The sequence below is a fragment of the Cyprinus carpio genome, chromosome B3 (assembly GCF_018340385.1).
Source record: "Cyprinus carpio isolate SPL01 chromosome B3, ASM1834038v1, whole genome shotgun sequence".
In the NCBI taxonomy this organism is placed as follows: Eukaryota; Metazoa; Chordata; class Actinopteri; order Cypriniformes; family Cyprinidae; genus Cyprinus; species Cyprinus carpio.
Window position 1 is genome coordinate 47,050,622 of NC_056599.1, and position 144,179 is coordinate 47,194,800.

Below are 144,179 nucleotides of genomic sequence, written 5' to 3' on the forward strand. Positions count from 1 at the left end.
CTCATGAAGTGCTTCGAACGGCTAGTCATGCACCACATCAAGTCTGCCCTCCCCCCCTCCCTGGACCCATTCCAGTTTGCATATCGGTCCAACCGGTCGACCGATGATGCCATCTCAACTACCCTCCACTCAGCACTCACACATCTAGAGAAAAAAGACTCATACGTCAGAATGCTGTTCATAGACTTCAGTTCAGCATTCAACACAATCATCCCTCAACAGCTCATTCACAAACTGGTCGAGCTGGGGCTCAACACTTCGCTGTGCAACTGGCTGTTGGACTTTCTGACTGGAAGACCTCAGGCAGTACGTGTTGGCAGCAACAAATCCAGCAGCATCACACTGAACACTGGGGCCCCCCAAGGATGTGTGCTGAGCCCCCTCCTCTTCACTCTGCTGACACACGACTGCACACCGTCACACAACTCCAACCTCTTCATTAAGTTTGCGGATGACACGCCGTGGTGGGTCTCATTAGCAACAGAGATGAGACAAACTACAGGAGCGAGGTGAGCCGCATGGCCAGGTGGTGCAATGACAACAATCTCTCTCTGAACGTGGAGAAGACGAAGGAGATTGTTGTTGACTTCAGGAGAGTGAACAATCAACATGCTCCTCTGACCATCAACGGTGCGACTGTGGAGAGAGTGAGCAGCACCAAGTTCCTGGGTGTGCACATCACAGAGGACCTCTCCTGGACCGACAACACTGCAGCACTGGCCAAGAAATCACAGCAGCGTCGTCTCTACTTCCTCCGCAAACTGAGGAGAGCCAGAGCCCCAACCCCCCATCATGTACACCTTCTACAGAGGCACCATCGAGAGCATTCTGACCAGCTGCATCACTGTGTGGTATGGCGCCTGCAACGCGTCCTGCCGGAAGGACTCTGCAACGCATAGTGAGAGCAGCTGAGAAGATCATTGGTGTCTCTCTCCCCTCCCTCCAGGACATTTATGGAACCCGTCTCACTCGCAAAGCCCTCTGCATTGCAGGTTATCCCACTCACCCATCACACAGCTTCTTCAGTCTGCTGCCATCAGGGAGGAGACTGCGAAGTCTCCAGGCCAGGACCAGCAGACTGAAGGACAGCTTCATCCATCAGGCTGTCAGGAAGCTGAACTCGCTCCCGAACTTGCCCCCCCGTCCCCCTTCTGCCTCAGGCACCACTGAACTATGACCCCCCCACCCCCATCCCCAGGTCCTTCCACCCCCCCTCCCTCTAACATACGATGTCATGCACCAGTCACTTTGTGCAGCAGTGGTCAGCTCACTACCTCATTCACCATGGAACTGACGTCATTCTACCTCCTCATCAGTCAGTTTAATAAAATAACTGCTCTTGAGCCCTTTGTCACTTTGTCACTTTTAATCAGACTGAATAAGCTATTTTTTTATGCACTAAAAATCTTTTTATCTGCACTGTTTGTTCACTGGTTTGCACTCTATCTGCCACGTGCCTTGCGCTGCTTTTATTTAACCTTATTTTTATTTAATTTTTTTCTATTATGTCTTTTTTTACATTTCTTTATTGTATAGTTTTTTCTTATATTTTATATTTGATCTGTATTTTTAGGCTCTACTGTTAGTGTTATCTGTATGCACCGGGGGTCTGAGAGTAACGCAATTTCGATTCTCTGTATGTATGTACTGTACATGTGGAAGAATTGACAATAAAGCAGACTAGAACAATTTGCATATAACACCATTCATCAAAGAATGATCCGATCACCATGTGGTCTTTCACTGATCACATTTCTTAATTTTTGAGACCTAAGTATGAAAAATTGCTTGCTACCTCAGACTGACCAAACTGGTTTTACCTTGAAGCCACAAGGGAAGGACACATCTTCACATGCGATCACACAAAATTGACTAAACCTTCCTCACATCCATGTACAGAACTGTATATACTTAATGAGTGCTGTGTGTGATAAAACAATATATGCAACATTACCTATTAAGGTATATATCGTATCTATGAATGCATGGGTCAATGCTCAGCATTACCCACTAGTGTTTGGTCTTTATATTTTCAGCACAACGTGTAGGTTAATCTGAAATTGGTTTGGAAAGTGAATTATGGGTAGGAAAAACTTTAAAGACATTGTTCCAAAAGTGGACTTTAAGCTATGCAAATAGACCTCATGCAAGAGAGAGGCCATACCATTGCCACCTCGGACAGCATCAGCTAATCAGAATGCTGGATCTGAATGTTGCCAACTTGCAGATCCCTCCTTCATAGGCAAAGATTAAAATGTTTTCTTAAAGACAAAAAAAGTGTTCTAAGTGGTGTGGTCTACTGCTAAGTCAAAAGCTAAGTTGCTAAGCTAAGTTGCTCTACCAGAGAAACAAGGAAGTTCTGCAAGAAGCGAGTTTGGGGAAGCTTAGTGCCGCCCAGACACATAACACCCCCCACATAATATAAATATATCACTCTTTCCAAACAACTTACCACAGAGCCGCCCAGACACATAATATAAATATATCACTCTTTCCAAACCTCTTTCCAGAGACCGTTGGCATTTGTGAATATTGTCAGTTTATGATTATTCAATTTGCATTAGATTCTATACAACTGATGTCAGTTAATAACAAATAATCTCTCAATTTATTTGTTGAATATAGAATAACATCCATAGTAAGATCCAACTCAGTCACTTGCATACATTAATCTAAATAACATCCATAGTAAGATCCAACTCAGTCACTTGCATTTATCAATCTTTTGCACTTTATCCATTCATTGTATCAATTTAGTAGTTGTTAGTTACTCTTGTCTATCCCTTTGTTAATAAAACCCCTTACTACACTTGTGTCTTCCTTGTGTTGATTAATACAGTAAGAAGGCTCTACAAGTTGACGATATCTCACAAATCCTTCAGATTGGTCAAACTACAACTTCCTATAATTTAAATGTAATTCTTATTTATTCAACAATCCTCTATGATTGTTCTTTATTGTCAAGGCAGAATTCCTTGGCTGGTGCCCCATAAAACAGTATGGCCAAAAAGAAATATAAATATTAATATTTAAGCCCAAACCCATTACACTGCTCATCTGCATTTTTGGTCTCTTGTTTCTCATTTTCCTCTTGACAATACCCCATAGATTCTCTATGTGGTTCAGGTCTGGTGAGTTTGCTGAGTAGTCAAGCACACCAACACCATGGTCATTTAACCAACTTTGGTGCTTTTGGCAGTGTGGGCAGGTGCCAAATCCTGCTGGAAAATGAAATCAGGATCTTCAAAAAGCTGGTCAGCAGAAGGAAGCATGAAGTGCTCCAAAATTTCTTGGTAATTGGGTGCAATGACTTTGGTTTTCAAAAAACACAATTTACCAACACCAGCAGATGACATTGCACCCCAAATCATCACAGACTGTGGAAAACTTAACACTAGACTTCAAGCAACTTGGGCTATGAGCTTCTACACCCTTCCTCCAGACTCTAGGACCTTGGTTTCCAAATGAAATACAAAACTTGCTCTCATCTGAAAAGAGGACTTTGGACCACTGGGCACCAGTCCAGTTCTTCTTCTCCTTAGCCCAGGTAAGACGCCTCTGATGTTGTCTGTGGTTCAGGAGTGGCTGAACAAGAGGAATACAACAACTGTAGCCAAATTCCTTGACACGTCTTTGTGTGGTGGCTCTTGATGCATTGATCCCAGCCTCAGTCCATTCCTTGTGAAGTTCACTCAAATTCTTGAATCGATTTTGCTTGACAATCCTCATAAGGCTGCAAATCTCTCAGTTGGTTGTGCATCTTTTTCTTCCACACTTTTTCCTTCCACTCAACATTCTGTTAACATGCTTGGATACAGCACTCTGTGAACAGCCAGCTTCTTTGGCAATGAATGTTTGTGGCTTACCCTCCTTGTGAAGGGTGTCAATGATTGTCTTCTGGACAACTGTCAGATCAGCAGTCTTCCCCATGACTGGTGTAGCCTAGTGAACCAAACTGAGAGACCGTTTTGAAGGCTCAGGAAACCTTTGCAGGTGTTTTGAGTTGATTAGCTGATTGGCATGTCACTTTATTCTAATTTGTTGAGATGTTGGTGTGTTTTTGTTAAATGTGAGCCAAAATCATCACAATTAAAAGAACCAAAGAACTACAGTCTTTCAGCATTTAATAAATTAAATAATTTAAAACATGAGTTTCACAATTTGAGATGAATTACTGAAATAAATTAACTTTTCCACGACATTCTAATTTATTGAGAAGCACCTGTATATATATTATACATGTTTAATTAAATGTATTTATCCAAACTATCCAAAGCATCCTGTTTTGAGTATGTTCTCCAATCATCTGGGATCTCACCCTTCCCCTCAAATGTATTATTGTAATATTTTTCCAGATCTTTCTGGAATCTGCACACAAACCACTTCCAGTAGGGCAGTTCAGAGAGGTCAGGGGTGATGCTCCAGTCTGCATAAACTCCACCTGCACTTCTGTATTCTCTCCAGAGGACTGGCTTATCTGGCAAATTAGGACAAAAAGATTGTATGCTGCTCACTACAGCAGATGTGCATATTTGAGTAGAAAAGTTTGTTGAGTTGCAGTGAAACCACCCTCTTAGTCCTGTAACACGATGGAAGGGAACACTGTGATCTCCACCATGGTTTTCTATGGTGTTGGTGCAGATAGCTTTACAGAACGGACACTGAACCCAACAGCACTGACAGAAGTGATCAAACAGAAGCTCATCTGGTCTGAATTTATCATCCAGGTTTACTGGAAATGTCTCTGTGTTGAATCTGCTTCTGATGTCAGACATTATATCAGTAAGTTCTTGTCTTATCACATCTTCTAGGAGGTTGAAATCATCAACATCATCATATTTGACTCCACTCAGGTCTTTTTCAGAGAAGATTAGCACATCTGAGAGCTGCTTTGTAAAATTCTTCCACCACAAACCAGCATCTCCACTGTTGACTTGAACATGTTCAGTAGATTCATGAGCTGCTCTCATGATCTTCTGCTGCAGGAGTTCAATGTTCTTGTTCATCTTGTGTAAAACACTGACACGGAACTTATCAGTGATGTACCGACTGACTTCATCTCTGATGAAACTCTTGAAGTGATCCCTGGGATTATGAATGTAGTTCATGTATTTGTCAAAGTCATCCTCTTCTGCCAGTGTCTTCAGGATGTGTTACTCCAGATTTGATCTGTTTCCATTCAGTGATTCACAGTTTGATCTCATTTCATCTGTCAGATCTCTAGCGGTGTTCTTGTAGACACTCTGCTCAATGGGCTCTTTAAGTTTCTGACAGATGATCTCACCAAAAATAGCAGCAGATGTTGCTCCATGACAGTATTTCTGGAAAATACTATAGAACTTTTCTCGCTTCTTCTCAACATATATTAGAGGATCATTTCTGTTCATGAACAGGCTGTATTGTTCAGTGATCATTTTCTTTGCTCTCTCACAGAGTGAATATACCAAATTAACGAAAAACTCATTCTTGAACACATACTTAGCTGATTCTTCCTGATGTTCTGTTACTCTCTTCCTGATGTATTCTGTGAGTTGTTGAATGCAGCTGATGTTGTAGCCCATTTTTGAAATATTAAATGACTGAATCATTTTGTTTGTTTGCTGAGCAACATTTGTGACTAATGATCTTATCTGTGCTTCATCTTCTGGAGACAGAGTTTGAGCATATCCATGTGTTTCTTTAACTTTTTGTGCAGACTTTCTGAAAATAACATGTTCAGAGTAACTGAGGACAGGGAAAATATCATTGTATACACTGCCTTCTTTCCAGAGGTCAACAGGGATAATTCCCTGATAAATGTCATTAAGAAGTAAATCCACATCAATAACTACTTCAAACTTTATTACCAAAACAAAACCTTTTACCAAAAACAAAACAAACTCCTCCCAAAACAAAACTTCTTCTTTCTTCAGTATTTCATCCTTTGTTTTGTCTTTGAGTTGTAAGGCAAGTTCTTTGCTCTTTTCATAGAGAGAGTTTTCATTATGTGTCCTCTGAGAATCAATCGTTTTTTTCAGGTCACGCTGCTGAAGAATCCCATTTAATTTCCTCTTTGTTTCTCTTACAATGTTTTCCTGAAGTTCTTTGATTTTGAGGTCAAATGATGTTTTCCACTCAATCAGTACATTTTTATCTTTCTCTTTCTCAAAGAATTCCAACATTGATTTTTTCACTTTTTCGCTTGTGTTCTTCAGTTCTTTTTGAAGATCAGTTTCCTTAACCTCATGAATTGCCTCATTTTCTATATTGTTGTGTAGTTTGTTTTCAGTTTCCATCATGGCACTGCGAAGACTCCAGGACCATTTGCTGTATTCGTTCTCCAGTTTCCTGTAGGCTGAAATCTCCAGAGAATTTCTGAAACTGAAAACGAACCCTTCATTCAGTAAAGCCTCCCAGAGATCTTTAATACGGTCTTTTAAGTCTATCAGCATCATTGCACACGATTTTGAGGCATGAGACATGATAGTTTCCTTTAGTTCTTGAATGTTTTCACAGTAGTTTGGGTTTGGTGGTGCCATTGGTGGGTTTCCCTCCCAGAGATGAGCAAAATACTTCACATCATTATGAACATCAAATCTAATTATATCACTAAAATGTTCTGCATCATAGACTTCCTCTTCTGCAGCGAGTTTTGTCATTTCATCCAGTGTCTCCTGCAGTCGTCTCCTCCCCTCCATGTTTTTCTCTCTAGCTGTGACATCTGAAACGTTCTGATGCACAAACACACAGCTGGGATTTAGTCTGACCTTCTTCATCCTCAGGAAGGCCTGAACAACAATCTGAAGAATGTCCTGCATCTCAGCTGGATTTTCACCAAAGATATTGATCAATGTCATATTTCCCAGACCAACAACAAATGTGGCCAGTTCATTGTCATGATGTCTTGTTGATCTTCCAGCCAGTTCTAGAGCACGAAGACCCTCAGTGTCAACAACCAGAATATAGTCAAAGTTCATCTGTGTTCTCATCTCGTCTGAGACTCTGACCAGCTGCATGAAAGCTCCTCTGGTGCACCTGCCAGCACTGACAGCAAACTGGAGTCCAAACATGGTGTTCAGCATGGTGGATTTCCCAGAGCTCTGAATCCCTAAAACTGACAGCACAAATACTCTCTGGTCTCCCAGTTTCTTTATGAGTTCATCTAGAACAGCAGAGATCCAGATCACAGGAACATGAGCAGCATCTCCATCCATCAGCTCCAGTGGAAATCCAGAGATCATCATCTCTGCTGCGAGACTTGGGAGAGAAGAGAAGTGAATCTGTAGGTCTTTCTTGTTCTTCTTTACAGATGAACATGATTCATAGATCTGTCCGATCTCCCTCATGATGTGCTCTAACCCAAAGGTTGCAGCCTGAAGTTCCTCAGATATTCTCTCAAGTTCTGTTTGTTCCGTTTCAAGTTGTTCTGACTTATCATGTTCCTCTTTCAGTTGTAAGACTGTTGACCACTTTTCATGATACTTGTGGTGTAGAGCAGAAATATCAGCTGATGCATGTTCATCCAGGAGAATTCTGAGCCATTTAAGAAAATACATCTTATTCTCAGCATGTGAGATCATTTCTTTAATAAATGACTGGATATATGTATTTATGTTAACTTCATGCTGCTGTTCCCGAAGTTCCTTCATTTTATTTCTTTTACTTTTTTCCTTTTCTGTCTCATCTGATCGGGGTCGATGCAGTTCTTTGTTCTTTTGACACCACTGATGCCACAGATTCCCCTGATGAGGCAGAAATGATTCTTTGATTTCTGTCAGATCTTTTTTCTCCAGTAAACTCATCATCTGCTGTGCTGCTTCTCTTCCTCTCCTGCAGTCATCATCAACTTTCCCACCTACTCCTATAAATAAATCTTTCAAAACATCTTCAATCAAAAAAATCTAGTACTACCCTTATATAAAACTATTTATAACTCTTATGAGTTCTTCAGATACATCTGACTGATTTCTGCCTTTAAGACCAATCTTGTATTTCTCTTTTTTAATTTCACTGACAGTAGATTTATCTTTAGTAAGAGCACAAATTAGTGGCTTTCTTTCATTGTACAATTTTTGGATTATTTTTGCGCTTTTGTCATTCCGGTCCAGTTGGGGTAGAAGAACAACATTGACTGATGCCATTTCGGTGAGGATCTGGCGCTGTTTCTCATTGGCTGCTGCATCACCGTGTAGATTACAAAACGCAACACAGTCCATGAATTTATCTGTGTTTTTCCCAGAGGGGCAGTACCAGGCAATCTCCACCACTCCATCCATCAGTTCTCTGGTTCTGCTGCTGCCTGGGCAGTTCCTGTGGAAGAACGTGTTGTGTTTCTCATTGATCAGACTGTTCATCAGCTGAGACTTGGATGAAGACACCGAGCCAAACCTGAAGAAACACACCATTGGAGTCTTTGCCTTGTAGATCGGCTGGGTTTGACTGATGATTTCATTGTTGTCACTCATCTTCCAGCTCTTCTTAATTTGTCTGAATGTCCAAAGAGGAAACTCAATCTGTTGAGTAAATGGATCAGGAACCAGCAGAGGCAGAGCATACTGACACTGGGACAGTTTAGTCACCATCAGCTGCTTCAGGAAACCATCAGCACAATGAAACATGGCCATCTGAACATCCATGGGGTGAATGAGATCAGACTGACTTGTTCCTTTTTTAGGGAAAGATTTGCTTTTAAGATCATCATCAAAAATATTACCCTCATCTTCTTTGTCTCTTTGTTGTGTATGATCTTCCTCAGTTTTAATGTTTGTGTGATTTCTCTAATCAATTTTAATGTATCTCGCTCTGTAGTTCATCATCAGTAGTTTTTGTATGAAAGTATGAACCAGCTCCTCTTCAACACAAGACTCATGGGACTGTAATGAATGCTTATTAAACTTAATAAAATCCTCACTTCTCAAAAAAAACAACAACATAACAACAAAAAAAAACCTAATAAATAGCAGATTTTTTTCCTAAAGAATAAATAAATGAAATAAAATTTACTTTGATCCTTTACTTTGGTTTTAAAGATGTGGTTGATTATTACATTTTGTTCATTATTAAACACCTACTACAGAAAGATAAAAGATGACAAAAAAATAAAAAAAAAAAAAAAATTCTAGTGTAGGTAGTTCTTAAAATGACCAGGCACCAACTTTGTGTTTTTCTCCAGTCTCCGATGTCCCTGTTTCCTCCATTCTTGTCAGTGCATCATCTTAAAAAAGAAACAGAAAACATGTATCCATGTATCCAGTATGCCAGCTTGAAATTTGTCAATACCCAGCCCTAGTAAATAATAAGATAATATTGCATTATATTTTAGACACAATATTGTCTGTTTTTGCTAAATTTTTCTAATGACAATATTAACTATAAAGCCATAGCAGAACTCTGCATCATGATTCAATGGTCCATTCATAAAGAGAATAATTTACATTTATTTATATCCATTTGAAGGGAACTGAATGAATGAGTGACTTATCCAGTAAGACATTCAGCACCATCTACTGGCAGTTTTTGTTTCTTATTTATAGTACCATTTCATCAGTAATGATAATAACAACATGTATGTATGTATGTATTATCCAGAGGTGGGCTATCCAAAAAGCACACATGGATATGGCTGGTTTTGTAGAAAAAAAGAAATTCATATTTGATAAATACCAATTAATTGACTAAGCATGTTCACACTTGTCATGTTTGGTTCTATTATAACGAACTCTGTGTTAGTGCGGTTCATTTGAGTAAGTGTGCACGCTGCCATATGAACCCTGGTGCGCACCAAACAAGTGGACCAAGACCGTTAAAAAAATGGGTCTCAGTCCACTTCAAATTGAACTCTGGTGCGGTTCGAATGAAATATTAACGCAACGTGGACCAAATACTTCTGAACAAACCAAAAACAGGATGTTATGACAAGATGGTTTTTCTTCAGATCACCTATTTATAGTATCAGACTCATCGTCTCTCTTACAGACAAAGAGAATCACCACAAAATGAAAAATCTTGTCTCTGTATCGCTGTGTATATTGTGTTGTCTGCCTAAGTGAATTTAAACTTGTTGACCTCGCTCAGATTTAAACTAAGTGTCTTGTTGGCAGTTTGTATCGTATGAATAAATATTAAGCACATTAGCAGCAGAATTTATCCATCTTTGTTTATACAGCTGGAGCAAAACACAGTCTAGAGCATGTACAGTAATTGCTCTGAGAACACGCCGATAGTAACAGACATAAAAAGAGGTAAAATGAATTAAGTATTCTCATATGTATTTCAACCAGGGTTCACTATATTCAGTGGCATAATCTATTTAAACTAAAATTGATTTATTTTGACTGGTTATTGAACATTGAATTAACATATCAAGAAAACAAATGTGTTCCTACCCCTTTCACATTTACTTTTTTTCAGGTCTTCTCTCTGTCTTAATGCAGTGTTGTACATCTCTCCAGTGTAACACTGCTGTTGATTGTCATAGAACAGACGCTCAATCTTGTTCATCAGGTCTCTCATCTCTGATGGGTTGTTCATCATCTTGTTGCAGGTCTGATATCTTCCTCCACATTTCTCCAGCAGCTGCTCCAGAACAGGATTTTTCTTCAGATCATCTATTATAGTATCAGACTCATCTTCTCTCTCGTAGACAAATAGAATCATCACAAAATGAAAAACTGTGTCACCAAACACTTTCTGAAGCCATTCAAAACCAATCTTATCAGCATCTGTTAACTGATCCAGTCGCACTACAAAGATGAAGATGTGGATTTCATTTTCATTCACTAGTTGATCAATGAGATTATCCACATGTTCAGCCTCATGTAAATCAATCATATTTGATCACAGAGACATGACGATCGGATATCTTCTTCCATACAGGAACAATCCTGGATATTTCTACATTGTCCACATTTGTCTGCTCCTTCTCCCTAGTAGAAGGTTTTCATGTCCAAACTGGATGGCCACAGAGTTTCCAGTTAATACAATGGTCAGACTGGGAAGTATGATCTCTGAAGTAAACAAAGTACTGTTCTTAAACACATCAAACATTTCAACATAATAATGAGTCTTATTATGAGCAAAATTGTTGCTATCTTACCCATGCTGTTATCTGATGAATCAGAGTCACATTTTTCTTCAGGTTTGAAGTTTCTCCCTTCTTCTCTAGACTGTCCATTATCCTGAAGAAAGATTAATTATCATAATCTAATGGGATATTTGATTTTTGTACATGTATCTGTATATGGTTTCTCTTTAATTTCTCTGTAGAGTCTAATTTTTCTGAACAATTCGATCTATACTTAGAGTTTGTATTCAACATCAGTGATCATAAATAAACAATTTTTTTTTTTTACTGATTTCCTCTTTAATTGAATCAGTGTTTTTATCATAAAGAACCAAGCTTTTTTAGATTCAGTGAAATCATCTACCTCTAGATTAGACCTGTGCTGAGTTCGATTAATAACTTTGCTGATCTTTCCTTCTGTGGCAGGAAGATGGTCTGTCTCTGCGCAAGTGTCCATGGTATCATCAAGATTTGGATCGGGCCATTATGTCACTGGAGACTAAAATAAACAATTAAAAAAAAAAAAAACGATCAGAGGGTGTTCCAGAAAGCAGGTTATGTGACATACCCGGCTATGTTTAAGGGTAAGTAAGCAGATAAACTCAGCTTCCAGTTCCAAAAACAAAGGTAACTTTCAGGGTATGTAAGTACCCATAGCAACTTACTCTCTGAACATAACTTGCTCCAGACTAGGTTATGTTTCAGTTTTAGTTTACTTCACAGCTATCAGCGCATGTATGCATGACCTACTGACGAGACTCGTGACAGATTGTGCCCAATATTATATATTATTACAATACAGTTATCAAATAAACTATATATATATACATATACGTATATAAATATACATATATATACATATACGTATATACATATACATATATACATATATATATATATATATAGTTTTAAGAGGTTTTCAGGCAGGAATGTACTTGTTTGCAATTCAAATATGCAGTTTGTTAATAAAGATAACATATATTTGAAAATTTGCTTCAACATTTTTGGACATGTGAGCTCCAGGTGGTCAGCGTCCGTTCAGCGCTCATGAAGCCGCCTGAGAGCGCCTCACCTCGGCCAGATCTTCGTGGAATTTATCGCTGACTCTTATTTCTCTGTAGTGGTTAAACATGAGATGTAATTTGTTTTGGGTAAATCTAACGGTTGTCCTTGGTCTCATTAATCTATTATTTGTTCCAGAGAAGATAGTTTTAACAAAATCTCATGTTTATGTAAATTCAATGCTGTATATCAGAGCGCTGCCTTTGTACTTTTGACTGAATTGCCTATTACTTTTTTGATGGCTTTTATTGTTGTTGTTTATTAAAAATTATTATTCAATAAATAAAATTTTATATAAATAGTAGTATTTAATAATAGTGTATTGAGATACGGTGCGTGTTCGTGATGGTGATTTTTAGTTACATCAATCAGCAAATACATTAAAAAAAAATACTTTGAAAAAAACTTTACTTTAAAAAATACCTTACGTTTATAGCATTTATTTTTCAGTTTTAACAACAGCTGGACGCAGCAAACAAATGCACCAAGCAGCAAAATCACCCTTAACAGATGAAAGGATATTAACGTTACGACAAAGATAATGCTTTCCTCAGCAGATATTCAAACTTAATGTTTATTGTGATATAAAATTGATCTGAAGAATGAATGCTATATCAGATGCTGGTAATCACACTCGCTCAGTCCATCTCTCTCTCACAGTATCTACTATACATAATACAATGCTTTTAATACAGTAATACAATAAGGTTTCAATGAAGCCACTCAACGTTCATTTGTTACTGGTTTTAAAGTGACGTTTCGGAATTAGTAATGGCGATTTGGGCTCACTTATTCCACTGTCAAACTTTGATTTGAATCCATGGCAGAATGAAGTAGTTCTGCACAAAAGAGGTCTTTTAAAGACACTCATTGTTATTTTATGTATTTACACATTCGTGCCGTCAAACTGTTGTATAAAATGCAATATCACACTCGCAGACATGAGATATGGCTGTATATCAGCAAGATGTGATTACCTACGGCACTCGGCCTATTCACAGCTGTGCCGATATACAGCCTCATCTACGAGTGTGATCTTTCTTTTTATATATATATATATATATATATATATATATATATATATATATATATATATACACACAAAACAATGTTTTACTGAACAAATTGTTTTTTCTTTAAATTCAGTTACAATTAAAAATTTCTTAGGGATAAAAATCTACCTCAGCTTCTGCTCTAAACTATAGGGAACCCTTTTACATTACTATAAGGTTACAATTAACAACAAAGCCCAAATTTTAATTCAATTACTATTTATTTTTAACTATAATAATCAACAATCATATTAAAGTTTTGTATGCAAACATATAAACTGCACATAATGCAGTTTTTTAAATTAACTTATAAATTACACAATTTCTATTTGTTGAAACACAATCATTTACAAAAACTGGCTAATTTATTTAAATATATATTAAATAATTAAGACAACACTAACAGGTAAAATAAAATATAATAAAGTATATTTATGCTGGCAGCCATATCATCCTGTAGCCCAAGACTGGTTTCCCACTGAAGCTAAGCAGGGTTGAGCCTGGTTAGTACCTGGATGGGTGACCTGGGAAAACTAGGATGCTGCTGGAAGAGGTGCTAGTGAGACCAGCAAGGGGTGCTCACCCTGTGGTCTGTGTGGGTCACAGCGCCCCGGTATAGTGACAGGGATACTATACTATCAACAAGCACCATCATTTGGATGAAACGTTAAACCGTGGTCCTGACTCTCTGTGGTCATTAAAAATCCCAGGATGTCCTTTGAATAAGAGTAGGGGTGTAACCCCGGCATCCTGGCCAAATTCACCCATTGGCCTCTGTCCATCATCATGGCCTCCTAATCAATAGTGGTGGAAATTTTGATTCTTTCAAGAGATTAGTTCATTTTCAGTTTGTTTACCAAAATGATTCGTTCAGATTTGGTCACTGATTTGTTCAGTGACCATTTCTTCATATTAAATAAATACGCCAAGAGGTGGAGGAAAAAGAGTATCTTATGTATATGTCTGAAGTCAACGAACATATTCACTTATTACAAAAAGTGATTTGGCTTCATTAAAATGTGTGCATAATCTACTCATTAAATTAAGAAAGTCTAAATAAGTTGTTCAGATGACCAAAGCACAAAGTTTTCTTCCATAATTAACATTTTAATTGTTTGGTCAGACAGTTACACATTCATAAACTAGGGATTAAATGTGGAGTTATGTTCTGTATGCTAAATATGAATATATAAACAAGCATATGTGCTGATGGAGATTGACATGCTAAATGGCCAACTGACCTGGAACACTCTCATTCATTTCATTCACGAACAAGATGTATAAGTTAATTCAACTCATTCACCAACGACATATGTACCAGTTCAGTCATTTCATTCACTAACGAGAAGATCTCTGACCTCATTCAGACTCAAATGAATCTTGTCCAGTGAAGGACATATTCAATCACTACATTAAACAACACATCTCATACTCGAAGTCTACTGGCTCGAGGTTTAGTCATTCTTTGACAGGATGAAACAGTTCACAGGGCTACTTGGTTCACCGAGCTGCGCATGCGCTGCTAATAGCTCTGCGCTGCTGTGGAGAGAGGAATTTCAGTGAACGAGAAATATGAGTCAGTGGATTAAATGAACAAGAACGATTTGTTCATGAACAAAACATCACTACGAATCATCCACATATATTGATTGGCTTTCTTCACTCCTTCTCCCTCTCCACCAATAAGCTGGTTTGTGGGTGGGCATTCTGGTGCAATATGGCTGCCATCGCATCATCCATGTGGATCCTGCACACTGGTGGTGGTTGAGGAGATTCCCCTCCTTCCACGTAAAGCGCTTTGAGTACCCAGAAAAGTGCTATATAAATGTAGCAAATTATTATTATTTATTATTATTAATCTAATATTTCTCAAGACTTGCTATGTGCTTCTACAGCAATCTGTCTCATCACATCAAAGAGTGTCAAAATGGCATGCGTTGTCTGAATGTCCTGAAAAAAAAAATGGAATGATTTGTTCGGTACACAATGCATTCCGAACCAAAAAATTTCAGTACAAATACGTGTATCGTTACATCCCTAATATATATATATATATATTGGGGCTGTCAGTTTAACACGTTAACTTAATTAGCTATGAACAAAATAGAGTGATTAAAATATTTTAACGCAGATGTAGTGGACAGCAGATTCCAGGGCGCAGTTTATGGCGGGCTCCCTCTCTGACAAAGGTTTGCTACATTTTGATTGGATCTTGGTGGACTAACATATGCAAACTGTCAAATACCATCAGATGTAGATAACAGGACAACTGCAAGACACCTTTTAGAGGGCAAGAAGACGACCTTTGGTACAAATCCTTGGAAGGACGGGACTTCCTATTGGTCAAAATGCAGTTTCTGCCCTTCACCCACCATGAAACTGATTCCTCAGGTTTTGGCCTGTGACCGCCATAAAAATTCCTTATGACCTCTGGACATAGCAGCAGTGGATAAAACAAAGAGGGATCACAGAGTTCCATCCAAATCCATTCAAAACTATGACCTCAAACCTTAAACTGATTCAAACTACACCACACGTCTTCTTAAGAGAAATAAGTATTCTCGGTGACAGCGACATGTATTCAGCTGTTAATGGACAAATGAATGCATGCATAACAGTTCAACAGTTCTCCATCCTAGAGAGACAAAGCGGATTGACCAAATTCTGAGTCTCTAGCCCAGAGAGGCAGAAGACACGCAGACATCTGCAACAAGGTTAAGCTCTGGTGAGCAAACCTTCACTCCAAGGTACCTTTGGTTGCGTGTTCCAGGTTAAAGACCTTCCGTACCTACTCCAGGGCCACATCTGCGTGTTCCAGATTTTAGGACCCTTTGGTGCTCCAGGAAATCAGCATCCTTCAGCGCTTTGTGTTCAAGGCTGTCGAAACGGATTCCTGCTCCATCCCAAAAAACAATAATACCATCAAAAACATCATATCAATAAACCAACACAATATATTAAACATTACAGGTGCATCTCAATAAATTAGAATGTTGTGGAAAAGTTCATTTCAGTAATTCAACTCAAATTGTGAAACTTGTGTATTAAATAAATTCAATGCATACAGACTGAAGTAGTTTTTGGTTCTTTTTATTATGATGATTTTGGCTCACATTTAACAAAAACCCACCAATTCACTCAACAAATTAGAATATGACGACATGCCAATGAGCTAATCATCTCAAAACACCTGCAAAGGTTTCCTGAGCCCTCAAAATGGTCTCTCAGTTTGGTTCACTAGGCTACACAATCATGGGGAAGACTGCTGATCTGACAGTTGTCCAGAAGACAATCATTGACACCCTTCACAAGGAGGGTAAGCCACAAACATTCATTGCCAAAGAAGCTGGCTGTTCACAGAGTGATGTATCCAAGCATGTTAACAGAAAGTTGAGTGGAAGGAAAAAGTGTGGAAGAAAAAGATCAACCAAGAGAACCGCAGCCTTATGAGGATTGTCAAGCAAAATCGATTCAAGAATTTGTGTGAACTTCACAAGTAATGGACCTCTTGTTAAGCCACTCCTGAACCACAGACAATGTCAGAGGCGTCTTACCTGGGCTAAGGAGAAGAAGAACTGGACTGTTGCCTAGTGGTCCAAAGTCCTCTTTTAAGATTAGAGCAAGTTTTGTATTTCATTTGGAAACCAAGGTCCTAGAGTCTGGAGGAAGGGTGGAGAAGCTCGTAGCCCAAGTCGTTTGAAGTCCAGTGTTAAGATTCCACAGTCTGTGATGATTTGGGGTGCAATGTCATCTGCTGTTGTTGGTCCATTGTGTTTTTTGAAAACCAAATTCACTGCACCCATTTACCAAGAAATTTTGGAGCACTTCATGCTTCCTTCTGCTGACCAGCTTTTTGAAGATGCTAATTTCATTTTCCAGCAGGATTTAGCACCTGCCCACACTGCCAAAAGCACCAAAAGTTGGTTAAATGACCATGGTGTTGGTGTACTTGACTGGCCAGCAAACTCACCAGACCTGAACCTCATAGAGAATCTATGGGGTATTGTCAAGAGGAAGATGAGAAACAAGAGGACAAAAAAGCATATGAGCTGAAGGCCACTGTCAAAGAAACCTGGGCTTCCATACCACCTCAGCAGTGCCACAAACTGATCACCTCCATGCCACACCAAATTGAGGCAGTAATTAAAGCAAAAGGAGCCCCTACCAAGTATTGAGTACATGTACAGTAAATGAACATACTTTCCAGAAGGCAAACAATTCATTAATTTTTTTTTATTGGTTTTATGAAGTATTCTAATTTGTTGAGATTGGTGGGGTTTTTGTTAAATGTGAACCAAAATCATCACAATTAAAAGAACCAAAGACTTAAACCACTTCAGTCTGTGTGCATTGAATTTATTTAATGCACAGGTTTCACAATTTGAGTTGAATTACTGAAATAAATGACTTTTCCACGACATTCTAATTTTATTAAGATGCCCCTGTATATAGCTGATTGGAGTTTATAGCAAATCTTTCATGTATTTGTTTGATGAATAATAGAGTTCTTCACCTTATTTCTTTCAGAGTAGCAACAGTTTATCTTTCCAGATAATGTAGCTCTGAAATCCCAAAACACAACACAAAAACTTCCACTTTACCAAACTAATGCACTTTATTCCCATTTCATTTATGGTATTAATTTAGTAGTTGTTGATTACTCTTGTCTATTTTTTGTTAATAAAATCTTTTTTTATAACACTTGTGTCTTCCTTGTGTTGATGATACAGAAGAGGTTCTACAAGTTAGAGATCCCACCATTCTTTCTTATGTGATGTACTTATAACCACACCTTTAGTGACACGTGATCCAAATATCATAACATCATTGGTGACATGAGTACCCATCACTACACTAGTAAGCCTCCCTAGGTTGGCGAAAGCAAAGATCACTACACAGTTAACAGTCAAAAACACAACAAATGAAAATATGCAAAAAATCCAAAAAATCAGTTAAAAAAAAAAACAAAAACACCATAAAAGAAAATATCCAAAAAATTCAACATATATAACAAAAAAAAATCTAATGTCCCTGTATGACTTTTTTTGTGTCTGATATTTCTATCATATATTATTACATGGCTCTGTGGAATACTTGATTCTGATTAGTCAGTTGCGACATTCGCAAGTGGTATGTTATCCCTCGATAACAAGGTTGATAACACAGGCTCATCCGGGTAACTGAAGTCAGCGCTGTACTCTTGCTTGAACTATTTTTTCTTGGTGCAAGCTTTGTGTTTGTTTAGCTAATAAAATATTAAAACTTTCGATTCAAAATGGTGTACAATTATTAAATTATGTCACCTGGTATTGCAGATTCTCGTTTCATACAAACGCAGCTGCTGCCATTTTGCTATGATTGTTTAGTACGCTGTAATGGATTTTAAGGGAACTAATAAACTGGTAAGGTTTTAAAACATTTTCGTCTTAATTCTTTTATTGCCTTAATTATTTTTGTGGGTGAAATGTGTAATAAGTGATTTGACAACACCGTTTCCCTTAAATGTCCGGCTAGTTTGAACTTGCCGCTTACTCCCATCTGTTTGTCTTCACGGAAGTTTTGCGCGTTCAAATATTTCAACACAATATTGTGCATTTTGGTCAATTTTGCCAACGAAAATATCGCCTAAAAAAGCCATAGCAGAATTGTTGTGCCTCTCCGAGCAACACAGCAGTTTAGTTTCTGAATGAATCTGCGTTTTGTATGAATCGTGTGAACCACTGATTCAGTAGACCATTCATAAAGAGAGCCATTTACTTCATTCCTGAATGAATCAGCCGTTGCAACGAATCGACTCATTATTATATTTATTCTGTTTTCACATAATAGTTATCAATATATATTAATTATAAAACACTTATAACAAGGTAATGTTTATTTTACTCTAATATACTTATATGTTATTGTCATGGATCTGCTGTAATATATTTCTATAATAAAAAGACATGTGCTATTTTTTATTATATAGTTAGCATCAAACAAACAATATAAATAGGTGAAAAAAAAAAAAAAAAAAAAAAAAATGCAAAAAACAATGCACTAGGCATGTAAATGACCACTGAACAAAAGAACAGCAGCATGGCGCGCTATTTCTTAACCTCCATTTCCATAGTGACTCATCTATTCATCGCTATGTTGAGAATGTCTTGTGTGTTAACCAGGAACATACTCTGTTTTGAATGAACTTACTCCTGGATGCATTTTTTGGGACCATAATGGTAAGAAGCAAGGTTTGGGTTAATCAACCGAGAGTTCAGGGCTTAGCAGATGGTAAGTTAACCTTGCTTTCTGGAATACCCACCAAGCCTTGGAACCACAGGACATGTTGATAGTATTCAGACATCTGGTGTAGACGGATAAAGTTTGTAGCACTTGTGATATTAAGAATACCAACCACATCAATTCAAACTAATTACTTTTTTTTTTTTTTTACCTACAATTTCTGAAACGATGGCTCCTTTTCTCTAAACTCCACACAAAACATGCACACAATATGCAAAACATTACACATCTCTTGCAAAAACACACACTTCTTTCAGAACTATATTACTCTTATAAAAATTGTGTTTTTTGTTTAGTAAAGCCAGATGTATACATTGCAAGTATGGACACTTGGGAGGTTGTGAGCAGTTGCACACATTACAAGTCAATTAACCTGATAATCGCTTTGAAGCAGTTGGCACAAGGTCCGACTGTACTACACTGCAAGCCAGCAGCAATCGCACAAGCTTTCATGCTAAACATAGAGATATAATGAGCTTTTCAATGTTGCTGCTATATAGCTTTGGACAGAAAAAGAAAGAAAATTAAAAGATGAGTTGTACAAATGATTTGGTGAATTGCAGACACAGGTCCTGTCCTTCAGGGGTGTTAAACGAAAGAGATGTTAGAATCCACTCATCACTTTTTTTTTCCAGTGCTGAAATCTGCATCCTTGCAAATCATAACGAAGTGAAGATGCAATGTAAAAAAGAGCAAAGCTATGTCATTAGTTTTATCCCAAAAAAACAATCACTGTCTGCATATTCTGGAAAAGGGGCGAAATCAGCTATTGAAAAATAGGTTTTCAACATGAATCAAAAAGGCGGACAGGAAGTTAAGCCAATTTTGGCATAATGTAAGCAAATGTTCTTGGCATGATTCAAGGAATTTATCAACATCAGTCTAATTACAATAGATTAATGTAAGCAAAAGTTATTCTAATTTTTAGAAAATTTCAAAATGGCCCACACCCAAAATGGCTAACATGGAAAAATTATGGTTCAGCTCAGCATCATGCACCGAATTTAAAGAGACCAGTTTTGTGAATTTTGGCTAAACCATTCACAAGTTATAGGCATATTTTTCATATCTGCTGACCACTAGGTGGCACAGTGCCGAAACACTGCAGATAGTCGTGCTTGTTATAACACGCCAAGTTTGGTCTCAATATGCCAAACCATTGTGGAGAAACAGCCTCACATCCATTTTTAGGTACTTTAATATTATTTGAGAACCAGACATTATTCGAGAACTGTTTGACTAATCAGCTTGAATTCCATAACTTTTTGCCAGCATGGTCTGAAGACTATCTTAACCAATTTTGGTGAAAATCAGACAATCCGTCTAGGACGAGTTCGAAAAAGTAGGTTTTTGAACTATTCAAAATAGCAAAAAAAGACTAAACCCTTAAATTCTGGAGTTCATTTGGCTCTGCATGAGCCAAGGATTCAGAGGAAAAAATGATTTTCCTTCTGTACCTTATGGATCAAAAGATATTAGCATAAACAGGAGTGAACAAGTGGTGGCGCTAGAGAGTTTGAGACTCCAAACTTGCTGTGGTTAATGTTGGGAATGTCCTCTATCAATATGCCAAATTTCACAACTTTCCCGCAAGCGGTTCTATGGCCTTCCATAGACTCAACAGCAGAAAAAGAAACGGAAGAATAATAATAATAATAGGAACACCAACAGATACGATATGATGCCATCGCACCTTCGGTGCCTGGCCCCTAAAAAGAAATAAAAACTATACAATAATTACAGGGAACATGTTTGTACCAACAGTCTATTGTTGCACACCAAGCAGACTAGTGTTGCTGTGGCTAGCACAAAGTTTCTTGCCATACTCTGACCACATTCACACTACTCTTGCCTTGCCTCTATCCACTGATTGTCACGGTGGCCCTACCTACCGAGCATACCATGCTATTGATAAGTCTAACATAACATTCAAACATTTAGTCACACCTTTTTGCACAAGACATACATATCCTCAATACAAATACAGTTCCTCAATAAACAAGGCAAAAACACAAAGAAACAACCAGATACACATTTGTTCACAGATGTAACATGGATTCGCCCAGTGGCATCAGCAGAAACATGCCAGTGTTTGTTTAAGTGGCGGGAATAATACTTTTAAACAAAGATTTGAACAGCACAGGTATGAACAAAATGATACTTCTGACTGGTAAGTATACCTGTTGTACTTGTATCAATAAATGTCTTAAACTATTACTGTGTCCTGTGGTTATTTGTAAACTCATGAATGACCATTTTGTGCAACATTAGAATAAAACAAAACATGTACAGACTTTTACACTAGACATAATACACACTATAACCCTACATATATTACACACAACCATTTTATGCATTTCCAGCATCATAAAAGTTCATGTAAATGTATATATTATGTGTGAGCATGTGTGTGAAACAGAGTTTCTCCGTGACAGTCCCCTTTAAGGCTAGAGCATTCTCACTCACTTCAGAAGCACCTTCAGTGGAGCATATTCAGCAGATTACAGCATTTCCATTATTTTCAACAACAACAACAACAAAAAACATCTAAGTCTCATCCAACAACAAAAAAATAAATGTTTATGTATTTGATCTGCTATGCTGCTGCGGCAGAGGAAATACAGAGACTTGCTGCTGCATATATAACACACATGAATAACCCCCATTATAGCATTCATGATCACCCCATAGCAGAACTATACAAGTGGAGCTGGGGATGGTGGAAGGTTTCTGAAGTACGCTGCAACTGCTACCACAAGAATTAGCCAAGTATTTGAATGTTGAGCTGCGAGCTCATTGGCTACCAATATAGGAAAGAACCAATCAGCTGTGACATGTGATAATGATTTAATTATGTCATATTGCATTAGATCTATCGGACTGCGCCATCTAGAGTTTCATGCCCAAACTTTGTATTACTGTCATGACAACTCTCTGAGAGATTGGCATGGTAATGTACATGACAATGGTATGTATTTTGATCTTGGCGGAATAGATCTGCTACGCTGCTGCTCTTAATTGCATCTACAACATGTTTGAAACCTGTTAAAAGTGATTTTCATAATGGTGTTCTCTGAGCACAAAAAAAATACTTTAAATATGACCTACAAACGCACACACATATAAACTAACTGGACAAAACCTTTGAAAGAGGATGCCCACTTCATAACCCTAATTACATGTCCATGCTCACTCAGCCCAACAATTTGTCTCAGTAAGGTACGAATGCGGCAACTCATCTTATGATCCTGTAGATGTATAAAGGCCATATTAATGTATGCCTGTGGGGTTGTTTGTACTGTATGTTGTAATTTCAATAAGGCCGCTGTATGAGTTCTCACCTAAGACTATGGTACAAAAAACAATACCACATTCTGTGTATTGATATTTGTTCCTTAGCCCCTTAAATGTGTCATCTATTTTAATAATGTGATTTTAACATCAGCCTAAATATAGGCTGCAGTATGTTCAGTGAAGGGGGCTTGGTTAGTGGGTCTCTCCTCACCTTACTGATGTCACAGGATCAGATTTGGTTGACCAATTGTCAGAAAGGAGTCTCTCCTGACCACCCACATGTGGAAAATCGTTTATTCATTTTATCCCTGTGTACCAAAAAACGAAACATCGAGCCGAAATCTTGTTTTTTATTTAAATAAAAAAATTAATACTGGTACCGTTTTATAGTTTCTGCTTATTTCATTTCAAATAATAAAAAAAAAAAAACTATCAAAACGTACAAGGACTGATTAGCCATATAAATGCCAAATTACACATGGATATGACAAATAAAAAACAAATGTACAGTCTTGTGCCTTTTGCTTGTTTAGTTCGAGTTTGTCACAGCACTCAAACATACATGTATGTGTAAAAATACTCTGTATATACAATGTGTATGCAAAATTGATGAACTGATATGAGTAAACACCGAACTGGTTTGATTGAGCATTAGTTTGTTCACATCAGTCAAGCTTGCATCAGCTGACAACCAGCTGTTTCTGACATGTACCAATCCAGTTTTGACACATTTCACAGCCGTATATTTAAATCACATTCATTCTGCCTCTCTTCCATTGCTTGGCTGCACACCATTCTGTTTTGCATGGCTACACTCTAATAGCATTTCGCAATGAGAAATCTGCTATTTTTAGCACAAGTCATTCTATTATTACTCACCATGTCTGAACAGGACTCAGATGAAGAAGATCTAGTGGATGCCCTAGTCTCTGTTCGCAGAAGTTGGCCAATAAAACACCAGCTCCACTCATTGCACACTGGCATGCTGAGAAATCACTCACAACTCTACATAGCCATAGTATCCAGGTGCCTCATCACAAAGAACTTTCTGAATTTCTCTTGGAAAATGTCTCAGAAATTTCTCTGACTCCATCGACTTCAACTCCATCCGCCGGCAGGAAGGTCACTGCTAAAAGGAAGAACTGTTCCTGTCAAGAAAATAGCTGACTGCCTGTCTCGTTTTAAATTCCAGCAGTTTAAAATGCTATGCCCAGATGCCTCTTCTTCCAGCCTGCCTTGCCCAGATTTTGCATTGACAGTTCTCAACTAAACACCACCCTGCAGTCTTATCTTTCTGGTGCATCACTGTACATGAGATCAAACCTAGCCAAATCTACATGAAAAGTTTATGACTATGCTAGGCTTAATTTTACTACCTTTTGCGCTATTTTTTCAGTTTCTGTTTTGCATTACAAGTCAGATTTCAGGCATTCAGTTTAATCTAAGATGCTTGGATCCATCTGTCTGCAGCTTGTTGGGACATCCCACTATTCGTCTGCTCCTTAACGACATTAAAAAAGAAGTGCCAAAAGTGAACAAAAAGTGCTTTCCACTTGCATCTTTTGTTTATAAATTCGTTGTTAAACTAAGACAGGGGTGCTTCAATGTGTATCTTTGTGCTTTTATGGTTTTCTCAGGGTTGGTGAATTCACTACACATAATAATTTTGATCCTTCATATGATCTCACAGTGTCTGATATCACTTTCAAAGAGCTATATTTTACAATTTTCCTTAATAAACACACCAATACTTACAAATGCTCATACTAATACAGTATTTTGTCCTTTTTATTTGTCCCAGTATCTAAATTTTGGCCATCATAACAATGTCCAGAAACTTCCTTAATGACCCTTGTACAACATTATCCCTCTTCGATGCTCGTCTCCGCTTGGTCTGCCAATCCTGTGGCATGATATTTTATTACCGCACTAAATTTTACATACTTTGTTCTGACTTCCTTAATGACCTTTGTTCAATTTTATTATAGGAGCCCTTCAAACTGAACATATATAGACCTGTATACCATGACTGAATTGGTGACATTTTTTTTTTAACATTTTAAGCTTTTAATGCATACAACTAAAATATATTATACATGTTGCTGCAGTGTCGGTGTCTCCATGTGATATATTTTGTATATAATGACTAAAAAGATTTAAAAAATGTATTTATTCTAAGATCTATCCGTTCCTTCTAAATATACTATAACTCTGTTTGGCTAGTGTCTTGATCTGCTGTCAAAAGACACATAGATGTTTTTGTTTTCTCTTAGGGGCCCCACCTCGCATATTCAATAAAGTCAGCTCAAAAAAAAAAAAATCAGCTACAAAAACTAACAACAACAAAAAATAACCACTACAAACAATTAGTCTTCAGATCATCTATGATTCAGCAATAATTCTTCACTTCACATTTTTGGTAAATTCTGACAGTACAATTTTAACGACAAAACACAGTTTGTGCTGGAGCAAGCTGTTAGTAAATTTGTCTCCTAGTCTTCAGATCATCTATGATTCTGAAGATTACAGAAGATTTTTTTTTTTTTCACAAAAAATTGAATCACTAAGAGACTGTCGATTTTTTAATGTTCTGTTTGGAAAATTACTGATTGATGAATTTATTACATAACTTGATAACTGTCAACTATTCAATCTGAGAGAGAAAAAAAATAAGAATGGGACAGCAAGTCAAAATATTCATAATCAATACAAAAAATACAATATCCCTAACCAAAACCACAAAATACCTACACAAAATCACAACTATTTGCACGTCATGACATTACTGATAGGTTTACTGGTTAAGTTTAAATACCTGTATACAGATTCTGAAATACACACATGTATTGCAAATATTTGTGCATCCCAATAAAACAAACAACCTTGTATACAAGAAAATTACATACACATTATATGATCATTCATCACTATTGCTAATCGTATTTCCATTTCATAAAACAAATAATAAAGAGGCTCATAATAGTATGAAATAGGATACAACCTTCATGATGTTTTCTCCCAGAAAAGTGAAAGATATCTCTGTGTAGAAGATCATATCAGAATCTTGTGTATGTGAATAATGTTTAACTTGGAGTCAAAGTTCGTTTTGATTTATACTGTTTAACTTGGAGTCAAAGTCCATTTTAATTTATAGGCATTGTACTGTTACTGTAAGCAGGGATGCCTGCAGGATCCTCAACCATTGTATGCAAAAGACAAAAAAAAAATAATAATACAAAGTCATACAATACATTGCTGCATGGGCAACAGCATCTATTTGTTTACATTTTGCTGTCCTATATAAAGCTCTGGTAAAGTCCCCCTTTAGTCAAAAATTGTATCCCTTAAAACTCATCTTTGATCATCAAAATTATATATTTACGTTTTTTTCTTGTGAAAATAACTGTCTCATGCCTTAAAATAGCTTGAATGTAACTATACACCCTTGCCTCATTTACTATATGCAGATCTAGGAATACCTAAATTAGCCCCGCCTCCAATCAGTCACACCAGCCAGGGCCTCCTGATCAATGAATAATGACTGATAAAACTATGTTTTTACTAGCAGACAACTACAGTGGATACTGTAACAGTCATTAAAGTTACTTATTTGACGATGTTGTGTCCTCAAAATGCTTTTTTTTGCTGGTAATCTTTTTGGCTATATTTTGCATGCAATCTCTATGTTATAATCTATGAATAAATGAACGTTTGTATAAATGGAGAGAGGGATATGGTAATAATAGGAATCTATCCCTTGACGTGATTGGTTATTGAATTTTGTGACATAGCAAACCGAGGGCTGTTTTAAACAACATTCCCATTCAGTCGGTTCACTCGGTACAAGAAATGACTATGGGATATCGCACTCTTGTGCCATCTGCTGAAGACACCTATATTCACACCTGAAAGGCCAATGACGCATGCCGACGTGGGTGGGGCTACATGCCCACAGCATATAAATGCGGTCGCATTCATCATTCCCTTTGTTCTTCTGCTCTTCACCGTGCTGCTAGAACACCATCACACCACATTTTCTCAAGAGAAAGCCCACGGTGGTGATCCTTGTTGAAACAAGAACAGAACAGACAGATGAAGAAAAGGGTTCTTAAGCTCAAATTTAGCTGCGCTAACAAAGGCTAATGAAATAAAGGCTTTGAGTAAGATGTCAAAGCACAAAAAAGATTCTCGCTCCTGTCCTATGGCATGTGGATGTCCACTGTCTGAAAAGGATACTCACAAGCACTGTCTGGCGTGTCTGGGGATTGTCGACGCTAAGTTGGCTCTCTCCCACCCTGGAACATGTGTACATTGCCGGCAGCTCCGTCGTTCCATGTTCAAGCAGCGCTTGGCATTTGTGGAGTGTGTGCTCGGTGGGGCAGTGGCCAGTCATGGTCCACTCCTGTCCTTGGAGGCTGATCCAGAGGAGTCTCTGGCCGTTTCTGGGGAGGCTGCGGGGAGCTGTGAACGTGTAGAGGCAGAGGAGGCCAGAGGAATTCCCCTGATGGCTCCTGAGTTTGGGTGTCAGGACGATGACACATTGGATGTGGGCAAAGAGTTCTCGAATGAAGCTTTTCAGGCAGAACAAATCCCGGCTTCTACCTCACTCTCCGAAGTGGCGGGTGGTAGTGAGACAGGGGAGGATCCCTTCATGGATCTTTACCGGAGAGCAGTGGAAAAATTGTCTGTGGAATGGCCTGCCCCTCCACCTGTGCAGAAGAGCTTGCGCTTCGGGGGGTTTTATCTATCTCCAGTGCAGATAGATAAAAAGGCAAGGGGGTACTCGATCTCTTTCCCTGTTGCACCTGACACGAAAGCTCCTGATGTGGAGCAGCGAAAGTTTAGCATCACAGTGCACATCCTGGGCCATCTGAATGTTGAGGCAGACATGCTGTCCAGAGACGGTCTGCAGGTCAGGGAGTGGCGCTTGCACCCGCAAATAAAAACGCAGATCTGGGATCGGTTCGGCAAAGCTCAAGTGGAAACACACATTGCCCGCTGTTTTTCTCGATTACAGACAGGAGCGCTCTGCTGGGTGTGGACGCTCTGTCGCATGTATGGCCCATGACCCTGCTGTATGCGTTTCCGCTGGTGGATCTGATACAGCCCACTCTAGATCGGGGGCATCAGGAGGGTCTGTCGCTGATTCTGGGACTTTGGTCTCTGTGGGCTTACGCTCTGAGAGGGAGAATCTGATGGCGGCAGGTCAGGGACGCCATGGTGTCTTCCCCTGTGGGAAGGACCTGCTGTCCACAGGGCAGGTGGGCAGATTCTGTATCATCGGCCAGGGCTTTGGTCTCTATGGGCTTACGCTCTGAGAGGGAGAATCTGATGGCGGCAGGGCTCCCTATCAATGTGGTGGCCACAATTCAGAGCACTAGAGTGCCATCAACGAGAGGGCTTTACACGTTGAAGTGGCACATGTTTGTAGATTGGTGTGAGGGGAAATGTTTGTAGATTGGTGTGAGGGGGAAATCTTTAACGCTGTATCAGTGCCCGATTGCATAGATTTTGACTTTTCTGCAGGAATTGTTTGAAGGGGGTCGCTCCCATTCCACGATGAATTTTATCTAGCGGCCATCTCAGCCTGTTATGAGGGGCATAAATGGTGCTGTGCCGAGTGCGCACCCGCTTGCCGTTCGGTTTCCTTAAAAGGGGCACAGCATCTGAGGCCCATTACACAGTCAATCGTGCCATCATGGGACCTAGTTCTGGTTTTGGAGGTCATGTGTGAACCTCCTTTTGAGTTGTTAAAAGTCCTTGGATCTCAGGATGCTGTCTTATAAAACGGCTGTGCTACTGGCACTGGTGTCGGCGAAACGTGTGGTGCGATCTGCATGCGCTGTCAGCAACTTTTCTTTTCCATGCGGGTTTGTCCACGCAAGACAGACGCGCTCTTCATTCATCTCACTTCGCAATAATAAAAAAAAAACAGTGTTACCATGCAGATAATTTTTGTGTTTATTATAGTGTTCAAAGGCTGATCTTATATAGGCCTAATATTTTCTTTTCATAATGAACTACAGTAGGTGGACAACCAGAATGGGTAATACCGCCGCAAGTACCACCGCCGCAGGGCCACGGCATTAACTGCAAGTCAGTCGTGTGTTAAAATCATTTGCGAAACTATCGTCAGGTGTGGCAAAAGGGACGGATTGCAAACTGAATGTAATTGTAAAAAGTTGGTTTGTTAATGGAGATGAAAGGACGAAGTAAAACTACAATAACATTATAATATAACATTGTAACATCCTTAAAAACCAAAGAAATTTTCAGTGAGTTTAATTTCAAAAAACGTGGGCGATAGTCTTAGTCTCATTTCGGTTCATTCATGGTTAAAAAAAAATAAAATAAAAATGTCTTCAGGTTCCATATGTAAGAGCGAAATGAGAGAATGGTCCAACTGACCAAAAATGGAGTATTTTCTGTTTCAGCTGTTTTTGATCGCGCTGGTGCCTCACGCGCACATATTCATTGGGAAAAAAGTGCAGCTGTCACCGTGCCAATCCGGCGCGAGCAGCGGTTGGCATATTTTTGTTCATTATGATTTTTTTTTTCCATCGAATACTGAAACACGCGTGAACTACAAAGCCTATTTTCAAATTGGCAACATCACGAATATGGAAACGTTTGGATTTCTCCAGAATGAGAGAGCCCAACCTTACCTTATGTTTCCTTTAAATTATTATTATTATTTCATTTTTTTTTTTATAACTAAGCATCATATACTGCAATTATATTTATCCATTAGAATTATAAATTTTTAATTATTGTTCTGTTCTGATAAATTTGTTAAATGTAAAGGATTTGTTGTAAAGTAAGGGGAACTAAAAAAATATCCTGTAGGCGTCTATAACATTATTAGGCCTGCCGTTATAATTTCTGAATGTACTAAAATGCAACTTATACATGACTTTTTTAAAAAAAAAAAAAAAAGCATGCAAAAAACGAAATTGGCGATTACGAAAATAGGTGATTAATCTGTTAAAATTTTGTTACTGTGGGTTAAAAAAAAATTACATTATATACTTAGAACAGAGTATGGGCCTATCTAGGCTATGTTGTTAACTATTTACAAGTTTCGTGTATGTTTTTTAACCAGGTTTTTATTTTTTTATTATTTTTTTTCATTGCATCTGAAAATTACTTCACATCCAAGTGCATCACATTCACGTCCCCGCGCTCTGCGCAGAACCTGCTTCTCGCGTTGCTCAGCTGTGGACGATTTCAAAATCTTTGATATAAGTTTGCTGTCCCATTTTATACAGGAATTGTTCATTTAATAAAAAAAAAAAAAATTAAATTATATTGTTAGTTTCATGCTAACATGCAATCAAGGTCTTCGGATATAAGATACAAGTTCATTTAGGCTATTTAATAATGATAAAAGTATTTATAATTGTAATAAATATAATCATTTACACTCTTGCATTATTACTGCATCCCGTTAATGTACACCAATACTGAGGTGCAAACAGTATGTATCCGCTAGTATAAAGTATAAATGGCATCTAATTATTATTTACACTTATTGCAAAGACCTGCTATTTTTACATGGTAAATATAATATATCTCTATTTTCACTATAGTGTTAATAGCATCTAGAGCTATTTGCACTTAACCATACTATAACAAAATGCTTGCTGGGTGATTAAACGATTAACCTACTTGTTCTGCCAGTTTTCATGTGTGATATTATAACAGTGATAAGACTTAAACATGTATTGAATCTGAAGTATGCAGACGTCTTTTTGGCGGGAGCTGTTGCCATGGTGACATCATTATATTGGAGCTCCATTGATCATGGCTTTTCATAGTCTTGGTGCACACGCTAAACTCAGTCAACCTACTCAGAGTTGACCGAACTTACTCAATTCAGCTGTTCTGAAACCAAAAACTCAGAGTTTCCCATCTCAGAGTAAGTCAACTCAGAGTTCAAGTTTTTAACAAAGAGTTGGTAATCTCGAGAAGGGTCTGGCTGCAGACTTGCACTTGCATTCTCAGACTTGCACTCTCAGACACTTGCGCTTCTGCTAGTGACATCACTAACAGTCTTTTTTTTATTTTTTATTTTGTTCTATTTGTTGATTACTTTTTGTTTGAATCTCTCAACATTTTACAACAGTAGCCAGGTGTTGAAGACAAGAAAAAAGAAAAATAAATTACGAAGTCACTTGCAATCGCCACTTGCACTCTCAGCTACCTGCGACGTCACTTGCAGTCGACACAAATCATGCGTGTTTGCCAATGGAGACCAAAATTGCTGTGGTAATTAAACGATTAAAACTCTAATTAGTACCCAGTAAAAGTACAGCGTCCTGCAAGAAAAAGACAAGACCCGCAAATCCGCGGCCACAGAACAGCAGAATATGAATGCAGTGCGCAAAGTCTCTCGTTAAGTGTTTAATTTCCTCCCGTAGAAAAAACACAAACACTTAATATATGGCTTAATGTATACTACATAAAGTGAAATTAAAAGATCAAATTCAATATATAGTTATTATTTAATTTACTACAAGGCAAGCAGATGGCCATAAACACAATGCGCAAACTTTCACTTGTCCTCCAATACAGCAAAACGCTTAATGTGGCATAATAATGGACTATAAAGACAATTCAGGAGCCTATATGTCTTTCATTTGACTTAAAGTATATACAGACCAACAATATATAGTCTTGTATATATTCATTATGAAATGCATTAAGTGATATTAAAAGCATCAATGCATTATGCGTTAAAAAAAAACGTTTTCCCTCCCATAGAAAAATCATTATAAATTTAAACACGTAATGTAACGTTAGCTTAATGGACAAAGACAATGATATAAAAGAGCTGTAGACAGCTATTCTTATTTTTTTTCCCAACTTTTCTTTTTTTTTTTTATGCAACACATGTAAAAGAACAGAACAGACAGGTCACTAGGGGTATCACATAGCCATTATGTTGTTCATATACAGTTAACTTCATATCAGGGGCTGCTCTCAAGTACATAATAATAATAATAATAATAATAATAATAAAATAAAAAAAAAATAATAATAATAATAATAATAATAATAAAATAAAATAAAAAATCCACCTGGTGAAAATTTGTCCATAAAGGGTTCAAGGTCCTCTCATAAAGCACTAAAAGACAAAAAAAAAAAAAAAAAAAAACAGACATTGCAGTCCACTTACAATAGCTCACTATGTTTTATCCATACTCCTATACTTTAACCATTTTGACCAGTACTTATAAAATTTATCCATGTTTAATCTTAGAGAGAAGGTGAGTTTCTCCATATCATACATATCTTTTACAATCATTATCCATTCTGCTTTTGTTGGTGGATTCTCATGCAAACCATTTCTTAGTTATTGCTTTTTTACTAGCAACCAATAATAGTTTAAGTAGGTACTTATCTTGAGTAATAAAAATCAGTTGGTATGTTTCCTAAATATATGGTACCAAAGCTGTTCTCAATTTCGAATCCCAATATCAGTTTTATTTCAGTGATTACCTCTAACCAATAGATTGAATTGCTGGACACTTCCAAAGTATGTGAAAGTAATCAGCCATAGAATTATTACATTGTCTCCAACAGAGTGCAGATTCCAGATTACCATCCTGTAAATATTTTCTTTTTGGAGTAATAAAAAATCTTATTATATTCTTCCATGAGAATTCTCTCCACTGACCTGAGCTGGAGGTTTAGTTTACTGTGTTTTAACAAAATGTTTAGCCATTCTTCATCAGATAAAATTTGTTTGCTTTGTAGACAGCTATTCTATATGGAAAAAAAAAAAACGCTTAAAGCGAAACTTTGCGTGTTGCATTTAAAATGAAATAAAAATACTGACATTACATCAAAAGTGGAGGGATATATTTACTAATAAAACAAATTAAAAAAAATTTTTCACTGTTAGAAAAATGAAGAGGAGCATATTGAGTTTGGTCTTTATCATCTTAGTCTATTATTATGCCACATTATGCCATGTTTTTGCGCATGTTTTGCCATGTTTTATAAAATATTCATTATATAATAAACTATATTGAATTTGATATTTTAATAGCATCTTAATATATTAAGCCATATTAAGTGTTTGTTTTTTCCTACGGGAGGAAAAAACGCTCAGCGAGAGACTTTGCGCACTGCATTCATATTCTGCTGTTTTGTGTGGCCATAGATTTGCGGGTCTTGTCTTTTTCTTGCAGGACGCTGTACGTTACGGTACTAAATTAGTTTTAAAATCGTTTAATCACCACAGCATCGTGTCTCCATTGGCAACACGCATGATTTGTGTCGACTACAAGTGACGTCGCAGGTAGCTGAGAGTGCAAGTGGCGATTCCAAGCGACTTTGTAATTTAGTTTATTTTTTCTTGTCTTCAACACCTGGCTACTGTTGTAAAATGTTGAGAGATTTTCAAACAAAAAATAATAATTAAATAGAACAAAATATAAATGTCACTAGCGGAAGCGCAAGCGTCTGAGAGTGCAAGTCTGAGAATGCAAGTGCAATCTGCAGCCAGACCCTCTTGGCATGAACCCTGAATTGTTTGAACCTCCTTATTGAAATGGGCCCCTGGAGGGCTGCTGTCCTGCAGAGTTTAACTCCAACCCTAATCAAACACACCTAAACAAGCTAATCAATGTCTTCAGCATTACTTATGAAACAGACAGGTAAGCCTTTTTTAAGGGGTGGAGCTGAACTCTGTAATGCAGATCTGGAGTGCTGCTGTCCTGCAGTCCATTTTTTTATCGCCAAGTTTCCTCTATCTCGTTTACTCGGATGTACAACACTGATTACATTGCATGAGTGCCCACTACTGGCAGAACCCCCTTAGAATGGGCTTGAATTGGAATATCCTATGCCCTTGATCACTTAGAATCTGCTATGGAGTTGGTTTATTGTTTACATTCTTCCCCTTAGGTATTTGTTTGGTGCAGCATTCTATTCACATATAGGTATGGGTTAGGCTGTTTATAAATGTTAAAAAAATAAATAAATGTATTTGTTGTTTAGGGTGGGGATAAGTTAAACGTGATCTGTGGTGACGCCACAATCGTTGTGGTCTATGGAGAGAGGACTGAAGTGTACATATGAAGCAGACTCACTCACTTGTTCAAAATCGAGGGGTCCAGGGGTCTTTTGCCCCGATTTCACTCTCTGACAGTTTTGTGGAAATCGCCGACAAATCTGTGCTTGTTCATGCAAGTGACAATCATGTAGTGTTTGTTATGGAAAATGTGATCTGGGAAAAAGCGTCAATGCATCGCCAGTGCCTGTGTGATATTTGGCATGCTAAATAGCCTGGACCTGTTGGCGATTCTTAGTCCTGCCGTGTTAATGGTGTTTTGACTGGAAATGACACAGGTGACGACTTACAGCCAATATGAGGGCAAGATACAGAACAAAGGAAATGTTGAGGCTGAAGTCATAGATCTGAATCAAAACATCAGCATATATGGGGTATGCAAGAACCATTCTCTCCTTCGTATTCTTCTTATGTCTTTTTTTCTCACTGCAAATCAGGGTACAGACAACTTGGACTGAAAGCTTTTTGCGGGCTACTATTTTGACTGGGATAAATCCATTCTCTTGAATCTTACTTTTTTCCATTTCAGTTCTCAAGTGTGTTTGGTTGTGAAACATAGTTTGTAGACAATGAAAACTCAGAGTTGTCAGCTATTCTTCCTACTGAAAAGGTGTGTAATCTTTTTCCCAGACATGTCTTGGCTAGGATTTCTCTATATTGCCTAAAATACCCTGTTGAAAAAACAGCATATGCTGGTTAGGTATGTTTTGATGCTGGGATGCTGGTCCTTTGCTGGGTATGCTGGCAAAGGACCAGCATAAACCAGTAAAAGGACCAGCATAAACCAGCACATGACCAGCATCCCAGCATCAAAACATACGTAACCAGCATATGCTGTTTTTTCAGCAGGGTATCCAGGTTTTGAGTCTGACTCCAAGTCCAGAATTGAGAACCCCAATTCTAACGGTGTCACACAGCACATTATCATTATAGAATCCTGCTGAATATACACCAGAGTCTCCTGGGGGCCGTTCTTCATATGTCACTAACTCAGTTAGCTGGATTTTACTGTTGAAGGTTTGGCATGATCTTGGATTGTTTTGGTTCTTTGAAGCTCATCCCGGAGTTGCTGGCATATCAACAGGTCCGTAAACTTAAACCTGCTCAGGAGCAGGCTTTTTTCATGTAAACAGGATTAGATCGCATCTGTCCCAATCACGGTTACTTTATTATCTAAAATTATTGTCCCTGGTTCACCAGGGTACTCTTGTAATAATTACAAAATTAAATTGAAAATAATACATTAATAGTCTGATTACTCACTGAAAAATGTATTCATCATTAACCCAATTACGAAGTAATTTTTTTGAGTCTTTCACACATGCTATAAACGATAATGTAGAACCGTGGCATTAATTTGAAAGATGACAGCTATTATGGGAGTGGCTTGATGGAGCTCTTGGCGTTTAGCAAGCTGATATAACAAACAGTATAAACAAAGACACAGCTAAACATCCAAGCCAAGAAGTACAGCAATATTTTGCACATAAACACTATATTCACTACATAAAAAGTCTAGAATTTTTATTAATTAAAATATATCTAAAAACTGTACATTTCATTTATTTATTATAACATTTATGTAGTTTTTGTTCGCTTGGCTGTTTCCTTATGAGAAGTCTAGAAATTAGTAAATTTTTTCATTTTTTTTAGCACGTGTGAGTGGGATGTCACATACTGATGTTCTATGTGAGGATCTCGCATATCAGTCCACAAATAAATGTGTCCATGACTTCACACTTTTGATACAGATGTGCAGCAACTGCAGAATAAAGATGCGGTCACACTACGCTTTTGATTCCATTTCATTCATATGAACGCAAATGCGGGAGGACCTGTGAATTCGCATCACGTGACTATGTGTAAAGAGTAGAAAATTGATACATGAAGGTGTGACCTCTTGGCTGAATTAGAAAAAAAAAAAAAAAGTTAAATGTAGTGAAGTCAAGTACATTTTATATTTTGAATATACTATTTTGTTAAATGTTGAATTCATGTTTATAAAAAAGGACACTGCAGAGCATGATGGCATATCACGACGTAGTGTCCGAAGAAAATTTGCATGCTCAAAGTCTAGCGTGTCCGCTGCTTACTTGTGAGCATATGAATTTCTTAATTTAAGATTTGTAGAATAGGATTTGGGCACCACCAGAAAATAATTTGAAAAGGTGTAACTGTTGTGTGAAAAAGAGAAAAAAAGTTTGGAACTTCTAAAAAAGCTTTTTCTCTGTAACTTCAAATATACTCATGTGACTATTTTTTTAAAACTACAAATCCCACTGTCACAGGTGCTCAGTTTTGCTATAATAATACCCTCACAGAACATGGTAGTAATCAGCCATCCATGCAAAAGCAGAGGGCAGTGTGGTGTGCTGTTGGTACATATGTCCAGGCCAACATCTGATGTCTTCATGCCTTCAGCTGGGGATCCCAGAGAACCGCCATAAAGAGAGCACCGTTTAAAATCTATTGTACATAGCCAATACAATGTATCTCATCTGGTAACACAAATTATTATTACAGGTTCAATTTAACTTTAGCTCAATAGATGATAGTTACTTTTTGGGCAATATTATGCTACAAATGTTTTGACCTGCACTCTGAATATTCCTTTAATATGAAATTTAGTGAGAAGCCCAGTGACCTTATCACATTTTCTTCTATTTGTAATTTTTATACAGTATTAACGATTAATGAAAAATATAAAGCATCCATGCATTAACAAACCTCATTTGGATAAATATGATGGTGGACACCCTGAATCACGGTTACGGTACCACAGGAAAGCCGGTCAGTGATGTGTAGAACTAGGAGTGTAGAAGGGCAGAAAGAAAATTGAGAAAGGACAAATTACAAGTTTCTTATCAGTTACTGCAAAATTCTTTGGTCAAATTTCAAGATGCTGTTGCCTTGCAAAGGTCTAAATATTTTTCAAATCTGATTTCTCAAAATTCCCATTGTCCAAAGCTTCTCCTTCGGGATTGGTGTTGGTAATAGCCGAGAGTTGTGTGAGAAGTTTTGCTGTTTCTTCATAAACAAAATCTCAGATTGTTATGAATGTATCACAGAAGATCTGGTATTTACCTTCGAGTCCTGCTAAATTTTCACATTTCCATCCTATCTCGCACTCTGAGTTGTTGAACATAGTGTCCAGTTTAAGATAGACCACTTACTCTCTTGACATTATACCAACTACGCTACTAAAGGAAGTGTTGGACGCAATTGCACCAAATATTATTTCCGTTATCAACATTTCCTTTGACAGCTTCAGTTCCATCCTGTTTTAAACATGCAGTGGTTCATCTGCTGCTAAAGAAAGCAAATCTGGATCCTGCTGATTTTAACAACTATAGACCTATTTCAAAATTGTTCATTATCATCAAAAAGTATTGGAGAAAGCTGTTTTAAATCAGTTTATCACCTTACTTTATTTAAAATAATATAATTGGATCTTTTTCAGTCTGGTTTTAGATCTAAGCACAGCACTGAATCAGCTTTGTTAAGAGTGGTAAACAACATATTATTTGTGGATTCTGGAAATTGTGCAGTTTTGGTACTGTTGGATTTAAGTGTGGCGTTCGATACAGTAGATCACTGTATTCTTTTAACCAGGTTAAAAATTTAAGTTGGTATTTGTGATTCTGGCTTAGATTGGTCTGAATCATATTTTACTGCGAGGAGTTTCTCTGTGGAGATAGATCAGTCTTATTCATCACCTGCTTCTGTTACTGGTGGGGTGCCGCAAGGCTCCATTTTAGGCCCAATTTTGTTTGCATTATATATGCTCCCTCTTCGTTATACTTTTGAGTCTCACAAGGTCCCATATCACATTTATGCGGATGATACCCAGTTGTATATGTCAATAAAACCTGGGTCAAAGTCCTTATCAGACTTGCTTGCTTGTGTAAATGACGTCAAAAGCTGGATGGGTGATAATTTTCTCCAGTTAAATGAAAACAAGACTGAAGTCATTCTATTTGGCTCCCCCCATTTGGTTAACGGCATGTCCTTAAGTTTAGGACCCTTAAGCAAATATCTATACTCATGTAAAGAATCTGGGTGTTGTTTTGGATTCAGAGTTAAAATTCGACAAGCAAATAAATTCTGTTGTAAGAGCTAGTTTTTTCCAGCTTAGGGGTTTACAAAAACTGAAATTTATTTTATCTTTTAGTGATCTAGAGACAGTTATTCATGCCTTCATTCCAACAAGGCTTGATTACTGTAATGCTTTATGCTGGTGTCAACCAGTTTTCCCTTTCTCGTTTGCAACTGGTTCAAAATGCTGCAGCCTGCTTCTTAATGGGGGAGAAAAAGAGGGAGCATATCACCCCTATTTTAGCACATTAACATTGGCTACCAGTTAAATTTAGAATTGAGTACAAGGTTTTAACTTTTGTGTTTAAAGCCTTGCATGGTCTGGCTCCAGTCTACATCTCAGACCTTATTTGTCCATACTCACCTCGGAGATCTCTTAGATCATCCTCTGATAATCGACTAACTGTCCCATTGTCTCGTTTGAAATCTAAAGGTGATAGAGCCTTTTCTGTATTAGCCCCTAAGCTGTGGAATTCGTTACCTCAATTTGTTAGGTTGTCATCTTCTTTATCTGCATTTAAATCATCATTGAAAATGTATCTCTTTTCTCAGGCCTATTGATAAGCGTTGGATATGTTGGTCTTAGTGAGTTAAATTCTTATCCTTGATTTTTATTTGGTTTTATGTGTTGAGCTGTTTTAAAATTTCAATTAAAATTTTAAACTGTGTATTTTTATCATTGCATGGTGGTGAAGCACCTTGGTCAGCATTAATGTTGTTTAAAGGTGCTATATAAATAAAGCTTATCTTGACCTTGATGTGCTGTAAAGTAAAAGAAAACACACATAACACAGTAAATCAGTATTTTCATAGTGGGTCATTTTATAATAAATTAATTATGTTTTTAATAGATCTTATTTATAACTTAGCTTAATAATATTAAAGGGTTAGTTCACCCAAAAATGAAAATTCTGTCATTAATTACTCATCCTTATGTCATTCCACACCCCTAAGATTTTTTTCATCTTCAGAACATTTTATGAAACAACGAGAATACCCCCTATTAAACAACTTTTTCCTAACAAGATATTACCCCAGAATTAAAGTACCTTTTAACAAGTTCTTCTCCCCGAGTTACCGTCTTGTGCCTTTTTGGAGAGTACCCCAGAATGTAATCAGCATTGTTTACGTTCAGCATGCCCGCTGTCTACTAAATTTGTTGAACAAAATCATTATTTTTTTTTTTTTCCCACAAAATTTTTTCACGTCGCTTCATAAAATTACTGTAGAACCACTCTTGTCACGTTGACTGTTGTAAGGACGTCTTTAGTACCTTTATGGATCTTGAGCGTTTGGGTGGCAAACCTCTCTGAGCCATCGGATTTTGATCAAAAATATCTTAATTTGTGTTCTGAAGATGATTCAAAATGACATGAGGGTATTTTCCGAGCTAATAATGTAACATTAAACCTATCAAAATAGGTTAATACAGATTGAAGCCTGTTGTGTTTCAGTCTCTTGATCTGGGACAGTGGCAGCTATTAGGAAACTCACCATCTTCATGTACCAAGGCTTGATGGCATCAAGGCCTTGTCCTGAAGAATCTCGGCACCAAACTCTAGGGATTACATCTGGTAACAAGAGCACAGCCATAACTGTAAGAACTCTAATGATATTTTTACAACCTGATAATTGCATTGGTGATTTAATTCAAACATTTTAGAGGCTAAGAGTAGGAGCAGTGAGCAAGTTGGCCAGATATCTGTGAAAATAACTTAAATACTTTTTATTTTAAATGCTGACTGTGGTTCAGGGGGTCGACAACTTCAGGCATTTAAGAATTTATCAGTAAAAAATGCATAGACACCATACTACAGTGCTCCACTCAAAAAGTTATTTATTTCTGAGAAACATAACTCAAAACAGACCTAGAGAAAATATATTAATGACCATAACATCCTATTATAATAATAGTTTATCATAACTACAACCACTATAACATTATATTTGTCACCTATGCCATTTCGCTGATTATTTTACCCTAAAGTGTTTTCACAGACACTAGGTCTGTCAAGATAACAACTTTTTGTTGTGCGATATATTGCCCCAGAAATGATTGCGATAAGCGATATTATTGTCTTTTTAAAGACCATTTTATACCACTGAATATATAATCATAATGTAACAACATAATAATGCAAGAAGACCTACACACTTCCAAATGACAACAAACTTTTAATTTTTAAAAATATTTAGATTTAAATTAAGTATCAAAATATTAGATACCTTAAAACTGGAATAAATACTAACAAATACCAAAAAAGAAAAACTGCACAAAGAATTCGTATGGAGTTTTTTCCATCTACAGATTTTTTCCCTGACCTTCTTTTCTCTGTAAATAAAGGGTGCACACTATTACTGAAAAAACACAACCCCCTACTTAGCAGTCAGATGCACAAAGGCACAGATCCCTAAACAAGACTATATCTGCAGATGAAACTTTTTTTGTAGAAGCATTTTTTAAATTTGAACTAGCACCTCATGACTACACCACAACATATGTATGAGAAGCTGCAAAAGAAACAGGTACAAGTGGAATGTACAAAACATAGTGACATTAATTTTGAGTAAATATAATAATAATAATAAATAATAAGTAAATATGATGGGCGACAAATTGCGTCACCAAAAATTATTGAGGTCATGTACATATATTGCATGATAAGTCAATATATTGCTTATTGCGACAGGCCTAACAGACACTTTTTGATTTTAATTTGTGAGACTTCTTTCAATAACAAAAAATCTTACAGAGCCCAAACTTTTGAACAGTAGTGTATTTTAGAGGTTTTGCTTACTAGTCATATGGTTTTTAGCCTGAGATTTTCTTTGACAGGAGTGCAGGCCATCAGCATGGAAGAATCTAGGAACATAAACAGTTTATCACAGGGCATATATAATATAAGGTTTATTAGAAGGAAACAAGCTACAGCAGAGGTAAAATGCAGATAAGATAAAGGTAGCATGTACATACAATAATTTCTTAACAGAATTTGTTTTTAGACTTCATTTTATATTGCTCAGTGTTACTTACGTTTGGATGTCAGAACCTTACAAACTGTAATAAAAAATAATTTTGCAAAAGAAAATAACATGCATGGTGATATAGGTTAAATATTTTGTGGGGTAAACACTTTGGGTATAGGGAACACATATTCACTTTTAACTTTTGCCTCAATAAACTAGATAGTACAGTTGTACTGTTTAAGTTTAGGTATTGGGTAGGATTTAGGGATGTAGAATATGGTCATGCAGAATAAGGCATTAATGTGTGCATTATAAGTACTAATAAACAGCCAATATGCAAGCTAATAAGCAACTAGTTAAAAGTGAGAATTGTTCCCCATACTAAAGTTCTACCTTTTGTGGAAAAAAATGCCTATGAAGTTATTTAATGAGCTTTCTCAGTTCACCTGTGTTTCCTACTTCTCTGTCAGCAGCTCTGTTGGACCTTCCCCCTCCATTGCCTCTGTTGTTGTAGAATTATTTTTTCACTCCTGAAATCACAGAATATTTTTTTCTACATTCTACATTGGTATTAAATTATTAAACATAAAAACTTAATGGTGGTCATTTGTTTACCATGAAAGATCAAAACACGCTTAATTTCCTTTTCGCGCGCTCCTGTAAATGATGGAACAGACTTTTTCGAAGACACTAAACTATTTCAATAGTATTTAATATTATTCGACAGAAGCGTTTCAATTACAAGTAAGAAATGTGTCCTGAACAGTTGTATATTATTTGTGTGATTTTAGGTTACTAAACTCACCTGAAACTAAGCAGAGAAAATAACAGCGAGAGACAGAGTTAATTCGCAGCTTGTCTGTTACTGTGGTGCCACCCATTTCCATGGTGACGTCTCCAGTGTTTGAATCAACATGCACGGCCATTAAAATCATAGACTGTATAAAGATTAAAACGCATCAAAGACACACAGCATTTACATAAACATCTACAATTGCTAGTTTAATGACCTGGTCGGTTTATTTAACCCTCTGAGGTCTAAGGGGGTTTTGGGGTCCTGGAGAAGTTTTGACATGCCTTGACTTTTGTGCTTTTTTTTTCAGTTGCTTCTAAACATATACATGGCTAAAGTCTGAAAACACTGTATTCAGTACAAACTGGGCTACAATAATATGTATATAGCATGTATGTACATGATTGTGTTTTTAAGAAAACAACGTTAATTGTGTTTTTAGTGAAAAACTAAAATTTTGAAGTCAATGAAATAAGGTCATAAAACAAATAAACAATATTTGTTCACAAGACTGTAAATTCTGGAGCATGTAGCCTTGAATTTTTGCTGCAAAATGATGTGAAAATCATCTTGTTTACTCACTCACAGAAAACAATAGATTGATTTAAAATTTCTTAGACACTTTTTGTTTAGAAAGGGCATATGCGAGTAGGCATGATTGACCATCAATATTAGTGTGATTCACACCTTAGAAGACAAAGGCCTGCATAATGAGCCTTTCAGTCAGGTGTGTGACCAAGAGGGAAGAGTTACAAGAAAGAATGTGAGGACAAAATAAATGCATATATTTTTATGTTTGTAGTTTATTTAAAATAGATTTAATTATCCCACAAAATAACTTGAGATTCACTTTCAAGTGCAGTTAACAGTTTATTAGGAACAATCAAAGCTGATTTTCAAAGCTGAATTTTTAGCATCATTACTCCAGTCACACGATCCTTCAGAAATCATTCTAATATTCTGATTTGCTACTCAAAAAAAAAAAATATATATATATATATATATATTTTCCAGTTTTTTTTTTTGATAGATTGAAAGAACAGCATTGTTTGTAACATTTATCATATTGTTTTTATTTATCATCACATGTGTGCTAAATAAAAGTTTTAATTTCTATATATACTGACTCACAACTTTTGAATGGTATAGTGTATATTGTTACACTTGAACTAAGACTGGGGTAATGATGTTGAAAATTTAGCTTTGATCACAGGAATAAATTAAATTTTAAAGTATATTCAAATAGAAAGCAGTTATTTTAAATATAAAAAATATATTTCACAATATTACTGCTTTGGCAAACAGGTATTGACTGGTATTGTGTAATGTTGAAATATATACGTGAACATCACATAACTAGCATTTCCAAAGTGTATATAGTTTATGTGCTCTCAAATAAACTAAATGATAAACTGCATTATTAACATTATTTTGATGGTCGCTGATACTAGTAGTACAGTAGAACATTTAGATGATGTGAATGAAACTTCATAATGTTTCACTTGATTATACATTTAGTCAGGAATTATAGTTTGGAAAAAGTCTAACTAGTAAAATGTGTACACGTAATGTGAAAACTAACACAAGTATGTGTATATATGTAAGACTTACTCATGTATATGATCTCTGCTGGATAAAGCGCTTCATTTTTTTTCTGAGGAAATCCAAAACTCAAATCCTGAGGTAATCCTCAGCGCATCTTCTTGTGGTGAATTATGTCTTATTCCTCTCAGCGCGAAGCAAATAGTAAAATAAAAAAAAAACTTGAAGAACAGTCTCACTGCTTTGTTTTCTGTGGTATGGCCGTTTACCCGTCGCGAGCTTCACGTGGAACATTTTAATGTCAATAGCGCATTCAGCGCGTGGGCGTGGTCCCATTAGATATAATGAAGGGAGACGTAAAAGACAGACATCGCATTGTTTTCATATGGATTACTTAATCACAGAATATTTGTTTTCGGTAGCACTTGCTTAGTTTAAAAGTAGACATGTCAAGCTTTCTATAGATATATCTCTCTCATGTCTCTGTGTTGAGTATTTACTGAGTTACAGTTCATTTTAATGATGCGTTTCTAAATGAAGATCACCGCAGACCAAGGCTGCAGACAGCACACCTTATTTTTCTTTATTTTGTAAATGCACAAAGTTTTGTTGTTATTTTGTATGTATACAAATAAAAGTAGACCCTTTACAGGTTCGATTGATGTATTGCTGTTATCTGTATGATCAAAACTGAAAGTGTAATTTAAGTTCTTTTCAGGGTTATCAGGAGAAGATGCCTCAACACGCATATACACGTGAATCGACTCCAGAGGGTTAACAGAGGACAAGATATGTTCAGATCAATTGGCTACTTACAAAAACTTCAGCACTACAGTATGAACGTTTCTGAGCTAAAAACAAGCTGGGCTGACCTAGCCTTTTGCTGCGCATCTAATGTTAGCCCTTTGCCTCCAAGAAATTGTGATTACAAACTGCCTGTAGTAAACAGAGTGCCTTAGTAACTTTTAAGTGTCACAGAATTAACAAAGGATTTTTTTTTTCTAATTTACCTCGAGTGAAATCTTACCTGAAAACGCTCTTGGTTACTAACGTAACCTCAGTTCCCTGAGAAGAGGGAACGAGATATTGCTATGGGAATTACCCTTTTCTCCAAATACTACTGAAGCCTTATTGAATCACTCCAGTGCAACTGGCCAATGGTGTTCAAGCGTGCAAAGTATGAGGGGCCCCCACTCTATATAAAGCAGCGCTTGTACATCATCCATTCAGAATCTTGACTGAAGCACTTGAAATTCTAAGATCCTGAGATAGGTGACACGGCAATAAGAGCAATGTCTCGTTCCCTCATCTCAGGGAACCGAGGATACGTTAGTAACCGAGAGCGTTCCCTTGCGATTCGGTCACTCTTCATTGCTATGGGAACGTATAAAATATCCGCCGTGTCACAGTGATGGAGCCTGGCTTGACTAAGTATGTTAAGTTTTACATACGGAACCGTAATGAGAGCAAACACAGCTCAGGTCTACAGGAAGTGAACAAAACCATGTAAAGTCAAGGGGGGCACGGCAACTAGATGATGCCCCATCACACCAGGGGCGGAGTTAATGCCAGTGAAACAAATGTGAAATGGCGGCGTCTCCGGTGGCATCACATAGATTGGTTAAAGTTTGTTTAATTTCAATTGGATTATGTGTTATGATGCAATGGCCGTACCGGTGCTCAAATAAGTAGAGTATGATGGTGATCATGTCCTAAAAGAGGTCATGAACATTATCATAACAATGTGATCAGCTGATAGGGACAGCATTGAATTAGTGGTACGTCAATACAGGGGTGTATACGACCTAGTAGAAATCATTGAGGCAAGCGCCTCAGATCATAACTGAGGCTGAGTAGGTGCGTGCGTGCACTGACAGCACATGTGAGTCAAGCGATGACACATCTAGGTTATAAAACCTTGCAAAAGTGCTGGGTGATGACCAGCCTGCCACCATGCAAATGTACTGAATAGATATGCTATTTGCCCAGGCCCACGAGGACGCGAGTCCACGGGTTAAGTGAGCCCGAATCCCTATAGAACATTTCACGCCCTTAGAGCCAAAAGCCAAGCAATTGCGTTGACAATCCAATGTGACAGCCTTTGCTTGGACACAGGCAGGCCTTTTGTGCGCCCTCCAAAGCATACATATAACTAGCTGCTCCAAGTGCCTGAACTGTATAGAACACTCGGTATAAATGCGCACTGCATGTACAGGGCACAGCAAGAGTGTATCGAGCGGCTCCGGCCCGGGCAGTGTTTCTGGGCAAAACCAGTTAGTGTTATGACCTGCGCTTTAAATGGAGTCGAAAGCACTTTAGGCACATAACCTTTCCTAGGCTTTAAGTTGAGTCTGCAATCACCTGTCCCCGAACTGAATACACAAGTTGTCAATTGACAGTGCCTGCAGGTCCCCAGCTCACTTAACAGAGGACAGCGTGAGCAGTATTGCTGCCTTTAGAGAGAGCGCATGCAAGCATGCTGATTGTATGGGGTCTCTCTTCAGTGGGATAGACGACGGGGGGGCTACCAGCATCTTCACCAGCTCTGGGAACCACGGCTGATTGGGTCATTTCGGTGCCACTAACAAAACAGATTTATTTTCCTCTCTGATTTTGCGAAGCACTAGAGGCAGAAATTTCACTGGAGGAAAAGCATACTTGCTTACTTTCGGCCAGCTGTGAGCTAGTGCATCCACTCCCAGTGGACAGTGTGTCAGTGAATAAAACAGTGGGCAGTGAGTGTTCTCCACTGATGCGAAGAGATCCACCTCCGCCCTGCCGAATACACTCCAAATCATGACTTTAAAAGAGTGTAATATCCACTCTCCGTGGATTACCCCACCCCTCAACAGTTAATCCGCGCCGTGATTCAGGCGTCTGGGGACAAGTACTTCCCGGATGGAGAGGTGTCAATCTGCCCACAGAAGAAGGTCTCTCGCCAGCCGCAGTAACGGCCGCAAGCTCATGCCCCCTTGGTGATTTATAGACGTTACCACTGACATGATGTGACGGTGGAGAATGTCCAAGACAAAGCACTCGAGCGCTAGGTGTACAGCACGCAGTTTATGTGCCACAACTTCTCTATTTCTGACCACGTCCCGAAGGCTGGTCTGTCGTTGCTTATGGCTCCCCCACCCATGCTCGATGCATCTGTTGTAACAGTCTTTCCCCTGATCACTTAGCCAATAAGAACACCCCCGCGATACAGTGTCATATTGCACCAAGGGGTCAGCGCATCCCAGCACTCACGTGTCACTTTCAAACGCAAGGTGCCCATGCGCTCTGAGGCACTGAGTACTTTAGCCAGAGCTGAAGTGCTCACATATTTACGAGCCCTAGTTTGCATACTGTCGAGGCGGCAGCCATCTGGCCAAGCATCCTCTGAAAGCATCTCAGCGGGGGATAGTGCCCTCACTTTAAGACTTCGAGAGAGCGGATCAGTTTTTTTTTTTTTTTTTTTTTTTTTTTTTTTTTGAGCGCTCCTCCGACAGACATGCTCACATATTGATTGAATTCAGCTCCACTCCTTAAAGTGAGACGTTCTGTACCAGCATGCTCTTTTGCATACTCAGTCACCCCTTATAGCTTTGAAGATGAGCGAGGAGTTTGAGCTTGTCGCTGAGCAGCGCGCTCAGGGTAGGGCCGTAAATTGGTATGCTATCCCCTCTAATGCAAATCTCAGGAAACGCATGTGGCGAGGGGCTACCTGAATGTGAAAATAAGCACCCTTTAATCCACAGAGATAAACCAATCTCTCAGTCTGATGCGTGAGAGGATTTGTCTCAGCATAATCATATTGAATGAGCGCTTCAAAAGCACGCATTTCAGCAGTCTCAGGTCCAAGATTGGGCGGAGTCCACCATCTTTCTTTGTTACCAGAAAATAACGATTGTAGAAGCCGCTCTCGCAGTCTGCTAGGAGCACTGTCTCTATATTTCCTCTCGCAGAACTGAGGCTTTTCGCTCCCATACAGTGGACATTAACACACCGTTGAAGCGGGGCGGCCTGTGGAAGAACTGAAGCGTGTAGCCATTCTTTGTTGATTTCATAACCCACTCTGATACCCCTGGCAGTGCCTGCCACACTTCTGTGAACTGTGACAGCGGGCGAGGTGGACTGCACACCGTGAGGGATAACTTGCCGTTGGGGGGCGGGGAGTTTAATACACAAGTGTGAGAGTGAGTGATGGGGGAGAGGGGAATTGCTCTGATATTGAGGTGAGTTTTGTAGCAGAAAAAACCGCTTCTCAATATTATTAACTCGTCGTTTATCTTTAGGTCACATCCCAAAACCATTCAAGCTGGCGGTTATTAAGCCTCTTATTAAGAAACCACAACTAGATCCTAGTGAACTGGCAAATTACAGACGCATTTCAAATCTTCCATTTATGTCAAAAATTTTAGAAAAAGTTGTCTGCTCAATTGTGCTCCTACCTGCAAAAAAATGATCTCTATGAAGAATTTCAGTCGGGTTTCAGGCCCCATCATAGCACAGAAACTGCACTTGTTAAAATGACAAATGACTTGCTTCTTGCATCAGACCAAGGCTGCATCTTATTGCTAGTTTTACATTGATCTTAGTGCTGCGTTCGACACCATAGATCACGACATACTCATAGATAGATTACAAAACTATACAGGTATCCAAGGGCAGGCTTTAAGATGGTTTAGATCCTACCTGGCCGATCGCTACCACTTTGTTTATCTAAATGGGGAGTCATCTCATTTATCACCAGTAAAATATGGAGTGCCACAAGGATCTGTCCTAGGTCCTCTGCTATTTTCAATATACATGTTGCCCCTTGGTAATATCATTACAAAATACGGGATTAGTTTCCACTGTTATGCTGATGATACTCAACTATATATCTCAACAAGACCAGGTGAAACTTCTAAATTATCTAAGCTAACAGAGTGTGTTAAAAAATGTAAAAGATTGGATGACCAAAAATTTTCTCCTATTAAATTCAGATAAGACAGAGATATTACTTATTGGACCAGAAACATTACACAGAATCTCGTAGATTACAATTTGCAACTAGACGGATGTACTGTTACTTCCTCTACTGTAAAAAATCTGGGTGTTATATTAGACAGCAACTTGTCTTTTGAAAATCATATTTCCCATGTTACAAAAACAGCATTCTTCCATCTTAGAAACATTGGCAAGCTACGAAACATGTTACCTGTTTCTGATGCAGAAAAGCTAGTTCATGCGTTCATGACCTCTAGACTGGACTATTGTAATGCACTGCTAGGTGGTTGTCCTGCATCCTCAATAAACAAGCTACAGGTAGTACAAAATGCAGCGGCTAGAGTCCTTACAGGTCAAGAAAATATGATCATATTACCCCAATACTACAGTCTCTGCACTGGCTACCTATTAAGTTCCGTATCAGTTACAAAATATTATTACTTACTTATAAGGCCCTTAATGGCTTAGCTCCTGCGTACCTAACTAGTCTTATACCACGCTACAACCCATCACGCTCCCTAAGGTCACAAAACGCTGGACTTTTGATAGTACCTAGGATAGCAAAGTCTACTAAAGGAGGTAGAGCTTTTTCGCATTTGGCTCCCAAACTCTGGAATAGCCTTCCTGATAATGTTCGGGGTTTCAGACACACACTCTCTCTGTTTAAATCTAGATTAAAAACACACCTCTTTAGCCAAGCATTCAAATAATGCATCTCATAATTTTGGACTGCAGTTATATCTGATCAAATGTGCATTATTATTCTTTAGCTTGGGTTAAACTAATTAATTTTACTTGGCTGGAACAGCAGCTACGCTAATTATGTCTCTATTTGTTTCTCTGCTTTGCCACGGGATTTACATCCCGTGGTAACTAGGATTTACACAAGCTCCAGTCTGGATCCAGAACACCTGAGAAGAGATGATGCCAGCCCCTCAGAGGACCCTCAGATGATGCTAACCCAGAGACAACATACAGCATTACCACATTTTGCTATAAGTTTGATTGCATAATTGCTGTTAATAGTGTTAATCGTCTGTTTGTTTACGTCTTTTTATTGATTTTTCTGAACATTTCTGCCATATGCACATGAACTGACAGTCACCACTGATAAGCTACTACTAAATATTGTAGAAACTTAATTTTCTGTAAAGTTGCTTTGTAATGAAAAATTAAACGAATAAATGGGCCTAATAATATAAATAAAAATTATATAAACAAAATGTATGTTTTTTTGTCGATTTTATTGCACTGCATAGTGGAACAGTCAAACAAAAACATAACAATTGCTCTCGCCGCCTGCAACAGGCAGGGGCGTGGTGAATACACAGCGGAGCGAGCAGACTTTTTCAGTGGCTCGTCTTCGGCGCTGGGTGCAGATTTCCTCCTCCGAGAGACAGCATCAGGAACACAGCTTTGATTCTTATGCCGATGGCCTGCTGTCTCTGTCAGGGCGGGGTTTCTGGCCCTGATGGCACTTCAGCCAAGGCTGTCTTGGTCTCACCGCCGGCTTATGTTAGCACCGAACAGCAGCAGAAGATGTGTTTTTTCCCACATTTTGCACTGAGGAGGACCGGGAACGAGCAGGAAGGTTTGCGCCGGCACGTTTTGGCAGGAAGTGGCTAATAGCCTTCGACTGTTTCTGCGCTTCAACAAAGCGCTCTGTGAATGTCTCTACCGCTGCTCCGAAGAGACCTGAGGAATTCACAAGAGCATCCAGAAGGGCCAATTTTTTTCTTGTTTTTTTTTCTCGAGTCCTTTGAACACTTCAGGGTCCGGCCCATACTATCCAGAGACTTGAGCAACTTGGCCTGACACACCTGGAGTATCGGCATCAGTGCTTAAGCTGCTTGGCCCGCCACGGAGAAAGCCTTGCCGGCGAAGTTTGCAGTGGTGCGGCAAGGTTAAGAGGGGAGAGGCGCATTGTTCACTCTCCAGTTCGCTGAGGCTGAAGGACAGAGATGGACAGCAACGGCTTCTTCCACAGGGGGAAGTTTAACATACCCCACTTGGTCAGTGCCGTCCACAGAAGACAGGAGGGAGGATCCCTGGTTTTGTGCACTTGACTGGTGAGTGCCGTGTCCTTTCAGCCGCGATCCTACTGGAGGTACCACTTGTCCAGACGGCTTCTGGCTGGCTCAGCAGGAGGTGCCCACTCCAGACTGAGCTCATCAACTGCCTTGGACAGGACGCTCAACATCACTATAATGGAGGTCCCCTGCATCGCTGCCGTGGGGTGCAGTGTAATCCAGAGGGATGTTAGACCACTCCTCTCTTGCAGATGCTGCCACCAAAATGGCATCATCCTCCTCTTCAGTGCCCTGCATGGCACAGAAAGACACCACATCTTGAGCAATGGCGGAGGGGTGAAGAACAGCGGTCTATTAAGCCCCTGGAATTTCACCCTCAGCACGAACAGACCCCATACGAACACCTCACCTAACCCTGACAGATCCACATAGGAAGCTCGCGGCACTTTACTCTTTGGCTCAAAAGAGGCTGCAGAGGAAGAGCAAGGCAGAACTAGTTGGGCGAGTTCATCACCTTGGACATTGGCCACACAGAGCCTGAGAGTCCAAAGGCACATATCTCCACAGTGGGGGCAGTCCAACCCCCCCAAGTGCCGTTTTTGCGTGGGCGCAACTCATCAGAGAGTCATCCTTGTTTCCGAAGCTCACCGGAACACAGCAGGGGAAGAGAAGGCGTGTAGATCACGGTGAGTAGTCTCGTTGACAGGCTTCTTACTTCTCGTAGAAGGTTGGTTGAAGAAAAAGATTCTGAATGGATGATGTACAAGTGCTGCTTTATATAGAGTGGGGGGCCTCTCATATTTCGCACGCTTGAACGCCATTGGCCAGTTCCACTGGCGTGATTCAATAAGGCTTCAGTAGTATTTGGAGAAAAGGGTAATTCCCATAGCAATGTAGAGTGACCAAATCGAAAGGGAACCACAGATGTCGCAGGAGTCGCCTTTTCTCTGGTGGGTTGCAAAGAGATGAATGGTCACGCAAACAGGAACTCCTGTTTACAAAATTAAAATCACAAATAATACTACTGATGTAAAAGAATGGGTTAAATGTTAACCACTTTCATTTCATATAACTATAAACTATGATAAAAGTTCTTCAGCATGCATTGATTAATCCCATGTTGTTGCGCAAAAAAAAGAAAAAATATATTGCGACCAAATCATGTGCTCGTGCGACCAACTGAGAAAGTTAGTCGCAAAAGAGCGACTAGTTGGAAGAATTTGTCTGGAGCCCTGAACTGGCCCCTGGTCTTCACTTCTGAGCTTCCTATACATCATAACATTATTACACGATTCTTGTCTGCAAAACTCCTTCCACACTGATGATATAAAACAGTTCTCTCAAATGAATCCTTGTGTATTGATCAAGACTGTGTTGAAAATATGCTGTGTAATTTTCTCATGTGCTTGTTACGGTTTGGTTTTTGAGAAAAACTTTTTCCACACTGTTGGCAGGTGAAGGGACTCTCTCCAGTGTGAACTCTCAAGTGGGCTTTAAGGATTCCATGTAGATTGAAACTCTTTCCACACTGAGGGCATGTATAAAGTTTTTCTCTTGTGTGATCTCATGTGCCTGTTAAAGGCTTCCTTTTCGACTGAAACTTTTTTCCACACTGATGGCACACATTATGCTTTTCTCCAGTGTGAATTCTCATGTGTCTATTAAGGAATCCTTTTTGAATGAAGCTCATTCCACACGGTTGACAGAAAAGGACTCTCTCCTGTGATCTCATGCACTTTAGTCTCTTGATTATAGAAACTCTTTCCACACTGAAGACAAGAGTATAGTTTCTCTCCAGGATGAACTCTCATGTGCACTTTAAGGTTTCCATGTTGACCAAAACTCTTTCCACACTCAGGACAGGTGTAAGGCTTGTCTTCAGTGTGAATTCTCATGTGCATGTTAAGATCTCCTTTTTGAGTAAAACTCTTTCCACACTGTTGGCAGGTGAAGGAACTCTCTCTAGTGTGACTCATGTGGGCTTTAAGGCTTCCATGTAGATTGAAACTCTCTCCACACTGAGGGCATGTATACGGTTTTTATCTTGTGTGAATTCCCTTGTGTTTGTTAAGATTTTCTTTTCAGTTGAAACCATTTCCACACTGATGGCACACAAAACGATTCTCTCCCATGTGAATTCTCATGTGACTGTTAAGGCTTTCATTGCGGTTTAAACTTTTTCCACACAGTTGGCAGATAAAAGGACTCTCTCCTATATGAATTATCATGTGGTCATTAAGGTTTTCTTTTCTACTGAAACTTTTTCCACACTGTTGGCAGGTAAAAGGCATCTTTCCAGTGTGAATTCTCATGTGGACTTTAAGGTTTCCTTTGAGTGTGAAACTGACTCCACACTGTTGGCAGGTGTAAGGCTTCTCTCCAGTGTGAACTCTCATGTGCCTGTAAAGGCTTCCTTCATGAGAGAAACTGACTCCACACTGTTTGCAGGTGTAAGGCTTCTCTCCGGTGTGAACTCTCATGTGCACTTTAAGGTTTACATTATGATTGAAACACTTTCCACACTTTTGGCAGGTGTAAGGCTTCTCTCCAGTGTGAACTCTCATGTCCAAACTAACTTCACAATGTTGATCAAAACTCTTTCCACACTGTTTGCAGGTGTAAGGCTTCTCTCCAGTGTGAACTCTCATGTGCCTGTTAAGGTTTCCATGTTGATCAAATCTCTTTCCACACTGTTTGCAGGTGCAAGGCTTCTCTCCAGTGTGAACTCTCATGTGCCTATTAAGGTTTCCATTACGATCGAAACTCTTTCCACACTCAGGGCAGATATGAGGCTTTTCTCCAGTGTGAACTTTTAAGTGCCTGTTAAGGTTTACTTTTTGAGTAAATCTTTTTCCACACTGTTGGCAGGGGAATGTCTTCCCTCCAGAGTGAACGCTCGTGTGGACTTTAAGGTTTCCATGTTCATTGAAACTCTTCTCAGAGTGAAAAGGGGTGAAATAACTTGTAGTTCCTGTTTTATGAGCGGTTTTCAGTGAGAAAGTCTCTTTAATCTGTGGCCAACTGAAAGATTCTTCTCCGGTTATAAAATCATGATGAGTCTCATATTGTTCATTCTCTTCTGTTTCATTCTGTACAATGCGCTCTTCTTTCAGCAGCATAAGGTCTATGGTGAAAAAAGACAAATAATATAAAACCCATATTAACTGCACAAAGAAACTCATACATCAAAACATAATCAAAGAACTTATAAATCCAGTCCTTGATTCTGAACAGTTTCTGAGGAACTGCAATGTGTGGCAGAAGAATGTTTTGTTAATATCATTTTATTTGTCAGTTAACATTTTACTTGTCTTGTTTTATTTTGTGAAACTGCTACATATATGGAATAACCATTTTATAAAAGCAATAAGCCCCGTGAACCACAGCTTCTTGGGGCTTATTGCTTTAACCAACATGTATGCTAGATACTAAAACCTATAATAAAATTGAAGGAGGTGATGCATATAATTTTAGAAACTCTTATCAATATTGTAAACTCTTATCATTGTTTAGGACACCTCCCAAAAACGTTCATGCTCACATATATTAAACCCTTGATTAAAAACAAGTATAGTTTGGCCCAGGACAATCTACCATTTGTCTAAAATATCAGAAAAAAGGGGATTTAATGAACAATGTCCAGTTTTGCAGAGAAAATCACATTTAAGCGCCATCATAATACATAAACTGTGCTTATTAAATTTACTACTTTTGACATCTGATTGTGGCTACATGTCTACTCTAGTGCTGTTAGATCAGTGGTGTAGTCACATCCATAGGCAGAGTGTATGGCTGTTTGCGTATAAAGACAATCAATAATTGGTATATCATTGGGATACCCACTTGCTTCTTTCTTCAGAACTGTATAATCTCTCCTTATTCTCTCCTCGTGATCCCTTCTCACTTTAACAATTTTTTTTTTTAGGAATAACTGAAAAAAGTTTATGCTAATAATGCTTTCTGCATTGATCTCTGAAAAGTACCTAAAGCATTATTCATTCTTGCCATTGTGGTTGCCATCGACTTCCATAGTAGAAAAAAAAAATACTATGGAAGTTAATGGCAACCACCAACTGTTTGATTACCAGCAATCTTCAAAATATCTTCTATGTTCAACATAAGAAAGCAACTCATACAGGTTTGGAACGACATGAGGGCGAGTAAATGATGACCATTTTCATTTTTGGGTAAACTATACCTTTAAACACAAGTCTAATTTCGTTACAAAGGAAAAGACAGCAACACGATCAATACAATACTTCATCCTGGGTAACGGGAAATAGTTCAGATTGATGACACTATTGACTATAGAACCTGTACGATCTGGATTTAGCACCAGGATATATGGTCAGATCCATGGATTTGAATTGGGCACCGCGAGTCCATGTAATGCAAAGGAAGTACTTCTCAAGTTAAAATGAAATTGTAGGGAGTAAAAAGTACCAGTTGCATCTCAATAAATTAGAATGTCATGGAAAAGTTAATTTATTTCAGTAATTCCACTCAAATAGTGAAACTCATGTATTAAATAAATTCAATACACACAGACTGAAGTAGTTTAAGTCTTTGGTTCTTTTAATTGTGACATTTAACAAAAACCCACTAATTCACTACCTCAACAAATTAGAATATGGTGACATGCCAATCAGCTAATCAACTCAAAACACCTGCAAAGGTTTCCTGAGCCTTCAAAATGGTCTCTACGTTTGGTTCACTAGGCTACACCATCATGGGGAAGACTGCTGATCTGACTGTTGTCCAGAAGACAATCATTGACACCCTTCATAAGGAGGGTAAGCCACAAACATTCATTGCCAAAGAAGCTGGCTGTTCACAGAGTGCTGTATCCAAGCATGTTAACAGAAAGTTGAGTGGAAGGAAAAAGTGGGGAAGAAAAAGATGCACAACCAACCGAGAGAACCACAGCCTTATGAGGAATGTCAAGCAAAATCGATTCAAGAATTTAAGTGAAATTCACAAGGAATGGACTGAGGCTGGGGTCAAGGCATCAAGAGCCACCACACACAGACGTATCAAGGAATTTGGCTACAGTTGTCGTTTTCCTCTTGTTAAGCCACTCCTGAACCACAGACAATGTCAGAGGCGTCTTACCTGGGCTAAGGAGAAGAAGAACTGGACTGTTGCCCAGTGGTCCAAAGTCCTCTTTTCAGATGAGAGCAAGTTTTGTATTTCATTTGGAAACCAAGGTCCTTGAGTCTGGAGGAAGGGTGGAGAAGCTCATAGCCCAAGTTGCTTGAAGTCCAGTGTTAAGTTTCCACAGTCTGTGAGGAGATTTGGGGACATGCAATGTCATCTGCTAGTGCTGGTCCACTGTGTTTTTTGAAAACCCCAAGTCACTGCAAAGTCCGTTTACCAAGAAATTTTGGAGCACTTCTGCTGACCAGCTTTTTGAAGATACTAATTTCATTTTCCAGCAGTATTTGGCACCTGCCCACACTGCCAAAAGCACCAAAAGTTGGTTAAATGACCATGGTGTTGATGTGCTTGACTGGCCAGCAAACTCACCAGACCTGAACCCCAGAGAGAATCTATGGGGTATTGTCAAGAGGAAAATGAGAAACAAGACACCAAAATATGCAGATGAGCTGAAGGCCACTGTCAAAGAAACCTGGGCTTCCATACCACCTCAGCAGTGACACAAACTGATCACCTCCATGCCACGCCGAATTGAGGCAGTAATTAAAGCAAAAGGAGCCCCTACCAAGTATTGAGTACATGTACAGTAAATCAACATACTTTCCGGAAGGACAACAGTTCACTAAAAAAATTTTTTTATTGGACTTATGAAGTATTCTAATTTGTTGAGATAATGAATTGGTGGGTTTTTGTTAAATGTGAGCCAAAATCATCACAATTAAAAGAACCAAAGCCTTAAACCACTTCAGTCTGTGTGCATTGAATTTATTTAATACACAAGTTTCACAATGAGTTGAATTACTGAAATTAACTTTTCCACAACATTCTAATTTATTGAGATCCACTTATGTTTTTTTCCCTTCAGAAATGTAATCAAGTAAAAATACAAGAAGTTTAAGTTAAAACTTAAAATACAAATCGCCCAAAAGTAATGAGTACAGTAATTGAGTAAAAGGAATTAAGCAAAAAAAAAAGTATTTCACAGCCTTGAATATGCTTAAAAAATGTAATGCATTTTTCTGTAAAGTATTAAATTAGAATTATTATGAGAATTAAAATAAAATTGTAAGGAGTAAAAAAAAATGTTTTTTCCCCTTCAGAAATGTAATCAATAAAAGAACAAGAAGTTTAAGTTAAAACTGTACTTTAGTAAAATACAAATCCCCCAACAGTAATTAAGTAAAGAGTCAAATTAAGTAAAAAAGTATTTTACACTCTTGAAAATGCTTACATTTTTTATGTATTTTTCTGTAGAGCTTGGCATTTTAATAAGCATTGAATGAGAATGAAAACCAACCTGTTTGTTCCTCAGTATCTTCTTGTTTGACTCTGAAAGTGTCTTCAGTCTTCACATCTTCTCTCTCTTCTTTAATAAACTCCATCTTTATAACAGTGTGTCCAAACACACAGAAAAACTCCTGCTGAGATCCACACACTGTCATGTTTAAGATGAGAATAATTAAAGATAAATCAGTCCAAACTAAATCACTGGGTGTGTCTCAATCAGCTCCCTAGTTCAGTAGTCAGCACACTGGTAAGGGACACTCTGAATGATAATTAATGGTTTCGGTTATCTCTGGTTTCACAGACAAGGCTGACGACTAGTCTCAGACTAAAATCTAAGTCTGAGCTCTTTCAAATGAAAGAAACTTACACTGATCTTAAAATATGTCCGTGCAATTGTTTTAAGATGCTCACCACAACTAATGTTTTTTTTTTTTTTAATTCACGTTTATAATTTATGGCCTAATTCTGATTTAACCTAAGCCCTGTCTGTGAAACCAGGCCATAACTAAACAAAAACACTATAAACAGGAAAAAGATCGAAAAGTTTAATTCATAATCGCGTTTGTTTGTTGATCTCGTTGTATTTACATGGTGTTGTGAAGCGCGCTGAATCGAGAGATTCGAAACAGAGAATCATTTCGGGAAGCAACTGATTCAATTGACTCAGAGTTAATAATAACCAAATCAACACAATTAAATGACCGAATTCGTGTGGACGCGCTTTACTCGCTCAAAATAACGTGCATATAATTGTTAGATAAAGTGCTATAATGTTACATTTGTAAACACTGTAAATGTTTAAAAACACAAACCTTTCTTCAGCTGAACCACAACAGATGCAGGAGCGCGACGCTGCCTTATGACGTCACAGCGCCGTACCAAAATAAAACCCCTTCACACACCAAAACATAAAAAAAACACAAAAAACAAAAAACCCCCCATACAGAAGTCAAATAGATTGAAATACATTAATTATAAATACATTTTTATATATTTAAATATCTTAAATTTAAATAGAATACAATTTATTTTATACAATATATGTAAATATATTTTGAAATATTTTAAAAATATATATATTAGATTTTGGCCACTTTTTAATATTTTTTCACATATATTAAACATATGTAAATATATTTTTATCAGAAATATTTACATATATTTATTTCCTTTATATGTAAATACATTTAGATATCAGACAATGCAAATATATTAATTTGCAATATATGTCCATATATTAATTTCTAATATTTAACATATTACATTTATGTATATGTAAATATATTACATTTCTATAAATGTAAATATATTTTAAAACATTCAAATATTCAGTTAATGCTCCTTTTTACTGTACATCACATATAAGTAAATAAACTTACCCATGTTTTCACAGCATACATTCCCGTTTACTCAAACTGTATGTAAATAAATTACATCTACATATATGTAAATGTTTTCATTTTACATAGATTACAATCCCCCCCATAATAAAAAAAAAAAAAAAAATACACACAAAAATAAAAAAAAAAAATCCACACAAAATGCAACTTAAAAACAGTGACAATATTAATTGAATTGACTTATTAATATAAAGAGTACATTTATCAACACAAGTTCAGCCATCAAAAATCATGTATGCTCATGATGTTTCTGGCACATAAATAAAAGAATGTCCTTCTGTAAGCATCCAGGGTCAGAACACTATGCACAAATATGCAAGTCTTAGCAGGCATTCAACACATTGCATTTAAATATTTAAGAGCCATCGTTAACCAAGCACACAATTCATCAACTAATCACATGCTCCCACAATTAACACATCAGCTAATCACGCCCAATTTTTATTTTTTTGGCAATTCAAAAAAAAAAAAAAAAGAAAAAAAAACGCAATATCATGCCTGGGCTTCTTTCATTGCAGGTTACATTGTTATGCCAGTAGGTGGCAGCCAGAGACCGTCTTAATCAGTTAGTTAACCACTGAAAGAATACTATGAAAAATATATCACTTTTGTAACGATGAGTCAGAAAAGTGAGGATCCATCTGCAGCTTTATTATCACAACGATTAATACAGTACAGAGGCAGCAACACAGAAGAGGCAGATAATTCTTAGTCCAGAGAACAGGCGAGAGATTGGGACAGGCTGATTAACATTCACAAACCAGAGAACAGGTATGAGGTCAGGGCAGATAAGCAAACAAGTCCAAGTAAGATGCAAGGGGTCGAGGCAGGCGGCAAGGATCAAACACTACAGTACAGTCCAGGTTCAAAAACAGAGAAGGTAATCCACAGAACACTCAGAATTGACAACCACAGCAAATCAAGACTTTCCAATGAGAGTGTGAGTGAGCGGTGCTTATATGTGTGTTTGAGTGAGTAATTAATTGGATGGATGCAAGTGTAGTGCAATAAATCCTAGATATGAAGGCTGATGGGAATTGAAGTTGGAATCAAAACAGTCAATATTCAGGTGAAGGTTCCCTCTGGTGGTGCAAGAGATGCAGTATGGGAGCCTCAGGTCAGTCAGGTTTCAGCAGTGGCCATTCTTTCACTTACTACTACGAATCTCTCACTCACTTCCCCTACAGAAGTCTGAGATCCACTAGTGAGCAATGCCTCGTGGTACCATCACAGAGAGGCACAAAATCACTTTCCAGAACATTCTCGTTCACCATTCCTGGCTGGTGGAATGATCTTCCCATCCCTATCCAGAATGCAGAATCCTTGACAATTTTCAAGCGACTGCTGAAAACTCATCTCTTTCAAAGCTACTTGACTTTATCATTAAAAAAACTGTCTTTTCTCTTTATTTATTCCTTGTCTTTCTAGCTTGTACTTATTTGAACGATGTCTAAAACTTGGTATTAAAAGCACTTCCTGTGTCTGTTTGCCTCTTTAAGAATCATTTTATGTATCCCCCAATTGTAAGTCACTTTGGATAAAAGCATCTGCAAAATGACTAAATGTAAAATGTAAATGTAATCAAGAGAAGTATCATCACAGAAAAAATGGCAGACGTTACTCCTCAGACACCTGTGAGCAGTGCTTGGAGTCAGACAGTGGACATCATCTTTATATTATACTTCTCTGACTGGACTAGCAAGGAGCAGTTAGAGTCGAATAGAAAGTAAGTTCAAGTACATGTCTACACTGACCATGATTATACTATATAATATAATGTTTTCTGCAACAATTGGGGGGAAAACTTAACTACCCTTAAGAAAAAGAAGTTTATTCAAGTGTGCTATTAGTATACTTCTTTTAAACTAAAAAATAGGAAAGTATGCTTTTAGTTTACTTTTTATGTACTTCTCAGAAATGGGCTTTATGTACTCCTCAGAAATATACTTAAAATGACATTTAAGTATACTTATACTTACAAAAAGTCTAAATATACTTGAACTTTACTTAAGTATACTTAATAAAATAAACTTGAAGTATACTACTTTTTGGTAAGGGTAAAGAGACGAACTGACCAACAGGAAGCTATGGATCTACTGAATGTGTATTTTTATGTCAAGATAAATGTCAAGTCTATGAGCCTGTGCTTCTATTTACGCTAAGTATTACACCATATTTTAGATTTTAAACATTTAACAGGTGTACCTCATTATTTATATAATATAAATCATGTGTTATATTCAGGGGTGCACATGAGTGGTCCGCAGGTCCGCACGCGCGACCAAAGTAAGAAATGCGCTGTGTAAATTAGTTCAGAGCATGCGTTTGCAAACCGACATGGTTGACAGCTGTTAATACACAATTACCATTTTAGATCGACAAACTGTACTGTATAAGATCTCTATTCAAACTGAAAGCATACATTTTTATGATCTTTAGCTAAATACTAAATGTAAATCTAGGCTACCTGCTAATGTTTTCAAAGCACAATGCAAAACTGTAACATTTCATTTACTGATACTCTACAAAAATCAGCAACACTAAACCCGGAAGTGCATATACTTACTTGCCGGCAACCCACCAAAATAAAAGCTGATTTTAAGTTTGAAAATGAAAAAATTTAAATAATTCAAATTAAAAATAATAATTAAGGTTCAAATAAATAAATAAAAATAATATTAGCATTTTATTTTTAAGTTTACTATAAAATAATTGTATTGGTATTTAAAACTCCATTTTAATTTTAAAATAAAATAGTATTATCACACTTTATTATTTAGTTTATTGTTTTATTTAATAAAACAACAAAAAAAATAAAAAATAAAGTGCAATAATATTATTACTATTATTAATTTATTTTTTATAGTTATATTTGATGGGTCACACCACGTGCCGCTGTGTGAGGACCAGGCTGAAAAAATTATGTGCACCCCTGGTTATATTACTTTAAAGAAATGGTGGTTTACTTTGCATCGGAGCGGTAGACTATTTCAGGCTAGGCTACAAACATGGATTCTAAATGTAAATATTCTTACATTACTGTTAAAGATAATTTAGCTCTTTCGATGCTGTCCTGACTATTCTCAGTCCTTGCATGGGCCCATGGGAAGAATTATGAACATGAAGAATAAATTCAGTAACCTGGGTCTGACCAATGGCCCTCACCATTTAAACCCTAGGTATCCTAGACATGCGAGTATACACTGAGAGGAAGAGAAAGAATAGAGTATAGAGAAGGAGAGAACACAGATGGGAGGAGGGAGAAGAACAAGGGGAGAGAAATGGAGGGTAAGGGAGAGAGAGCACAGACAGACAAACTTACAACATATTCTGGCAGAGAGCATGATATAATCTAACAATTACTTAATATTTGTCACAATTACATTTTTATTTATATATAAAAATTTGTTTAATAAAACAGCATGCATTTTTGTCACAAACATACTTTGATATTGTTACGTCTTTTATTATGACAAAGAACTATGTGGGAAAAAAGACATCTGTTCACTAATTTAGAAATTGTTGCGTAGCCTATTTTATGAATTCTTTACTTTAGTAAAACGTGATGACTGTATAATTTCCCTCCTACTGAAAAGAAGGGACGGATTAATAAAACGTCCTCTATTTAAACTCAAGTTCTCTCATTCATATCATAAAATTTTAAAAATTAATTTATTCTATATATAACATAAAAATTTTTCTAAAAATTTTAATTTTCTCAGCCCTGTTCCTATCTGCTCAATAACATTTTAGAATTTTTCAGCCCTGTGTGTTTCACATAACTTGTGTCGCTATCTGCTCTGAGAGTGCAAGATTTGGTTGTTCGGCGTGCATGCTGCTGAGTGCGACCCTCAAGAGATTTGCTGAGGGGTTACATCATGAAGACGAACGCCGTTCTGCAGATATTGTTGCTTCTGGTTTGTGCATTGTAAATCACAGGAAGTCTACAAAATATATTGTCTCCCAAAAACTCTGGTCTTTTTTGTCACGTCCATAACGTATGTGTATTTGCCAAATCCAAAATAGCCTATAAAACACGTTCATAGACGGATACTTTTCTGATGTCTGTATTCTAGTTTGGATTTAGAAAAAACATAAAGAGATGGTTCAATATATTGGTAATGAATACATTCTGTGAGAATTAATATTTTAGGTTTTGACTGTGAATGTCACGTCCATAACGCTGAAATTGTCCAATAATGAAACTAAAAATTGTTAGGCCTACACGAGGTCTCGTGACAGTTTCTTAATACTGCATAATATTTTTACATTTGTATTGCCAAAATGACTGCAGCATTGCCACGTACAATTAAAACAGTACAAAACTGAAAATAGTACAAAGCAACATAGCATATAAATTAAGAACAAAAGTTTTTGTCTCTCTGGCAGTCGCGCGTCTCTTTTGGCCAGTTCAGGGGTCTCCAACACGCCCCGCGCAAGCTACCATTAGCTCGCAGCCTGATTGGAGGTAGCTCGCCAAGACACATGGGCGTCGCTAGGCCATTTTTAGAAATTTAGCGATTAGATCCATAAACTGTACACGAATTTGTGATCGCCTCAGTCTGCATTAAATTTTCAGAATGAAAACGGCGGCAGACTTTGATCGGCTGGATGTACATTATCCCGCTTATTACATGGCTACTTGCCACGTAAGTAAATAATTAGTTACAAAATATTGAATTGAGTTGAAATATTTGAACACAAAGCTTCCGTGAACACAGCAGTTGCGAGCAAGCGGCAAGTTCAAACTAGACGGACATTTAAGGGAAACCACTTATTACACAACATTTCACCACATAAATAATTAAGGCAATAAAACATTTAAGACGAAAATGTTTTAAAATCTTAACAGTTTGTTAGTTATCTTATAATCCATTACAGTGTACAAAACAATCGTAGCAAAATTGCAGAAGCTGCGTTTTTATGGAATGAGAGAGTGAGTCCACAATACCAGGATGACATAATTAAATAATTGTACACCATTTTGAATTGAATTTTAATATTTTATTAGCTAAACAAATGCAAAGCTTCAACAACTGTTCCTAGCAAGAGTACAGCTCCGACTTCAGTTACCCAGATGAGCCTGTGTTATTAGCGTTTAGCGGTTGTTATCGAGGGATAACATACCTCGGAAAGTCGCGACTGACCAATCAGAATCAAGAATTTCACAGAGCCGTGTTATATATATATATTATATATTATTATCAGTATTGCTGTAATATTATATGACTTTTTTAAAAGTCGTTTTTTAAATATGAACCAAAGCGTGATCATACATTATTAACATCTTACTCTCATTATTAGCCCTTCATGGATCCAGTCTTACATGTATTCTTTAGCTTATTGTGTATTTAAACCATCAGTTTCGGACATTGTGAAGCTTCCCTTGGGGGAAGTCGTGGCCTAACGGTTAGAATGTTGGACTTGCAATCCAAGGGTTGTGAGTTTGAGTCTCGGGCCGGTAGGAATTGTTGGTGGGGGGAGTGAATGTACAGCGCTCTCTCCACCTTCAATACCACGACTGAGGAAGCCAAGTAACCTTGAGCAAGGCACCAAACCCCCAACTGCTCCCCGGGCGCCGCAGCATAAATGGCTGCCCACTGCTCCGGGTGTGTGTTCACGATGTGTGTGTTCACTGCTGTGCACTTTGGATGGGTTAAATGCAGAGCACGAATTCTGAGTATGGGTCACCATACTTGGCTGTATGTCACGTCACTTTCACTTAAAGTGCACCTGATTTTAGAGTTAGAGTTCAGCCCGAACTCATTTTCCAGTTCATGCAGTCGAGAAGGCAAGCACATCCTGTTTGTTTTCTCTATAAGACGTTTTGTTGATACTGTGAGTGCACACAAAAATAAGGGTAGACCAGTTATAGTTTCTGAATGAAGTATTAGTCTTATCTGTATGAGCAAAAATGAAGGCGTAGCCTACTTGTTTCCACTGAAGAACAAAATGAAGTGATCGCGCTTGTGCCTCATGCATTAAGCGTGCTTCAGCTTCCACTCTCCACACAAGCGCTTAGATATTTTAGCTAACATTGTAAGTATTTTAACATCTACAGATTTTATTTTAAGCAAGTTGTGATGATTTGAGAATGCTAAATTGATCAAACGTGAACAACTCAACTGTCTGCTGCTATCCGCTTGGTCGTCACTTAAAAAACAACAATTTGAATTTAACAAACAAAAATGTTCCAAATATTTTTCTAAATTAATTAATTAAAAAAAAAGTGATTATGAAACAATAAGAAATATAACTTTGCTATTAAAAATAAAACAGACCTATTTTAATAGCTGCAACAGCAGTGTAATTAGGAAGCAAAAAGAAAGAGAGAAAAAGACACAGGCTCCAGGCTGTCGGCCAAGGGCTGCTATAGAGACGAGGTTTGAGGTCCGTGCAGGTCTATACCAGATTTATGCCCTGCAGGTCCCTGCATTTGGAAATTAATATTGTGAATCAGGGGGTTGTTTTCTAATTAAATGAGAAAATTCTTAAGTTGTATTTTGTTGTCTAATTCATTTTTTTAATTTTATTTTATTTTTACATTTTACAGATTCCCCCAATCTCCCGCATGCCCAAACTCTATATGCTAAACCGTATTATTATCAGTATTGTTATTATTTAAAAAAAAAAAAAAGTTTAATTATTATTTAAATACGTTTGAACTAATACAAAGGAACGATAAAAAAATGATAAATTTCTTATTCAGGGACATAATTTTCAGCATGTCATGGTCTCTGTACATGGGAATAAATGTGTTAAAAAGGACAGATAATAAATAAGTATGTGTGACCTGCTGAAATACATCAGCGAATTATTAAATGTAAGTTCCAAGCCTTTCATAATTTGTAGCATTAATGTGACAAGTGCAAAAATATGTGTTAGAGCTAGGCCTAGCCTATAACACTAATCAAGCCACATTTTCAATCATTTAATTTTTTATGGCATAGGCGAATGCACACCTCCTTAAATGTAATCTAAACATTCCAAGTTAATATTCTACTTTTTGCATGATTTCTAGGCGTTTTCCATGTCTCAGTTTTAGCCTATTAGTCTTGATTTCTCGCAACTTATTTTTTGTTTTTATGGTGTGAGGCAGAGTAAATTGCAAAGAGAACAGAGTACAAACTTGCAGCCTTGTACAGACAGGACCAACAGCTAAGGTCAGGATTTTTCATTCAAAACTTTAATACAACATAAGGAAATTGTGTAGTTTTAATGGTTTTCATAATGATTGTTTAATAACCATAACCTGCCTTTATGTAAATTTAATTATTTTTATTTATTTTTTTATTTTTGATGCCTTAGGCTGCTACCTCCGACTATCACACGTTTTGAAATGAACTTTCTAAAAATTTATTTTAAATTAATTTTCTTATTTTTAAAGATGTTATTGTTATAATGTTATAGTTTTATTTCGGTATTTGATCTCTGTTTACAAAACAAAATATAAATTTTAGTCAGTTTGCAAACTGCCCCTTTGCGCCACCTGGAGGTAATTTCGTGAACAACTTCAACACGCAACTGAGTGGCAGTCAAGTAGAGATGAAATCAGGTCAACTTTATGGTAATGAGCTATGACGTGGTTTGGCAGCAAACCAATTGGAATGTAGAAGTCCACTGCTCCAGAGAACTCAGACCTGTTAACTTTGGTTCTGACCACATTAGTTCCCAAGCAAAATGGTGCAGAGGTTGATTATTGCTGTGGTGGGTTTCCCAATATTTACGTCGTGTTCGATAAAATGATGCATCAATCAAGGTGTCTGACATTGTTGGTGTTCCTCGTAAGTTGCTGATGTGTATTAATGTTGTATATTTTCTGAAAATAAGCTGCACCTTGTGCTTTCTCCCTCACATACAATAATTTTTTTTTTTTTAAAGTTAGTATACCGGCAATAAAATATTGCCAACATTTCTGGTTATATGTGTTTTATATTCTTAGAAATCTATCATATTCTACCATACCAAACGTGTAGGGCACCCAGGTGAAAAAATTATACTTCCATATTGTACTTAAAGTGCCCTGTTTTCGCGCACTAATTTTGTACTTACTACTAAAAATTCTTAAGATAATCTTAAGTGCACTCAACTTTGCTATTTTGAGACACAATGAATGCGTTTTTAACATACTATCTCTGTATTAAAAAAAATTTATTTAGAAACTTGAACCCATCTTTGTATGAAAGATTGGTTAAAGTGGTACCTAAATAAATTTTTTTAAATACATTTTTAGCACATTTCAGTTCATATTCATCTTGCTCAAAACAGAAAACATCACCAATTTGAACAGTTGCATTAAGGCTACACTTAAACCAGGACAGTTTGTGATGTAGGCTGCGCACAAATTAATGTTAATGTTAATTAAAGACCACCGTTAGTAAACGTCTCCTATAAATTGCGTGTTGAAATTAGACTAGCACTTAACCATGCACACAAAAGCCACAACACACAAATGGCTTTTAATTTTTTTTTTTTCGTTAGCAAGCATGTAACTATAATTATTAAGTTCTTTTAATCAATCCGTTTCTTACCTTCAAATTTAAAATATTTCATGAGGTTAACTTATACCCTTGTGGTCAGTCTGCACAAGATCAACGTGCTTGTATGCTTTGCGGACCCTTTAAATAGAAGACAAGCATTTGATCTATGTCAGAGCATCCATGAATCTGTCTACTGTGTTGTCGGCAGGGTGGCAAAAGCAAATTTTGATGCTCTCGGCGGCGGTGTGATCACACGGTGTCAGCCGGCTGCTCTCAAAATGCCATCGCGGTACTTTAATGTCACATGTGACAGTGACATCTGCACTGTCTCAAGTTGAACAAAATTTCTAACGGTTGTTTAAATTTTTACAAAATTTAATTTTCTACCTATTAGATTGTGTTTTGTTAACATCTACACCTACCCCAACCCTAAACTTACCCCTTACAATAATGCAAAAATAGTAATTATTGTTGTACAGTGTGACAAAAAATTATGCTATATTGATGTGCGCATTTCCAGTTGCCACAGCTGTATCCCTTCTAGCCCTAACCATTTCTAACTGGCATGCACTGCTTCAAATCAGATTATGATCGATCCTCGCAATGCTGCATTAAGTCGAACACACCTATAGAGTGGTGGAACTATGTCATCACTTTGTAGGCAAAAACCTGGAAGCAAGTTAGCACTCTAGCACTTCTGGTTCCATTGTCCCAGAATGGGAGTTTGATTAAATCCCCTAAAATAATCTGTGTGTGGTTCACACATGCTCAAGATAATTCCACGTTTCATTCTACTACATAAAACACACCAGTTACATGCCACTCATGATTATTTTAAACTGTTACATTTCTTAAAAAAGATGGCTGCTAACAAGTTGCTAAATGGGACTACAGGCGCTGTCAGAGACATTAAATTTTATCATGCTGAACAATTTAATCAATTTACAGTATTTTCCTATTGTAGTATAAATTATAGTACAAATAACTGTAGAAAAATCAATTAATGAATTTTATATTGTTGTTCAACAGTTTTGTTTTTTTTTGCTTTGCCCTGACATGCAACACAAGTTATCAAGAAATTAATTTATGAAGAAATAATGAAGCAATTAGCTAGACTCTAATAAGATGGCTCATTTTAGTGCACGCATTTTAGTGCATACATGCATAGTTGCACTGTTGCAGTCAAACTGATGCGACAACCATTCTGATTGGCTACAAAATCAAAGGCCACAACCCCAACTTTTAAAGTTTTTTTTTTTTGCTAGTTACATAGCTTTAGGCTGTCACAAAAACAGGTGTGATATCTCAGGTGCACTTTTTGCTAAATACAAAATGCATTTTAGAGTTCAGCTGAATAGGAAAAAATACATTCTTCATAAACATGAACTGCAGTTCGTTGCACATATCCACAAGAAAAGAGGCTTTTTAAATTTAGGTGTCAGTTCATGGAGGCAATTGGGGCTGTAGGCTTTTCAGAGGAATCTCTTTCAGCCCATTTGGAGCCTCTGAGGGTAGAAAGAACTTTAAGAGTCCATGCGGTGTTGGATTCTGTGCCTGTGGAAATGTCATGTACTGTATCTGAACACTTTTTTTGATTAACAACTTTGCAGATTGTTTTCATTTAAGGAAAGCTACATTATAAACTGCAAAAGAGATATTTTTCAAAAACCTGTATGACCTGCTCTTTAAGTTCTGGCGCATTTATTTAGGCTTCAAAATTCATAAAAGTTATATTATTTTGTGAAGATGGTCTTGATGGACAAAATGTGTAAGTTTCATGAACTATGGTTAAACACAGAGCTTATTTTTTGCAATAATCCAAAAGCCTATGGAAAAGTCCTGTTGGCTTTCTGTGGAGGTAACCAGTGTGATGTTAACAGCCGATCGGCCTACAAAGTGACGTCATAGTTCCCCCACTCTATTGTTTTCATTGTTTCTTGTCATGTGATCATGTCCGGTGCTTCCCTAGTCTCTATGGCTACCCTCATGTGTAGCTTCGTCTCAGTATGAAAACATCATGCCACACTGTTTGGTTAAAAGAATATTTTGTGAAGCGGTCAAAAACAAATCAAAGTCCAAAATTATGAGATGCATTATTTGAATGCTTGGCCAAAAAGGTGTGTTTTTAATCTAGATTTAAACAGAGAAAGTGTGTCTGAACCCCGAACATTATCAGGAAGGCTATTCCAGAGTTTGGGAGCCAAATGCGAAAAAGCTCTACCTCCTTTAGTGGACTTTGCTATTCTAGGTACTACCAAAAGTCCAGCATTTTGTGACTTTAGGGAGCGTGATGGATTGTAGCGTGGTAGAAGACTAGTTAGGTACGCAGGAGCTAAACCATTAAGGGCCTTATAAGTAATAATATTTTGTAACTGATACGGACCTTAATAGGTAGCCAGTTCAGAGACTGTAAAATTGGAGTAATTTTTCCCCTCCAAGAAATTGTGATTAGAAATTGCCTGTAGTAATCCGAGTGCCTCTGTAACTTTTAAGTGTCACAGAATTAACAAAGGATTTTTTTTTTCTAATTTACCTCAAGTGAAATCTTATCTGAAGACCACAGATGTCGCTGCAGTCGCCTTTTCTCTGGTGGGTTGCAAAGAGATGAATGGTCATGCACAAACATAAGCGTGGCATCTGCCTGCAGTAGTGGGGCGACCCAAAGCCGACGAGCTGGAAATAGAGCACTGACTGAAGATATGCGCCTATGCCTGGCCGATACTTATTAGAGGTTATAGATAGGAGGCTGACGTTCCACTCTGGGGCCGACGTCGGCCAGACCTACGTGTGCTATCTGGGATGTAATGAGCGACGAACGAAGAACAGTCAGGGCTCCAGACTGCAACCAGATGGTCGCATTTTGTGACAATTTTTTCTGCCTGTGCAACTAAATTTTGTGGGCAGTCACACTTGTGCGAACACTGCGTTGTTCAACTCAAAAGCGCTGTCAATTCTATTGCTTATGAGAAACATCAAACGGCAAACGGAACTGAAAACATAATGAAACTGCGCTACTTGTTTGAACTGCGCAGCGCTTTGAGTGTAGAGCCTGGGTTACACTCGCCACGTCAGCGCTAGCGCACGCAGCAAAAATTATGCAAATCGATAGATGGTTTTCAAGCTAAAGTAGAGTAAAAGACCATTTATCTTTGCGGTTTACCTCACGTTATGCCATGAAGGCTCTTTTTTATTTATTTTTATCCGATTCCTCAGTGTTTGCTAAACGTTCTGTAATTTTAGTCGGTATATAATACAGCATGTGGTGTATGCCATGCCTCATTTTATTCATTTTTGTTAATAAACTTTTTTAAAGCTAGTTTGTCATTCAATCGTATTGTTGTTGTGCTTTTAAGAATAACAATGAATCCATCTTTTGTTTAAGTCTTAAAAAGTAAAAGGTGTGTATATGTATGTAAACAAAACAGACAATTATCTTTTGTGTGACAACACAATTTATCTTTTAAAATGTAACAACAATATCATGAATTCAAAAGGGAAAGTGCATAAGCCCAGCTTATAACATAGCAAAAAAGGAACTCCTGTTCTCAAAATTAAAATCACAAATGATACTACTGATGTAAAAGAACGGGTTGAATGTTAACCACTTTTGTGTCCATATAACTATAAACTATGATTAAAGTTCATCAGCATGCATTAATTAATCCCATGTTGTTGCAAAAAAAAAAAAAAAAAAAATTGCGCCCAAATCATGTGCTCGGGCGACCAACTGCGAAAGTTAGTCGCAAAAGAGTGACCAGTGGGAAGAATTAGTCTGGAGCCCTGAACGGGCCCCTGGTCTTCACTTCTGAGCTTCCTATACATCATAACATTATTACGTGATTATTCCTGTCTGAGAAACTCCTTCCACACTGAAGAAATAAAACAGTTCTCTCAAATGAATCCTTGTGTGTTGAACAAGATTGTGTTGAAAATATGCTGTGTAGTTTTCTCATGTGCTTGTTACGGTTTGTTAATTTTTTGAGTAAAACTTTTTCCACACTGTTGGCAGGTGAAGGAACTCTCTCCAGTGTGAACTCCCAAGTGGGCTTTAAGGATTCCATGTAGATCGAAACTCTCTCCACACTGAGAGCATAAAGTTTTTCTCTTGTGTGAATTCTCATGGGCCTGTTAAGGCTTCCTTTTCGACTGAAACTTTTTCCACACTGATGGCACACATTACGCTTTTCTCCAGTGTGAATTCTCATGTGTCTATTAAGGGATCCTTTTTGAATGAAACTCATTCCACACAGTTGGCAGATAAAAGGACTCTCTCCAGTGTGAACTCTCATGTGCACTTTAAGGTTTCCATGTTGACCAAAACTCTTTCCACACTCAGGACAGGTGTAAGGCTTGTCTTCAGTGTGAATTCTCATGTGCACGTTAAGATCTCCTTTTTGAGTAAAACTTTTTCCACACTGTTGGCAGGTGAAGAACTCTCTCTAGTGTGAACTCATGTGGGCTTTAAGGCTTCCATGTAGATTGAAACTCTCTCCACACTGAGGGCATGTATAAAGTTTTTCTCTTGTGTGAATTCTCATGTGTTTGTTAAGGCTTTCTTTTCGGTTTAAACTTTTTCCACACAGCTGGCAGATAAAAGGACTCTCTCCTGTATGAATTATCATGTGGTCATTAAGGGTTCCTTTTCTACTGAAACCTTTTCCACACTGTTGGCAGGTGAAAGGCTTCTTTCCAGTGTGAATTCTCATGTGGACTTTAAGGCTTCCTTTAAGTGTGAAACTGACTCCACACTGTTGGCAGGTGAAAGGCTTCTCTCCAGTGTGAATTCTTTTGTGCCTGTTAAGGTTTCCATGATGATCAAAACTCTTTCCACACTGTTTGCAGGTGTAAGGCTTCTCTCCGGTGTGAACTCTCATGTGCACTTTAAGGTTTCCATTATGACTGAAACACTTCCCACACTGCTGGCAGGTGTAAGGCTTCTCTCCAGTGTGAATTCTCATGTGCACGTTAAGGTTTCCATGTTGATCAAAACCCTTTCCACACTCAGGGCAGTTGTGAGGCTTCTTTCCAGTGTGAACTTTTAAGTGCCTGTTTAGGTTTACTCTTTGATTAAATCTTTTTCCACACTGTTGGCAGGTGAAAAGCTTCCCTCTGGTGTGAACTCTCATGTGGACTTTAAGGTTTCCGTGTTCATTTAAACTCTTTTCACAGTGAAAAGGGGTGAAATAACTTGTAGTTCCTGTTCTATGAGCTGTTTTCTGTGAGAAAGTCTCTTTAATCTGTGGCCAACTGAAAGATTCTTCTTCGGTTTTAAAATCATGAGTCGTCTCATATTGTTCTTTCTCTTCTGTTTTATTCGGTACTATGTGCTCCTCTTTCAGCAGCATGAGGTCTATGGTGAAAAAAGACAAATGAAAGTTAGCCCAGTTTAATTGCACAAAGAAACAGACATTATATTTAGTCATTTAGCAGACGCTTTTATCCAAAGTGACTTACAAATGAGGACAATGTAAGCAATCAAAATCAACAAGAGCGCAATGATATACAAGTGCTATAACAAGTCTCAGTTAGCTTAACACAGTACACATAGCAAGGGCTTTTAAATAATATAATAAATAAAAAGAAAACAGTATAGAAAAAGAACAGAGCAAGCTAGTGTTAGAGGTCTTTTTTTGCTTTTGTTAATTGTATAATAAATGAAAAGAAAACATAGAATACAAAAAGATTAGAAAGCTAGTTAGATTATTTTTTTTAAAATAGAATAAGAATAGAGAGTGAAAAAGTTAGAGGATCAAATAAAGATGGAAGAGATGTGTTTTAAGCCGATACTTAAAGATGGCTAAGGACTCAGTTGCTCGGATTGAGATGGGCAGGTCATTCCACCAGGAGGCAACATTTAATTTAAAAGTCCGTAAAAGTGACTTTGTGCTTCTTTGGGATGGCACAATCAAGCGATGTTCACTTGCAGAACGCAAGCTTCTAGAGGGCACATAAGTCTGAAGTAATGAATTTAGGTAAAGGGGTGCAGAGCCAGTGGTGGTTTTGTATGCAAACATCAATGCCTTGAATTTTATGCGAGCAGCTATTGGTAGCCAGTGCAAATTGATAAATAGAGGTGTGACCTGCATTATTTTCGGCTCATTAAAAATTAATCTTGCTGCCGCATTTTGGGATTAATTGTAAATGTTTAATAAAACTGGCTGGAAGACCTGCCAAGAGAGCGTTGCAATAGTCTAGCCTGGACAGAACAAGAGCTTGAACAAGGAGCTGTGCAGCATGTTCGGAAAGAAAGAGGCTGATCTTCTTGATGTTGAATAAAGCAAATCTGCAGGACCAGACAGTTTTAGCAATGTGATCTGAGAAATTTTAGTTGATCATCAATCATAATTCCAAGGTTTCTGGCTGTGGATTTTGAAGGAATTATGGTTGATGTGCCTAACTTGATGGTGAAATTGTGATGAAACGATGGGTTTGCTGGAACCACAAGCAGTTCTGTCTTGGCAAGAGTTGAGTTGAAGGTGATGGTACTTCATCCAGCAAGAAATGTCTGTTAGACAAGCTGAGATGTGAGCAGCTACCGTCGGATCATAAGGATGAAATGAGAGGTAGAGTTGAGTGTCATCAGCATAGCAATGGTATGAAAAGCCATGTTTTTGAATGACAGAACCTAATGATTCCATGTAGACAGAGAAGAGAAGTGGTCCAAGAACTGAGCCCTGAGGCACCCCAGTTGTTAGATGTTGCAAATTGGACACCTCACCTCTCTATCTGATAGGTAAGACTCAAACCACTGGAGTGTGGTTCCTGAGATGCCCTTTGTCAGTAGGGTTGACAGGAGGATCTGGTGGTTAACCGTGTCAAAAGCAGCAGATAGATCAAGCGAGATAAGTATTGAAGATTTGGATTTCGCTCTTGCCAGTCTTAGGGCTTCAACAACTGAGAGCAAGGCAGTCTCAGTTGAATGTCCACTTCTGAAGCCAGATTGGTAGCTGTCAAGGAGGTTGTTCTGTGTGAGAAAGGAAGAGACTTGGTGGAACACAGCTCGTTCAAGTGTTTTTGCAATGAAATGAAGAAGGGAAACTGGTCTTAGACATCAAAACATTATTATAAAACGGATAGTTCCGGTCCTTCATTCTGAACAGTTTCTGAGGAACTACATTGTTTGGCGGAAGAATAATGTTTTTATTAACAATTTTATTTGTCAGTTAACATTTTACTTGTCTTGTTTTATTTTGTGAAACTCTGCTACCTATATGGAATAACTTCAAGTTATTAAACGTATTTATTGTCTTACCATTTTGCGTTCAATAAATATCTGTTTGTTTTTGAACGCACTGCAATCTAACCAAATGACGCAGCAGGCAAGCAGAGCCTGTACAGTGCTGCCAACTTAGTGACTTTGTCGATATTTAGCAATCTTTTTTTTTTTTTTTTTTTTTCAACAAAAAAAAAAAATTCTTAGCGACAAATCTAGCAACTCCTTGGACAAAGCTTATTTAGTTTCTGAGACTTACCAATACTGACGCACGAGCGCGAGGTCTCGCTTTCCCAGCATGCGCGCACCTCTCTCTGCGTAGACTGTTCAGCGAGTGGCTGAGAGGAGCAGCGCTTTCGGTTAAATGATATTCTGTCACTTCTAACTCTATTTTACATGCAAATAGCTGAAATCACAGCACAGTCATTATCTTTCTTATGTGCATTTGATTTCATTAGACGATGTCATGATTATGAATCAGGATTTTTGTGCAGATTAATATCTAATGGAGAGCTAGTAGTCTTAATGGGCCGCTCTCAGTCTCCATTTCATATTCATCCCATAGTCTTACAACAGAAACAAAAAAATATACCAGTGAAAACAGTTTTATTGAGAATATGGCTGCATTAAAATACAGTTTGTGAGCAGTATCAAATGTATTTTTTTACAAGTGGAATGCATTTGTAAATGGTTTTTCACTGTCTTCACTGTTACTCTTTGAGTGAAAAGACTATGGATAATTAGTCAAATCATACAGTTTTGAACCCAACCATGCATACACAAAAAAAAAAAACAACCTTGCAAGCACAACCATGCACACACATTCACTCACAAATATTAATAACTCACACTCACTCTCGCTCTCCCTCACACACATACACACCCACAGAGATTAAAAATGTACATTATAACTGTACAATAAAAATGTACAAGGTTTGTGTGATGCAATTATTAATATTTTTTCTTCTTGTTGTTATTCTTTTTGTTAAAAAGTAAGGATCTAACTTAAAGTGATGATACTCCACCCCAAAATGAAAATTGTCATTAATCACTTACTTAATCACAAGCATACGCAGTTTGAGTTCAGCTCATATTCTCCAAAATTGCGCTGCTGTGATGCAGAGAGACAGAGTAGACAATTTGTTGAATAAAGTCATTATTTTTGTTTTCTTCTTTCACGTACAAAAAGTATCCTCGTCACTTCATAATGTTACGGTTGAACCACTGATGGCAGATGGACTATTCTGACAACGCCTCTCATACTTTTCTGGACCTTGACAGTGTATCTTACTTGGCAGTCTATGGGACAGTCACAAGCCTCCCGGTTTTCATCAAAAATATTAATGAAAAAATTTTACATTTGGGGTGGAGTATCCCTTTAATGATGTGTCCATGTCCCATAAAGTTGATGCCTGTTTGAATAATGCAATTTGGTGACATAGAAACCATTTTACATGAATTGTTTAATACCTTTTCATGGTTTTCTTCAATGTTTGAGGCATATTGAAACAGCTGTACCTAAATACTTTTCAGTTACATTTACATCTTGGGCCATGTAGTTTTAATTTTTATTTATATACTTTAGATTTTTATTGTATTAACAACAAAGCTGTATGTGGACACTTTTTGAGTAAAAATGCATATTGCAATTTCGTTTTGTTGTAAATATAACTCCCATAGTCCATAACTACTGTAGTTTTAAGTTATTTTAATATATAAATTCAGTTAAATCATCAAACATTTATATGACTTGATTGACCCAAGCTAGGACTTGACTGCTTGACTTGCTTGATTCTTACAAAAAAATTGACTTGGACTTGCTTGAGACTTACTTGTGACTTGCACATGTGTGACTTACTCCACCTCTGCTAGATAGTATATGCACTAATCTAATTGAAGGAGGTGATGCATATAATTTTAGAAACTCATATTAATATTGTAAACTCTTTTGGGAGGTGTCCTAAACATAGAAAAAACTTTAATGCTTGCAGTTATTAAACCCTTTATTAAAGTACAGTTTGGCCCAGGACATTTGTCTTAAATGTCAGAAAAAAAAGGGATCTAATGAACTATGTCCAGTTTTGCAGAGAAAATCACATTTAAGGATTTAAGCCCCATCATAATACATGAGCCCCTTTCACACTGCGATTCCAAAAAGTACACGGGTAATGTGTAATTTTGCTCCTTTCACACTGCCAGTGATTTCCCGGAATATGTGCGCGTGTTCACACACAACCCGTAAAGGTCCCGTAATGACACGTGACATCTGGATGTGACGTGTAGTGTAGGAGTCGAAAACGCTAGGCACCTTAACTTTCACTCAAGCTGGCGAACAATCTCAGCTTCAGCACAGATAGTGAGGAGCTAAACTGATCTCTGCTTCATTACAGTTTACACCATTTTTTTTGTCGCAAACGTTGATCTGCCTTCAAAACACCCGGTAAATGAGTCGCACGATAACATGCGTCGTCACAAGGACACACCCTTTTCGGCATTAGCTCTGGCTTTTGTTCACACAGAGCTCATTCTGGGACTGAAACTGGCAATGTTACTAGGTCCCCAACCCAGGATCGATCCCGGAATCAATCTCAGGACGTGTTTGTGTTCACACAGAAGACGACCCGGCAATTTTCCGGGAACCAACGTGCAGCGTGAAAGGGGCTATAAACTGTGCTTATTAAATTGACAAATTAACTACTTGTGACATCTGATTGTGGCTACATCTCTACTCTAGTGCTTTTTCATTACAAAGGAAAAGACAGCAACACGATCAATACAATACATGAAAAAGTATTAAGAAAGAGTTTGGATTGATGACACTATAGACTATAGAACCTGTACAATCTGGATTTCGCACCAGGATATATGGTCAGATCTATGGATTTGAATTGAGCACCGCGAGTCCATGCGTTGACAGGTAATCTACCTTCTTCATCACTTCCCTCTTCCAGGGATTGACACGGTACAGATGCTGTTTGATAGAGGACATGTCTATAATGTCGATATAGGTACTGCGGTCTGGGTAGGAGAAGTCCTGAATAATTAAAACAACAACTCTATGCTGGGACTGTAACAGTTAACTGGTCCTCTATACTTTTTAATATTTCATAAGTATAAAGTAATAATGCACAGTCATGAGATCAGGTTTGGCAAGTATCAGGTTCATTACAGTGACGCACATCTTGTTTTATTTTCTCTATTTTACTAAAGCACAACCTTGTGGTGTTATTGTGAGTGTATATTAATTATATTTTTTTTTTCCCTGCCTTTTTTCTGCACACATATAGCACATATTAATCTAAATTGATGCCAGAGTGCACCACAGTATAGCAGCTACTCCTCTCCATATGTGAAAGATCATGTGAGAGAGCTTTTTCCTGTCTCCTACATATCTGAGAAGCAGCAAAGTAAATATATCCCCAAATCTTTTTGATGTCATATTGCCTTGGACTCGCATGCCAAAAAAAAAAAAAAAAAAATCTTTGGCACCTAACTGATGTAGACTACTTGATTAATTTGATCAAATATTATTTTTTTATTAAATTGTGTTGAGTTAAATAATCATGCAATAAAATGTTACAAAATTGAGTGGCTGATTTATTTTATTCATAATAAGAATAATCTGTTTTTATCGCATTTACTATTAATTGCCCAGCTCGCCGTCAATGATCTAGCACCTGTGTTCATAATTCTCTGGCGCTGCCCCTGAATTTAAACGTAATGGTCGTATTCAATTTGTGTGGTTTTTGAAGTGTTCTCATGCACTTGAATTAAGTCTTTGTATGTGTTCATCTGAAGATAGAAAGCCATGTAAACCATAGATGACAAAAGGGGGAATAAATGATGAGAAAATTAAATTTTTGGTGGACTATCCTGTTTGTTGAGCCCGATGTTGGAGAGTATTCACTGAACGTAAACAACGTATGCTGACGAATTGTTGAATACATTTTTATTTTTCTTTTGCACACAAAAAGTATTCTTGTAGCTTCGTAAAATTACGGTTGAACCCCTGATGACACATGGATTATTTTACCGATCTTCTTGCTACGTTTCTGGTAATTACATTGCTGTCTATGAAAATATCTTAATTTGTGTTCTGGAGATGAACAAAGGTCTTATGGTTTTGGAACGACATGAAGGTGAGTAATTAATGACAGAATTTAAATTTTTGGGTGAACTAACCCTTTAACGTGTGTAAGATGACAAAAAAATATAATGCAAAAAAAGTACTTCAAGTTAAAATTAAATTGTAAGGAGTAAAAAGTATGTTTTTCCCTTCAGAAATGTAATCAAGTAAAAGTACAAGAAGTTTAAGTTGAAACTGTACTTTAGTAAACTACAAATCCCACAAAAAGTAATGAGTACAGTAATTAAATAAAGAGTAAAAGTAATTAAGTAAAAAAGTATTTTACACCCTTGGATATGCTTCAAAATATAATGCATTTTTCTGTAAAGCTTGGCATTTTAATAAGCATCAAATGAGAATAAAACCAACCTGTTTGTTCCTCAGTATCTTCTTGTTTGACTCTAAAAGTGTCTTCAATCTTCACGTCTTCACTCTCCTCTTTAATAAAAACTACCATCTTTATAACAGTGTGTCCAAAACCCACAGAAAAACTCCTGCTGAGATCCACACACTGTCATGTTTAAGATGAGAATAATTAAAGATAAATCAGTCCAAACACTAAATCACTGGGGTGTGTCTCAATCAGCTCCCTAGTTCAGTAGTCAGCACACTGGTAAGGGACACTCTGAATGATAATTAATGGTTTCGGCTATCTCTGGTTTCACAGACAAGGCTGAAGATAGTCTCAGATTAAAACGTAACTCTGAGCTCTTTCAAATGAAAAGAAAACTCGCACTGATCTTATAATATGTCTGTGCAATGGTTTTAAGATGTTCAACCACAACTAATGTTTTTTTTTTTTTAAAGACACGTTTATAATTTATGGCCTTATCCTGGCTTAACCTAAGCCCTGAAACCGGGGGACGTGTTTCAAAAACGACACTAAGAAAAGCGTGGATTAAAGTCCAAAGCCTGACTTGAAATAACCTTCATAAACGACAATTAAGTTTACGCAATCTCAACTAATTCTGTCCCAGGTTGAATGAGTCAGGATAATTTGATGTGCAGGCTTATTCTTAAGCAGCCCTTAATGTTGAGCATGGATCAAATTGATCCACCATGACAAACAGTGAATATGTGTGCCGTTTTAATGCATTTGAGACATTGTGTTTTCCTCAGTGCATAACTGACACATCACAGGTATATTTTTCATCTCTTTTCATCTCATATCCATTTTGCTGTCAGGAGTGGGCGAGTGAACGAATGCTTCAGCACGCTAAACAGATGGAACTCAATAGAATAATAGTGCAATGATTCTGAATGAAATATGCATTCTGCTAAAATATTTGTTGTTGGACATTAAATGCGACACATGTAGAATTTTAATTCTACATATGTGTATTTTTATGATAGCAACTGTAAATCAAATGTAAGCTGCTAATAGAGCCCTAATTACAAGCTCAAATGAGTTAATGGGTATTCCTCTTATCAAATAAAATATAGTCTGTTTTATATTATTCATTTTCATTTTTAATTTAGTGATTTTAACTTTTAATTAAGTGTTTTTTAATGCTTTAAGAGGTTATTTTATATTGTAATGTTTTAATGTTCTAATAACCATAGAGTACAGCTGGCATAAACCAGAGAGAAAGGCTGCATGACTAGAGACTGCTGATCAACTGAATGCCCAGCAGCATGTAAAATGGTTTCCAACATCTTAAAACAAAGTCATCCCAGACAGCATGCAGTGTGGCCCAGATCTGGCTCGCATGGATTTTCACAGGGCCGGATCTGGGCCAATACTATGTTGCTGTCTGGGATTAAATCTTGACCACGATACAATAAATACAGTCGGTTGTAGCCTGTATTTTTATGCATTTGATTTAAGTTGCATTGTTTGTATACTTCGCCTGCTCCTGACCAGGTTAGTTTCTCAGCATAAGTTGCCACAGAGACTGAACTTGAGCTATGGTAATTTTTCTTTATGAACACAAATCAAGTGAAAATAAGTCAGACTAACAGAAATAAGCCTGGCTTATTTGGTAAACTTGTTTTATGAAACAGCCCCCAGGTCATAATTAGATAAAATCACTATAAACAGGCACAACAAAGTCATAAAAGTTTCATTCATAATCGCGTTTGTTTGTTGATCTCGTTGTATTTACACGGTGTTGTGAAGCGCGCTGAATCGAGATTCGAAACAGAGAATCATTTCGGGAAGCAATTGATTCAATTGACTCGGAGTTTGTGTTTTCTCCATCAATACTTGTCAATGACCGAATTCGTGTGGACGCGCTTTACTCGCTCAAAATAACGCGCATATAATTGTTAGATAAAGCGCTGCAATTAATATTAATGAAATAACTTTACATCGCTTGTAAAAACTATTAAACCGCCCCAACGATTTGCATTGATGTAAACACTGTAAATGTTTAAAATCACAAACCTTTCTTCTGATGCAGGAGCGCGACGCAGACATATGATTGCCTTATGACGTCACAGCGCCGTACCAAAATAAAACTCCTGTTCACAGGACAAACATTTCATAACACACACCCCGCATACAGAAGTCACATAGATTTAAATATATTAATAATAATTACATTTTTATACATTTAAATATCTTAAATTTAAATAGAATAAAATATATTGTTGTATACAATATATGTAAATATATTTTGAAATATATATTACAAATACATTTAAATATTTGATTTTGCCGCTTTTTAATATTTTTCACATATATTAAACACTGAACAAAATTATAAATGCAACACTTTTGTTTTTGCCCCCATTTTTCATGAGCTGAACTCAAAGATCTAAGACTTTTTCTATGTACACAAAAGGGCCTATTTGCTCTCAAATATTGTTCACAAATCTGTCTAAATCTGTGTTAGTGAGCACTTCTCCTTTTGCCGAGATAATACATCCACCTCACAGGTGTGGCATATCAAGATTAGACAGCATGATTATTGCACAGGTGTGCCTTAGGCTGGCCACAATAAAAGGCCACTCTAAAATATGTGCAGTTTATAAATCACACAGCACAATGCCACAGGTGTTGCAAGTTTTGAGGGCGCGTGCAATTGGCATACTGACTGCAGGAATGTCCACCAGAGCTGTTGCCCATGAATTGAATGTTCATTTTTCTACCATAAGCCATCTCCAAAGGCCATCAGTTCAAGTGTGTGTGTGTGCGCGCTCGAGTGTCTGTGAGAGAGAGAGAGAGAGACAAGATCACTCACATCATTGTGGAGTCAGCTGTTTTATCCCGTCTGTGGCATGTGTACTGCAAACACATACGAGCATCATCACTGAGTCTGTCACTTGACTCTGTTCCCCTTTTGGGCTTGAACTGATGGTAAAACTAAGGACATTATTAACTGTCTTTACATTTATTTTGAAAGATGACGCTCGTGATTATGGAAAGGGGCATTACATTTCCGATGAGTGCTTGCGGTGTTCAGCCAATCACAATGCACTGGGTCAGCTGGCCAATCAGAGCAGACTGCATTTATCGGAAGGAGGGACTTTGTAGAAAATGACACGTTTGAGAGAGGCTGGGCTTAGAGGACCTACAATAATGTCCAGTATTTGAAAAAATAATGTAAAATTAAAACATGTTATGGCTGAGTGTGATAATCAAAAAGTATGTATCTAAAAATATAATACAGTAGATAGACAACCAGAATGGGTATTACCACCACGTGTACCGCCACTGCAGGGCTGCAGTGTTAACTGCAAGTCAATCGCGTGTTAAAATCATTCACGAAACTGCCGCCAGGTGGCGCAAAGACACGGATTGCGAACTGAATGTAATTGTAAAATGTTGGTTTGTAAACGGAAATTGAAGGAAGAAGTAAAACAACAATAACATTATAATATAACATTGTAACATCCTTAAAAACCATCAGAAATTTAAAGAAAGACCTTTACACAAAGGCTCTTGTGCATGCTATTGTTATTAAACTGTCATTACATATATATATATATATACTATATATAATATATATATATATATATATATATATATATACTATTAATTTCTGAATGTAATAAAATGCAACTTATACATGACTTATATATTTTTTTCCTCCTCACAAACTTAATTTATTTTTTATCGTGTTTTTTTAAAAACATGCAGCAAATGAAAATTTGTTACTGTGGGTTAACAAATTTACATTATATACTTAGGAACAGAGTCTGGGCCTAATCTAGGCTATGTTGTTAGCTATTTACTAGTTTCGTGTATGTTTTTATTCAGTTTTTTCTTTTCTTTTTTTTAGTTGCATCTGAAAATGACTGTGCATCACATTCACTCTGCGCGCTCTGGAGCAGATCCCGCCTCTCGCGTTGCTCAGCTGTGGACGATTTAAAAATGTTTGATATAAAGGTTGCTGTCCCATTTTATACAGGAATTGTTCATTAAAAAAAATCTAATTATAGCATGCTCCATGCTAACATGCAATCAAGGTCTTCAATAATAAAAAGATACAAGTTTATTTAGGCTATTTAGCATGCACTGTGACATTTTACCGTTTCAACTAAAACTCATATATAAAATAAAGTCAAATAAAAATTAAAATAAAATCTAAATCTAATATAAAAAAAAGTTTTAATTTTTTAATTGCTTAAATTATTTCTGAATTAATAATATGTTTATCATGTTATTCTTGTAAAAAACAAGTGTTTATTCTTTAATAAAATAAGGGAAAGAATAAGGGACGATCCAAATATTTGTAATGTACAATAATATAGGCCTATATCTGCCTGCAGTTAAAAAGTTATATTTGTTTTGATTAACCCATTTATGTAGGCTACAATTATTCTAAAAAAATAAAAAATAATGTCATTAAAATGCCATCGGTCTGAGTAAATTTTACCATTATAGAATTGGGGTAGTAATTTAGGGGGTGAAATACTGTGAAATTACAAATGGCATTGGATTTTAAAGCTTAACAAACTGAAGGTCTATGAAACGTCAGTCAATAAAGCTTTTTTTAAACAATGGCACTTATAGTTTTGAACTAAAATATTATTTCAACCATATAGCCTGTGAATAAACTAAATGCATACTTTTCAATGAAAGAACACTTAGAGAGTGTAGGTTGCTTCTGGTGTTTGGATTTGTACTTCAATATAATGAGCTCCAAGTTAAAGAATAGCCCTCACTAGGATTTTTTTTCTTCAGGTAGGTTTTTCATCTTCCTTCAGGTAGGCTGAATGTTTTTCTGTCTTGCTAAATGTTGGGTTCATGATCAATAAGTTGTATTCGCCTCAAACTGATTTTGTAAAATCAAAACTTGCTGACGGTGATCCTGGCTGCTGTTAGCGCGAGTCGTGCGCTGTGAAGCGGGAGCAGCTGACGGAGGATTCCGCTTGGTATTAAAGCCTTCCTCAAACTCCTATGATCACAAATAACAATGATTTTCATAAAAATAATGATTCCTTATCAACCCCCCCGATAATTTTTTATTATGGTCTTGTGAAAATAATAATAATAATGGGCTGCGAGAAAATAATGCATAAATAGAGTACGGCTGCTGTGAGTGCAGGCATGTTTCAACCCAGTAACATGAGAACACACCTTTCCTCACAGCCAAAAAACAGACAGAGTTCAATTCAGCTGGAGGGGGTTGGGGTTTGGGGGGATGTTCTGTATTAGCTTGTGGGGGTCGAGATAAAGGTGTGAATCTCTTGTTCTTTCATATGGACAGTGTCTTATGAGGGTATCAAACTTGCAGAGCAGGTTTAGCCAAAGTAGAACAATTTCCTTGTCATTTTTGATTTTAGGATAACTTTTTAAGAAAGGTTCAAATGTTGACTACTGTATAGCGCAATATAGTTTATTAGTTATTATAACTTAATTTCAGATGAAGTTGCCTTAACTCAAAAAAAATAAAATAATAATAATAATATGCAAACTGTTGCGTTAATTTTTATTTTGTTCGTCTAAACAATATTTTTTAGACTGTGAAATATAAATTCTAAAAATGTATTTATTTATTAATTTATTAAATTGTAGCCTATCTCTATGTTTTTTTCTAAATCCCAAAACAGAGTCCAGACATCAGTAAAGTATCCGTCTATGAACATATTTTAGATTTGGGAAATACACATGCGTTACAGACGTGCAGGGGCGTTTGCACAAGATCCTGGGCCCTATGTATAGGCAGTCCTGATAACCCCCAATATAAAAATATCCAGGTAAAATAAAATATGTTCCAGACTTTTCAAGGGCCCTCTCTTCCTTTGGTTTTACCCCCAGTCCGATGCCCCTGCAGACGTTTTTGGAGACATTATTATTTTTATTATTATTATTATTATTATTTTTTGTATTTACAATGCACAAACCAGAAGCAACAATATCTGCAGAGAAGGGTTGGCCATTCTCAAAACATAAAATATCAATTTTATTAAAATTATTAAATTTTTTGTGTTTCAGAGGAAAAATCAATGTTAAGGCATCTCTCTGTTACGGTCCGTTCTGAAAGCAGAATTTATGCAAACGCGTATAAAATGCTTTAAAAACTTTAACAGAGATGTCTAGAGGCTATTTAATAGGTCTGCCCCCACGTAAGATTTTCTAGTTACTAGTCGTTATTGTCATTATTCAACTAATCATCTATAATCCATAATGAGCCTTAATATATTCAGCACTAAAGCACATACATTAAGTTTGCCACAAAGCACAAGCAGAAGTAGCCTAATAATTGTGAAAAAGGAGACATTTTAAATATTTATTAATAAACTAATGTTTTCTTGTCGGCTGCAAGATGAAATTCACAGTGCTGGCTCTCTCCACATGAACGCACCTTTAGAGAGAAATACAACCTTCACAGATTACATAATGCTTTCGCTTTTGAATTGATTCGTTTAAAATACATTTCAAGCTTTCTGTAGATATATTTCTCATGTATGTGAGACACCCAATATTAAGTTATTTTCATTATCAGGAAAAAAATTCACGTGATCGAGAGGGCGCTCTCCCTTCAAGCGCATTAAATAATTTTTTGCACAAACACTTGAATATGAATAAGAATTCACATTTTGCATATGCATTACAAAGTAAATAATTTTTTACATGCAATTATCAGAAATAAATATAATAATATTAATAAATAAGTAGACAAATAAGAATAAATGCTGTGCGTTGCACTGAGACATCAATATGATACACCACCTGCATTTAAAAATGCGGCTGAATTTTTTTTTTTTTTTTTCTTTACTTAAATTGTATGAAAAAACAAGTAAAGAAGGCTCTCTTTACAATCCCTGAAGTTGTCAATTAATGAAGCTCCTTTTCATATTGTGTGCATTTTGCTGATTATAATGAGAGAACTTGAGTTTAAATGTGAGGACGATTTATTAATCAGTCCATTCTTTTCAATGATTTAGCTAAATCGTGCAGGTTTAAATTAGGCCGTTTCTTGTTTTAATTAAGCCTAAAAAATGGAAGTGAAATTATACAGTGCCTCACATTTTACTAAAATAAAGGAAATAATTTATAAAACACGCAACTTCTTAATTTCTTAATCGGTGTACAGACAAATATATTTTTCCCCAAAAAGTTATTTGTCAAAATAAAGGACAGGTAACGAAATAACAAAGTACTGTATGTGCATGACAAAAATGCATGCTGTTTTATTAAAGGAATTTTAAAATATAAATTAAAAAATAGAGCCAGCTCACTAAAATAGACTACCACTTTTAATGCTCTGATGCAAAGTAAACCACAATTTCTTTAGAATAATATTCATATTATATAAATAATACTGCACACCTAGTAAATGTGTCAAATCTAAAATATGGTGTAATACTGTGTAGCTTAGAGAAAATATAAGCATAGGCTCTTGACATATTATCCTGCTTGAATTCGTTTTCTAAGAAATGCACATAACTTCATAAGTAATAATGTTTCATTTGTGAATATTCAATATTTTAACTACAGTGTTTTTCTTTCATTTTCCCTGACTGCAGCCGTCAAATTGTAACAAGCTGACGCCTATTTGCAAAAATGTGCTTGTTTGAATGTGCTTTGATACGCTTGTTTGATAACTTGGTGGTTTTAAAGCGCCACTCAGCGGTCAAAAGTCTGCAAATGCACTTTGCAGACGCGGCGGCGGCAGTACGTGCAGCGGTAGAACCATCAACCATTTTGGTTGGCCACCTACTGTATGTATCCATCTAAAATCTATATGTATACACACCACATATGCATTATCATGTATATTATAGTAAAATATTATCTTTATGTACTATAATATATGCCTTTGCACTGTGGCGATTTCCATCTTTTGTTTTGGTGACTATGTTTGCAATCTTGCCAAAACATCCACTGACAATTCCATCTTCTACATCCAGATTCCCTGTTTACCATTACAAGAACTCCCACTGCAATTTGCAATGTGTCAAGAAAGTCGTCCTTTTTTCCAGTGACAGGTTTGTTTAGTCTTTTCATTCCTCCTGTTTTTTTGGGTCCTTCCTGTAGTCTTCGGCATCAATTGTTAAGATGTCAGTGTAAAGGGCCTGTACAGTCTCGGTATTGTACTTGTTGAACTTCTTTGTTGCGAGAGTGCAGAGCATCACGCGGGCAGTCTTTGGGCTGTTTCACAGCCTGGAATAACAAAGCTCTAACATCTTCCCTGAGAGCTTCAGTCTTCTGCTTCACTCGAAGTCGGGTTCAACAGTTCAGCGAAAGTGAGGGTCTTCTTTCTGGTGCATGATCTCTGTGAAGGTGATGATTTGAAAATGGTCCTTTCAAGAAGTCCAGCACATCCTCTTCATACATGCAGAGCGGTTTGGCTTTACCTAGCGGTGGCAGTTGAAAGGTGGCTTCAGACTCCTTGGCAGCTTTAAAAGGGAATGCCGCATTTTAACAGAGATGGTTGAATGCTGCCATTCCAGAAAAACGCATTCAACAGCAGCATAGGCAAAAAGAAAGATCCCCTTCTTCCCGGAGTCACCGGAGCGTGTCGCAGAATCTTGGTTGCTTCTTTGTTTATGCACTTGATGATGTGTGATTTCCCACAACCAGCACTGCCTGAGACTAAGTAAAAAAACTGCTCCTCGGATTATGTCCCCACACACGCTTCTGACAACACTGGCAGACAGTGTAGAAAATGGCTGCCTACATCTCATTTTGACTCCTAAACATCTTCCTCACAAATTCAATAGTAATCTGTGGTGCCTCTATCTGTGGTTCGACGCCATCTTCACAAAGAATCTGGTATTTAGGGACATCATCTTGTTCATCCTATTCTTCTGGATCATGTGTGTGCCACAGACTCCTGAGCACTCACTTCCATGTTTGGAGTAGGCCTGCATTATGTGCTCATTTCATCCTCTTGGTTTACGTGGTTTCACGAACACCCTTGTTCACAGGTCTTCAGGAAATCATCATTTCATGTTCCATTCCATAAGCAAATCTGGGTTGTATCCATTCACCAATCCTCCTTTGGATCACACACCAGCAATTCACGTTTATGAAGTGGACAGTGCATCAGCATATTTAAGTAATCATCCATGGACAGATTACATTTGGTCAGCAAGTCTGACAAGTTGTCAAAGGAGGTCTGGGGATCATTAGCAAATCCCACAATGGCTTGAGATTTGTCCTGGCATCATTCATTGCTTTTTGAACAGCATCCTGTCTTGCCTTCTTTCTATCTGGGCGACTTTTAGGGAACCCATATCTACACAAACACATTTCCTTTCTTGCAAAGATTTGGAGTGCTTCCTGCTGTGAAGTTGAACTTCAGTGTGACAATTTTATGAAGCTCGGGATCGGTGGGAGAGTCCGACCACTACTTGGTCAGAATGGTTTTCGAATTCGGACACCCCCTTTACCCCGGCCAGCAGCATATGAATATGTGGGATTTCTCTGGCTTGAAACTCGACATTGATCAAAACAGTAATCCCTCGACGCGTCCCCGATGGGTTGAGTAGGTGACATAAGCAGATGAGTCATTAATGCATCCACGTTGTGGTTTCGCGAAACATGCACATGACGGTGAGGGGTGTTACTTTGAAGGATTCAACCATTTTGTCGTCCAGTCAAGCTCTGAAAAGACAACCTCTTCACCTTGCTGAGCCTTGATCGCAGTTATCACTTCTGGACATCGCATTTCGGCTGCACTGAATGTTCAAAAAAAAGTAGGATTCCCTAACTGCCTGATCATGGCCTGTAGAGCTCTCTCAACGTTTTCTTCCAATAAGATGGTGTGCCTCTCAAGAGTTGCATTAACACCTTGAGCAGTCACGGCTGTGGACCCGGTCCTTTCAACCTCAAGATCAGAAGCATCCTGGGAGAAGCTTGTTGAAGATTCTACAACATCCATCTTTTGTAACAGGTTGCCTTTTCACAACGTGGATAGACATGCTGCTTCTCAACAATGTGCGTTTCAAGTGACAACCTGTGCAAAGAAATGATAACTCTGGTCTTTGGCCAAAACGAGTATCCACCGCAGAACAGTCTAGCATTAAAGTACATAGTTGGGGATAATGCAACTTCTCGTGCCCCATAAATTGTGTTCTGTCCAGTGGGAAAAACTGTACAGGGAAAGCCATCACTTACAATTTGGGAATATTGAAAAATCTGACTGGCTTTTTACCTTGACGCAGGTGTGCAATGCTAAAGATTCCCTTACCGTAAGATAGCAAGTCTTGTCCAGTGTCAATGGGCAGCATGCATGTGTCCAGAGTGAGGCCAGGCCTGAGTTCATCCTGTTTTTCCTCTGTGTCATCCAGCTCATTATCATGGAAAAATTCAAATGTGGCAGTGTCACTTATCAAGATTCCGTGTATTGTGAATGGACTGCTTTCAGTTTTTGTTAACGCTGCTAGCACATTGTGCATATTCGATGTATGGAAGCATTAGTATCCTCTGAACTTGATGTGTCTTTTCAGCTTCACCTGTTAGTAGCTGGGACTCCCTATTAGGCCTTAGCAGACAGTTGACCATTTTCTCCACCCCTCAGAGGGCACACACACAACAGCACCATGCACTGCTCTTTGTTATCATTGGGCAATGCAACTATTTTTGCCAAATGGAACAATTCTGGCGATAAGGCGATAAGCTGTCGGTTACATTCAATTCAAGCAGTGCTGCAGGGATGGGAGGCAATCCAAGTCTGTTTGCCACTGCAATAGAAGGCATGGATCCTCTCTCTTCAGATGACTGTCACAAGTGTTGCAGATCCATTCCTGTGTTCTCTCTTCTTCAACTGCACAAGAAATTGAGCAGGCACTGTCACAAGGCATGAACATAGATATCCCGGTTAGGCAAGAGGCTGTAATAAGAACATTTTTGACATATTGTCTTCTATTACACCCTCTTTAACTTGATTTAGAAACAAAGTCCTGTGACAGGACTGTGCAGATGTAAGTTGGACCATGCAGAATGTTGATATGGCTGTATAATATACGAAACACAGATATGGCATCAGTTTGTTTGACACAGAGGCTTGTTTGTACATCGTGATTGCGTGGGTCCTGGCTTGGAGTGAATGTGTGGTTTCTATTTTCTTTTTATCCTTAATGCATATCGCGACTTGTAAAGAATGCAAAATCCTTCAACTGTGAGAGACTTCTGTGTTCTTCTGGAGGACTATTAGCAAATTAGAATGTGGTGTGACCTAAACTCTGAATAAGTTGTTATCTTCTTGGCCATGTACTCCTTCATTTTCTTCTGGAAAAGATAATCCATCTTGTACCTCCAACCCATATAGTCCTTCTTTTTCCTCTGGTAAAGAGAACATCAAATGTGGTACCTCTGCATCTTTCCTCTTTGTCTGGAAAAGAGCATTGGTGCTGTATCTCTTGATCATATATGCTCTCTCTTTTTTCTGGTTAAAGGATCTTGATTATACTTCTACTTGATGGCCTGTATTTTCTTTATTCAAAACTGCAAACTGGGGGCATGTTTCTCTCTTCATCTCAATGCCCGAGCCCCCTATTTCCCATAAGCGTTTTTTTTTTTTTTTTTTTGCTTTCGGACATTAAAATTTAGAGATGTGTGGCTCAGGTCCTGCACATTGCTTTTGATTTGCAATTTTGCGAATTTCTTTACTTCACTGTTTTGTTTTAAAAAAACCACCATTGTGACACCTTGGTTTTTATCTTCATGCATAAGGACAAGTTTGGTCAGGATTTTTGATGGCAACATTTGTTGTTGTTTGGCTCAGAGATGGAGCGTTACTTGTGACAGTACGCCGCACAAGCTAATGATGAATATTGCAATTTCCCCTGACTGTTGCTCCCGCTCCATTTCAAATGAAACAACAGGTATAAAATGTGTACGCAAGCGTCGAGCAACCAAAATATCTGAAGAAAATTGTCTGGAAATAGAGGCGCTAGTAATCTTCTGGTCATGTCATTTCAGGTCAGTGGGAAACCCCCCGTAAACACTAACTGCACAGTTCCTATCACCAGTTGGATGTGGGAAACCTTCAGCAGTTCTGGAATGTGAATCTTTCAGATCCAGGCTCCCTGAAACAGGGCAAAGCACATCTGTGAAGAACAAACAATAAAGCAGTGCGTGCATGGCTGACTTCTGTTGAGAGAACACCGAGAGGTGATCATTCACGGCCAAGAGGAATCCACCATCCGCTTCACTATTTCAGAGAGTTCTCCTCTGTCTCTCGAGATACCCCACCTAAACACATCCACTGACTTTTTGGACACCTGACGTGCCGTGTGGTTAGAAGTTGTGATGCTCATGTCAATGGTCACGGGGTCACCCAATGCTTAGAAAATCCTGTCAGAATCTTCGTTCAGCAATAAAGCTGCATTTAATGCTGACCCATACCAAGAGCGATCCTCTTCCTCTAGCACTCTGTCTAGATCAGGCTGTTCTTTGTTTTAACCAAAGTCCCCTCACTGTGTCACGCAAAGGAAATGTCCAGAGGCTACCACATGTGCACATGATGATTTCTTCAAGAAAACATCATACCTTGTATCACTACTGGCAATGAGATTGCCGTGCACAGAATAAAATTCTAGGCATCGTTATTGCCACCGATCTCGCTGCTGTGTCTATCATTAATACCTGAGCAACACCTTTACCGTCACTTCCTGGTCCTGCAACAGGTCTACCTTTATATGCCAAAATAACTTTTTGAGCCTGGGAAAATCTCCTTCAACCAATGGTCAGAGGCATCCTTCAAAAGAACCAAAAGATGAAATATGAGAAAATAAACCCAAAGGACATGGCGATAAAATAATCCATGACATATAAGACACAAATCATTAATTAGAGAGACAACCTTGGTTCAAAGAAGTTTTTCCAACCCCACTAGCACATAGAAATTGTGTAAGATGAGATGATCTCTCTGCAGAGATGCTCTGGAAGAACACCATCACATGCTTGCATGTTTGTAAACAAAGCAGTGCTTAACTTTTTCAACACACTCCACATTAGAGTTAGTTAATGATAAGTTAACATTAGAGCATTTTGCAATTTTATGATCCATAATTACTCAACCCTTTTTGTAGCTAAATGGGAATATTATAAAGTTTAACCCAAGGTTAAAAGTCCCGCATCACTCTGGGGTCTCATTTATAATGTGTTTGCGTATGCAACAAAATGGGCCTAAGAAAACCCTTGCGCATACGCAGCAATTTTCCACGCACTGCCGCATAGTGATTTATAACAAAATAAACTTGACCGTAAATATGATAAGCACCGTTTACGAAACATTCTAGACACATGCGTACAAACTCTTTTTCCTGGAATGGAGGCAGAAACTGTAAAGTTAAGTGTAACAGCGATTTTAAACTCTGTTTTCATGTCAATATATACCATTTACATTTAAATACCTCCACTCACATTAATGGAGATAAACACATGAAAATAAACATAATTTTACAAAAAACAATAAATCTACATCAATTCATTAACAGGCTAAAAATAATTTTCCTGTGGTCTGCTATGTTTTAATGACAGCGAGGAGTGCTCTATAGGGGGCACAATAACTCATCTTTACAACTAAACTACGCAACGCAATCCTGCAGGATTACTGAGAAAGAATTTTAGTGAGAACAATGTCACAGATGATGCGCACACTGTACTTCGATAATTGTGGACGGGACAACTGCTAGTATTCAGGGGTCGAGATGTTCCATTGTCGGGTATGAGGACACACAATGCTAATAGCTTGCAACCGCAGCTGCACAGGTAGGTTGCTTGACTGTCAGTGTGAAGGTCGATCTCAACATGCATAAGAAAAAGTACCACCATATTGCAAAAGCACCATTACTAGGAGAAAAACAGGTAAGAATATTGCACATTTTCCTTTTTAAAATACTTTGTCTAGTGATGAGCAGGAAATCAGACACAATTGTATTTAAAACTGCAATAATGGATGGGCCTATCAGATTACCCCTAAAAATGAAGCTAAAAGATGTACCTCAAGCAAAAACTGCATACCCCACGTTTAATTGAATTGAAGGTGTTTAAACAACACGTGAAATACTACTATTTTGGCCAAGTGGTAAAATAATGAAGATGTGTAACATACACATCTATTCTAAAATATATCTGATAAACAATCTTTCAACCATTTGTGTTTTTTATGGATATTTTTAATATATTTATTATAAAACATAAACAAGGATACTGGATTAATTTTTAGCAAATAAAAAAAATAAATTTTTTATGGCACAACCAAAAATGGCATATACAAGAATCCCCCATCTCACTCTTTTCCTTAATGTCTCGGGTGTTAACAATGGTGATGACGTGCAATGTGAATGTAAGCATGGAATGTGAATGCAGATGATGGTATGACAATAGTAAAACACAGCGGTTGTAAGCTCCATATATGGTGATATCGGGGAGGAGACGAGCGGTGGAGATGAACGTAAACGCCACCCAAGTCTTCCCCTGACTGGGATTCATAGAGGGATTTTTCTGCACCAGGTTCCTGGTGTACTCCTTTGTTTTTGAAATCATGCGAACAAACTCTTTGTGACCTGTACGCAAAAGAATCTCAGCTTTTGTGCCTACGTACGCAACTTGCGGTAGGGATGAGAATCTATGGACGAGTCTTATAGATGAGACCCCTGTTTCTGCTGTTTGGTTGTTCACAAATCATAATAAAGCAGCTTGAGTATCACTCACGCTTCAGCAATCTCTTAATAAGTGTGTCAGCCACCCACTGTGCAACATTTGGCTCACTATGAGTTTGAACAGATCACGGATACAAATGACTGTAAAATGGTTTTAATCCTATCTGCCTACAGACACTGATGTATTCAATAAACATTTTGTAATACAGGAATGTTTTCAAATACTTGTCACTATACTTTCACAAAAATGCCTGAAAGTGATAACACCCTGCAATAGCGATTCTCAACGAAAAAGTTGTAAATCTGACAAAAGCACAGAATCACAATGTAAAAATACCACTAATTCTTTTTTTGTTTTGGTCATGTAAAGAACATTAGCAGATTCAACCAGATTAAAAATCTAGTATTAAATATGAACAATATATATTTTTTAAATAACAGTAAGCATGTAAAGAAGATTATGAAACCTATTGTTAAAAGAAATGAACTTTTAAAAGAAGACCAGGAGGGATGTGAACAGAAATGTTGTGCACCCCCACTTATATATATAAAAATAAAGTTTTTTTGGGGGGGTTTGCAATACGGATGAACTACTGCTTGTAGAAAATCCAAAACCTGAAAAGAAAGCCATATTAGGCACAACTACATATGATAAGATCATACAGAAAAAAAAAAGCACCGGAATCATTTAGGCCATTGTGCACACGCTGTCACTCACACAGACACATGTCGTGTGTTTGTTTTTTTCCTACCCTATACGGTGCTCTATGTGGCTCCCGCGTCGACCCAGTTTCCTTCGGTCCCTTAGGTTGATTGTTTATTTGAATTTCAGTGTGCTTCTTGTTGTGTCCCTCGCCCTTGTCATGGTAATAAAGTGTGTTCTGCCCCTTGTTTCTTGTCTGGTATTGTTTGTCAAAACCACTCAGTGCAATGTGTTGATGCGGTTTCCGGTTAACAAAAGACATTATTTTCCACATACTGTTGTACATTATTGTTGCTCCTGTAGTGCCCCACTTTTTCTGATAACCGCATGCTGATTTCTACAAAGTGTCATAGGGTCTGAAGAGTGAGGTGTGTACGCTGTTTTGGCCAGCCATCCAGTGCATCATGATTTGCTGAATACCCTCAACGTGTGACGGAAATGTTTACTTCTACTCCCTTTAACATATTGTCTTTGCAACTTTAACAGAATCTTTTTAATGCACGAAGAGCTCGGAACCAACTCGCATCCATATGACCAACTTTAATCATTTACACTTGTAGTAAATACTTGATTTTGGTTGGAAATTGTTCTTGTTTTTGTAACTTGGGCTTGGTTTTTGGATTTGCTTTCAAACTTAGGTATGAAGGGAAAAACAAAAACATTTATCTCTTACAAACTAGCAAACTGTTGTTTTGTCTTTCATTGTACCATGTGCAAGCATATCTATTTATTTTTTTGTAACATGTGGTTTAGGGCAATTCGGTCCCGGAGTGATCTCGCTTTATTTTGAAATTCTATATGGTGACACAGGCCAAAATCCGTTGGGGATCTGGTGCCCGAAACATCCAATGAGAAAATAATCTTTTTCGAAACTGTCATTAGGGACACTAATTTACAATAGATTAAACGCGATCTGTTGATGATGTCACAATCGTCTGGTGAATTGTGGGTCTGAAGTGTGCATATGAAGCAGACCTCGATCACCTCTGTTAAAATAGAGCTCAATGGTCTGTCATATAAAACTTCACGTATGAATGCACTTTCAAAGTGGTGGGGTTGGGGGGATCACCCGAGGGGAAGTGCTTAGGGAAGTTTGCAACTGATGTCGAAAGTTGGAGTGAACGTCAGCCCAGGTCAAAGTCTAACTATCACTGTGTAGCTAGGAGTAGCTGTCTAAGTTATGCTGCATTCCAGGCAGATTTTGAGCCCGTAAGTCACGACTCAAAACCACGATCATGACTTTGTAGGCGTTCCCGGCATAGTGTCACTACCAAGTCACTACGTTTCATACAAAAGTCCCTCCTGCGACAAAGCAGTCGCTCTGATGGCCAACTGACCAGTTGCAGTGTGATTGGCTGAACACCGCAAGAAAAACTCATCGGAAATGTAACCTTTCCCATAACTCGCGAGCGTATCTTTCAAAATAATATGATACAGACAGGTAATAATGTCGTAGTTTTACCATCAGTTCAAGCAGAAAGGGGAACAGAGTGGCGTGAGACGAACACGAGTATTGATTGCTTGTATGTGTTTGCAATTACACAAGCCATGGGCCGGTTTTAAGACAGCTGACTCCCACTGTGTGACCATCTCTCTCTCTTTCACACGCACACACACACGAGAGTACATGACAAACGCCGCTATTTCACAAGAGAGACGCTAAAAGCAAACTATATTATTGCATCGTTTTTCTGCTTTAATAGTCACAGGCCATAGACCATGTCATTATTGACAGCTTTATTTTTCATTTATTCATCAATCCATCAAATCGCAAATTTTATGTGACATCAGCATTGTAGCTAGCTACTGTAAATTTATTGTCAGGACTGGATTCTGGAATTCATTCCGCATCACGGAAATCATAAGGTTTTAACCTTAAAGGTCCCATGGCATGAAAATTTCACTTTATGAGGTTTTTTAACATTAATATGAGTTCCCACTAGGCTAGAAATGGTGATAGTTGTAAACTGAGCCCCAGGTATCCTGCTCCTTTAAGAAAATGAAAGCTCAGATGGCCCAATCTGGAAACTTCCCTTTATGTCACAGGGAAAGGTTACCTCCCCTTTCTGTGCTTTGCCCACCCAGAGAATTTGGCCCGCCCATGAGAAAATGAGCTACTACCATGCAAGGCAAGGGCAATATTTTTTTTCCTCGAGAGACATCATGGCTTGAAAATTAAATAATCGCAGCAGCTGATTATTTTTATGAACAAAAGAACACTGAAGTATTTTTTTACTTCCTTCATCCGAGCCTATGAAGGAACAGTGGATTAATTTTATATTTTTTCTGGTAATCCGGCGAAACAACTTCGCAAAGTTTTGTATGTCTGCCTCCAAACATTTCACCAACGACTATTTACTCAACTTGGCCATACAGAGTTGGCCATGCTAAACGTCTGAAAATAAAGTCTGGATCAGTACCAATTCTCTTTGGCTCAGCTACAAACCTCGGACAAGTAAGTCAATTAACGCTATACAATTTTGTTGCTTACTGTATACACACCCAGCAAAAACTTGTTGAAAAGACGTCGAAAAGACAACTACAGAAATAATTGTTTTCTATATGAATGTGTCACGGGGTGACGAGTGACAGGCGGCCACTTCTCGGTGTTGAGGATGTTCCCGGTCGGAATGGTTCCGGTGTGACACCTTGCCGGTTCCGGTTGCCCCGTGAGCTGTGCTCAGACGCCCGGATCAAATGAAGAAATGAGTAACAGGTGTGCGATGAGAGGGCGGCGATCGGTGATTGGGACAAGTAACGGGAATGCGGCTTATAAAAGGACTTTGTGGCAAAGGAAAGGGACGGTGTTTGTGGGAGAGACTAGAACAAGAGAACAAGAGAACAGGAAAAGAGGAGACGTGACGGAAATGGATTTGCTACAAGCTGTGGATAGGAGGTAACGTCCTTTCTACAAAAAAAGGGCATACAGGGACTGGAGAACGGATGTGCACATGCATACTTGGAACAAGTTAAGTACCACGTTTACCTCCTTTATGGGTCTTTGAAGCTTGTTGTCCCCATTTGGATGTGATGATTTGATGCTCGTTGGCTGGAAGCTAAATACTATGAAGGTCTAAACCCTTAATGTCAGCATGTTTGTGGTTGCCCATCACTCTCACTGTCTTTGAGTTATAACTCTCTCGAAGCTGGATATTCTGCAACGGGTAACGGGTTTTATTAATCAGTGTTTGAGTGTATCATACAGAGCTGTGAGTTATGCATCCCCTGCTTCCCTGACGGCCTGGAAGAGGAGCCATACCCGCATACTTACCTCGTCCGGCCTGGAGCTGCCCTGGCAACGATAGGAGCTGTACTTGCACACTTACCATTATCGGGCCTGGAGCCAATTGTCGAATACGCGAAGTCATCCCTCCCTTGCTGCTCTGGTCTGCCTGGAAGAGGAGCCATAACCGTATACCCATCTTGTTCGGCCTGGAGCTGCCCCGTTAATGATGTGAGTTGGGCAACGGGTTTTATTAATCAGTGTTTGAGTGTATCATACAGAGCTGTGAGTTTTGCATCCCCCTGCCTTCACTGACTGCCGGGAATAAGAACATTACCCGCATACTCTACTCGTCCGACTGGAGCTGCCCTAGCAGACCATAGGCGCCGTACTGTACAATTACCATTTATCGGGCCTGGAGCAATTGCGCAAATACGCGACAAGTCATCCCTCCTGTGCTCTGTCTGCCTGGAATGAGGAGGCCATACCCGGATACCTATCTTGTCCGGCCTGGAGCTGCACGTAATGGAAGTGAGTGCAACGGTTTATTAATTAGATGTTGAGGTATCCTCCAGAGCTAGGAGTATGCATCCCCTGCTCCCTGACTGCTGGAAGAAGAACCATTAACCGCATACTTACCTCGTACGGCCTGGAGTGCCTTAGCAACAATAGGAGCCTGACTTGTAACACTTACCATTATCGGGCCTGAAGCCAATGCGAACACGTGACAGTAATCTCTCCCTCGCTGTTCTGGTTCCGTTTCGAAGAGGCAGCCAACCCGCATATACAACCTGTTTGGCTGGAGAGCCCGTCAATAAAAAGATCGACGTGAGTTCTCCCCCCTTGGTTTCCTCGCACAGGTTGGAAGAGAAGTCGTATCTTTCTTTTTTTTTCTCTGTTGTAACTCACATCTGCTGGCCTGAGGTTAATGTTGAAAAAGTGACACTGCTTCTTTGGCTGTGCCGCGTATGTCTGAGAGGAGCCATATCGCATACTCACCATTGCCTGGCCGGAGTCAAACGTGAAGGACGGTGACTCCGGACTTGATACTCACCATTATTGGCTGAGCTAACTGTTGGAAACGGGAAGTCATGTCTCCTGTTGGAAGGAATGGCCAGGTCTACCGCCAACGCACATGATGCATCTTGGTGCTCTCCGGGGACTGTGTTAGTTATAAATACAAACAAGAAATCTGATCAGATTTCTACTCTAAAAAAGTTCACTTATGCTCCAAGATGAACAAAATGGCGTACAGGGCTTGGAACAACATGAAGGTGAGTGATAAAAATTTGAGTTTAACTAACACCTTAAGTAAATAAGTCCATCAGGGGCACCAGAAGATCTCGGCATGATTCTTCTGCTCCTTCCACCCTCCAATTCTGATTATGAACCACGACATACGTACAATTTGAATGCTTTAAGCTGGCTGTTTTTTTTTTCCAGCATCTAAAGGAGAAAGAAAACAATAACCAAAATGTAATGTTGAAAAATAAAATTAATAATAAAAACAATGGTTGTCCAAAATGTGTAAAGTATACGCTAGAGTTTTCCTTACTTGTTAGGGCATTGTCACCTCAGGGCAAAAAGCGTGGGAACTGACCTAAGGATAAGAACAATTTTCTAGAATTTTCAACAGTTTTTTTGTCACTTCCTGTACAGGGCTCCAGACTGCAACCAAATGGTCACATTTTGCGACCTTTTTTTCTGTCAGTGCAACTACATTTTGTGAGCAATCACACTGGTGTTAATTTTCTATTTAAAAATTACATTTTGCACATGCTACTGTTGTTAATAAAATAAATTTTTGTGCTTCCCAACTAAAGCTCAGTGCTTTACTGGTCAAATGTGCATTACTAAGAAATAAATGGGTAATATTACTACTAACTACACTTATTAAGAAAAACTATAACAATTTTATAATTTAATTATTTTTATTTAAATAAATAAAATAAAATAATATATAATTGAAAATGTTTACAAAAACTACACTGGTATTTCAATGATACAAAAAAACTTAAACTTCAGATATACAGCTACATAAAAAAAAATTATAATTATAAACAAAATCAACACAAAAAATTATAATGTTTGGAAAAGTTAATTTATTTCAGTAATTCAACTCAAATTGTGAAACTTGTGTATTAAATAAATTCAATCCACACAGACTGAAGTAGTTTAAGTCTTTGGTACTTTTAATTGTGTTTGGATTTTGGTTCACTTTTAGCAAAAACCCACCAATTCACTATCACAACAAATTAGAAGACGTGGCATGGAGGTGATCAGTTTGTGGCAATGCTGAGGTGGTATATGGCACAACTTCATAATGTTTCATTTGATTTACATTAAGTAAGGGAAATTTTAATACATTTTGTCAGGAATTTTGGAAAAAGTCTAAATAGTAAAATGTGTACAAGTTATATGAAAATTAAAACAAGTAGATTAATAATAAGAAAAACTTACTTAGTCTATGATCTCTGGGTCAAGCCGCTTCATTTTTCTGTTGTGAGGTAATCCAAATCTTATTCCTCCCCAGCGGTCTTATTGAGATAAATTATGTCTTATTCCTCTCAGTTTCGAAGCGAACAGTAACATTTTAAAAAAACCCGAAGTACAGTCCGCTGCTTTGTTTGCTGTCACGTGGCCCTTTTACCCACCGCAAGCTTCATCTAGACGATTGTAAAAATCAATAGTGCGCTTGGCGCGGGGGCGTGGTCACATTAGATATAATGAAGAGAGACGTGAAAGCCTGGACATCGCATTGTTTTCATTTGGATACTTATCACAGAATATTTGTTTCGATAAGACTTGCCTCAGTTTAAAAGTAGACGTGAAGATTTCTATAGATATATCTCTCATGTCTCTGTGTGTTTATTTGCTGAGATACAGTTCATTTTAATGACGCGTTTCTAAATGAAGATCACGCAGAACCAAAGGCGGCAGACAGCACACTCTGTTTGTTTTCTTTATATATAAATGCAAAAAGTTTTGTTGTGTTTGTGTGTTAAATAAAGTAGACCCTTTATAGTTTAAAATTGATGTATTGCTCTTATCTGAAAGATCAAAACTGAAAGTGTCATTTAAGTTTTTTTCAGTCAGGAGAATATGCCACAAAACGCGTTTTCCGCATTAGTTGACTCCAGAGGGTTATAAATGAACCAATGGCTCGGCAGCAGAGCTGCAAGAGCCTATGGCGATGAAGCCCACCAAAGCCTGCCAGAATGGGCGGGGCATCGGGCTATATAAGCAGGCATTCGCCACAGGATTCTCAGATTTTTCTCCTTCAGCGATGACTCTGTCACTACGCTGATCTGAAGCCGCTCCCCGTTGACACCCCTTCAAAGCTGGAATCGAGACCTCTTTGCATGGCTGACCTGCTTCTCCGCAAATTCATGATACACCAGGCTTGTTCCCATGCTGCCATCCAGCGTACAAAAAGAGCTTGGCGTTGTTGCAAATGTCACGCCCATTACTGGGGTTTTTGTGCGGGTCTCCCCGCATCCCGTTGACAGCCACACGGAGTGCATTTCCTGCTTGGGGAAAACCCATGCGGAAGCTGCCCCACGGAAAAACTGATTTTTCTCACTGCGAGAACTTCATTTCTCGCCTCTTTCCGCTCATGGATCGCTTTCTTTTCACCCTCCTGTTTTCTTACTCCTAGGGACCTATGAGGAAAAAAAGCGGGGCAGAGGTCTCGAGCGACCGGCTGCGAGCAAACTCAGGGGCGCCTTGCTCTCGCCCCAGAGAGTGTGTTCTCCCGTCCTTTTCTCCCAGTCTGATCAGCGTCCCCTGCTGGTGCGAGCAACCTGATCTAACTGTGGGAAGTGAGGATGAGCTGCTTGATGACAGCATATCTTTAACAGCTTGGGGAACACCGGGGAGCTGTTGGGCTTGGTGACTAACCCACCCCCTCACCATTGCCCTTTGACCAGCGCGTCAAAGACGGGATGGATCCCGAGCTTCTCTGTATCCTCTCGAAAGTTGTCAAAGCATACCTTTCGGTTCTTCCCGGTGGTCCATGATGAGCTCACCAGGATTGTGGCATGCTCCCTACTCCACCCTTTCCCTTCGTGCTTTTTCCTCACCGCCCTCACTTCCATCAACGGAGCGAAGAGAAGGGGTACAACAAGCTGCCTCCCCTGGATGAGTCGGTGGCCACCACCTCTGCTCGCACGGCTATCGGTTGGAGAGCAAAGGCCGCTCACCCGTCCAAGCTGTGTAGGACCACTTCAGCTCTCACTGGGCACGCCTACACTTCGCTGGACAGGCGGCTTCGGCGCTTTATTCAATGGTGGTCCCCCAGGCTCTGACGAGTCTGGCCGGACCCCCGCGTATTATTGTGGGGACTGAACAGAACCTGAACATAATTTTGTATTTTGCAGGATTTGCCAAACATTGTTCTGTTCCCAAAAAAAACATCTGACAGGCATTATAATTAGTCATTTAACATGCTTATCCTCAACTTAACAATGAAAGTGTATGTATATGGTGTGTGTGTGTGTGGTGAGTGATGTGTAAACATTCTTGATGATGCTATGCTCTGCTCGGAACAGCTGTATTCTACGGTTTTTGTGCTTGCTTACTAATGGTCAAATAAACTCAAGGTACTTGGCTCTCCTTGACTCTACACTGAGCATCCCAGGTCACTCAGGTCCTATCAGACTGGTTGTTCTTAAGTGGTTTTGATCAGTTTCAGGGTGGAAAAAACTCTGCTAACAGGAAGCATTTCTTACAGGTATTGCAATGGCAATTTTTTCAACACCGGAAAGGTTTGTGGAACACTTCACTGAAAGGTTCCAGAAAGTAGTGAACTCCAAGTGGTGGTGAGGCTTTGCCTGCCTTCTTTCCTTTTTCTCTCCAAAATCTTTTGGCTTGGTGCAGCTCATGCCTCAGATCTTCTAGTTTAACTTGTAGATCTCTGTGAATGAAAAGAGGTTTACTCTTCTAGAAAGCAGTTGCTGTTAGGATGGAGTGATTGAACACCTCTCATTATGTTTTTAGAATTTGGAATTCTGGAATTCTTGAATTTGGAAAAACGTTCTGTAATTCCCCAATCGCAGAGTCAGGATTGGATAGAAGATGTTCTTTTAAAACCATCCTTGTCATCTTGGTCACTTCTATGCTCGCCAACAGTGGATGTCATTACAGATTCTTCTAGTCTAGAGCTGGTGTTCTGTTGCCTATTTTTCACACTTTTAATGCTGATATTTCACTTTTGAGGTGTTAGGATTTCTCTCCTAACTCGTCACAAAAGGTTCTTCTATGTACTTCTGAAATGTATCCTGAAATGCATTAATAAGCTCAACAGCTCTTGCTAGGTCTACTGACGGTGACTGAAGCATATCAGATAGAAGCTTGGTGTCCCAGCACTTTGTAGAAAGTTGCTAGAAACCCAAAAAAGGCAAGTCAATTTGGGGAAGTAGAAGTCATATTGGGCAATTTTGCCTCCTAGACCCACCAAGCTTCTGAAGCTTTCTAGGCTGACCTCCATACATGTCTTGCTGAACTCTTGGCAACCCTGCCACGCCTCTGTTTGTAAGATGTTAAAGCAGCACCAACTGCTTCTCGTTCTTCATATACTCTTTGAAGCATGGAAAATGCTGCTGGATTATGGACAGTTTCTCGTGCCATGATGCTGGATCTGAAGAAGGTAACTGTTTCTGCATTGGTCTCTAATGACATGACCCGTCAGAGAGGGGCTTTTGACCACTAGATTTAAGGTGTGATCAAAGCATGGAACATGTGTAATCTAAAGAAGGTTTGCACCAGAGTATATTGAGGCATGGTCTGTGACGAGGCATGGGACTTTGTCTCTTATTAAAAAAACAAAGACTGTTTTGCTGGAGTTTTGGGAATGTGCGCCACCACTTTCTAAATTTAAAGGACAACGTAGACAACTTCACTGATGTAATGGCATGTTTGTAAGTATGCATCCATATTTATTCACTATTCCAAAATGTTCAGATTACAGTGCTGTTTTTAAAATTCTACTCTTTTCAAACTCTTTTTTCACTTCATACATTGCAGCATTACAAAAACTTTCCCTTTCAAAAGGCTGAAGCCCCGATCTTTATCATTGAAAATGTGACAACATCCCCAAGTTGCAAACACCGGCCTCAAAAACTTTTGAAATAAAACACACAAAGGGTTAAAAAAAGGGAATATTTCAAAAGCGGCCTCACTAATGCAGGACTTCAGGGACTTCTCCAGAAAAAAGTTTTAGGTTGAAAAAAATTGATCTAGCTTTTAACAGTTGATTATTTATTTTATTGGTTATTTAATTTTAGTGAAATTGAAATACACTCCTTTATTCACTTTATTACTGCGTTTTTGTTTTGCCAACCTAGGGGGGCAAAATAGATAAGTGTGGGTACCGCGTCCCCAATGACGTTATATTTGGACACAAAACTTAAGGGGTGGTTATCACATAAGAAAGATTGGAGGATCTCTAACTTGTGAACTCTTTCTGTATCATCAAAAAAGGGAAAGACAAGTGACAAAAGCCCCGGGGGGGGTTGGTCCCCTGGAGCACCAAAGGGTCCAAAAATCTAACACGCGATGTCCCCCTAGAGTGGGCAAAAAGCTTCAGCCTGAAACAGCAAAAAAAGTCCCTTGAATGAGGGTTTGCCGGGGAGTTTAATGCGGCAGTGTGGGGGGGGGGGGGAGAAGATTTAAATGTACGATAAGTCAGAACCCCAAAACCCAAAAGAAAACTGATACGCCACCCCGTAAAAAATAGCCTACAAACCCTGTGCCCCTTTTTGGGGTGGTTAAGAAAAAACCCAAAAGAAAATGTAAAAATGTACAAATGCTTTTTTAAAATTTTCACAAAAATTTTTAAAACACTAAAAGGGTCAATGTCACTGGGTCAAAATTAACCCATATTCGGCACTTGTATAACACCAATAAGAAACAATTTAAAAGGGGCCATGTGAAAAATTGAGGGAAAAAATCCAAAAAAAACCACACGCATCAAAAGAATGGAAGAAAAAGGGCGATTTTCATCAAAAAAAAGTCGTTTATAGTGCTGAGAGGTTTAACCCAAATTTGCTTTGCATTACAGACGGCCCGGGTGTGTAATAAAGTTTCGCCATGGGAGGTGGTATCGGGCAACATAACCACCCCAACCTGCAATACCGAATAATGCCGGGTTGGGGCGACTGGAACTGAGTCAATCGTGTGGAAAGGGACAGCCCATTCTTATTTTCAGTTAGGGGGAAAGAAGGGAAAAGGGGCGAACCCTGGCAAGAACACCTACCCCACCACCCCTCGGGAAAAACCGCGCTCAGTCACAAATCAAATCCATAAGAAAAAAAGGCCCCGAGTAACATCGGCACGCTTCCCCCGCGGAGACAATGATGGACTTGAAAAAAAATGAGGTTCGACTCCGAATTGCAAAATTTCTTTTGGATTGGTAAGTAAGATCTGTTTGTATTTTCTAGAAATTTTTTTTCATGTTTTGGATTTTTTTTTGGGAAGTTTAAAATGAAATATATCGAAAGGTGTTTGTAAAAATGAAAATTGCGTGGCTAAACCCTAGCGCGTTTGATAAAAACTAGCTATAACTTACCCACAGACGATCCGGTTTTTCCCCCCGGGATCTACCAAAACCCGTCTCTACCAATGTGGGAAAATGTAACATTACCTAAGAAGCTTGAAATGTCTTCGTGATAATAACCCGAGAGAGAGAGGAGAGAGCGCCCCGGCCGCGGCGCGCACTCACTCACTCACTATATTCAGAGCGGTAAGTTTTTGAAAGCGTGTAAAAGAGAAATTGCGTGTGTCTCACGGGGGAATGCTTGAGAGTTGGCAGCTCTGGTTACGTTGGTTGGCGCTACTTGGTCAACATCAGCTGTCTGATGTTGACCAATGATGTTGACAGAATGCTGTCTGTCAAATTAATTTAATTTCAAATAATGTGTATATACAAATCAAAATGTAATAAAGAACAAAACAAATATGAACATATTCAATGGTAAAAGGGGAAGGGGAGTAGCTTGAAGATGTCATTTTCAAAATCACTTTACATCACCCAACGTTCCTCTGGAGGCAAAACATCCTTTTGGCCCTTTGGCTATTTGGGTCTAGGTTGTTGGAAGGTGGGGCGGAGCATAGAGACTATGCCGTTTCTTTGTTTGTTACTCTCGAGTAGACCAATTCCCTTTATTGAGGCATACTGCCCCCATCTGGTATGGAATGTGGAGTATGACTTGATTTTTTTGTCAGACATTACACATGGCTCCTTTAAGTATACTCGTAAAAGGAAAACAACCAAATAAGCAGGCACAGGCTTTTCAGAGGCTAAGGCAGGCTAGTTGAAGTGAAGATCCTATCTTACACTAGTGCATCCCACGCACACACTCACACTCACACAGAGTAAAACGTGAATCCAAACAGCACTGCACTTCACACGATTGTAATCACCACTAGTACTCGCCCACCAGTTAGCCTTCTAGGGCCTCGGGGTCCAACAGTGCCTAAAACAACCCCAATAGAAAAAATTGTTTTTCATTCAATAACACAATAAAAGTACGTCCTTCAACTTAAAGCAAAAAGAAAACAATATGTATAAAGAAATAAAATCCCCAATGTTATATTTACAACAAAACAAACGAGAAACAAATAACAGAGCAGGAAAAAAACACAATGTTATATTTAAACAAAAGAAAAAAAAACAATAACAGAAAAAGGGAAAAAAGCAGCGCCGTCCTCCATTAACGTTGAGTGTAGACACTTTTCCTTCTCCCGCTACTAAAACATAGAGCGAGGTCAAAAGAAGAAAAACCTCAAGTGCACTAAAAATAAAGGGGCGATTACTAAAATATAACTTTCTGTGAAAAGCGGAAAACAGATCGGACTACCGAAACGGACGGTGTGACTGCGACGACGGACTGGTGCTTTTCAATCCATGAACAAGCATAGAGCTCATGCAGGGAAGAGCCAAAAGAATGTTCACAGATAAATAAACACGGTAACATCACCCGACGCTAAACAAGCCGCACGTAATATGAGCAGGACGAAATCCTGACATGTCGTGGAAGCCTGGCAACCCAACACATCTAAATAGCATTACACACGCTCTAACAGCGTGCACCCATGAGGGTGGTCCCAGGAGTGAGTCCACACCAGGGGGCATAACTCCAGCATAAATCTCAGAAAGGACAGATTGCTGAATAGGCTATTGGGGATGACGCAACCACATGCAATGAGGATGGATTACGTTATCCCAACGCCGGCACCACGCAATCTACTGCCAACCTGGAATTGGCGACCCCAACGAGTTTTTCCAATTTAAACCACTGATAAAACCGGGTGCGGCGCCGGGCACAGAATTTACCATGCTATATTATGTGATCATAACTACCAACCGTTTGCCACTATGAAAAAAAACCAATTGCGTCCTGGATAGTAAACCAACTGCACTTTATGGACAATATGCGGCTTATATACGGTAATTGCATGCCTTCCATGAGCACTCACAGCGGCTTTCGGGGGAGGGGGGAGAGGGCGGAAGGGCGGATTTGAAGCTGGGAGATAGTGAGACAGCAAGGGTGGAGCGTTTGAGAGTGCAAAATTCATTATAAAACTGGAAAACACCATGGCGAAGAGGGTCTTTTACAAGAGAGGAGTCGATTAGATTTGATTCTTGGTGACACCGGGAGAGGGCTGAAGCAGACTCTTCCGACCCGGAGTCGTGTATTCAGACGTGGAGGAGGCTGGGGCATGATGCGATGTGGACTCGTAAAGTGATGTTATGTTCTTTGATGAGATCTATGAGAAATGTGGTGAGTAGTCACAGACTCCTTGTTCAGTTGAATAACCACAGTTTCACACACTATGTGGTATGCGTTTATATGCACACACGTATATGTCCGAATTGCAGGCGTTCATGTTGTTTGTGCATGTGCGGCTTGACGTGTGCATGCATGCATTCATGTTTGTGGCAAAGTGTATGCAAATATATTATGAGTGTGTGTGTATGCAAAGGTGTGACATGTGCATGTGTTGTCGAGTGTATACATGTGTGCATTATGTATCTGTCTAATCTGTTGTGTGGATGAAGTGCTGCATGTTTAATCTGATGTTGTGTGGTGTGAATGGCGTGCGTGTCTGTGTTGGTGGTATGTGTGAGATATTATATATATATATATATCTATAGATATATATATAGAAATATATGTAGGTGTGTGTGTTGTGTGTGTATGGAATGTGGGGTCGTGCAGGTATGGCATTTATGTGTATGTTGTGGTATGTGTGTACCGTGGCATGTCTGTGTGTCGAATGTGTTATAAGTGTCGTGTGCCATGTGTACATGCATGTCTTTCTGTAAAATTAAGCTGTTGGTCCTGCAATGGTCCAGAAGTGCTGGGCAAAGTCCCTCACTTTTGGCAGATCCATCACCACCCACTGTAGAGAAGCGAACTAGTACTTATTATTTCTTTAGGGATGACATCAGCACATGTAAATTCTACCCTCTCAAGATGCTACCAATTCTTGTTTAGTGTTTGACACAAGATGTTTATGTCGGTGTGTGTACATGCATGATTATGTGTGCATGTGCAATCATGCATGTTTTGTAGTAGGTGTGTGTGTGTGGGTGGGTGTGTTGTGTTGTGTGTGTGTGGCATGGTGTGTGTAAGCACTGCAGATTGTTTTTTATGTTTTTCTTGGTATGTATTATATTATTATTGTTGTTCACATAGTTTATTGTGCTCTACTAATAAATGCTGATAATGAAAGTATTTTTATGAATATATATTGAGTGTTGTAACACATGCTTTTATAATTGTTTTCCAGTGTGGCGTCTAAGCATTGTGTACCTATGAAGAAGCAACATGGGCATTCCACATCGATCAAACACCACCTCGAGGGGCCGTGGCGTGGCGCACAATAGCCCAGGTTGCAGCTGTGTTACCGGGGGCGCACTTCATGCGCCGTGAGGAATCGCGTAGCCTCGCACGGTATCACATGATGGAAGAGGGCAACACTGAGGACGACTCCTGATCTAGGCCCAATATTCACAGGTTCTCCCTAAAAGAATAACTGAGGCAACTCCACTAACATTTGGAAAAAAAGTCCCCCACGTCGATATTTTCAGTCAATTTGAGAAAAGATGTCATAAACATCTGTGTGCAAACACAAACAACGATGCAGGAGAAATTTGGAGAGGGGTCGAAAAGTCACATGGGCTGATGATACCCTGAAGAAATGAAGAAGTACACAGGTCTGCCTGCTCCTACATGGCTTTGATGGATCTGCCAAACAGGAGGGACTTCGGGAGGAAGAAAGACTTTGTGTCATGTTCCCTTTCGGCTACTGTGATGTCCAGGGATCGGTTTAGCAATTCCTGCAAGATGCAATCAGTGAGCACAATGGAAGATTGCTAGAGAATGACAAAGAAAAAGCGGCAGAAAAAAATATGCCCCTCTCCACAGAGTTGCACCACTATTGGACAGTATGAGGAACAGGTGAAGTGCTATGACCACCATGACAGCCCTAGACAGCACATTTATGTTGATGAGAGGATGAATTGCCACCAAAGCCAGGATATCTTCAAGCATATATGATGGCCAAACCTACTAGTGGCTACACCACTGACTTCATAAATTTACATGGGAAGTCAAAAATTTGCATTTGGGACAGGCCTGTCTTGTGATGTGTCAAATCATGGTGAACCAGAGACTACTTGGGTCGGCTATGTGATTTACTGTGGACAATTTCTACCAAAGCCCTCGCCTCTTTCGCACTCATGCTCAGCTGGGATTTGGCAATGTGGAACTTATCGCGAAGGAAGAGTTGTGTTCCCTCAACAGAAACAAAAATCCCTGAACAAAAGGGCACCTAGAGGCTCCAGTGTGGGATCAGAGATGAGCTGTTGTTTGTGAATGTGGACACAAGGGAGGGAGGTCCCCATGGCAAAACTATCACACAGTGTACAGTGGAGAGACAGTGCTAAGAAGGCAGAAGACAGAGGAGGGCGAAAAAAAGAAGGTCTGTTCCCCAGGCCAACAGCAGTTCGCAGTACATAAGTGACATGGAGTGAGTTGAACTCTGGACCAGATGCTCAGAACAAATTCAGTGCATCGTAAAACACGGAAGTGGTACTTGACAATTCCCAGCACTTCTGGACATTGCAGGGTACCAACAGCTTATTGACAAAGAGCTAGTGTGCCCATCACCATGACAAACACAGACACGGCAAAAACTTTAGAGTGGCAGCTGCCTCAGCTCACAGGTGTTCCCGGGGAGGGCAGACCAACGAGCAGGAGATGTGATCATGTCTGCTTGTTCCTGTGAGTGACACTCAGGGCCTTTCACAAAGTGGCCATCTGGGTCGGCATCGTGGCATACGATTGCAAAGCAGGAGCACCCCATTGGAAGGGAGGTGGGACCTATGCTTGCAGGTTAGAGCGGGAACTGCTCCTAGCAAAACACCACATTACTTCTTGAACACATTACAGACATTTGAACTCTGTGGTTAAGAAATGTCACAATGGTATTTTTTCAAGGTTTTGTTTTTTTTAGAACAACAGCAGTGCCTGGAAACTTGGGGTTTAAAACAAAATGACTCCTGCATGAAAAACTTTGCAATCCCGGTCCCCAAAAAGACTTGTATACATGGATTATAGTTCCGTTTCAGAATGAGCATTAGATTCTTCGTTCAGGAGTTTCAGATTTTTGTAAATAAAAAACAGTAAAATTTCTACCGTTTTTTCATTTTTTGGCAGTTTAAATGCTATTGAACTATCTCCACCGACAAAACCAAAATGTACAATAACCGTAATCTGAAAGCCAATAATTTTCTGGAAAAAAATGACCTCCATGACTGAAGGATACACCTTGTCGTTACTAATTTTTACTCAAAACCAAACCAAAATGAGTGGAAACGGGACTATTTTAGCCTTAGTTCTAACGGAACTAAATCCCAAGGCCTTCCTATCCTCCCTATTGCTAGGAAGATGATGTGATGGAAGAGGGACGCCAGTGGTTTGATGTACGTCTCACTGCCCACAAACTGTAACACCGACCGGAAAGAACCACAGATCCCAGTCGAGGGTGTTGACTGCGGGCACCATGCCCAGCGCCCCCAGGACCCCAGGTTGCCTGCAATCAGCCTCCCGACACAGGCCGAATCCCCAACCCAATGGCCCAAAGGCCGCATACCTGGTCCCAACAAGTCCTACACAAGTCCACTTCCTACATTAAGGGAGGATCCCCAGTAGTGGATGCTCTTAAACTGGCAGCTATCCTTGGGGGAGGCACTGAGGAGTCAGCACCGAGTGGTAGAACTGCTCACCCTGTACCGGTGCCATGGTGTAAACAGAACCCTGTTCCAGGCGTCTTTACTACCTGGTACACACCAAGCTCCAGGGGTTCTGAATTCTGTACGACCATATAGGCCATAGTCGACAAAGGTAAAAGTAATGGCCTTGCCCTAGGGGGGCGCACCGACATGGAAATCATGCTCTCTTCGGCTTTCAGCTGCTATACGCATGCTGTTCGGCCCCCTCAAAGGCCCCCTGCAGTCTCGTCTGATGCTACAACACCCAACTGTTAAGACCCAAGTTATGACCACGCCACACCAACAGAAAATATACAGGTAGTCGTGGTTCGTCCAAAAACATCAGGAAGGTAGGGGGACTCCAGTCTACTATGATGGTGGGCGTAGTATTATAACAGACAGAGTAGTTGAGGCCGTCACGAAGACAAGCCCTCCTTTGCGACACTCGGGAGCATGCACAGGAAGATGTCTGCAGGTCCAGTAAAACGCGCACCACTTGCCGTTGCTGCATGGGGGGCCTGGGTAGTGCGAGACTTCGCACCGGTACAAGCTACATAGCGGCGGATAAGTGATGACTCAAAACTATGGCTTGGTCGAGTGGATGCGGCAGAACACCAAACTTGCACAACCACCTCTGAAATAAGAACAGAGCAACAGTCTCTGCCCGCTGATCCGAGTCGGACGCTGCGTAATTTGGTTAAAAAACAGCATTAACAATTACGTTCTCACTCCTGTGTATCTTTGGCGGCCGGACCTCCTCGCACTCCACGAGCACACGAGCCACAAATCAAGTATGAGCAGGCCAATAACAGCATTGAGAACCCGTCACTGGTGCGGTAAATGGCCTGGTGCCCATGCCCTGGGTGGACCCAGGCCAGCCCTCACCTTGCAGAGCAAACAGAAGAACATTGAAACCCTCACAACCCGTTGGGCGAAAACAACAAGACAATCTGCCCTCCTATCCACCAGATGATCCATGTGGAGTACACACCAGGTCAGCCTTGCGGCAGTGTCTAGCTCTTCGGGCGCAGAGGAACACTTGACTCCAAAAATCTTAATAAAAATCTACCAATTACCAGGTCAGAGCTGTTGACATGGCACAGCACCCTCAAAACCAGGCAACACAGAACTGCGAGGGCTCGTGACTGCAATTCTGCAGTGACCACCTTCTGTTAACCTAGCGGTCATGCTTCAGTCCTGGCAACAGGCACTCACCTTCAACGGCCGGCGGGATCTGTCCAAAGGGGCATCGCATTCTCTATCTCCTACCTGGCGAGCAATTAATAGTGAAATCAAATGCTGCAAGCTGGCAGCCCGGCTGGTCAGTCGCAGCAAACTTAGCGGCAAACCATGGCTAAGAGGGTTTAATTGTCATATGACAAAACACATTGTGCCACAAAAGTATTCACAGAACTTTCATCCATGCCCACTTAAGCGCCCAGACCACATCAACTTCTGAAGGTCGTTAAACCATGCCAGGTGATCACCCGGGTGCCAACTAAGCAAAGTGAGAGAATGATGTTTGATGAATGATTAATCGGCTCCGGATATTTTTAAGATTAAGCGATAGTACTTAATTTAGTTTTGGCCATTTTTTCCCCAAGGTAATATTTATACCAAGGGTCTTTATCATCAACAAGACTTTTCGAGATTTAACCATTTTTCATTGTCATAGTCCTAATCAAAAAAAAAACATCATGGAGTTGTGTTTAGTAATGTGTTAGAATCCTGTTGTCGAAATCTTCGGCAATCAAAAACCTGACCACATACTTTACTCTAGCAAATTTAACAAGGCAGTGATTTGCAAATAATGTTTCACCATGGCAGTCCGTAGGGCTCCTAAAGTATGTTACACCCGAACAAGTTATTAAAAATCAAATCTCACGAAGAAAGAATAAAACAGAATAAAATTGCCAGTAAATGGCATTTTATTTTTATTTTTTTTTCCTGTAAACACACAGTTATACCTGGGAAACGCTTTATAGGCTTATGCTGTGAAATTTGTAAAAAACATTGTCTGTCAAGGTGCACATTTGCTGCGGGGTAGTTAGAGTATCTTTCTTGTGCACACAAAATCACTAGATGGTTGTTTCTTCCAAAAACACTTCTTCCAAAAAATTGAAGAATAAGTAAGTTAAAACCAATAATGACCATTTTCATTAATATAGAAACAAATCAGCACCATATTTCTAACATTGTTATGGCGTATAATTAAACTCTTACCCCAGCCTAACCGGCAGCGGGTTGCTCCATTCGATTATTGTTGTGTATTGTGCTTGTCTGGCACGTGTTTCTTTATCCTAAAGTTGCGACTGTGGTGTGTTTTGTAACTTTTGGTGGCTTTTTCCGTACTATTTTGCCATCATGTTCGGTCATCGTGTTGTCATGGTGTTGCTCGCTCTTGTCACAGTTTTGGTTGTGCTTTCATCCTTGCTTTTCAACGCTTTTTTCATGAGCTTTTAGAGTCCAAAATGGAGCACGTGTGCTCGGCTCAGGTGGGGTTTAAGAGGGTTAACAATAGAACATCAGGTCGACCTGATAAGTATTTTTTTGCGTGGAGAAACTCACAGTGCCGGTGGGTGGTCCTTCGCTTACCCACACAGTGTGTTTTCGTTTAAGATTTTGGCGCGACGTAAGTTACTCCCCCCCTTATTTTACCCCGTGCCAGGGCCAGTTCAGTAGTGCAGAGTTTAAGGTACATGATTTTTGAAGGCTCAAGGTGACGTGCTCCACACTTTGGAGTGACTTCAGTTTCGATTAGTTTGTATACGCCGCTTCTTTCTTTTTCTTTCTCGAGCTACTCCACGGCTGCCTGCCTCCGCCATCTCGAGGAATGCTGCAGAGACGTGGCGGGAAGCAAGTGACATAAAACGAGGCCGCCATACTAAAACCTCGGGGCTCATTACGCAACACTTGTTCACCGCAGATGTAAAAATCACGAACTGAGTGCTTACGGCAAATAAAATTATTAGCAATACTGATGACTAAATTAGTTGCCAATTATTGTAAATAATCGCTTTAATCGTTAAATCGAGTAGTTGTTCAAGCTTCTCCCATGTTGCGCTCAGTGGCTGCGGCTGCTTCACGACAATGGGTGACCATTCCGACTGCCGGGCGGGAGGACTGCCCCAAGCACCATAATGGCGGATACCTCTAAAAAAAGGGCAGGGAGAAAGTCTGTATGCAAACACTGGAGCCGTTTTGTAAGCTTGACCTTCAATTCTTCAAAGTCTGTTGGCATGTTCAGACCAGGCATCAAGAAAGTCTCCTTACACATGCACCCAGGGCCGAACATAAGCCACCACTCAGCCACCACCTGGTGCGGGGAGGCCACCACACTTGCAAAAAGCCCTGCACGAAACGGCTGTAATAGTGGCAACCCTACGGAAGAGCGATAATCAGCTGCCACTGGTGGGAGCTGCCAATGCCTCGATATTCCCGGGGTCAGTAGATAACTGGCCAGACATCACATCTGTGCCAAATATTTTCATCTCCTATTACAAAGCAATGCGAACGGTGCCATTTGGCCTTCAAGCCTCATGCTCCAAGCGACCCAAACCACAACATTCCAGGTGCTGCGAAACGGAAGAGGAGAACTAGCCGAACGTAGCAAATACCCTGTGGTCCACCAAACACTCGTTAATAAACGCGGGAAAGTGCTTGGTAGCATCACAGCGCACAAAGGGAACGTTTTGACTCAATAGGTCAAAGGGGGATACAGAACGCGTCTTAGCTATCTTTGTCAAGACGGGACCTGTTGTAACCACTAGACTAATCCATCGGGAAAACCAAGCGGCCCCCGGGGCAAGAAAGTTAGGGACCCTACATACATGGAGAGTTGAGGGGAAAGCACATCCTTGTCTTTGATTTAGTTGACGGAGTCAACGCATCAGGCCAAAACTGTCTCCTATCCTGCAAGCAGCTATGCGTGACGCATATGGGCTACAAACTTCTCACGGATTACATTTGTCCTAGACAGCTGGTGATATGGTAAACTTAACCTCTATGTCTGACACGGGCCTTCGCCTATACCGTGAGGATTGGACTGAATCTAACAACGGCTGTTGCTAAGGTCTCATTTGTGAGGAAGCACATCTGTAGAAGAGACACACAGATCACCATCATGAGCGGATGAACACAGATGGTTTATCGCTCAGCAAAGCCTCGAACTCACCGCTGCTCTCCTGGAATGAAAGATAAAATCGACCGCTGTCGATTGTTCTTAAGGACCTGGGTAAGAGGACCGCTTGTCCGACAAACGCTGCAGGAGAGGCGTGGGGAAGTGCCTAGGACCCTCACTGGATCTACCTCGGTTATTCCAGTCGGCCAGAAATAAGCCTATGCAAACTAATGAAACACTATAATGTTTCTTAAACTTGTGCCCGCAGTATCTGCATGAGAGGAAAGGCGTAACCGTACGCCTCAACTACATTAAGCAAAGTGGCAAGTAAACGCCTAGGTGCACCGAGAGAGCTACCTTCACACGCAGACACAGGCGAGAGAAGCGGCCAGCAATCGCCAGTGGGAAACCCAGGACCAACATGGCAGATCAAGACAGACAAAATTTCCTCCGCATGTACTGTCAGAAACAGTTAGAGGTATACAGTTTAACCATGCCCCAGACATCGACACGGACTTTAAGACCCTGCAACTAAGCCTACCAGGACGCACTACTGAGGATGCACCCACGACTGGAAATGCGGAATGGAAGCGCGTGTCGGAGTAATATGGACACGCTGGAACCAGTGAACCAACAAGGGGCTCTTGGCGATTACCGATACAAACAAGCAGGATGTGGCCTAAGAACATTCAATGATGATAGGAGACAGGTACTCAAGCCGTCACCTCGCCCAACCGTGGCTGTGGCTCGGAAGCGCGGGGGGGAGGGAATAGTTTCCCGACAACGCAGTGAGGCAGGACTGTCCCTAACAGTTTGCAGTGAAGATCTGATGAGAAGAGAGTCAGATACACGTTTCCCACCATGCGCCTCTATAGAAAGTGACCGGTTTCTGACATCTTCAGACAATCTGGGTTTGTACGCTGAGGGGATCGACTTGGGGCTATTCCTCACTCTTCCAACCCGGAAAAAAAGTGGACGCCAAGTCCAAAACCTTGTGACACCAATAAGATTTAATCAAGACTGCATCGGACACTCGTCAACGAACCAAGGCAAGCAAGATGACATTGAACTAAATTAATAAAGATTTATTGCAGACACCAAGTCCATAACACAACATACAGCATAAGAAAAGGCAATACAAAAAGCATAAAAATTCCAATAAGCCTATAGAAATACAGGCTCTTAACCACCTAGGGTTCGTCTACTGCTCGAAAGTGTTCATAACAACCTTTTCAAAGGAGACTAGGGCTTGTTATATGGTTCACTGACTTGTCAGTCGACAATAAAAACCACAGATCAGCTCCTTAGAGGCCTCTACAGTTGGGCACTTCTATTAGACACCCCCACAAAAATTCTACTGGCCACTTTGCCACCTAGGGACACGGAGCCGCAACCTCATTGCAATCAGTGTAGCTAACCTTGACCGCTGCATTACTTTTTTCTTATAGTTAGAGCAGTATAATGGAGGCAGTATATAGGGGTTGGAGTGGGATGTAGGTTCTAAACAAAGAGCCCCTCACGGAGTTGAGATCACATATAAACTTCCACTATGAGCATATTAGTGCCCTTGAGCAGAATTTTTCAACGCTGACGGTGATAGCGTCTTTGTCATCCGTACCAGTCATTAGATGCACATGACCTAACTAGGTAACTTCCTCACTACACAGCAAGAGGGCTGTCCTGACAAATAAAAAGTCGGAAAAGTTGATTTATTATCCTCATTGCTTCAACTACCCATTTATGGGCTTTTCTTAGTGTTGATGATTTAATACATATAATCAAAGCCATACTGCGAGAGACTTGATTCACAGCTGCATTGCATGCGTGCAGCCCAACTGCTGTAAGGACAGAGCAGGGACAAGATTCGTCTGCATACATTTATGATGATAACTAACAGTGTTGCCCACAAGACAGCCAGTTTTAACCTATTAACTGGTCTGACAGTTCATCCATATAAACAGTGAATAAAATAGGAGACATAATTCCTCCTTTTTCTCACTCCGTTACGGACATAAAATGGAAGCAGATTACAACATTGTCCCATTTGACCTGAAACGTTTGATGGGGATACCAAAACACTGAATTCTCACTAAAAATGTAGGGGCACCTCTATCAAGCAATTTTACAACAGTCGTTCATGATTGATTCTATCAAATGCCTTTGAGACGCACTCAATAAAAACATAAAAAACAAACATGTCGAATTCAGGCTGTTTATCCTTGACCACAATCTCTTTAAGAGCATAGATACACAAATCGGTTCCATGCTTTCTTTTTAAAACCAAACTGATTTTGTCAGCAGTAAGAAAATACATTTCTAACTTTGTTAGCAGTATTCTCTCCAGAACTTTAGACAAGATACTGGCTAATGCAATTGGACGATAATTGTCAATACTGTTGAGCTTCCCAGCCTTGTCTTTAAGCACAGGTAGTAACAAAACAGACATAATAGCATTAGGCAGGACACCATGAACCAAACAACCATTAAAACACATGGAAAGCAAAGGACAGAGCTTATGGCTGGCATATTTTAGATGTTCTGCATTTAATGTAGTCCATACCACAGGCTTGGTTGTTCTCCAACATATTAATGGCAACATAGATATCTGCTACCCTAACCATCATATCTGCTGAGAAATCAGTATGTTCATGATTGATTCTAACGGGTTTACTTGTGACACAGTGAATAAGTCACAGTAATGCTCTCTCCAGTGAGCTCAGCTATTTTTTCTGGGCTACTAATACCTTCAATATCAGCCGATAAAGATATTTATTGTTATTCATAATTTTGGACCTCTTGCCAAAAATCAGTAGGGTTGTTTTTCGTAGCTTTCTGCGGCTAGTGGTCGTGAGTCTCATAAGTATTTTTCATTTTCTTAAGAAAACGTAGTTGCATACTAAAACTCTAGCATTTGTAATTTTTTTTTTCTCTAACAATTCCCCATGTCCTGGACTTTCCTGCCTCTGACCAGAAGTCGAAAGCCTCTCTTGCCTCGGCATACTGCTCAGCCCACAACTCATTCCACCCGCAGGTCTAAAAATGTTAAAAGCACTTTTACATTTTCTTTTACAGAATGGTACACTGGAAACATTAAGACATTTCACAATACCATCATACATGGCACAGAGTTTTTCAACATGTAGCACACTCCTTACAAGTAATATCTGAGCACATAGGGCTTCATAAGGCAGTGGAATATTATTTAGAAAACTTCAGTTCGCACTGAGTATTCAGCCACCTCCTCTTTACTCAGCTTTGACCAGTCCAGTTTAACTTGAAGCTGCATTCTTATTCCTGGACAGCCGTGGGAGTTTTTTGCACATCTAACAACGTCAGCAATAGGTATATGGATACTCTGAGGTGGCAAGTTCATAGCAGATCTCCACATTTATCAGTGAGGCGCATGAGCAATCAGCTGTGGTAACAATATGGTCTAACCAGAGGAAAGTTGTGTGTTCCACGCATCACTAACATAGGTAAAACCTTGAGAGTCAGGCAACCAAAGCATGCTCGATAGAATTAAAGTTAGAGTCCATTACACAAACTGCTGTAAGTGTTTGCAAATAAAGATTTTCTATCTGACAATATCGCATTAACAATCACCCATAACAGAGACACAAGATAACTATTCTCCTCTATGAATGTCTGAATAAAAGCTAACCTGTTCAAAAAAATTCATCCTCATGCTATATTATGATTCATACGGTGTATAAACATTTAAGACAATAAATTTCTTTTTCATTAAAATTCACACACTAGCCCTATGGGCCCCAGTCAACATTTAACATCAACATCATCGACATTCCCACCTACTGAGTCATATATTTGATGTGTCCACAATATTGCTAGCACCACCAGCTATCCTCCTCGACCCAGCTTTGTAGGAGGTGAGGTCAGTGTATGGACTTCCTCCAGCCCCATGAAATGTTTCGGTGTATACAGTGGTTCAGCTTATCCAGACTCGTTCTTCGTTTTCGCCAGCCACGTTTGCGGTGCAAGCACAGGATGTCACACTACTCATCCAGCAATGTATCCACAACCAGACGTTTGAGATATATCAGAAGCAGTATGACCTACTCGCAACCGCCGCGGGTATTATATGAGACAACACGCATTTTACAATGTTTTTCCATTTCCAGCCAAGCAGCTGGCCTTCATCCCGCCCTCACCCACAACTACAGCAAGGCACACTAGCATCATTAGACGTGCAACAGCCCCCTCATCTCGAGAGCGAGGGGCATCCTCTGGCCCGGACAGACCTCCGTCTGCTACCCTAGGGCGTCGAGGCTCATAGAAGCGTCGGACAAAAGTCCCAGCGGGCCAAAGCTGCGGAATCGTTATAGCTCAGACCACATCATTACATTCAGCGGAAATACAAAGGAGCTAAATCTGCTCTGGTGTCGCCTCTATTTTTCTGCATGACACTTCCCGATTCAGCTTCATCTTTAAGTAATCACTAGGGTAATCGGCATTCAACACTAAGATCAAAACTTTGTTGCAAATACCTTTACCATCTTTGTTTTAACGAGCCAGTATATTACTAACCACAAACCAGTCCCCAAACCATTGCCCAATTACCAGTTTTCTGCTTGTCTCCCATACCTTGCTGGAGTTTTTATTACAGTGCAGGTGTGGGGCTCGATCGATGTGCAGAGTTTCTCAGATACCTGCTTCAGCACCGGCCGCCCATCCTTAACCACCCCTGCTCCATGGGGGAGTCTGTGTCGCGTTCGTCCCCAGGGCTGGATCCACAGACTGAGCCGGTCTTTCCGCCATCTGTCTCACCACAATGGTCTAAACCGCTGTCACAAACATCCATCAGCCGCAGAGGGAGGGCAGAAACGAAAAACAGGACCAAGGCCCATTGGCCTCTTATCCAACACAGACGGAGGAAGACCTTACTCACTGGGCGCAAGACCCAGTTGTGTCTCCAACGGCAGTGAAGCAGATAGCATCCGGGTCACAGTGCTCCTCCATAGCTGTCAGCCCGGGCGTCAAGTGGTCTCAGAAAACGCCCGCAGCATTTCACAGGCAGCACTTTAGTTCCCATAGTTCGTTTTAGGTAGTCAATGTCAGTATTAATTTTCTGCATTTTCCCCAAGGAGCACAGACACATCGATGTGTTAATGAGACGGGGGGGGTAGATCATCCGGAAGTGCGATACAAATCTTGGGATCTCTTCACCCGCATTCATTAAGCGCTTTGCAGACACATTTTTGAATTAGTAAGACTCCTATCTTTAGTATGATTTGTCCCCTATGGGAGATCCATCGTTTATGATGTGTGAAGGAGCTCTGACAAAAGCTTGTGCCTTTGAGGTCTCCAATCCGCTAGTCAGAGCTAAAACTGCTCGTTACAATCGTCACAATATCATCATGGCTTAGAGTTCGCATTTTAAATCACAATAAAGTTCAGCAATTCATCTTCGACTACGACTCTACCCGTCTCTCAGTATGGTACAAATCTCTGGTTTAAATTTCGAGAAAAACCTCTTGTGTGCACTCTCCCGCAGCACGCCGTGCTGCTGCTGGCTGTTGTATCCAGCCGCCATTAGCCCACTCTTAGCCAACTCTTTTCTTCTAAGAGCCTTTGCTTATATTTAAGCTAAGCTAAGTATTACACCATATTTTAGATTAGAAACATTTAACAGGAATGCAGCATTATTTAGATAATATGAATCATGTTATATTACCTTAGAGAAATGGTGGTTTATTTTTGCATCTGAGCATTAAAACGCGGTAGCGTGTGTTTCAGGCTAGGCTACATACATAGGTTCTAAAATGTCAATATTCTTCCAATACTTAATATTTGTCACAAATAGATTTTTCAATTTATATATTAAAATTCCTTTAATAAAACAGCAATGCATTTTGGTCACACACATACTTTGTTAAACTAAAACAAGAAAGTGATAAATTCTCAAACTTGGCACGATTTAGCTAAATCATTGAAACTGAAAAGACGGGACAGATTAATAAAACGTCCTCTGTTTTAAACTCATCAAGTTCTCTCAGTATAATCATGCTGATGACTGATAGCCTACTGTGTAGGTCTATATACTGTACATACTTGTACAATACACTCTATTCAGGCTTCCATATCATAACATTTTAGAAGTGAATTTATTCTAATACATTTTAGAAATTATATTCTCAATGAGAACATCTTGGAGATTCACTCCTGTCGGACAACATCTCCAGGACTCTACGCTATGACTAGTAAGCCAATTCTCAAATAACTGCTATGATGGCTTTTGTTCTACCCGCTTAAATGTTAGAAGTAACATTAGAAGCTGTCCAATCTATTAAGACTGTGTCTGTTCCCCGAATAGTGAGGTCAAAATATAAATTTAATGTAGGATCTAGAAAAAATCTTATCGTGATTAAACCAGAAAAACGTAAAATAAATTAACAAAAACTATTTCTAAAGTTTGGGCTCATAAACATTAGATCACTCACACTAAAAGCAGTTATTGTAAATGAAATGATCACAGATAATAGTTTTGGATGTACTCTGCTTGACTGAAACCTGGCTAAAACCAATGATTATATTGGTCTAAATGAGTCTACTCCACCAAACTACTGTTATAAACATGAAGCCCCGTCAGACTGGTCGTGGGGGAGGTGTTGCAACAATATATAGTGATATTCTCAATGTTACCCAGAAAACAGGATACAGATTTAAATCATTCGAAATACTTCTGCTTAATGTTACACTGTCAGATATGCAAAAGAAATCTATTGTATCTCTTTCTCTGGCTACTGTGTATAGACCACCAGGGCCATATACAGAATTCCTAAAAGAATTTGGGAGATTTCCTCTCAGACCTGTTGGTTACCGCTGAGATACTCGGAGAGTTTAACATTCAACGTTGATAATACAAATGATGTATTAGGACTTGTGTGTTTACTGACTTATTAAACTGTTTTGAGAGTAAGGAAAATGTCACCGGGCCCACTCATCATTTTAAATCATACTCTAGATTTAATTATATCGCATGGAATCTATCTTCACTGACATAGATATCGTACCTCAAAGTTATGATGTTACTGACCATTTCCTTGTATCGTGCATTCTGCGTATTGATGATAATAACTATATGGCTGCGCGTTATCGTCCAGGCAGAACTATTGTTCCAGCCACCAAAGACAGATTCACAAATAACCTGCCTGATTTATCTCAACTGCTCTGTGTTCCCATAAATACAAATGAACTAGACAAAATGACTGGCAACATGGGCCCTATCTTCTCTAATACATTAGAAAACTGTTGCCCCCATCAAATTGAAAAAAGGTAAGAGAAAAACATGCTGTGCCATGGTACACACAATAATACCCACGCACTCAAGAAAAAAACTCGTAGTCTTGAGCGCAAATGGAGAAAAACTAACTTGGAAGTTTTAGAATTGCGTGGAAAAACAGTATGTCCAGCTATAGACAGGCTCTAAATACTGCCAGGGCCGAGCATATCCACAAACTCATAGAAAAACAACCAAAACAAATCCAAGGTTTTTATTTAGCACAGTGGCTAGATTAACAAATAACCAGACGCCACCCGATCTAAATATTCCCTCACAGTTAAATAGTAATAACTTTATGAATTTCTGCACTGATAAAATAGATAACATCAGAAATACAATAACAATTCTACAGCGTCTAATACTTTAGTTTTAATCCATCGCAACCAAAGATAAACTGCAGTGCTTTACAACTATAGGACAGGAAGAGCTAAATAAACTTATCACTGCATCTAAACCAACAACCTGTTTATTAGATCCTGTACCCACTAAATTACCGAAAGAGTTGTTTACCTGTAGCAGAAAAACTGCTTCTCAATATATTATTAACTCTCGTCGTTATCTTTTAGGGTCACGTCCCAAACCCATTCAAGCTGGCGGGTTATTAAGCCTCTTATTAAGAAACCACAACTAGATCCTAGTGAACTGGCAAATTACAGACCCATTTCAAATCGTTTATGTCTAAAATTTTAGAAAAAAGTTGTGTTTTCTCAGCTCAATTGTGCTCCTTCCTGCAAAAAATGATCTCTATGAAGAATTTCAGTCGGGGTTCAGGCCCCATCATAGCACAGAAACTGTACTTGTTAAAATTACTTAAATGACTTGCTTCTTGCGTCAGACCAAGGCTGCATCTCATTGCTAGTTTTTGCTTGATCTTAGTGCTGCGTTCGAACACCATACATCACGACATACTCATAGATAGATTACAAAACTATATAGGTATCCAAGGACAGACTTTAAGATGGTTTAGATCCTACCTGTCCGATCGCTACCACTTTGTTTATTTAAATGGGGAGTCATCTCATTTATCACCAGTAAGATATGGAGTGCCACAAGGATCTGGTCCTAGGTCCTCTGCTATTTTCAATATACATGTAGCCCCTTGGTAATATCATTAGAAAATACGGGATTAAGTTAACAGAGTGTGTTAAAAATGTAAAAGATTGGATGACCAATAATTTTCTCCTATTAAATTCAGATAAGACAGAGATATTACTTATTTGGACCAAAAAACATTACACAGAATCTCGTAGATTACAATTTGCAATTAGACGGATGTACTGTTACTTCTTCTCTACCGTCAAAAATCTGGGTGTTATATTAGACAATATCTTGTCTTTTGAAAATCATATTTCCCATGTTACAAAAACAGCATTCTTCCATCTTAGAAACATTGCCAAGCTACGAAACATGTTACCTGTTTCTGATGCAGAAAAGCTAGTTCATGCGTTCATGACCTCTAGACTGGACTATTGTAATGCACTGCTAGGTGGTGTGTCCTACATCCTCAATAAACAAGCTACAGGTAGTCCAAAATGCAGCGGCTAGAGTCCTTACCAGGTCAAGAAAATATGATCATATTACCCCCAATACTACAGCCTCTACATTGGCTACCTATTAAGTTCCGTATCAGTTACAAAATATTATTACTTACTTATAAGGCCCTTAATGGCTTAGCTCCTGCGTACCTAACTAGTCTTCTACCATGCTACAACCCCATCACGCTCCCTAAGGTCACAAAACGCTGGACTTTGATAGTACTAGGATAGCAAAGTCCACTAAAGGAGGTAGACTTTTTCGCATTTGGCTCCCCAAACTCTGGAATAGCCTTCCTGATAATGTTTGGGGTTCAGGACACACTTCCTCTGTTTAAATCTAGATTAAAAACATACCTCTTTGGCCAAGCATTCAAATAATGCATCTCCTAATTTGGGACTGCAGTTATATATCTGATCAAATGCGCATTATCATTCTTTAGCTTGGGTTAAACTAATTAATTTTACTTGGCTGGAACAGCAGCTATTTGTTTCTCTGTTTTTTGCCACAGGATTTACACACAAGATACAGAACTACCACATCTTGCTATAAGTTTGATTGTATAATTGCTGTTAATAGTGTTAATATGATGCTAACACTGAAACAAGATACAGAACTACCACATCTTGAAATAAACTTGAATTTAAAATAACTACTAACAGACATAAATGAGTGTTTGTTTACGTCTTTTATTTGATTTTTCTGAACATTTCTGCAGTATGCACATAAACTGACAGTCATCACTGATAAGCTACTACTAAATATTGTAGAAACTTAATTTTCTGTAAAGTTGCTTTGCAATGATTTGTATCGTAAAACGCGCTATTACAAATAAACTTGAATTGAATTGAATTCAGCCCAGTGCGAGTCAAAAATGCACAGGCGAGAATAAATATACAATATTCCACGTATCTTTGACTTTTTTTTTAGTGGAAGGACTCATTCTGTTTGAGACACTGTATGCTACAAAACCATGCTATTTTTTGAGTGTAGGTTATTCCATAAACGGATGCAAACAATACTGTTACCCCGAAGAATATGAGACATAAACAAAGGAATTACCATCCATATTATGAAATGTTATTGCTTCGTTGGACTAAAAGTGCTCTGAGATGTCGTTCAGTGGACCCTTACCTGTCTAACTAAACCGGGATTTACAGCTGTGAATGTGTTTATGACTGGCTATTATGACAAATCTTGTACGTACTGCGTTTTTTGAGTAAGCGTTTTTTTGATGTGTACTGCTTACACAAATTTAGCAAATACATTCCCTGTAAGCTTTCCATTGGAAAAACAGTGATCTGTCGTCGATGCTTGAGGCTTAGACCTTTATAATAATATATAGTTTGTATTTGATGAATTTTGTCCTGTTTCATTTAATCTATTCGTAACATTGACGTATGCAAACAAAGAGTGTTCAGTGGGTCTGTGTCCAGGTGCGGGTTAACAGGTTTAAAGAACCATCTCTTTCACAACTTTTTATAATATAAAGAACCTTCTTTCGGCACAAAAAACCTTTTGGTAAAATGTAAAGGTTCTTCAGATGTTAAAGGTTCTTTATGATACCATTTAGACAAAAAAGGTTCTTCTATGGCATTATGAAGCACCTTTATTTTTAAGAGTGTATGACAACATTTACAGGATGCATTAAGGAGAAGCCCAAACTACACTCAGTGGCCAAGTGATGCTTATGGTTAGAGGTTCACAAACGGCTTCTGCTAATGTCAAGGCAAAACAGCCCGTTTTGGAATTATGTTTTTATCCTACTAGAACTGATGCCAGAGAGTTATCATATTCATAAGTGCAGCAAGTCATTTGCATTTGAAAGTAGAAACATGTTCAATTCAGACGAAACTTCTGTGCTGATGTAGCGTCTGGACCAATCAGACACACCATTTTAAATTTGATTTAACAAATCAATTATTCTTTAGATCAACAGATCACAGACCCCTCAGCCAATAAACATACTAGGTGCCAGGAAGTCTGCGAATGACTCCAGACCCCTGGTTACCATGGCAACCACGACACCTCAGCAAGACTTTTGCGACCTGAAAATATGTGGAGAGGATCTTCCCCCCTGGTGAGTTCTCTCTGAAACATAATGCTATATAAATGGACTCTTCTCTAATTAATTCATAGAAAAAAACTTTATTTGGATGAACACATATATACTTCAGGTCATTGTGTATGTTGTTAATGTTCTCGTATATTGTATTTTTGTCTTGTATCCTGTTTTTATACATGCTTATGATATGAACCACTCGTTCATGTAATCTTACCATGTTTTAGTATCTATGAATTCAGCTTCTGATGATATAAATGAGAGTGTATATTACAGATGGTAGACAACTAAAATGGGTACTACCGCCGCCGCAGGGCCGCAGGGCCGCGGCGTTAACTGCAAGTCAGTCGCGTGTTAAATTCATTCGCTAAACTACCGCCAGGTGGCACAAAGGGACGGATTGCGAACTGAATGTAATTGTAAAATGAGATAAAAGGAGGAGATAAAACAACAATAACATTATGATATAACATTGTACCATCTTTAAAAACCATTAAAAAATGTACAGTGAGTTAATTTCAAAATGTAGGATAGTCTTAGGCTACAGTCTATTTTTTAAAGATGGTACAAAAGACCTTTACACAAAGGATCTTATGCTTGCTATTGTTATTAAACAGTCATTAAATATAAGGCCTATATATATATGGATAAAAAGCTAAATGTTTTCATTTCGGTTCATTCTTGGTTTAAAAAAAAATCCTTCAGGATCCATTTGCAGATCAAAATGAGAACGTTCCAGCATTTAGCAAAAATTATCATTAATTCTGTTATTATTCTTGATTTTTCAAACTGCTATCACTTTTGCATTTTTGAATTATGCCTTTACTGTGTGACCAAAAATTGAGTATTTTCTGTTTCAGCTGTTTGATCGCGCTGGTGCCTTTGCGCACATTCATTGGAAACAGTAGCCATTCACCGTGCCATTCGGCGCGAGCAGTGGTCCACTTTGGCATATTTTTTGCTAATTATGATTTATTTTTATTTTTTTTCGTCGTTGATACTGAAACATGCGTGAACTACAAAGCCTATTTTACCTAATGAATAATAGTTAAGCTTGAAATAGGCAATATCACGAATATGGAAACGTTTGGATTTCTCCCGAATGAGAGCCCAACCTTACCTTACCATGGTTCGCTTTAAATTATTTACCTTATTAAATTATTTTAAATTATTATTCATTTATTTTTTTTTTGTTTGTTTATAGCTAAGCCTATATATTATTATATACTGCAATTTTATTTATCCATTAGAATTAAATATTTTTAATTCTTGTTCTGTTCTGATAAATTTGTTAAATTTAAAGGATTTGGTTGTAAAGTGAAGGGAACTAAAAATATCCTGTTGGCACATTATAACATTATTAGGCCAGCCGTTATTATTTCTGAATGTAATAAAATGCAACTTATACATTACTTATTTTCCTCTCACAAACTTATTTTTTATATATACATACATATATATATATATATATATATATATATATATATATATATATATATCTATATATATATTGTATATAAAATAAATAAATAAAAAATATATATATATTTTCCTCTCACAAACTTAATTTATTTTTTAGCCTGTTTAAAAATAAATAAATAAAAAATGCAGCAAACGAAAATAGGCGATTATCGGTTAAAATTTGTTACTGCGGGTTAACAGTAATTATAATTATTGTATACTTAGGAACAGAGTCTGGGTCTAATCTAGGCTATCCAGGGTTTTTTAATTTTTTTTTTATTTTCATTGCATCTGAAAATGACTTTTGTGCAGCACATTCACTTCGCACGCTCAACCTGCCTCGCGCGTTGCTCAGCTGTGGACGATTTCAAAATGTTTAATATAAAGGTTGATGTCCCATTTTATACAGGAATTGTTCATTTAAAAAAAAAAAAAAAATTAATTATATTGTTAGTCTAAATGAACTTGTTAACAATATAATTAGAACTATTTAACATGCACTGTGACATTTTACCCTTTTTAACTTATAAACTCCTTGAGATTTTAAAGTCAGTTTAATAGTATTGAAGATCAAGTTAAAAAAAAAAAGGATTAATATGCAAAATGTCAATATTCTCATATATTAGGCCTATATTTTAATTTATATTTTAAAATTCCTTTAATAAAACAACATGCATTTTTGTTATTCGTTACCTGTCCTTTATTTTGACAGACAACTTCTTGGGAAAATATATTTGTCTGTAGACTGATTAAGAAATTGTTGCGTGTTTTATAAATTATTTCCTTTATTTTAGTAAACGTGAGGCACTAATTTCACTCCCCATTATCTAGGCTTAATTAAAACAAGAAACGAATAAATTAAACCTGCACGATTTAGCTAAATCATTGAAAGTCTAAAGAATGGAAGGATTAATAAAACGTTCTCATTTTTAAACAGCAGAAGTTCTCTCATTATAATCAACAAAATACACACGATGTAAATAAGAGCTTCATTAATTGACAACTTCAGTGATTTTAAAGGGAGCCTTCTTTACTTGCTTTCATATAATTTAAGTAAAAAAATAAAATTGCAGCCGCATTTTAATGCAAATTTGTGTAAATTTGTCTGCTTGCAAGATTTGCGCGGCGCGAGTGATGCTGAGTGCACGCGCAGCATTTATTCTTATTTGTTTTATCTTCATTACAACTCTTGTTTGGTTTTATTTTGGATAATTGCATGTAAAAAATAATTTACGTTGTAATGCATATGCAAAATGTGAATTATTATTCATATTCAAGTGTTTTGTGCGAAAATTATTAATGCGCATGCAGGACAGGGAGGCGCCCTCTAGATCACTTGAATTTTTCTCCTGATAATGAATTAAATATATCAGCAGAAAGCTTGAAATGTCTTTTTAAACGAATCAATTCAGAACGAAAGCGTTATGTAATCTGTGAAGGTTGTATTTCTCTTTAAAGGCGAGTCCATGTGGATAAAGTCAGCACTGTGAATTTCATCTTGCAGCCGACAAGAAAAAAAATTAGTTTATTAATAAATAATTAAAATGTCTCCTTTTTTACAATTATTGGGCTACTTCTGCCTGTGCTTTGTGGCAGATTTAATGCATGTGCTTGAGCGCAGAATATATTAAGGCTCATTATGGATTATAGATGTAAATTTAATATAAACCTGCCATTAGTTGAATAATGACAAATGAACGGCTAGTCTTAAAATCTTACGTGGGGGGCAGACCTATTAAATACCCTCTAGACATCTCTGTTAAAGCTTTTAAAGCATTTTATACGCGTTTGCATAAATTCTTCTTTCAGAACGGTCTGGAATGGAGAGATGCTTTAACACTGTTTTTTCCTCTGAAAAACAAAAACAAAAATTGAAATAAAATTGATATTTTATGTTTTGAGAATGGCCAACCCTTCTCTGCAGATATTGTTGCTTCTGGTTTGTGCATTGTAAAAGGCTACAAAAAAAAAAAAAAAAAATAATAATAATAATAATAATAATAATATCTCTAAAAACTCCAAAAATGTTTTTGTCATGTCTGTAACGCATGTGTATTCCCAAATCTAAAAAAGCCTATAAAACATCATAGACGGATCATACTGATGTCTGGACTCTGTTTGGGATTTAGAAAAACATAAAGAGATGGTCCAATATATTGGTTATGAAAAGTATATATTCTGTGAGAATTGATATTTCATAGTCTAAAAAAATATTGTTTAGACGAAACAAAATAAAATTAACGCAACAGTTTGCGAATTTATGTATTTTATTTATTTTTGAGTTAAGGCAACTACCTCTGAAATTAAGTTATAATAACCAATAAACTATATTGCGCTATACAGTAGTCAACATTTGAAGTGGATCAAAACCTTTCTTCAAAGTTGCCCTAAAACCAAAATGACGAGGCAATCGTCCTACCCTCATAAGACACTGTGCATATGAAAGACCAAGAGCATGCCACCTTTATCTCGACCCCCACAAGCTATACAGAACTACCCCCCAACCCCCTCCAGCTGAACTGAATCCGGTCAGTTTGTTGGCTGTGAGGAGCGGTGTGTTGTCATGTTACTGGGCTCAAACATGCCTGCACTCACAGCAGACCTACTCTTTTTATTCATTATTTTCCCGCAGCCCATATTATTATTATCACTAGACCAAAATAATAACAAATTATCAATTGATAATTAATCATTATTTTACGAAAATCATTGTTATTTGTGAACGTAACGTTTGCGGAAGGCTTTAAGACCAAGCGGAGTCCTCCATCAGCTGCTCCCGCTTCACAGCACGCGAGACTCGCGCTAACTGCCCCAGCTTCAAAGTCCGCAAGGTTTGATTTAACTAAATCAGTTTGAGCGAATACAACTTACTGATCATGAGCCATGAGCCCAACATTTAGCGAGACAGAAAAACATTCAGTCTACCTGAAGGAAGATGTATTTCATTGTAAGTTAATGCTGTTAAATAGAGAGTTAAAATGGAGAGAGAGAGAGAGAGAGAGAGAGAGAGAGAGAGAGAGAGAGAGAGAGAGAGAGAGAAAACCGTGTTGGCTATTCCTAAACTTGGACCTCATTATATTGAAGTACAAATCCAAACACCAGAAGCAACCTACACTCTCTCAGTGTTCTTTCACTGAAAAGTATGTTTTTTGTTTATTCACAGGCTATATGGTTGAAATAATATTTTAGTTCAAAACTTTAAGTGCCATTGTTTAAAAAAATGCTTTATTGGCTAACGTTTCACAGACCTTCAGTTGTTATTCCCATACTTTTAAAATTTGTAATTTCACAGTGTTTTCACCTCCTAAATCAGTAACCTTTAAAGTCATGTCTGTTTACGTTATTTCTTTTTGATGATAGTGGTGTCTGATAACCAAATTATTTTTTTATTTTATTTATTTATTCATTAATATTATTTTTTTTTTAATAATTGTAGCCTACATAAATAGGTGAAGCAAAACAAATATGAATAATATTTGGATCGTCCCTTATTTTTTTCCCTTATTTTCTTAAAGAATAAACACTTATTATCTACAAGAATAAACATAATAACATATTATTAATTCATAGAAATAATTTAAGCAATTAAAACCTGATAACATATTATTAATTCATAGAAATAATTTAAGCAATTAAAACCTGATAACATATTATCAATTCATAGAAATAATTTAAGCAATTAAAACCTTTTTTTTTAAAACTTGAACTTCAATACTATTAAACTGACTTTAAAATTTCAAGGAGTTTATAAGTTAAAAAGGGTAAAATTACAAAGTTAATGTTAAATAGTTCTAATTATATTGTTAACAAGTTCATTTAGACTAACAATATAATTCGATTTTTTTTAATTTTTTTATTTTTTTTAAAAAGAACAATTCCTGTATAAAATGGGACATCAACCTTTATATCAAACATTCTGAAATCGTCCACAGCTGAGCAACAGGCGAGGCAGGTTGAGCGTGCGAAGTGAATGTAAATTAAAATAAAAAACCCTGGATAGCGTAGATTAGGCCCAGACTCTGTTCCTAAGTATATAATAATTATAATTACTGTTAACCCACAGTAACAAATTTTAATGTATAAAATGCTTTAAAAGCTTTAACAGAGATGTCTAGAGGGTATTTAATAGGTCTGCCTCCCATGTAAGATTTTTCTAGTAACTAGCCGTTCATTTGTCATTATTCAACTAATCACAGGTTTATATTAAATTTACAAATATACAAATATATTTACAACTGAACCTTAATATATTCTGCGCTCAAGCACATGTATTAAGTTTGCCACAAAGCACAGGCAGAAGTAGCCCAATAATTGTAAAAAAAGCAGACATTTTAATTATTTATTAATAAACAAATGTTTTATTGTCGGCTGCAAGATGAAATTCACAGTGCTGACTTTATCCACATGGACTCGCCTTTAAAGAGAAACACAACCTTCACAGATTACATAATGCTTTCGTTCTGAATTGATTCATTTGAAAGACATTTCAAGCTTTCTGTACCTAGATATATTTCTCACCACAATTTTAAGTTAATTCATTATCTGGAAAAATTTCAAGTGATCTAGAGGGCGCCTCCCTGTCCTGCATGTAAAATATTTTAACTATAGTGTTTTTTCTTTCATTTTCCCTGACTGCTGTGCTTTGATGCGCTTGTTTGAAAAGGCAAAGCTGTCCTCTATTTGCGAAAATGTGCTTTGATGCGCTTGTTTGAAAACTTGTGATTAAAGCGCCACTCAGCGGTCAAAAGCTGCAAATACACTTTGCAGACGCCGCGGCGGCGGTACGAGCGGCGGTAGAAGCAACGTTTTGGATGTCCACCTACTGTATATGTTGATACCTATGCCACATAATAGTGTTCTAAGAATCCTTACTAGTTTGTATATCAACTTCTGATCCAGTTACATATGCAAATTACCAGGCTTTCACACAAAGGGTTGTATAACTCCCCAGTATTTCCAAACACCCGCTTGGAATTTCAGTCTTTCAGCCTTGGACAAGCACATCCTGAGAGGTGTGAACAGTCTCGAACTTTGAAAAAGGCCCGCACAGATTCTGGGTAAACACTGGCAGTGTGAAAGGGGTAAAATCTAGTGACCTGGGAACAATTGCGGAGACACATTACCTGTGTTTTTTTCCGGAATCGCAGTGTGAAAGGGGCTTATGAATTGTTTATCTGAGATTAAATATAATGATTTAAAATGTTAAATGCCTGTTAAGAGATGTTGTTTCATGTTTGTCATTTATTTATTCACGTATATAAATGTTCCTTTTTTTATTCTGTAGAAAAAGTGAGATGTGCTTTTCCTAATGTGGACACAAGATCCCTGAGAGAGGCTGCTCACAAACAAATTATCAAATAAGCGAAAGCTTAATTTTGATATATGTAAATTATAATGTTTGAATATTGTGAATTTACATGTTCATGCTTTGTTTCACTGTGCCTTATACTGTTTCATTGTGTCATATACCCTAGTTTGTAGGGTACACAGATGATGTTGTTACACATGGTGAATAAATTTTGACATTTAATATGGCAGATGTAGTATGGTGTCACATTTTTAAGATTATGACAAGTATGCTAGTAATACCACAGGTTTTGACAGACAAACTATGGTTTTCTTGCAGGAATATCATAGCATATTAAGTGCTACCATAAAAAACCCTGCAAAATTAATACAGGAATACCACAAAAATATCACAAAATGACCACAGGATTATTACAGGAAAGCCAGGTATTACTGCAGAAATATGACAGTAGTACCACAAGAATATCACAGATATATTACATACAGTACAACACAAACACGTGACAAAAAACAAATTGTTTCAATAGGAATCCACACGATAAAGAACATAACCTTAAGGACAAAAAAATTATCATCTACTGTGAACTGACAAACATATGGAATAATCTGAGTCAGATATGGAAATATATTTTGACGCCACTAAAGGGAATTAACCTGATTTATTAATAAAGTCATGTAAACGCAGTTTACTTGCGTTATTAGTTTACTGGTGTGCATGTAAAACGGGGAAACCTGGTTATTTTAATAAGCTGATATTTGGTGAGTTATCAGCTTACTGGTGTGCATGTAAATGTGCTTATTGTGCCTATTACTATTTTTCACCGATACTTTTTAATAATTAAGGTGGATCCACTAGAGGTGTGCGATACCGCTAGATTTGGTATCGATCCGATACCAAGTAAATACAGGGCCAGTATCGCCGATACCGATACCAATACCGATACTTTTTAATAATTAAGGTGGATGCGTCTTTAACCTAAATCTAAATGAATTTTCATGACTTTTAATTTGTTTTTGTGATTTGCATTTTGGGTTATTAATCAGTACTACAAAAGCTTTTGTTCAGAAACAACTTTTGGTTACTTCTGTTTTATTTAAATAAACAAAGTTACAAAATGATTACTTCCCAAATATAAAAAATGTAAAAACAAATTATCTTTTCAAGTAGCATGTTAACAAAAAATGTTTCTCCTCTTTAGTGCACTTCTGTTGTCTCATTTTCGGCCTGAAAATACAGCCATAAAACGCTCCTCTTTCTCTCTGCTGCCATTCTCCGCCTCTGACTGACTGCTGTTAGAAATGCGCGGCTGAGCGGCGCGCGCGCCTGACTGCTGGTGGTAGCACTAGTGGTGAGTCACGTGACGGTACAAAACAGGAGAGTGGGAGGAGAGCAGTGTCGAGCACGAGCAGCACTCTTGAGAGCTTGCTCTGCTCTGTGACAGCAGCAGCATTTTGACAAACACGGCCAGGTCGCAAAACGAGAGAAACTGAAACTTAAGTATCGATATTTTCACGTTGGTATCGATCAATACCGATACCAACGTTGGTATCGATATTATCGATATTAGTATCGATCTGCCCCACCTCTAACTACTACTACTACTAAAATAAAACAAACATTATTTTTTTTAAGGATTAATCACACAACATTTCTTCCGTGTTTTAATTTTAATAGTAAATCCTCTTTGTATGCCATAAAATAAAGTTTGCTTAATTTTCAATAATTAAAAGATAAAAATAAATAGTTTTATGCCTTCATTTGATAACCAGAAAAAAAAATAGATACGTAACACAGAATTTCTGAGAGAAAAAAAAAATCATAAGGCTACTTTAAGAAATAAATGAATAAATTAAGTTGTTTTATGCATTCAAATAATTAGACGTGCTTTATAATTTAATATGGTAAGAAAAATAAAACATTTCATAGGGCCCTATGAAAGTCATTTTTGTTAAACTTTTAAATAAATTAATGTGAAAATGTATGTTTCATGATTTTAATTATTAGACATGCTTTATGCTTATTAAAATTTAATTTACATTTACATTTAGACATTTAGCAGACACTTTTATCCAAAGCGACTTACAAATGATGACACTGGAAGCAATCAAAACAACAAATGAGCAATGATATACTGTACAAGTGCTATAACAAGTCTCAGTTAGCTTAAACGCAGAACAAGTATTACCTTTAAATTTAACTATTATAAAGGAGTCGAGAAAAATTAAAACTGAAGAGAAAAAAAAAACAGAATCCAAAATTATTAAAATGGAAAAAAATGGAATTTGGAAAAAAAATTAACAGAATTTAGGAAAAAATAAAACTGATTTCATAGGGCCCTACAAAACTTAGGCTTATACTTTGTTGAATAAAATGAATACTTCACGTTTCAGAATTAAAAATGCAGTGCGGGGTGTTTTTATATGAATGTATCTTTGTAAAGAACCGAATGTCTTCAGAAAAGCTTCAATGTCGTTTTCATTTCGTCTTTCCTGTAACGCCTGATGAAGTAGTGAGCAGTGCTTATTTGATTACAGTTGTTACCGGAGAAAATGCTACAGGTGCTGGTCATATAATTAGAATATCATCAAAAAGTTGATTTATTTCACTAAATTCCATTCAAAAAGTGAAACTTGTATATTATATTCATTCGTTACACACAGAGTGATGTATTTCCAATGTTTATTTCTTTTAATTTTGATGATTATAACTGACAACTAATGAAAATCCCAAATTCAGTACCTCAGAAAATTTTTTATATTATTTAAGACCAATACAAACAAAGGATTTTTAGAAATCTTGGCCAACTGAAAAGTATGAACATGAAAAGTATGAGCATGTACAGCACTCAATATTTAGTTGGGGCTCATTTTGCCTGAATTACTGCAGCAATGCGGCGTGGCATGGAGTCGATCAGTCTGTGGCACTGCTCAGGTGTTATGAGAGCCTAGGTTGCTTTGATAGTGGCCTTCAGCTCTTCTGCATTGTTGGGTCTGGCATATCGCATCTTCCTCTTCACAATACCCCATAGATTTTCTATGGGGTTAAGGTCAGGCGAGTTTGCTGGCCAATTAAGAACAGGGATACCATGGTCCTTAAACCAGGTACTGGTAGCTTTGGCACTGTTGGAAAATGAAATCTGCATCTCCATAAAGTTGGTCAGCAGCAGGAAGCATGAAGTGCTCTAAAACTGTATACGGCTGCGTTGACCTTGACCAGAAAACACAGTGGACCAATACCAGCAGATGACATGGCACCCCAAACCATCACTGACTGTGGAGACTTTACACTGGACCTCAAGCAACGTGGATTGTGTGCCTATCCTCTCTTCCTCCAGACTCTGGGACCCTGATTTCCAAAGGAAATGCAAAATTTACTTTCATCAGAGAACATAACTTGGGACCACTCAGCAGCAGTCCCAGTCCTTTTTGTCTTTAGACGCTTTTGACGCTGTCTGTTGTTCAAAAGTTGCTTGACACAAGGAATGCGACAGCTGAAACCCATGTCTTGCATACGTCTGTGCGTAGTGGTTCTTGAAGCACTGACTCCAGCTGCAGTCCACTCTTTGTGAATCTCCCCCACATTTTTGAATGGGTTTTGTATTACAATCCTCTCCAGGGTGCGGTTATCCCTATTGCTTGTACACTTTTTTCTAACACATCTTTTCCTTCCCTTAGCCTCTCTATTAATGTGCTTGGACACAGAGCTCTGTTAACAGCCAGCCTCTTTTGCAATGACCTTTTGTGTCTTGCCCTCCTTGTTCAAGGTGTCAAAGGTCATCTTTTGGACAACTGTCAAGTTAGCAGTCTACCCCATGATTGTGTAGCCTACAGAACTAGACTGAGAGACAATTTAAAGGCCTTTGAAGGTGTTTTGAGTTAATTAACGGATTAGAGTGTGGCACCAGGTGTCTTCAATATTGAACCTTTTCACAATATTCTAATTTTCTTAGATACTGAATTTGGGATTTTCTCCTTAGTTGTCAGTTATAATCATCAAAATTAAAAGAAATAAACATTTGAAATATATCAGTCTGTGTGTAATGAATGAATATAATATACAAGTTTCACTTTTTGAATGGAAATAAATCAACTTTTTGATGATATTCTAATTATATGACCAGCACCTGTATATCTCCGATCCAACAGCGCCTCCTGCTGGCAGAGAATTAATTTGCAGTCTGTGGGAGACACTGGTGTCTGTCAGTAAACATAAAATCTGTGCTGCAGAACTGTTGTGAGAAGGTGCTTAAGTTTTGAGCCATGTATTATTACTCTAAATTGGGCTACTGCTACTATATCTTGTACCCTGCAAATAATAATTTGCTCAAACTCACTTTTATGAGAAAAGAAAAAAGCAAATTGAAAATCATTTGTAATAATGCTGATTTTTAAAGGTAAAAACTGGCACTCTTTGTGTGATATTGACCAACTTTCTTTCTGTGGTATTTTTTATGCATAACTGTATGGGGTGTGTGTGTGTCTGTGTGTAACAGAGAATGAGACAATCAACATGAATGGCACTACACAGCTAACAGCTAACTTAAATATGTACAGGGTTTATCGGGTTGTACGTCAGTAATAATGGTCCGTGGGGAAACACAGTGTTCAGTGTGTAGTTACAGTAAATGGACTAAACGAAGCCTTGAGGCAAATAATTAGCCACTATGATTTTTATTGTAATCGCGTTACTCAAGGAATCATTTCAGCCCAACATCTGACCCTAAACAACCAGTTATTTCCTGCATTTCATGACTGGGCTCTAAACAAGTGGTTTTCCTACCTACCATATTCCTACATTTTTAACGTTGTCTCTTTTAAAAACTGACTTAATCTATAGACACAATCTAGACTCAGTTCCAAGGTTTCCCCCCTACTTATCTTTAGACTGATGTTACACTGGGCAGCATTTTGGGCAATGTTGATGTCAGTGGGCAACCAGTTGAGACACACGGCCCACGCCGAGTTAAAAATATCCAGATAGAAATTTGTTACCCATTCTCGATCGGTAAGTGCCCCCAAGCAACATTGCTCAAAAAAAGTTGCCTAGCAAAATTGCTCAAAAAGCTGTGCTGTGTATCATCAGCCTTGATCGAGCCACTTCAGCTCTGTCTTGCTTTTAAAACTTTTTTGTAGTGCATTCATAGTAAACTTAAAGAGAAAGCTAATTATTTTATTTCCATAAATCAGATGAGAATGTTTTCATTCATAAACTAAAAACAAACAAAGCAACTAGTGTAATCAATAATACTGAACATTCCTGCAATGTGTGCTGTGAATGAGATGAGAAAACTAATTTAGGTTGTTAATAATTATTCTGCTTTTCAGACTTTATCATATCATGAGTTTATCACCTACCTTGTTCTAGAAGAACTGTTCGTTAGTTAGCTATTAAGTGTGACGCTGGCTATAAAGCAGTTTTACCTCTGTTTCTGTGAGAGACTCATCTCAGACTGAGAGATCTTTCCTCGCTCCACTGACATACTGCAGCTGAACAGCTCAACTCTGGGATCTTTGTGTCACTGAAGACGATCAGAGGCTCATCATGACCTGGACATGACAATGTACCACTGAGATGAATATCATGAAAGTTCAGAAGAATACATGACAACAAGAATTCATATTGTGTACATCATTAAAACACTGAAAAAAAAAATGCATGTAATTTTCTATAACACTTTTTTTTTTTCAGTTTTTTATGCAATTCCTTTTCACTTTGAGCATTATTTCACATTTTACTTTAATTTGAAATAATTTCACATGATATGATGAACTCGATATAATATGTAACCAAAATAATCAATTTAGTCGTACAGCAGCTAATTTGTTGTAATTTTGTATTTAACAAAAACACAGCAACATTGGAACATTAAGTTTAAAAAAAAAAAGATTCAAAACGCTCTCGGGTTTAACGACCGGAAGAACCCATTTTCCCACAAAATACTTTTCGATTTCGCATTATCAGAAAAACGAGGTCGTAAATAGACAAAACTGTTCGTCTTGGTCGTGGTCATTTGTTATATTTCCTCAACAACGAAAAATGATAACATATGTAGGCTAAATCACATGAAATCCGTTCATTATTCCCTCAAATATCTGGTAATCATGGAAGTAATCAAACTAGTTGCAATGTCTTGAGAACATTTAACAGAATCCAGAAATATTTGAAAGATTTGTGATGGATGTTAAGAAACATATATTCTTCACGATTATTGTTTGTCACATAAAAATCAAAGTGTGCTAAACAGCTTTAGTGCATCACCGTAACCAGTGTGCGAAGCACAAACTCACCTCTCCGCTTTCTTCCTTCTAACGCTAGTTCACAAACTAAAATAGTACCAGCGCTACCTGCTGTTACTTCCTTGTCCCTCTCCTGCACGCCTGCAGATACTGTAGAATCTACTCGATTCATATCGTTCTTGAAAATGCTTTATGACAGTTTGCTTGAATAATGACTGACAAATCAAACCATAATCCCAGCCAAAACATATATGAAAAGTAGGCTAAAAACATGTTGAATACAGCCCTGGATAAATAAATTTGAAATTGTAATTAATGGAACTAGTTATTCAGATGAACTATAAAAAAAAATTCAGTCTTGATTCTAAAAACCAATAGAAAATCCCCACTTTATTATTTTCTATTTACCCACTCTTTTTACATGCTGCTGTGATATGTTTGCATTTCCCAGTCATTTAGTACGGTGGCCCAGTAGTGCACAACACAATGTAATTAAAAAAGCAAACATAAGCTTACATTATGTGGAAAATTATGTGTTTTTTGAACCTTAAACCACATAAACGCATTGCGTTTGCGTAATACACAATATATATATATATATATATATATATATTTTTTTTTAGCAATATCATATGACCCCTTTTAGCCACAACACAACGGAAATGACTAGGGGGCAGTGTTGACAGTTAAACACCGATATTTCCTCGAGACACCCCCAGAAATTCTTGATGTAAGTGATTACTTGTGTAACTTATGTGTAATTGAATTTTAATTGAACAACATGTTTTTATTGAATGTTTTGATATGCTGATAATCTTAATGTCAAGTCAAGTCAAGTCACCCTTTATTTATATAGCGCTTTAAACAAAAAAGATTGCGTCAAAGCAACTGAACAACATTAATTAGGAAAACAGTGTGTCAATAATGCAAAATGAGAGTTAAAGGCAGTTCATCATTGAATTCAGTGATGTCATCATGCAGCTCAGTTCAGTTTAAATAGTATCTGTGCAATAATTTGCAATCAAGTCAACGATATCGCTGTAAATGAAGTGTCCCCCAACTAAGCAAGCCAGAGGCGACAGCGGCAAGGAACCAAAACCCCATCGGTGACAGAATGGAGAAAAAACCTTGGGAGAAACCAGGCTCAGTCGGGGGGCAAGTTCTCCTCTGAGCAGACGAAACCAGCAGTTCAATTCCAGGCTGCAGCAAAGTCAGACTGTGCAGAAAAATCATCTGTTTACTGTGTTCTTGTCCCGGTGGTCGTCTGAGACAAGGTCTTTACAGGGGATCTGTCTCTGGGGCTCTAGTTGTCCTGGTCTCCGCTGTCTTTCAGGGCTGCAGAGGTCCTTTCCAGGTGCTGATCCACCATCTGGACTGGATACGTACTGGATCCGGGTGACTGCAGTGACCCTCTGACTTGGATACAGACTGGATCTGGTGGCTACGATGACCTCGGAATAAGAGAGAAACAGACTAATATTAGCATAGATGCCATTCTTTTAGTGATGTAGCACTTTAACAGGTTTGGATATTAGAAGCATATTAGTATGTTATGTGTAATTAATGCAGCCTAAAAATCCTTTAACAGGTTTGGATATTAGAAGCATATTAGTATGTTATGTGTAAGCCAGGTTAAAAAGATGGGTCTTTAATCTAGATTTAAACTGCAAGAGTGTGTCTGCATCCCGAACAATGTTATGTAGGTTATTCCAGAGTTTAGGCGCTAAATAGGAAAAGGATCTGCTGCCCGCAGTTGACTTTGATATTTTCTAGGTATTATCAAATTGCCAGAGTTTTGAGAATGCAGCGGACATGGAGGACTATAATGTAACAAGAGCTCGTTCAAATACTGAGGTGCTAAACCATTCAGGGCTTTATAAGTAATAAGCAATTTTTTAAAATCTATATGATGTTTGATAGGGAGCCAGTGCAGTGTTGACAGGACCGGGCTTATATGGTCATACTTCCTGGTTCTAGTAAGAACTCTAGGTGCTGCATTTTGGACAAACTGGAGTTTGTTAACTAAGCGTGCAGAACAACCACCCAATAAAGCATTACAATAATCTAACCTTGAGGATGGATTAAAATTTCTGCATTTGACATTGAGAGCATAGGCCGTAAATTAGATATATTTTTGAGATGGAAAAAATGCAGTTTTACAATTGCTAGAAACGTGGCTTTCTAAGGAAAGGTTGCTATCAAATAGCACACCTAGGTTCCTAACTGATGACGAAGAATTGACAGAGCAGCCTTTAAGTCTTAGACAGCGTTCTAGGTTATTACATGCAGAGCTTTTAGGTCCTAAAACTAACACCTCTGTTTTTTCTAAATTTTCTCTGAATTTAGCAGTAAGAAATTACTCGTCATCCAGTATTTTATATCGACTATGCATTCCGTTAGTTTTTCAAATTGGTATGTTCTCCGGGGCATGAAGAAATATAGAGCTGAGTATCATCAGCATAACAGTGAAAGCTAACACCGTGTTTCCTGATGATATCTCCCAAGGGTAACATGTAAAGCGTAAAGAGTAATGGCCCTAGTACTGAGCCTTGAGGTACTCCACACTGCACTAGTGATCGATATGATACATCTTCATTCACTGCTACGAATTGATGGCGGTCATATAAGAACGATTTAAACCATGCTAATGCACTTCCATTAATGCCAACAAAGTGTTCTAGTCTATGCAAAAGAATGATGGGGTAAAAAAAAACACAGTCGCCTCTCTGACCAGTTTCCTCCTGGCATTTTCTACAACCACGATCAGATGATAAGAGCAGGTACTCAGTCTCAGTACTATGATACGGTCTAAATCCTGACTTGAAAACCTAATATTGTAGATGCCATTTTTCTCTAAGAAACAACATAGTTGTGAGGATACTACATTTTCCAGTATCTTTGACAGAAAAGGGAGATTCGAGATCAGTCTATAATTAACTAGTTCTTTGCGGTCAAGTTGTGGTTTTTTGATGAGATTCCCAAAAAAACTAGACTGAACAAATCTAAAACATTTCGTCGCTGTCCGATGAAAACCACGTATGTCCATTTTGCCGATTTTGAGATTTTTCGACGGATTGAATGTCCAGGTTCATTTCCGTATACAGTATGCTTCACATATCTAAATGGCCAATGAAAAGTTGTGAAATCATGTCATCTGATTTTCACGTATATCCATTTGGTGTCAAAGCTGACAATCACGCCGCGTATCTCCCGCCCTGTGGAAGCACCTCGCCGGTCTCGTGAAGTTTCATCGAAGCTCAGCACTGGATAGCCAAATAACACTGTGAGGTAAAGTATCAGCAAACGTTTGTTTTTGACAACTGTTCTCAAGTTTATTATATATTTAATAAACTAAGACGTAGGCTATTTAATAAACTGAGCGTATTCATCTGTCAATATGAAACGCGACTTGGCCATTCTAATTAATGATCGGAAGAACGCGTATCGACCACCGTTACTGTAAAATATGCACGTATGTCCATTTAAACTAAATTTTGGTCAAATGTGGATTATATCATTACACACTGGCAAGAATATGGTTACATGTAAAGATGCCGTACCAAGTATGACAACGCTACATTCAACTGCTTTTGAAATACCGTGTTTTTTCACTTCCTGAAAAGTAACCGTTTTGGACATACGTGAGTTTCATCGGGCAGCGACGATATCCTAATAACAATGAGGAATTAATAATAGTCAGAAGAGGATCTATGACTTCTGGAAGCACCTCTTTAGGAGCTTAGATGGAATAGGGTCTAACATACATGTTGTTGGTTTAGATGATTTAACAAGTTTATACAATTCTTCCTCTCCTATAGTTCACAATATCACACTGATTGCAAAACTGTATCTGACGTGCATTGTCTGATGTGATACTGTAGCTGACGGCTCCATAGTTACAATTTTATCTCTAATAGTATCGATTTTAGAAGTAAAGTAGTTCATAAAGTCATTACTGCTGTGATGTTGGGAAATGTCAACACTTGTTGATGCTTTATTTTTCGTTAATTTAACCACTGTATTGAATAAATACCTGGGGTTATGTTTGTTTTCTTCTAAAAGAGACGGAAAGTAATCAGATCTAGCAGTTTTTAATGCTTTTCTGTAGGATAGGTTACTTTCCCTCCAAGCAATACGAAATATCTCTAGTTTTGTTTTCCTCCAGCTGCGCTCCATTTTCCAGGCTGCTCTCTTTAGGGTGTGAGTGTGCTCATTATACCACGGTGTCAGACTGTTTTCCTTAACCTTCCTTAAGCGTAAAGGAGCAACTGTATTTAAAATGCAAGAAAAGAGAGAGTCCATAGTTTCTGTTACATCATCAAGTTGTTTCTGAGGTTTTTGATATGCTAAGGAATTGGGATACATCAGGAAAATTACTTACAAAGCAGTCTTTTGTGGTAGAAGTGATGGTCCTACCATACTTTTAACAAGAAGTAGAATTTACAGTTTTAGCTCTATGAAGTTTGCACAAAACTGAATAATGATCTGAGATATCATCACTTGGCTGCATAATTTCAACACCAACAACATCAATTCCATGTGACAGTATTAAATCTAGAGTATGATTTCGACAAATGAGTAGGTCCTGAGACGTGTTGTCTAACCCCAACAGAGTTCAGAATGTCTATAAATGCTGATCCCAATGCATCTTTTTTATTATCAACATGGATATTAAAATCACCAACAATTAAAACTTTATTTTGTAGCCAGCACTAACTCGGATGTAAAATCAGCAAACTCGTTAATAAAGTTTGTATGGTGCCCTGGTGGCCTGTATACAGTAGCCAGTACAAAACATCACAGGGGATTTATCATTAACATTTGTTTCTCTGGATAATGTTATATTAAGCACCAATACTTCAAACGAGTTATACTTGAAGCCTGCCCTCTGAAAAATCCTGAAAAATCCCAATTTTTTAAAAGATAGGTTTGCAGTTTTTTTCAGCCAGTTTTGTGTCAAGTCAAGTCAAGTCAAGTCAAGTCTGCTTTATTGTCAATTCTTCCGTCAAGTCAAGTCAAGTCAAGTCAAGTCTGCCTTATTGTCAATTCTTCCACATGTATAGTACATACATACAGAGAATCGAAATTGTAATCATCAGGTTTTAGCCAGGTTTCTGTCAAACAGAGTGCATCTAGATTATGATCAGTGATCATATTATTTACAAAAGTGCTTTCATAGAAAGAGACCTGATATTCAATAAACCAAGATTTATCATTTGTTTATCTGTAATGCATCTGTTTTTAATTGTTGAACCTCAATTAAATAGTTGCTCTTAAATGGTTTGGACGTTTTTTGTATTTTCTAGCTCGGGTAACAGACACAGTCTCTATAGTGTGATATCTAGGTGAAAGAGTCTCTATGTGATGAGAATTAAATGACTTCTGTGATGTGAGGCGGCTAGCAGATGGTCGGTTTAGCCAGTCTGTCTGCTTCTGTAGTGTCGTGTCTGCTGCCATGGATCTGAGGGATCACACTCAATCTTGGGGTTTTTGTTTCCAGAAGATAGACTTTATTTCAGAGAGAAACGAAGCCGAGATGTTCTCTGCAAGAAGATCTCCCGAATGTTATGTGGTATCTCCTTATATACTGTATACAGGGTGTTTCCAAATATTCCATAATTTTCCTTATGCTTACAATTCGATCCCTAGAGAGAAGGGCCCCCTATTTCGTCTGGTAAGGAGAAAGACCCTTTTCCCAGATGTTTCTCATCTGGGTCTGGACATTCTGGTCACGTAGGCATCTTTCTTCCTATACTACAACCATAGGATTATAATGGAATAATAACTATAGACATATGTGGCTAAATTCACCTTGATTATACTTGATTAATACAAAATCTTATTAATAAAAAAACATGCTCTTTCCCCCTCTGAGACTTAGTAAGTCTCATATTTGATTATTTTTATTCAGAGTGCTACTCCATAATCCAGTCTTATTAGTTAACACTACCTAGTGACTAAATAAGTCACACTGTATTATTACCAATGACTAGATTATGCAATTTCACTCTGGGGAGCAACAGGACCAAACATCTCCTTCCACAGTTGACTAGGAGGGAGTAAAAGATCC

General features: G+C 38.3%; 3 protein-coding genes and 1 long non-coding RNA gene across 4 annotated transcripts; all 4 read right to left on the reverse strand.

Moving 5' to 3' along the window:
• Nucleotides 1-4,139: 4,139 nt before the first annotated feature.
• LOC122136862 (interferon-induced very large GTPase 1-like) lies at nt 4,140-25,934 on the reverse strand. The gene is given in 9 exon segments (XM_042721450.1): nt 4,140-8,888; nt 8,940-8,951; nt 9,135-9,193; nt 10,365-10,812; nt 10,814-10,900; nt 10,903-10,985; nt 11,075-11,156; nt 11,406-11,540; nt 25,733-25,934. Coding segments are annotated over 8 exon segments (5,505 nt in total). The 5' UTR covers nt 11,499-11,540; nt 25,733-25,934; the 3' UTR covers nt 4,140-4,247.
• A 13,435-nt stretch (nt 25,935-39,369) lies between these two features.
• Nucleotides 39,370-41,515, reverse strand: LOC122136916. The gene is made up of 3 exons (XR_006154403.1): nt 41,320-41,515; nt 40,705-40,769; nt 39,370-39,477 (listed from the first exon to the last, which is right to left on the reverse strand). It is a non-coding gene; the product is annotated as an uncharacterized LOC122136916 (long non-coding RNA).
• Nucleotides 41,516-51,949: 10,434 nt separating this feature from the next.
• LOC109062946 (gastrula zinc finger protein XlCGF8.2DB-like) lies at nt 51,950-57,306 on the reverse strand. Its single transcript, XM_042721091.1, has 3 exons — nt 56,667-57,306; nt 52,861-53,336; nt 51,950-52,776 (listed from the first exon to the last, which is right to left on the reverse strand). Exons 1-3 carry the CDS (start codon nt 56,809-56,811, stop codon nt 52,294-52,296), a joined length of 1,104 nt encoding a protein of 367 aa, XP_042577025.1. The 5' UTR covers nt 56,812-57,306; the 3' UTR covers nt 51,950-52,293.
• A 12,951-nt stretch (nt 57,307-70,257) lies between these two features.
• Nucleotides 70,258-78,385, reverse strand: LOC109110664 (gastrula zinc finger protein XlCGF8.2DB-like). Its single transcript, XM_042721092.1, has 2 exons — nt 78,245-78,385; nt 70,258-71,886 (listed from the first exon to the last, which is right to left on the reverse strand). The coding sequence occupies exons 1-2, from the start codon at nt 78,330-78,332 to the stop codon at nt 70,976-70,978; spliced, it is 999 nt and encodes a 332-aa protein (XP_042577026.1). The 5' UTR covers nt 78,333-78,385; the 3' UTR covers nt 70,258-70,975.
• Between the last annotated feature and the right edge of the window lie 65,794 nt (nt 78,386-144,179).

Bases quoted from the DNA above. Each gene is read 5' to 3' on its own strand.
- LOC109062946 (XM_042721091.1), bottom strand. From the start codon at position 56,811: ATGACAGTGTGTGGATCTCAGCAGGAGTTTTTCTGTGTGTTTGGACAC. The intron at 53,337-56,666 runs GTTGGTTTTCAT...TTTTCACCATAG, and splicing joins AGATACTGAGGAACAAACAG to ACCTTATGCTGCTGAAAGAA. The intron at 52,777-52,860 runs ATGAGAGTTCAC...GTTAGTTTGGAC, and splicing joins ATGGAAACCTTAACAGGCAC to ATGAGAGTTCACACTGGAGA.
- LOC109110664 (XM_042721092.1), bottom strand. From the start codon at position 78,332: ATGGTAGTTTTTATTAAAGAGGAGAGTGAAGACGTGAAGATTGAAGAC. The intron at 71,887-78,244 runs GTTGGTTTTATT...TTTTCACCATAG, and splicing joins AGATACTGAGGAACAAACAG to ACCTCATGCTGCTGAAAGAG.